Source organism: Arachis hypogaea, chromosome 4, assembly GCF_003086295.3.
Source record: "Arachis hypogaea cultivar Tifrunner chromosome 4, arahy.Tifrunner.gnm2.J5K5, whole genome shotgun sequence".
In the NCBI taxonomy this organism is placed as follows: Eukaryota; Viridiplantae; Streptophyta; class Magnoliopsida; order Fabales; family Fabaceae; genus Arachis; species Arachis hypogaea.
In genome coordinates, this window is record NC_092039.1 from 124755318 (window position 1) to 124895353 (window position 140036).

The window sequence follows — 140036 nt, forward strand, 5'->3', positions numbered from 1 at the left end:
TTAAACCATGCAACTGCATCATCTTTTGAAAAGACTTGAAAAGACATGACCTCATAAAAGAAAGATTTTATTTGATTTTAAACTAAAACAGAAAATTAATTTTGAAAACCCCCTTTTTTGAAAAAAAATAAATCAAACTAAAAATCTTTTTGGACCAGAAAATATTAAATGAAAACCTTTTCAAAAAAATGAAACACACAAGCCAACAAAAAATTATCAACCAAACAAAAATGTAACATTCATATTTGGGCCTATAGATGGTTGGATTTAAGGAAACATATAGGACCACTCATGATCTGAATTTTTTTGAGGTTGGCCCAGATCAATTATCACTTGAAGCAAGCTTAGAAAAACGCAGATTGAAGGTAACATTCATCACCTGCCCAGAATTGTCTCATCCTTGTTTTTGAGACAAAAACTCCAACAAACACATCAGCAACTTTCAAACAAAGAATCATAACTTAAAATACCTATACTAGTCCTAAGCATGCAGAATCTGTCCTCAGGTAGTGGTTTAGTGAAAATATCTGCCAATTGCTCCTTTGATTTAACAGATTGAATGCTAATATCCCCTTTTTGAACATGTTCTCTTATTGAATGAAATTTCACTTCAATATGTTTAGTCCTAGAGTGCAAAACTGGATTTTTGAAAATATTAATAGCACTCATATTATCACACAATAAGAGAATATTTTCAGTATTTAACTTGTAATCAGCAAGCTGTGTTTTTAACCATAAAATTTGAGAACAACATGAAGATGCAGCTATATACTCAGCCTCAGCAGTGGATAACGCCACTGTTGGCTGTTTCTTACTTGACCACACATTTAAGGACTTTCCAAGGAAGCAACATAAGCCTGAAGTGCTCCTTCTATCAACTCTATCACCCGCAAAATCTGCATCACAATAACCAACTGCAGAAAAATTATCAATCTTAGGATACCAAAGACTAAAATTGGATGTGCCATGAACATATCTAATGATCTTTTTAACTGCTGAAAGATGTGACTCTTTAGGTTTGGATTGGAACCTTAAACACAATCCAACACTTTGCACAATATCGGGTCTAGAGGAAGTTAAGTACATAAGAGAACCAATCATTCCTCTATACCTAGTCTTAGGGGTGTTCAAAACCGAACCAGACCGAATAAAACCGGTCAACCGAACCGAAAAAACCGAGAACCGAATAAACCGAAAACCAAAAAAACCGAAAAAATTATATTTTGCTGTTTTTATGCGGTTCGGTTCGGTTTTCGGTTTTGATACTAAAAACCTTAACCGAACCGAACCGAACCGGTCAACTAAAAACCATAAAAAACCATTCGCCCCCCACCCCCAAACGGCCCAAGCCCAACCCATCAGATAACCCTAAACCACTAACTCACTAACTCCTATTCTCCTACCCTAGCGCAGCCAAGAAACCTCATTACCCCAACCCTTCCCAGCCCCCTCCCAGCAGCGCCTCCTAGCCCCGCCTCCCAGCCCCTCCCACTCCCAGTCCCGCGAACAAGCGCCTCCCAGTCCCGCGAACCAGTGCCTCGCAGCAACGCCTCCCAGCCGCGCCTCGCAGCAATGCCTCCCAGCAGCGTCGGACCAGCCACCCAGTAGCGCCGGACCAGCCCCTTCCAGCATGCAGCACCTCCCAACACCGAACACCAGATATGGAGGATCCAACTCATCCAAGTCAGGTATTAATTTGAATTATTTTTGTTTCATGTTCAGTGAATTTTCGTTTGAATTTCTGGTCATTGTTAAATAATTTTATTTTGTTTGAATTTATGCTTTTGTTTGAATAATTTCTGTTCTTTGTTCAGTGTAATTTTGTTTGAATTTATGCTTTTCTTTGAATAATTTTTGTTCTATGTTCAGTGTATTTTTGTTTGAATTTCTGGTAATTTTACATGTTTTCATCTTCAAATTATATTAAACTTGCATAGGGCAGCACAACAGACAGCACCCACGATCAACACAGCACCTTGCCACTTCCACCCAGCAGCCGATTCAAGTGAATATGGAGCCCGAGCCATCTATTCAGGTAATGTTTAGCTGTTTACCATTCTTGTTCAGTTTAGTGTTATCAGTTTATTGTTAAGGTTTTGTTCAGTTTATTCTTGATAATTTGTTATTGCTGGAATGCTGGATAATGGTTATTGATTTATTGTTCAGTTTATGTTGGTAATTTGGTCTTGCTTGTTATTGATTTCTTGTTCAGTTTAGGGTTATCAGTTTATTGTTCAGGTTTTGTTCACTTTATTCTTGATAATTTGGTATTGCTGGAATGCTGGTTAATGGTTTATTGTTCAGTTTATGTTGGTAATTTGGTCTTGCTTGTTATTGATTTCTTGTTCAGCTTAGGGTTATCAGTTTATTATTCAGGTTTTGTTCACTTTATTCTTGATCATTGCTGTTTATTGATTTATTGCTGACTTGGTAATTTGGTACTGTTGTTGCCTTGTTGGTTATTGATTCATTGCTGGTTATTGATTCATTGTTGTGACTTGGTTAATTTGGTTAAGAGAACTTCTAGGCAGTGATGAACATTATTGTTATAGGCAATTTTTGGTAGTGATACATTGTTGCGCTATCTATAATGATGAACATTATGACTTGTTTAACTTTCATTTATGTTTTCTGCCTTTATTTTGCATGTGCAGGTTTGGGGCTGATGTGATGGAAGTAGTTGCATCTTGGACAAAAGCCTTGTGCGTTGACATCTCTCAAGGCGGCATACCAAATCATGTTGATGATGTCAAAGCTGAAGCTAGTGACTTAGGAAATAAAGTTTTATCTAATTGGAGTGTACTTCACATTAGGACAGGCAATGGTTTCCTTCTCCAAGAATTAGCTAAACAGGGTATGGTATTTCTTGTGATGTTCTGCACTTTTAGTAATATATGCTGTATAATTCTTTTATATAAAAAAAGAGAAAAGAAAGACTTTGTAAAAGTTAGCAAATTTCTGAATTACTATTTATTATAACAAAATGTGTATTGTTGGAAATCGGAAGGCATGTGAATCTTGTGCCATATAAATTTGTTCATACACAAATATATTTAATTGCTAATTAAATGAGAATTCCATAGCATCAAAACCAAGGTGTGAATATGTGAAAATCATGAAAAACAAAGATATATTCAAGTAAACAAAGAAAGTTGCTACATAAAGGTGGCATGGAAATGTATATACTAATACTATTATATGCTTTTTTGGAGGGAAGTACACTTATAAGATATATTACTCTTGCTACCTTTCCAAGTTCTCTGATTTGACTGGCACGGATTATAGTGAAAGGGCCATCAGCCTTGCTCAAAGCGTTGCTAATCGTGATGTATTTTTTTTAATTGATTGAAAAAACCGAATAAACCGAACCAAACCAAACCGATTTTAATTGGTTTGGTTTGGTTCGGATGGCTTCGATAAAAAAACCGAACCAAACCGAACCGCAGTTTAATTACACAATCGGATCGGATGACTTTTTCTTCAAAAACCGAACCAAACCGCACCGCGAACACCCCTACCTAGTCTTATGTACATCTTTTTCAGTTTCTCCCTTATCTAATTTAGAATTAGGGTGCATGGGAGTTCCCATTGGTTTGGCATTTTCCATACCAAATTTCTTAACTAATTCCTTGGCATACTTCTCTTGATGAATGAAATATCATTTTCAGTTTGTTTAATTTGCAGCCTAAGGAAAAAATTAAGTTCACCCATCATACTCATGCCAAATTCACTTGTTATGAGTTTTCCAAATTCAGAACAAAGGGATTCATTGGCTGATCCAAAAATAATGTCATCAATATATATTTGGACTAGAATAAAAGAATTATTAGAATTCTTGATAAATAGAGTTGTGTCTGTGGTGTCTCTTTGAAAATCATTTTTCAAAAGAAAAGAGCTAAGCCTCTCATACCAAGCTCTAGGAGCTTGCCTTAAACCATAGAGAGCTTTAGATAATTTGAATACATGATTAGAATGCTCTTTATTTTCAAAACCAGGTGGCTGCTCCACATACACTTCTCTATCTATCACACCATTTAAAAATGCACATTTCACATCCATTTGATCTAATTTAAAACCACAAAATGCAACATAAGCTAAGAGAAGTCTTATGGCTTCCATTCGGGCAACAGGGGCAAATGATTCATCAAAGTCTATTCCTTCCTCTTGGTCATATCCTTGTGCCACAAGCCTTGCCTTGTTTCTTGCAATGCTGTCATCTTCTCCTAACTTGTTCCGAAATATCCACTTGGTGCCGGTCACTTTCTTTCCGCTTGGCCTTGGAACCAAAGTCCACACTTTGTTCTTCTCAAACTCAAGAAGCTCATCCTCCATTGCTTTAACCCAAGAGGGATCACTAAGGGCTTCTTTGATATTCTGAGGCTCCATTTGAGAGAGAAGGACAATGTTTGTCTCTTCATTGGCCTTTCTAGTTGAGGACCAAGTTCTAACTCCATGAGAGACGTCCCCAATAACAAATTCCTCAGAATAGTTCTTCAAGAATCTCCATTCACGAGGTCTGGTGGACTTGGAGGCAGATTCAGGTACCAATTGATTCTAGGTGCTGCTGGCTTCAAGATTTCCTTCAAATTCATGAGACAAAATGAAATTGTCTCTCAAATTTTTAGCAACTGCAGTTTCTGGTTCAGGTTGAACAGAATTTCTATTTTCACAGTTTCAACGTCCTTTTGAGCTTGCTTTCCTGCATCCTAATCTTCCAAAATACTTTGCACCAAGTTAGTATCACAAAATGTAACATGTATGGACTCCTCAATAATCCTAGCATCTTGATGATAAACCCTATATGCTTTACTAGTTGTGGAATATCCTACAAACAAACACTCATACGCCTTTGGATCAAATTTACCCAAATTATCCTTGTTATTTAAAACAAAACATTTGCATCAAAAGATGTGCAAGTAATCTAAGTTTGGTGGGTAGCATTTTCAAAGTTCATAAGGGGTTTTCTTCAAAAATTTTCTTATGATTGTTCTATTCAAAATGTGGCAAGCTGTGTTAACCACTTCAGCCCAAAGGAATTTTGGAACATTATTCTCACAAGGCATAGCTCTCGTCATCTCTTGTATGCTTCTATTTCTTCTTTCCACCACACAATTTTGTTGTGGTATCTTTGGACAAGAGAAGTTGTGAAATATTCCAAATTCCTCACAAAAGGATTCAAATAAATTGTTTTCAAATTCAGTTCCATGATCACTTCTTATTGAAGAAATCTTCAAATCCTTTTTATTTTGAATTTTCTTGCAAAAAGGTTCAAAGGCCGAAAAAACTTCATTTTTGTGTGCAAGAAATAAAACCCAACCAAACCTAGTATAGTCATCCACAATCACTAAACTATAATATTTACCACCTAGGCTTTGAACAATTGTGATGGGAATAGGAAAAGAAAAAAATTTAGAATTAAAGTAGAACTCATAATTGACTGTAAACAATAAAAAAATAATGCTCCAAAATTAATGTAAACAGAACAAAATGTACTTTGGAAAATATGCTACTAAAATACTAAATAAAATTGAGCCTTAAAAGTAGTTTTGGTTTGATGCTAAGCGAAAAAATCTTGAGAGAATATATAATGAAAAAATTGGTAAAGTAATAAAATGAATATTTTATTATTATTAAATTTGTAATTTTTATTGTATATGAATTTTATTATTTTAATTTAAGGATAGTTAAACATTTAGTTATTTACTTTGTCCATTAAAAAAAGCTCATAATTAACCATAAAAAAATAGAAAATAAAACTCTAAAATTAAATATAATGGGAGAAAAAAATATACATGAAAGACAGTGCTACTAGTGGAATTTAAAGTGTTTTCACTTTTTAACCTAAACGAAAGTAAATGTGGAGAGAAATTAGGAATTATTTTTATAACTATCAAAATTATTTATTTGGTTCAATCTGTTTCGTTAAGATATTAGAAAATTTTTAATAATAATAAATTTTTTTAAATAAAAATAAATTCTCTCAATTTTTTTAACTGTTTTATCAATGCTAATTTTTTATTATTTAATATTTTTTGTCTTACTTAAAAAATATATAATTATTGATTAGAGATTATATTTTACAAAATAATTAAAAAAATGGAGAGAATAGGAATGAATCCATTCCCTTCTCAAATACATACAACACAATTATCAATTTATCATTACAAAAATGGTAGGCTCATTGTTATAGGTATTGTTATCTGGTTATCCCGGCTGCAGAACCAATGCTAATTTCATTGCAATCTAATCAAGTAAAATTTGACATGAATATAGTGTTTCAGCTCCTACATAGCCTTCAGATTGCAAGCATCTAATTTCGTTACCAATAACAACAGCTACTACAAAAATACCATATGTCCCACTAATTTTCTCTTATCTTGTGCATTGAGAGCCTGTTAGGTTAAGCTGTTTATGTTTCCATATGGTATGGTCATTTTGACTTTAATTCTTTAATCATGAGGATTTGATAGCAACAGAAAAGACCTTAGAATGTAAATATAAGAAAGTATACGTTCCAGGCAAATTCTGTTTCCATTTCCATTTGTTGACTTTGTGGAACGCGTTAAGCGAAGAAAAAGAGATGCAATTATAATGAAAACATAAGAAGTTAAGCAGCAGAATAGGTGGGTACAGAACCAAACTAGTGATTATTTGATAAGTATCTGTATATTTCCCCCATTATTTCTATCACTGATTTCACAAAGCGGAAATTGCTCAAGATATATTACTTCTGTGACAGTGTGAGAGTCCCAATAGATCAGAATAGAAATAATCGTTAATCTCATCTATCTGTCTAGTGTCTCAGATTGGAATAATGGTCGTCAAATGTTTATGCTTTGGTGATTCAAAGAAGGAGAAAAATTATCCGACAGTAATAGAAGAGCTATGCCATCGATTTTCCTTTGAAGATCTTAGAAAATCAACCAACAACTTTGACAATAAACTAGTAATTGGGTGGTCACCGTTTGGTGATAAGGTATACAAAGGTTGTCTCAAACATAATGATGCTGCGGCTGATCATACCATTACATTGAAGGTGATGGTGCCTCATTACTCCATCCAAGGTTCACTTCAATTCAAGAAGGAAATTGAGGTGCTGTGTCAGCTTCGTCACCCTAATATAATCTCTCTAATAGGCTTTTGCGACCAAGAAAAGGAAAAGATTGTTGTGTCTGAGTACATGGCCAATGGATCACTTGGTGATTACTTGGGAGATGGGATTAGGAATAACCAACCACTTTCATGGAAGAAAAGACTAGACATCTGCATCGGAGTAGCCCGAGCTCTACACTACCTTCACTCAGGAACCAAGCGTGCTATCATTCATCGTGGTATAAATCCAAATAATATTCTTTTGGATAAGAATATGATGCCCAAACTTGCAAATTTTGGGATATCAGTGCAGGGAGCGTCTCTACATTGAAGCCAAAGGAAATCAAAGTAGATATGATTGTAGGTACATGTAAATGCATGGCTCCGGAGTATGTCATGAATGGTATTGTTACTGATAAATGTGATGTTTTCTCCTTTGGCATGGTTCTACTAGACGTGGTAGGCCATAAATATAATGAAAGGCAAACTCTTGAGGAGACAATGGATCCAATTCTGAAAGGAAAGATTCCACCAGAATGTTGGCAGGTATTCACTAGTGTCATACAGAGATGCTTGCAGCACGAACCAGATGAGCGACCTACAATGGGCGAAGTTGAGATATTGCTTGAGAATGCTCTCTCATTGCAGGAACAAGCTGATATTACAAACACCAATGCGGCTCACTATACTCTATTATCCACTACTTCTTTGTCCGATATATTTTCACGTTGTATAAGTAATGATCATCTGACCTTTGATGCTTCAATGGAGGAAGGCTTTTTCTCGGAAGAAAGTAGTGACTAAGAACAAGTTTCAGCTGAATTTCATGTCCTCCTTTTACTAATCCTGTTTCTGTTTCCTTCTTTGCTGCCTGTTAAATGTCAAATATGTATACAAATATTATTATTGTTGTTATTGTTTTTGTTCATGTATTCAAATAAAACTCTTAACGAGAAGGGTGAAATATATATGAGATTTTCAAAAGAAAAAAGCGACATGTACAACAATTTTATGTTATGTCAGTCAGCAATTTAATATTTTTAATCCAGCAGTTTAACAATATATTTTTAGCAAATACTTTTAAGTTATCTAACGATTGGATAAAAGAAATAAATTCTACAATCATCTAGCATTATGGTATTGAAAATTGCCAGTGCTTCGGTATAGTTCTAGCAAAAGTGCTAAGCACGATTACGAATGAGAACAATTTTCAACAAGTTTCACCTAAATTTGATGGATCTTTTTTTTATTTTATTTTTATTTTTTGTTTTTAAAAGGCTATAAATCTATTCATGTTTTAGTTCCTTCCTTGCTGGCTGTAAAATTATGCACGTGTTGCCTAGCAAGGCTAATTTTTTTGGATGGCGTAAGATGGGTGATATTTTTTTGATATGGTAATTTTAAGTATTTTTTTAAAATATGGAAGGTAGTTAGATTCGATTTTTATTTTTTAAATTTTTTATTTTTTTAAGTAATATTCCGAATGTTCGATTTTTATACTCTTATAAATCAAAGAGTCCAATTTTTGTACCTGGCACAAATTGATACCACATTTAAGAATAATACTCTAACCATCTATAATATAAAAAAACACCATTCTCAATTCAATATAAAAAATAAAAAGTGAGCAATTAAACATACTCTCTCTCTCTATTCTCTAAATCTCTACTGTCCTAGAAATCAAAGGAAAGCTATTTTTAGAATAAGTTTGCTCGTCTTAATTTTCGATCGCTTATCTACTCTTACATTGTGAATTTATAATTGCAGTATAGGTAGAAACTTTAGTAATCATAAAGCACCAGAGATAAACATTGCAAAATAAATAAAAATGAAGACAATTCTCCGAAACATGTGTTGAAATATTAGAATTCGAATAACATTGTTCCACTTATAACAATGAAACATGTCTTGTGCATTGACAGCATGTTAGGTTAAGCTGTTTATGACTTTATGTTACCATATGGTATGGTCATTATGACTTTAATTCTTTAACCATGAGGATTTGATAGCAACAGAAAAGATCTTAAAATGTAAATATAAGAAAGCATACGTTCCAGAAAAATTCCATTTCCATTTCCACTTGTTGACTTCGTGGAACGCATTAAGCGAAGAAAAAGAGTTGCAATTATAATGAAAACATAAGAAGCGAAGCAGCAGAGTAGGTGGGTACAGAACCAAACTAGTGATTATTTGATAAGTATCTTTATATTTCCCCCAATATTTATATCACTGATTTCACAAAGCGGAAATTGCTCAAGATATATTACTTCTGTGACAGTGTGAGAGTCCCAATAGATCAGAATAGAAACAATCATTAATCTCATCTATCTGTCTAGTGTCTCAGATTGGAATAATGGTCCTCAAATGTTTACGCTTTGGTGATTCAAAGAAGGAGAAAAATTATCCGACGGTAATAGAAGAGCTATGCCATCAATTTTCCTTTGAAGATCTTAGAAAATCAACCAACAACTTTGACGATAAACTAGTAATTGGGTGGTTACCCTTTGGTAATAAGGTATACAAAGGTTGGCTCAAACATAATGATGCTGCAACTGATCATACCATTACATTGAAGGTGATGGTGCCTCAATACCCCATCCAAGGTTCACTTGAATTCAAGAAAGAAATTGAGGTGCTATGTCAGCTTCGTCACCCTAATATAATCTCTCTAATAGGCTTTTGCGACCAAGAAAAGGAAAAGATTGTTGTGTCTGAGTACATGGCCAATGGATCACTTGGTGATTACTTGGGAGATGGGATTAGGAATAACCAACCACTTTCATGGAAGAAAAGACTAGACATCTGCATCGGAGTAGCCCGGGCTCTACACTACCTTCACTCAGGAGCCAAGTTTGCTATCATTCATGGTGATATAAATCCAAGTAATATTCTTTTGGATAAGAATATGATGCCCAAACTTACAAATTTTGGGATATCATTGCAGGGAGGGCTCTCTACATTGAAGCCAAAGCAAATCAAAGTAGATATGATTGTAGGTACATCTGCATTGATGGCTCCGGAGTATGCTATACACGGTATTGTTACTGCTAAACGTGATGTTTACACCTTTGTTTTGGTTCTACTACACATGGTAGGCCATAATGTGTTAAACTACTTAATTCAATATGCAGAGCACACTCTTGAGGAGACAATGGATCCAATTGCTTGGAGTACAAAGCAGATAAGCGACTATTGCTTGACCATGCTCTCTCATTTCAGCAACAAGCTGATATTATAAGGAATGTTGCTCGCTATACCTTATCATCCACTACCCCTTGTTATTGTCGACAGCGATATAATGATCATGAATCACTACCCAGATAGTGCTGGATCTTTTCTACTCATCTAATCAATAGTTTTTATGGATGCTCTGTTTTCTTTTCGTTATTCTGGTTCTAAAAACACAATATGTATAGTTCTCACATAGGTTTGCACTAAATGAGGCATATAATGTTACACATGATTCGTGGTGATCTATCGAGCAATATATAACATCTCAAATAGATTAAGAAAAGAAAGAATAAGAGGAACTTATTGCTAGTACACGTTAACTTAAAATGTTAACTTGCATTTTGATCCTGCAATCAATATCCCAGAAATCAAAGCAAATTAAAGTTGTGTTTAGAATAGGTTTAATCAGGACTTAATACAATGACTAATCCACTTTCGTTTGTGAACTTATAATTGCAATTATACAGTGATTTATATTAAAAGTACCGCACTATTAAATAAAACTCGAGAGACCATCGGATAGTAAATATACTCGGAAGCACCTGAATAAAATAAAGTTGAATGCCATACATAAAAATGTAAAATTTACACCACTATAGTGATTATATCAACATATAAAGTTTAATTAAGTTCAATTAACATACCATGGCCCATGAAAGAAAGACCTACGAGCACATGCTCTATAAACATTGAAGAATTCAAGTGGCAAACACAAACATCCCAACTGTAGTTCCAACAAACAAAATACTGAAATACTTGCTACAAAAGTCCCAACCGAATTGACAAACTAACAATTAGTTTACATGTTAAATCTAATATTGATGTGTGATATTCTGTGCAGACATTATAACTCAACCAAGGCAATATTGAATAAAGATAAAGCAGATAATATAAGAGATTTGATTTAACTAGAGGAAACTCTATCTGCACTTTCAAATGTTCCACTTTTTGGCATTCATAGTTGGAAGGGAAATCAAACTTTAATGCAAAAGCAAAAATAAAACAAAATTCTCTCGAAGCTTCTTCCAGCTAAACTTGCCAATACTACACTTTATTTACAACATAATTAAGTGTCTCTGTGTTTGAGTCATTCGCTCCTAGTTCTCTTTCCTTGTTTGACATCGTTCTTCTGATTCTGATGGCCTGTAGAAAAGATAAGCACCGCATTAGACATGAAAAAAGAAATAATTTAAAACCCCCTCAGCACAAGAATAGGCTTCAGGAAGCAAGACAGTGATCAATTATTCCATAAGCATCGAAAAATTCAAACAGCCAAACCCCGCATCTGATTGCAACTAGATGCATAATGCATCTTGCTAGGTATTTTTAATTAATCACAAAGCAATGAAAACTATGAGAAATAACATAGTGCAATCCTTAGGAGAATAGTTACATACCATTATTCTTCTGCTTCTCCTTATCCTTATCCTTAATCTCATTAGGGACTGGCACCAGACTCTCTGTGTATACAATGTAGCTTGTGCGGTCCTTACACAACCAACAAGACCAACCTTTAAAATGTCCCAGATGACGGCAATCAAAACATTTGAGTTGGAGGAGCTCTCCTCTGACATTAGATTTGGCAAACCTTAAGTAGCTATCTATAAATTTCAGACTAGAATCTAGTGCAACAATGTCACTACCATTGGATAAGCACAGAGGCGCAGACTGTTCACCACCACCAGAAATCTGATAGAAAGTCCAAGATGAATGCACTTTGTATTCTTTCATCACCCATATGTTAGTTTTATCGCGATCATAAGAATACAAGGCCAGGCACCCTCCTAGTAGGACGAGATGAGTGGGATTGAGATAACCCATCACTTGTTCAGGCATAGATATGGTTGAGAAACTCCTTTCCTTCAAATCAAATATAAGAATACTATAATCTCTAACTCTAAGAGTGCAAGACGACTAATGAATAGCGCCATTCAAGAAGAACCCTCTAGATTCCCAGTTGTTCCTACCCAAGGGTTTGGAAAGTGCAAAATCAAGATTAATCCATGAATTGGTTCTCAAAGACAGGCAATCAAAGTGCTCATGGCCATTCTTATCCATAGAAGCTACAACAACTAAGTAGTCATCCTGTGAGGCATTGTAACCAAATCCATACAAAATCGCACCATAGGGAAGCATAAACCACTTGGGATAACAATGAGAAAAAATGTGAGAGTGGGATACTCTTTTGCTGGATCCAGTCACTGGATTCCATACGACAAAAAAATGCGGGGCTCGGTGTAAGAGAACAAGCCCTCTGCAGGAGCACATAACTTCAAAATTATAATGTGTTTTCATCTTGAAAGGGAGAGATACCTCTTTTACTGCAGTAGAACTCTTGTGGCGGTGAAATACTGCGTCAATGTCAACGGAGAAAGCCTTAGAGTAGTCATCTATGAAGAGGCATACATGGGTGGATGCGGCAGAGAGGTGAACATGCGATTTCGCAAAGTCGGGATCGGAAATGAGAGTGTTCCATATCTTCGAAACGCACTTGAGGCGACCGAGTTGTTTGAGCGGAACCCTAAGTAAGATTCTGTGAATCAGCTCAAGAGGGAGAATATCGTGAATGCTCTTGCTCTTGTGATTCTCATTCTGCTGTTGCTTCTTCTTCTTCTTCTTCTTCTTCTCCATGGTCGATTGCTGTTTTGGTTTGTTCTCTGTTGTGTGCTGCTGCTTCTTCTTCTTATCCATGCTTGGAAATTGAAATGAAATGCTGAGCTTTTCGCAATTCGTATACCAATTCACTCAGCCCCGAGATTTTAAGTTGGGTTAAAAACAGAGGACCAAGGAAAGGGAAGAGTCAGTTCTGAATTGGATTTTGGGAAAAAAATTGTTTTTTTATTTTTTAAAAAATATTTAAAAAGTTATTTAACATTTAGATCATATTTATTTTTTTAAAAGATTAAAAGTATTTTTAATTTTATTTGGATAAAAAAATATTTTTTTAATTAAGTAACATAAAAGAGATATTAAAAAATAAAACTTGTATGGTTTTTTATTCTTAAAAAGCTTTTAAACTATATTCATAATTATACAAAGATAAGACATTCTTATTACAATTACATATAACTAAAAAAAATTATTACAATTGTGATGGAAATAGGAAAAGAAAAAAAAGTTAGAATTAAAGTAAAACTCATAATTGACTATAAACAATAAAAAAAAATAATGCTCTAAAATTAATGTAAACGGAAAAAAATGTACTTGAAAAATATGCTACTAAATAAAAATGAGCCTTAAAAGTACTTTTGGTTTGATGCTAAGCGAAGAGAATGTAAAATAAAAAAATTGGTAAAGTAATAAAATGAAAATTTTATTATTATTAAATTTGTAATTTTTATTGTATATGAATTTTATTATTTTAATTTAAGGATAGTTAAACATTTAGTTTTTTACTTTGTCCATTAAAAAAAGCTCATAATTAACCATTAAAAAATAGAAAATAAAACTCTTCCAAGCTTATAGAAATGGAAGTTTCCAAGATTGAAACCGGTTCAACCAAGCCACCTTCTTCTTCTTCAATATAAAGGCCGGTTCGGACAGAGAGAATAGAGAGGAAAAACTCAAAGCAAATCAACATGCATATACCGCTCTCTCATCCCTTCTCATCAAGCTTCATCAATCTGAGCCTTTCATCTTGACTTTGTCCTCAAGAAAAAATTCTAACCCTTGATGAACTCTTGAGCCTTGACAGTTCCATCTGTCCAATTTTTGCTTCTTCCTCCACGTAGCTACAGTAACTACCTTCTGTCTTGGATGAACAAGAGTAGAAACGAGCTTCACCACAGAGATCTTCTTCTTTGACTGAGACCAATTGCTTATACTTTTGGCATGGAGATCTTGAAGCTTCTTCTTCACATCTTACCTTTAGTGGCAAAAATCTCAGTCACGCCATGCTTTAGATCTTCTTTTCTCAAAGGCCATCTTCACTCTAACCTTTTTTCTTCTTCTAGCTTCACTATTTTTTTTGATAGCTTCTTCTTTCTTTCCTATTTGACATGACCGAATGCAAAGAGAGAGAGAGAGAGGAGAAAGAAGAGAGAAAAAACTTTGGATGCAATGAATGAAATTAAAACTAATTAAATTTCACCTTCCATTCTCCTATGCATAGTAATGTGTGAAGTCATTGAAAGCAATCAAATCACTTTTAATTTTCTTTTTCTTTTTACCAATGCATGTAATTAAACCAATTTAATTTTAAATTCCATTCCACAAAAGAAAGTTGGTACCGAACTCATCATGCTCCACTACTTTCTTTCTTCTTTCAATTTCGGACCAAAACTTGTTGGTCTCACATCTAAAATTAATTTGGACTTCATATTAGTTTTCTGACCAATAAGCATTTGTTTATGCATCAAAAATAATTTAGCCACTTTGTTTGGAATTATTTTTGCACTAAGGTCGAATATTTTCTCATCATATTGGACTCATGTAAATTTTAGTCCAATAACAAAAAATCTGCACACTTGACAAAATTATTAAACAATTAATTAGAATAAAAAATCAAATTAATAATTTTATAATTAATACTTTTAATGATATTTGATCATCATCATATTTCAAATTTTTTAAACTCAACATGTATCTTTATTAAACATTTGAGAAAAAAATTAGCGTTTTCTCCTTAATTAAATTTTATTTTGATATAAGCCCAAATGATTGGAGGTCTTCTATGTATCATTTTTGCTTTATTTATCCCACTACTTGAAAATTGATTGTAATTTAGTTTCGAGAATTGGAACTATCATTTTAAAACACTGAAAATCAAATTATTATATATTTAAAACTTAAAATAAATATTTTGCTTTGGTACAATGATTAAACATTAAATCAATGAGACAAAAACTAGGACTTATTAGGCGAAATTCTTATAAGAAATATGTGAAGATACTTTTATTATAAATGATTTTTAACTAATTTTCTCTAATAAATTAATATATAATTTATTTTTTATGATAGGTTAATTAGTTGCTTCTTTGATTTGATTATTAACTTCACTTTTATTTTGGATTGTTAAAAGTTAACCAAAATTAATTAGTATTTCAATTATGACAGAGTCCGTAGGGATGTGCATGGGTCGGGTGAAATCGGGTTTGATGTGACACAGACCTGACCCGAAAATATATATCGGACCTATTTGTTAGACTCGAACCCGGCCCTAAACCTGTTGAAACCTATAAACTTTTGGGCCACGATTATACTGGGTAAAAACCGGGTGAAAACCGGGCCGTTGACATTATATTACCTTGATACCTTCTTGTAAGTTAGCATGTAAAAATATCCAAATTTTCAAAACTCCAACCATTAATTGACATGGTAAAATTCACTTAGAAAAATATAACAAGAACCAACTCTTCTCTAAAATTAAAGTATAACCATAATCAATACTAATATTGCCTAATAACACCAAATATTTAAATCAATACAAATAACACAATATTATGCATTAGTCTAAAGTCTTATGCATTTTAAACATAAAATATTAACTTATAGCCTTATATACAATGACTAATAACACAAAATATTAAGATTTACAATACTTAAATTCTACATAATAATAGCCATCATCCATCACTAATAATACAAAATATTAATTGTGTATAATGACCGGGCCACCGGGCCGATTTCGGGTGGCTCGAGCTATCGCCTGGACCCGACCCGAAATAATGACTGGGTCTATTTTTGAGACTCTTACCCAACGATAAACCGGATGAAATTACACCAAATTAGCCCCTAAAATGTTCGAGACCGGGGCGGATCTTCGGGTTGGGTCGGACCATGCACACCCCTAAGAGTCCGTAATTATTTAAAAAAAAAAAAACACAGCGATGAAACGGAACCATAGTAAACATATAAATACAATTTTTATTATAACAGGGAATTGATGCAAAAACCGTTCATTATTTGTGCATTATTAGGGATGTTTCGAGTGTAATTTAGTTGAATTTTAAAAAAAATCATTCAATCTGAATATTTATTTTATGTGCGATGTGGTTTTAATTAAATAATTTTTTTTGAAAATCTGACTCGATTCGATCCTATTACAAACAATTTTAAATCAGTTTGAATTTGTGATTTTTTTAAATAAAAATAATAATTTAGTTTATAAAGTTAATACTGCATGACATAGTATAAATGCACATTACTAAAGTACTAATAATCCCATAAACATTATAAAGTAACATGTCCAACAATCTATCATAATAAAACATAAATTCCATAAACATTATAAAGCAACTTGTTGAGTAATTCATCCAATAAATTCAACAAGACTTGATAAAATAATAATTCTTCAGCATAAAAACAAGTTTCAACAATACAAAATTAAATAACATAACAAGTCTTAATATAAATATAACATAAAAATTTCAAGTTGAGAAGTGAAGCACTGATCACTACTCAAATTCACCATCAGAGTTTTCTTCATCTATTAGTTGAGAAATTAGCTCAAATTCTACAATAAAATATAATAAAATAAATATCAGTAACTTAAACATATTATCAAGTAGTAAAGTTAATCAATATATGTAGACAAAAAAAAAAAGAATTCAATCAACAAAAATAGAATATTTAATTTAACACAAAGTTTAACAAATTTTAATCAACAAGACCAGATTGTCAAAAATAACAAGAACAACACAAAGTTTAACAAAAACAAGAACAAATTCCTCTAAAACAATACAAAATTAAACAAAAACAAGTACAAACATATCGAAAAGAGGAGGCTGCAGCAGTGTCACTGAGAAGAGAGGCAGTGAACGGCATTATTGAGAAGAAGAGGCGGCGGAAGGCGTGTGATAGTGAGAGTGAGTAAGTGAGAGCGAGTGAGATAAGAATACGAGAGAGGAGTTTTTTTTTTAGGTTAGGGTTTATATTTGTGGGGATTGGGGTATGCGACACTCCTAAGTACTAAGGGTCTTATTATCATCATTATATTTAATATTTATAGGAAAAGTATTGTTATAGGAAAAGTACAGGGAGTCAAATGTCTACTGGCCAAGAATCGAACAACTCAATTAATAATGATTAATTTTAAATTAATTTTTTAAATTCAAAATTTAATTAATTGACATTAATGACATTTTTGAATCAAAACTTACTTTAATTTGTTTTTCTTTCCACTCACCATTTACCATACAAAACTACAAATCCTAATCCCTCTTTCCAATGCCCCACACTGCCGCGGTTTCATCCTTGCACCGCTAGCGTCGACGCTACACCGTTCGCGCAGGAAAGACAACCACCATCGTGCTTCTAGTTCACCCTCCTCGCATCCCATCACAACTCCCCATCGCTCGCCACTCGCACCCAACAACTCTCAATCCGTCGCGACACAGCCACCACCATGTCCCCATTGGCGACGCGCGATCAACTACTCCGATTCATGGTGACTCCTCCACTCGTCGCAACGCGCTACCGCGAATGTCCCCACTGTCCACGCAACGCCGTCCAAGACGTCGTCGCCGGCCACCCTGCAGCTCTTCTTCTCCTCCTCCTATTTGGTTTTGAATGATTTTTTTTAACTAGTTTTTTATACTTCTTTTTTTTCTACATTTAGGATGATTCTTTTTATTAATTTTGAATAATTCTTTTTCCTATTTTTTGTATGTTTTTTTCTTAGGATTTGGATGATTCTTTTTATCAGTTTTGAATGATTTTTTTCTATGTTCGGTATGTTTTTTTTCTTAGGATTTAGATCATTCTTTATCTTATGTTTTGTTGTTTTTGTTTTTTGGAGTTTCGAAGTTTTTTTTTAGAAAAAATAATTAGTGTTTGTGTAATAAATGGTAAAAGATGAATTAGAGTAAGAAGAGACAATTAATAATTATTAATTTTATATCTTTTAAAAAAATTTTAAATAACCACTAATTAATAACAATTAATGTCATTAATTAATATAGAATATAATTTAAAAATATTTTTGGATTTTTGTTGGTTAGACCCCTCTTGATTCAGTGGTAGGATTGATATTTATATTATCATTTTTATATACACAATATGAGATTTGGGTTGGTTCAGTTTGATTGTACATAATAAAACTACAAACCGAACTGAACCACAATAAAACCAATCCTAAAATTGAGTAATTTGTTTCGATTTTCGGTTTGGATCGATACAATTTCGTAATTTTTTTTGAATCGGTTTAAATTTGAATACTCCTATGCATTGCTATTAAAAAATATAAATAATATAGCTTCTTCTATATTATTCTATTTTTTCCCCTAAAAATGACTTTAAAAAAAATTTGAAAATTTTAAGTTGGGATAATATTTTTTTAAAAATTACACAAGAATTCAAATGGAAAGTAACAAACCATAGTTAAGTATTAATTTTGATCAAATTTAAGCAATCTAAATTAACAATATAATTAATAACTAAATTAAAAATTAATCAATTAAAAATTAACATGTCACATAGAATAAATTATATATTAATTTACGAAAAATTGGCTAGAAATTATAATTTGCAAAATGAATTTTATCATGGTTTAGAAATTTAGTTTAATTAACTTAATTAAGGTTAAAAACAAAGGACCAATGAAAGGGAAGAGTCAGTTCTGAATTGAATATTAAAAAAATTATTTTTTATTTTTTAAAAAATATTTAAAAATTTATTTAACATTTAGATCATATTTATTTTTTCTTTAAATATTAAAAGTATTTTTAATTTTATTTGGATAAAGACATTTTTTTTAATTCAGTAACATAAAATACATATTAAAAAATAAAACTTGTATGCTTTTTTATTCTTAAAAAGCTTCTAAACTATATTCATAATTATACAAAATAAGACATTCTTATTACAATTACATATAACTAAAAAAAATTATTACAATTGTGATGGGAATAGGAAAAGAAAAAAATTTAGAATTAAAGTAAAACTCATAATTGACTATAAACAATAAAAAAATAATGCTCTGAAATTAATGTAAACAGAACAAAATGTACTTGGAAAATATGCTACTAAATAAAATTGAGGCTTGAAAGTACTCTTGGTTTGATGCTAAGCGAAAAAATCTTGAGAGAATATATAATAAAAAAATTGGTAACGTAATAAAATGAAAATTTTATTATTATTAAATTTGTAATTTTTATTGTATATGAATTTTATTATTTTAATTTAAGGATAGTTAAACATTTAGTTCTTTACTTTGTCCATTAAAAAAAGCTCATAATTAACCATAAAAAAATAGAAAATAAAACTCTAAAATTAAATATAATGGGAGAAAAAAAATATACATGAAAGACGTGCTCCTAGTGCAATTTAAATTGGAAAGTGTTTTTACTTTTAACCTAATCGAAAGTAAATGTGGAGAGAAATTAAGATTAAAAAAAAGTATTTTTATAATTATCAAAATTATTTATTTGGTTCAATCCCTTTTATTAAGTCATTAGAAAATTTTTAATCATAATTTTTTTTAAATAAAAATAGATTCAATCAATTTTTTTAATTGTTTTGTCAATGGTAATTTTTTTATTATTTAATATTTTTTTGTCTTACTTAAAAATATATAATTATTGATTAGAGATTATATTTTATAAAATAATTAAAAAAAAAGGAGAGAATAGGAATGAATCCATTCCCTTCTCAAATACATACAACACAATTACACAATTATCAATTTATCCTTACAAAAATGGTGGGCTCATTGTTATAGGTATTGTTATCTGGTTATTCCGGCTGCAGAACCAATGCTAATTTCATTGCAATCTAATCAAGTAAAATTTGACATGAATATAGTGTTTCAGCTCCTACATAGCCTTCAGATTGCAAGCATCTAATTTCGTTTCCAATAGCGACAGCTACTACAAAAATACCATTTTGTCCCACTAATTTTCTCTTATCTTGTGCAAATTTTGGGATATCAGTGCAGGGAGCGCTCTCTACATTGAAGCCAAAGGAAATCAAAGTAGATATGATTGTAGCTATATGTAAATGGATGGCTCCGGAGTATGTCTGGAATGGTATTGTTACTGATAAATGTGATGTTTTCTCCTTTGGCATGGTTCTACTAGACGTGGTAGGCCATAATGAAGGGCAAACTCTTGAGGAGACAATGGATCCAATTCTGAAAGGAAAGATTGCACCAGAATGTTGGCAGGTATTCACTAGTGTCATACAGAGATGCTTGCAGCACGAACCAGATGAGCGACCTACAATGGGCGAAGTTGAAATATTGCTTGAGAATGCTCTCTCATTGCAGCAACAAGCTGATATTATAAGGAATGCTGCTCGCTATACCTTATCATCCACTACCCCTTGTTATTGTTAAGAGCGATATAATGATCATGAATCACTACCCAGATAGTGCTGGATCTTTTTCTACTCATCTAATCAATAGTTTTTATGGATGCTCTGTTTTCTTTTCGTTATTCTGGTTCTAAAAACACAATATGTATAGTTCTCACATAGGTTTGCACTAAATGAGGCATATCATGTTACACATGATTAGTGGTGATCTATCGAGCAATATGTAACATCTCAAATAGATTAAGAAAAGAAAGAATAAGAGGAACTTATTGCTAGTACACGTTAACTTTCGCTTTAAAATGTTAACCTGCATTTTGATCCTGCAATCAATATCCCAGAAATCAAAGCAAATTAAAGTTGTGTTTAGAATAGGTTTAATCAGGACTTAATTCAATGACTAATCCACTTTCGTTTGTGAACTTATAATTGCAATTATACAGTGATTTATATTAAAAGTACCGCACTGTTAAATAAAACCCGAGAGACCATCGGATAGTAAATATACTCGGAAGCACCTGAATAAAATAAAGTTGAAAGCCATATATAAAAATGTAAAATTTACACCACTATAGTGATTATATCAACATGTAAAGTTTAATTAGGTTCAATTAACCTACCACGTCCCATGAAAGAAAGACCTACGAGCACATGCTCTATAAACATTGAAGAATTCAAGGGGCAAACACAAACATCCCAACTGTAGTTCCAACAAACAAAATACTGAAATACTTGCTACAAAAGTCCCAACCGAATTGACAAACTAACAATTAGTTTACATGTTAAATCTAATATTGATGTGTGATATTCTGTGCAGACATTATAACTCAACCAAGGCAATATTGAATAAAGATAAAGCAGATAATATAAGAGATTTGATTTAACTAGAGGAAACTCTATCTGCACTTTCAAATGTTCCACTTTTTGGCATTCATAGTTGGAAGGGAAATCAAACTTTAATGCAAAAGCAAAAATAAAACAAAATTCTCTCGAAGCTTCTTCCAGCTAAACTTGCCAATACTACACTTTATTTACAACATAATTAAGTGTCTCTGTTGTTGAGTCATTCGCTCCTAGTTCTCTTTCCTTGTTTGACATCGTTCTTCTGATTCTGATGGCCTGCAGAAAAGATAAGCACCGCATTAGACATGAAAAAAGAAATAATTTAAAACCCCCTCAGCACAAGAATAGGCTTCAGGAAGCAAGACAGTGATCAATTATTCCATAAGCATCGAAAAATTCAAACAGCCAAACCCCGCATCTGATTGCAACTTGATGCATAATGCATCTTGCTAGGTATTTTTAATTAATCACAAAGCAATGAAAACTATGAGAAATAACATATTGCAATCCTTAGGAGAATAGTTACATACCATTATTCTTCTTCTTATCCTTATCCTTATCCTTAATCTCATTAGGGACTGGCACCAGACTCTCTGTGTATACAATGTAGCTTGTGCGGTCCTTACACAACCGACGAGACCAACCTTTAAAATGTCCCAGATGACGGCAATCAAAACATTTGAGTTGGAGGAGCTCTCCTCTGACATTAGATTTGGCAAACCTTAAGTAGCTATCTATAAATTTCAGACTAGAATCTAGTGCAACAATGTCACTACCATTGGATAAGCACAGAGGCGCAGACTGTTCACCACCACCAGAAATCTGATAGAAAGTCCAAGATGAATGCACTTTGTATTCTTTCATCACCCATATGTTAGTTTTATCGCGATCATAAGAATACAAGGCCAGGCACCCTCCTAGTAGGACGAGATGAGTGGGATTGAGATAACCCATCACTTGTTCAGGCATAGATATGGTTGAGAAACTCCTTTCCTTCAAATCAAATATAAGAATACTATAATCTCTAACTCTAAGAGTGCAAGACGACTAATGAATAGCGCCATTCAAGAAGAACCCTCTAGATTCCCAGTTGTTCCTACCCAAGGGTTTGGAAAGTGCAAAATCAAGATTAATCCATGAATTGGTTCTCAAAGACAGGCAATCAAAGTGCTCATGGCCATTCTTATCCATAGAAGCTACAACAACTAAGTAGTCATCCTGTGAGGCATTGTAACCAAATCCATACAAAATCGCACCATAGGGAAGCATAAACCACTTGGGATAACAATGAGAAAAAATGTGAGAGTGGGATACTCTTTTGCTGGATCCAGTCACTGGATTCCATACGACAAAAAAATGCGGGGCTCGGTGTAAGAGAACAAGCCCTCTGCAGGAGCACATAACTTCAAAATTATAATGTGTTTTCATCTTGAAAGGGAGAGATACCTCTTTTACTGCAGTAGAACTCTTGTGGCGGTGAAATACTGCGTCAATGTCAACGGAGAAAGCCTTAGAGTAGTCATCTATGAAGAGGCATACATGGGTGGATGCGGCAGAGAGGTGAACATGCGATTTCGCAAAGTCGGGATCGGAAATGAGAGTGTTCCATATCTTCGAAACGCACTTGAGGCGACCGAGTTGTTTGAGCGGAACCCTAAGTAAGATTCTGTGAATCAGCTCAAGAGGGAGAATATCGTGAATGCTCTTGCTCTTGTGATTCTCATTCTGCTGTTGCTTCTTCTTCTTCTTCTTCTTCTTCTCCATGGTCGATTGCTGTTTTGGTTTGTTCTCTGTTGTGTGCTGCTGCTTCTTCTTCTTATCCATGCTTGGAAATTGAAATGAAATGCTGAGCTTTTCGCAATTCGTATACCAATTCACTCAGCCCCGAGATTTTAAGTTGGGTTAAAAACAGAGGACCAAGGAAAGGGAAGAGTCAGTTCTGAATTGGATTTTGGGAAAAAAATTGTTTTTTTATTTTTTAAAAAATATTTAAAAAGTTATTTAACATTTAGATCATATTTATTTTTTTTAAAAGATTAAAAGTATTTTTAATTTTCTTTGGATAAAAAAATATTTTTTTTAATTAAGTAACATAAAAGACATATTAAAAAATAAAACTTGTATGGTTTTTTATTCTTAAAAAGCTTTTAAACTATATTCATAATTATACAAAGATAAGACATTCTTATTACAATTACATATAACTAAAAAAAATTATTACAATTGTGATGGAAATAGGAAAAGAAAAAAAGTTAGAATTAAAGTAAAACTCATAATTGACTATAAACAATAAAAAAAATAATGCTCTAAAATTAATGTAAACGGAAAAAAATGTACTTGAAAAATATGCTACTAAATAAAAATGAGCCTTAAGAGTACTTTTGGTTTGATGCTAAGCGAAAAAATCTTGAGAGAATGTAAAATGAAAAAATTGGTAAAGTAATAAAATGAAAATTTTATTATTATTAAATTTGTAATTTTTATTGTATATGAATTTTATTATTTTAATTTAAGGATAGTTAAACATTTAGTTCTTTACTTTGTCCATTAAAAAAAGCTCATAATTAACCATTAAAAAATAGAAAATAAAACTCTAAAATTAAATATAATGGGAGAAAAAAATATACATGAAAGACGTGCTACTAGTGGAATTTAATCTTGTAAAGTGTTTTAAATTTAACCTAAATGAAAGTAAATGTGGAGAGAAATTAGGATTAAAAAAAAGTATTTTTATAATTATCAAAATTACTTATTTGGTTCAATCTCTTTTATTAAGTCATTAAAATTTTTTTAATAATAATAAGTTTTTTTTAATAAAAATAGATTATCTCAATTTTTTTAATTATTTTGTCCATTGTAATTTTTTATTATTTAATATTTTTTGTCTTATTTAAAAAATATATAATTATTAATTAGAGATTATATATTATAAAATAATTAAAAAAAATGGAGAGAATGGGAATGAATCTGTTAAGCTTAGTTTGATGATTGGGCAAACAAATGATGACAAACATTGGTTGGATTAAAGTCTAATATTATCTAATGTGGATGCTAGTGATGCAGGTCCAAAATGTCTAATTTCATAGTGCATCAGCCACTTCTAGTGATACACAACATGGGTCCATTATCCTTTTCTCAGCCCAACAATGTTGCTTAAGTATTCCTTGAGTGCTTCAAATCAATGCACAAGCCCAAGGCACTTAATAAGCACCGTTCAGTAAAAACTAAAAGGTTATGCATTTGCTAAAGTGAAAAATGGGCATCTGTCTTCATCATGGAGAAAGGAGGACAGCTGGAACAAAAAGAAAATAATAACACAACAAGAATAGCTGTGGCTCTAGCAAAGCAACAAAACATAAAGATATCAGCAAATAAAAAATGCAGAAGATCACAAGTAAAGTTTGGAAGAGCAAAACAAAAACTCAGAGCTATGGACAGCAGTTGGAATGACTCAAATATGAAAATACTTTACATGCCAAAGAAGACAACAACTCCAAAAACAGCAAAAGTTGGTGGATTAAACCCTCCAACAAGCAGCGTTGGTGGAGCAGGATGGAAAAAGGACTGCATGCCATAGGAGACAGTTCCAACGGGTTGATGATACGAGAAATTGGAAGAAGCAATGAAGAACAAAGTGGTAGAGCAAGCTGATTCTATAAAGGAAGCCTCACTTCAACACTTGAAAACAAGAAAAAGAAAACACATACAGAGCACCATCTCATACATTGAGCTGGAATATTTTTCTTCTACTCAAGCTTAATTCTGATATTTGTGTTATGGCTGTCTTGCGTTATTTTCTGTTTTGAAAAAAGGCAATTATGTGAGGTTCAAAAGCCAAGAGAGAAAAGGTAAGAGTGATGCAAAATAGCCACTGTTTTTCAGATATAATTTGGGTGTATGAACTAGGATTAGTTCCCCTTATCAAGTTGGGTTAGCACTTGGTGAGAATTGAATCTGTGTAGATTCCTTTTCTAAGTTGGGTTAGCACTTTGGGGTTGTTAAGTTTTGGTGAAGAAAGCTTGGGATAGATACTAGTTGAATTAAGGAGTAATTCAATAAGTATTAGTATATGTAATCTGAGGATTATAGTGAAAATTTCACCATGGTTTGTGGTGGAGACTGGACGTATGATTCATGATACTGAAAATCCAAACCAGGATACATGCTGGCCCCTTTCTCTTCTTCTCTGCTCTTTTAATGTTTTGCGTATGAGATAATTTCAAATAATCTCCTGCAACTTAAGCTTCCACTGCAACATAGTTTAAAACTCTAAATTTTAAGCTAACTTGATTCAACCTCTTTTTCAAGTTCGTCTAGAACCATCAGAATCCATTCCCTTCTCAAATACATACAACAAAATTATCAATTTATCATTACAAAAACGGTGGGCTCATTGTTATAGGTATCGTTATCTGGTTATCCCGGCTGCAGAACCAATGGTAATTTCGTTGCAATCTAATCAAGTAAAATTTGACATCAATATAGTGTTTCAGCTCCTACATAGCCTTCAGATTGCAAGCATCTAATTTCGTTTCCAATAGCAACAGCTACTCCAAAAATACCATATTGTCCCACTAATTTTCTCTTATCTTGTGCATTGAGAGCCTGTTAGGTTAAGCTGTTTATGTTTCCATATGGTGTGGTCATTTTGACTTTAATTCTTTAACCATGAGGATTTGATAGCAACAGAAAAGACCTTAAAATGTAAATATAAGAAAGCATACGTTCCAGCCAAATTCCATTTCCATTTCCATTTGTTGACTTTGTGGAACGCGTTAAGTGAAGAAAAAGAGATGCAATTATAATGAAAACATAAGAAGCGAAGCAGCAGAGTAGGTGGGTACAGAGAACCAAACTAGTGATTATTTGATAAGTATTTGTATATTTCCCCCACTATTTCTATCACTGATTTCACAAAGCGGAATGCGAGAGTCCCAATACATCAGAATAGAAATAATCATTCATCTCATCTATCTGTCTAGTGTCTCATATTGGAATAATGGTCCTCAAATGTTTATGCTTTGGTGATTCAAAGAAGGAGAAAAATTATCCGACAGTAATAGAAGAGCTATGCCATCGATTTTCCTTTGAAGATCTTAGAAAATCAACCAACAACTTTGATGATAAACTAGTAATTGGGTGGTCACCCTTTGGTGATAAGGTATACAAAGGTTGTCTCAAACATAATGATGCTGCAACTGATCATACCATTACATTGAAGGTGATGGTGCCTCATTACTCCATCCGAGGTTCACTTCAATTTAAGAAGGAAATTAAGGTTCTATGTCAGCTTCGTCACCCTAATATAATCTCTCTAATAGGCTTCTGCGACCAAGAAAAGGAAAAGATTGTTGTGTATGAGTACATGGTCAATGGATCACTTTGTGATTACTTGGGAGATGGGATTAGGAATAACCAACCATTGCCATGGAAGAAAAGACTAGAGATCTGCATCGGAGTAGCACGTGCTCTACACTACCTTCACTCAGGAGCCAAGCGTGCTATCATTCATCGTGGTATAAATCCAAATAATATTCTTTTGGATAAGAATATGATGCCCAAACTTGCAAATTTTGGGATATCAGTGCAGGGAGCGCTCTCTATATTGAAGCCAAAGGAAATCAAAGTAGATATGATTGTAGGTACATGTAAATGGATGGCTCCGGAGTATGTCTGGAATGGTATTGTTACTGATAAATGTGATGTTTTCTCCTTTGGCATGGTTCTACTAGCCGTGGTTGGCCATAATGAAGGGCAAACTCTTGAGGAGACAATGGATCCAATTCTGAAAGGAAAGATTGCACCAGAATGTTGGCAGGTATTCACTAGTGTCATACAGAGTTGCTTGCAGCACGAAGCAGATGAGCGACCTACAATGGGCGAAGTTGAAATATTGCTTGAGAATGCTCTCTCATTGCAGCAACAAGCTGATACTACAAACACCAATGCTGCTCACTATACTTTATTATCCACTACTTGTTTGTCCGATGTATTTTCAGGTAGAAACTCAAGTAGAGTCACATTTACGCTGAGAGCCATTAGATAAGAATTTAGTCAAATCAGTCAAATTATTTAATGGCTCTCAACTATCAACTTCATGTGAAGTTGACTGTACCTGAGTTTTTACCATATTTTCAGGTTGTATAAGTAATGGTGATCTGACCTTTGGTGCCTCAATGAAGGAAGGCTCTTTCTCGGGAAGTAAGTAGTGACTAAGAGCAAGTATTAGCTGAATTTCATGTGTTTCTTTTGCTAATCCTGTTTCTGTTTCCTTCTTTTATTGATGTTGTTGTTGTTGATGTCTTCAAATAAAACTCTTAACGAGAACGGTGTATTATCTATCAGATTTTGCCTCTGCGTCAATATGGTTCTAGCAGAAGTGCTAAGCAGAATGACATGAATTTTTGATAAGTTTCACCTAAATTTGATGGATCTTTTTTTTATTTATTTTATTTCTGTATTTTTGCTTTTAAAAGACTTTAAATTTAGAATAATGCTACATATTCAAATTTTTTAATGAATTATGTCTAACCAAATTAAATAATAAGACTTAAAATATTGCAAGTTATAACTGATTTTTATTAGGTTAGACTAATTTGGTTGATCTTAGTTAACAAAAAGATTTGGATGTGTAATATTATTCTTAAATCTATTCATGTTTTTAATTCTTTCCTTTTTGTGCTGTAAAATAATTGTGCAATTTTAGGTGTAATAAATATATAATTACGGATGTTATATATATATATATGAAATTATAAATGTTATGTTTATACTATACAATAAAACTTTACAACTAAACAAAATATTTAACTAAATCTAACCAAATTGTTATAATGTGTTTCACGCCTGTACTCTACGTCATCGTCGTCTTCTTCTTCTTACACCCCTATTGCTATGCGAATTCTTCTCTTCCATTTTTTTCTTTTTTTCGTTATTGTGTCGTCATCACCACCACCACTGCCATCAGCTTCTCCTCCTCCTTCTTTTTTCATCTGAAATTCTTCTCTTCCTTCCTTTTCCTCCTTCCCCATCATCACCGTCGCTGTCATCATCATCATCGTCATCATCATCATTATCTCCTTCTTACGTAAATAACACTATTTATTCTCTTTCAAATTTTTGTATTTATTCTAGTTAATTTTGTTGCGTTATCTACTTATTTTCTTTTTTAACAAAATTTGTAAATCTACAACTCAAGTTTTTGTGAAATAAATTCTTAGCTTTATCACATTATAATGAAAACATTGCGGTATTATTCTTTAGAAATTCATGTGTTAATTTATATATCAGATGCGTCGTCGTCTTTTTCTTATACGTAAATGTCACTGTTTATTCTCTTTGGAATTTTTGCATCTGCTTAATTTCGTTGTGTTATCTACAGATTTTTTCACTTATTTTCTTTTCTATTAAAATTTGTGAATCTACAACTCAAGTTTTCATGAAATAAGTTCTTACTAGTATCACATCATTTAGTTAAAAATTTTGGTGTTAGACTGAAGATATTTCGATGTTATTTTTTATATTTTTATATATTATTTTATATATGAAATAAGTATTCAATTCATTAAATATGTAATATTTTTTATAGAAATTTAATAATTTTTGTGTCGTATTACTGAATTTCTAGTATCAATTTTAAGTAATTTTGATGCTATCTTATTTTATTTTATAGAGTCAATGTAATTTTTTAGTATGTAATTTACTTTCTATATTTTGTATCATTATATTCAAATTCCGATATCAATTTAAACAAATTTCGGTGCTTTTTTTGTTCCTAGCAAAAATCTAATTCAATGAGTGTAAATCTACATTAATTCAATTAAATAAGATTATAATACAGGCATATTTATTTAAGTCTAATATGAGAAACAATATTTTTAAAAGAAGAAGTAAGAGCGACAAAAAATAAAGAAAAAAAAGAAAGAAATAAGAATAATAATAAGAAAAAAAAACAGCAATAAAGAGGAGATTTCTATGTTTTTGTAGCAAAATTTTGGTGTCAAAATAAAATTTTTTTTGTGTGACGATTAAAAAATTCGATATTATTTTTCTGATAGATTATGTATAATTCAAAACTCCTCTTCCTCCTCCTCCTCCTTTTCTTCTTTTTCATCATCTTTCTTTTTTTTCTTCTTCTTGTTTTCCATTCTCATAATTCTTGTTTCACCCTCCTAACTCCTAACAAGAACTTGTATTGTGATTAAAAAATTTCGATGTCAAAATTAAGAAATTTCTGTGTCACGACTAAAAAATTTCGGTGCTATTTTTTGATAAATTCTGCATAACTCAAAACTACTCCTCCTTTGTTTCTTCATTATCATCATCTTCTTTTTTTTCTTATGTTCTTTTCTTGTTTATCTTCTTTTTCTTATTTTACCTTCTCATAATTCTTCTTGTTTTACCATCTTAATAAGATTAAAAAAAAATTAAACAAAAAAATACATAATGTTACAAAATCACTAGGAAGAGAAAGAGAAAAAGAAAAAATAAACCAGCAACAACAACAATAATAAAAGAACTACAATGATGAGAAAACATATAAAAAAGAAGAAGGAACAAAAAAATACGGAAAAAAAGAGGAAGAACACACATTCACGTTAGTGGCTAAAAAATTAAAGCGCATAGATACATTTTTACTAATGAAAATGAATTTTATTAGATTTATACTAATTTAATTAGACTTAATTATCAAAAAAAACTTAAATGTATAATAAGGCTCTATATTATATAAAATAATTTTAAATATTATCTTCCTAATATTACTGATTTTAGAATAAGTTTGCCCAGGTCTTAATTTTCAATCGCTTATCTACTCATTGTGAATTTATAATTGCATTTATATAATAATTTCAATTAAAAGTACTACAACATTATTAAATTTTGCAATAGAAACTTTAGAAATCATAAAGCACCAGAGAGAGCATTGCAAAATAAATAAAATACGAAGTTCCAAACATGTCTTGAAAAACTAGAATTCGAATAACATTGTTCCACTTGTAACAATAAATCATGACCACCAAAAGGGATTAAAAACACCAATAATAATAAGATTGTGCCACTTGATTAGTCACAAACTGCAATGTTTGCAAGAAGCTCTTCTAAAATGGTGTTGAATTTATGGATTTGAGTCCTCCCAAGTGCTACACCAACTTCAATTATTCCATCTTCTTTGTCCCTACAATCAGAGAGGGACACCAACTGAGAATCTAGTTGAACTACTTCACTCAATTTGGGTTTTCCCCATCCAAAATCAGTCTCGTACACATCCAACTTTGGAGAACCTGCAATTCCCAACATACGATGCGACCATTTACTAAAACTTGACATAAATGTTCCAGCACATTTATAAGGTTCAGATTGCAATTCTCTAACTTTGCTCCCAATAGCAACAGCTGCTTCAAAAATACCATTTTGCCCCACTAGCTTGCTCCTCTTGAATGCAACAATGCCATTAACCAAACAATTTCCAAAGTACGTTGAGGGAATTTCCAACTCACCAATGTTACGGCAATCTAACCAAGGACATATGTATAATTCGTCATCATCATTACTTACAATATCTTGGGATTTTACCTTACAAACCCAAATCAAAGAACATGTCACAACAAATGTTGACAAATGTAATGTTCCTAGACCATGGCTTTGGCACTTAGTAGACACATATTTCTTCAAATGATCAACATGGTCACGCCTCAGCACAAACGTGCGGCGAACATTGTCACTAGGAACATTGTGGCCAAGACTCATGAACCTTTCTCTTGTAGAATTCCACACTGTTTCTAAGAATATATGCTTAAGCCCATTTGGATCTTCAATCATATCTCTATCATGGATTGGCAAAGTAACAATGTTCTCTTTAGACCCACAAACTGATGCCCAAAACTTCATGAAGTGATGGAATCCCTTCCCATCCACCACCACGTGACTGAAACAAAAACGAATTAGATTGAATTTCTTTTTAAATAAAATTGCATAAATGGAATCTGATTTCAGATCTAATCTTAAATGATCTAATGCAATTCAAATAGATAGTATTGAATATATAAGAGTTCATATGTTTTTATCTAATATGTTATCAGTTATATTTTTAAGAGAGACATAATTTTTATAAATAGTTTAATCCAAACTGCACTTGAAAATTCATACCAGAAATTGATGCATATAGTGAAGCCAGAGTTGGGGAAGATAGTGATTTGAATAGCCATAGGAGGTATCAACAAGGTGTCATCCTCTAAGGCACGTGGAGAAGGCAACATAGGAACAAAGGGATGCAAACACGTGACATCTCTCGGTGTGTCAGATACGAGGCTGTCAAGATTTGCTGTCGTGGACTCAGCAACTACGAAAGTGAGAGTGTCACCTTCTGAATAGAGAATGTGAGGGGTTTGTAGCTTTGGAGGGAAAACTATGTTGGAAGAGAAAGGAAAGAAGTGTTTGAGAGTGTGTGAAAGTGATTGTTTCAGATTTGGAATCACTTCTTGTAAGAAGTGTGTTGTGGAGTAAGGGATTTCATAGAAGAAAATGCGTTTGCATGTTACAGGCAAGCATAAAAAAGGAACATCAAAGAAAGTAAGGGGAACAGAGGTTGGAGGAACAGAACCTGGTGGAGGACCTACTTGACACTGCTCTATCACCTTCACTCTGTCATCATGCTTCACCTTCTTCTCCATGGAATTATGAAATGAAACTTGGATACAGAGAGTTTGTGTTAGTTTAATACTTTGATTCCTCGAGAAATGGATATATTTATGTAGAAAAGCAAACCAAGATGGGAATGGTTATTATTACTTATTATAGAGAGGGTTGTTGTCTCTAACTCTCTATTACAGAGAGAGAAGTTTTAGAGCATTTGCAATGCTAATGGTAGATTTAATTTTAATTTTATTTTGAGTTTCTATATAAAATGACACATAAATATTTATAAAATTATATGTTATAAATAATCATTTAAAAATTAAAAATAAAATTTGTCAATCTAATACTTAATCTTAGTTTAATTATAATTTTATATTATTTTAATTATTTTATCAATATAATTATATGAATGTTAAAATTTTATTAGTTTTTTATATATCAAGTAATATCAAGTAATATCTTAATTCTAAATTAATTTATTTCTTAAAAATATCAAAATTAATATTCTAAAAATATTCTATTAAAAATGATCTTATATATACAATTAAACAAATTGATGGATTAAATAGGGACATCAAATAGATGAAATATATATCTGGTTTAAATGTAGTTTTGTTAAACATTTGAGAAAAAAATTAGCTTTTTTTCCTTAATTAAATTTTATTTTGATATAAGCCCAAATTATTCTAGGTCTTCTATATATCATTTTTGCTTTATTTATCCCACTACTTGAAAAGTTATTGTAATTTAGTTTCGAGAATCGGAACTATCGTTTTAAAACACTGAAAATCAAATTATTATATTTTTAACATTTAAAATAAATATTTTGCCTTGGTACAATTATTAAACATTAAATGAGACAAAAACTAGGACTTATTAGGCGAATTTCTTATAAGAAATATGTGAAGATACTTTTTTTTATAAATAATTTTTAACTAATTTTCTCTAAATTAATATGTAATTTATCTTTTATGGTAGGTTAACTTATGATTAGTTGATTCTTTGATTTGATTATTAACTTCACTTTTAATTTGGATTGTTAAAAGTTAACTAAAATTAGCATTTCGATTATGACAGAGTCCGTAATTAACTTATTTTTAAAATTTTGTTATGTAATTTTTAAAAAAATATTAGTCCAATTCATTTTTTTATTTTTTTATATTATTTTTGAAAAAAAAACACAGCGATGAAACGGAGCCATAGTAAACATATAAAATTATAAATACAAATTTTATTATAACAGGAAATTGATGCAAAAACCGTTCATTATTTGTACGGGATATTTGCAGTGTAATTTAGTTCGATTTAAAGAAAAAAAATCATTCGATTTGAATACTTATTTTATGTGTAATGTGATTTAAATTAGATAATTTTTTTTAAAATCTGATTCGATCTGATCTAATTATAAGCAGTTTTGGATCAGTTTAAATTTATGATTTTTTAAATAAAAAATAACAACTTAGTTTACAAAATTAATGTTGCATGGCATAGTATAAATGCACACTATTAAAATACTAATAATTTCATAAACATTATAAAGTAACATGTCCGACAATCCAACATAATAATAAAACATAAATTTCATAAACATTATAAAATAACCTGTCGAATAATTCATTCAATAAATTCAATAAGTCTTGATAAAACAATAATTCTTCAACATAAAAATAAGTCTCAACAATACAAAATTAAATAATATAATAAATCTTAATAAAAATATAACATAAAAACTCCAAGTTGAGAAGTGAAGCACTTATCACTACTCATATTCATCATAAAAGTCTTCTTCATCTATTAGTTAAGGAATTAGCTCAAATTTTACAATAAAATATAATAAAATAAATAAATATCAGTATGTTAAACATATTATCAAATAGTAAAGTTAATTAATATATGTAAATAAAAAAATTGAATTCAATAAACAAGAACAGAATATTTAATTTAACACAAAGTTTAACAAATTTTAATCAATAAGACCAAATTATCAAAAATAACAAGAACAACACAAAGTTTAACAAAAATAAGAATAAATTTTTCTAGAACAATACAAAATTAAACAAAAACAAGTACAAACATATTGAGAAAAGGAGGCGGTAGCAGTGTCATTGAGAAGAGGAGACGATGAACGATATTATTGAGAAGAGGAGACAGCAAAAGGTGTGTAATGGTGAGAGTGAGTAAGTGAGAGCGAGTGAAATAAAAATACGAGAGATGAGTTTCTTTTTTAGGTTAGGATTTGTGTTTGTAGAGATTGGAGTGTGCGTGCGATGCTCCTAAGTACTAAGGGTCTTATTATTATTATTATTATTATATACAATATGAGATTTGGCGTGGTTCAGTTCAATTCAATTTTAAGGTTTGAATCGATACAATTTTCGGTTTGAATCAATACAATTTCGTAATTTTTTTGGATCGATTTAAATCTAAACACTTCTATGCATTACTATTAAAAAATATATATAATATAGCTCCTTTTCTATTATTCAATTTTTTTTCTAAAACTGACTTTAAAAAAAATTTGAAAATTTTAAATTGGGATAATATTTTTAAAAATATTACACAAGAATTCAAATGTAAAGTAACAAACCATAGTTAAATATTAATTTTGATCAAATTTAAGCAATCTAAATTAACAGTGTAATTAATAGCTATATAAAAAATTAATCAATAAAAAATTAACATGTCACATAGAATAAGTTATATATTATTTACAAAAAATTAATTAGAAATTATAATTTGCAAAATGAATTTTATCATGGTTTAGAAATTGAGTTTAATTAACTTAATTAAGATTAGAGTAGTGATGATTAGTATTAATCATAATAATAGAAATTAATTCTTTCAATAATAATTGAACAAGTTAAAGAGGATAATCAATCCTTTATTTATGAGGAGATTGGGTTGAAATTACGATATTAACCAGATATTTTAAAACACTACGGCCTCACACCACAGTCATTTTTGTCTCTTCCATTTAAATAGAGTAACAAAATAAACTATTAGAAAGTAAAGTATACGCAAATGGACACAAGACAACATGCATAGTTGAAAATAAAGGGTTAATTTTCAGAAATCTTAAAAGATTACAAATTAGATATTGTAGTTCATTTTCAGAAATCTTTATGCAGCTGACACTTGTGTTAGGTTAAGGCGTTACCGCATTAAGCTGTTTGTGTTGTTTTTATTTATTTTTGAAATAAATTACTATATAGTCATTAAGATTTGAGTTAGTCCAGTGGTTAATTAATACAAGGACCCATTCAATGAAACTCTTGACTCTAAAATGTAAATATAAGAAAGCATGCATTTCCAGGTAAATTCGGAAGGCCTATTGACTCCATTTCCATTCCCATCTTCTACGCTTGTTTGACTTTGATTTTCAACAGGGAACGCGTTAAGCAAAAAACGGAGATGCAATTATATAACGAAAACATAACAAGTGAAGAAGCAGAATCAAACTAGTCAAGCAAGCTTTTGTCTCTAACTTCGTCTTCACCCAGGCTTCAGCTACTTCACTTCTCCATCAAGGTACTTGGCAAACTTTTCTCTCTATATATATGTAAATGATTGAATAGAAATAATCTTAAGTCTCATGTATCTGTTCATGACTGACAATGTTTCAGATTGGAATAATGTTTCTCAAATGTTTACGCTTTGCTGATTCAAAGAAGGGGGGAAAATATCCAATAGTAATAGAAGAGCAATGCCATCATTTTTCGTTTCAAGCTCTTAGAAAGGCAACCAACGACTTTGACGAGAATCTTCAAATTGGAGAAGGAGGCTTTGGTAAGTTGTACAAAGGTTGTCTCAAACATAATAATGGTGATGCAAGTGACCATACGATCGCATTGAAGGTGATGCCTCTTTGGATGTCCCATGAATATTATGAGTTCAAGAAGGAAATTGAGATGCTAAATGAGCTTCGTCACACAAATATAATCTCCGTTATAGGCTTCTGCTACCGAAAACAGAAACGTATTATTGTATATGAGTACATGGTGAATGGATCACTCCATGATTACTTGAATAATAAGAACAAAGAACCACTGTCATGGAAGAAGAGACTAGAGATCTGCATCGGAGTAGCACGTGCTCTACACTACCTTCACGTTGGAGCCAAGCGTTGTTGTATCATTCATCGTGACATAAAACCTCTTAACATTCTATTGGATGGGAATATGGTTCCCAAAATCTCGGGTTTTGAGTTATCATTGTACGGAGCGCTCTCTACATCAAAGGAAAAGAAAATTGAAGTAGATTGCGTTGCAGGCACAATTGGATACATTGCTCCTGAACACATCCGGCATGGTTATGTCACTGATAAAAGTGATGTTTTCTCCTTCGGTATGGTTCTGCAATTCGTGATGGGCCACAATGTGTCGTGCTTCAAACATGATGCCGACACTCTTGAGGAGACAATAGATCCAAATCTGAATGGGAAGATTGCACCAGAAAGTTGGCAGGTATTCACTAGTGTCATACAGAGATGCTTGCAGCATGAAGCAGATGAGCGACCTACAATGGGCGAAGTTGAGATATTGCTTGAGAATGCGCTCTCATTGCAGGAACAAGCTGATATTACAAACACCAATGCTGCTCACTATACTTTGTTATCCACTACTTGTTTGTCCCATATATTTTCAGGTTGTATAAGTAATGGTAATCTGACCTTTGATGCTTCAATGGAGGAAGGCTCTTTCTCGGAAGTAAGTAGTGACTAAGAGCAAGTATCAGCTGAATTTCATGTCCTGCTTTTACTAATCCTGTTTCTGTTTCCTTCTTTGCTGTCTGTTAAATGTCACATTATTGTTGTTATTGTTGTTGTTAATGTATTCAAATAAAACTCTTAAGGAGAAGGGTGAAAAATATATGAGATTTGGAAAAGAGAAAAGCTGTACAACAATTTTATGTCGGGTAATTCTAATATGACTATGTTATGTTGACTATTATGACTATAGTATTTTAAAAAGTATTACTTAAAAAAAAGTGTTACCAAAATATATAAAAAAATATAACTTTAATTTTAGAGTAGTGCTAGGGAGCCAATGAGCTAAACGTACAATGTGTACAATGGGCTAAATCTTTAGTTTATGAATAAAATGAACATCACCTATACTATCCAGAATAACCATCCAGATACCAGGGATAATAAACATCTCACGTTATAAAAAGCTAATTTTGGGTTCACCAAGGTTTGAACTCTTGACCTTCTGGATCTAGAACTCCGATACCATTTCCTGAAACCACTCATCCCAAAAGCGTAACCTGACAAGACAACGTAACACTAATGTTCATATCTCTAATACTTTCTAAACCTTCATTGTACACATTGTACGCTTAGGCCATTGGCTCCCTAGACTTTTTCTTAATTTTAACAACTTTTGTATAGTTACTATAGCCACCATAATATAATCATATTAGAATTCATCTTTTATGTTTTATTGGACAATTGGCCAATAATTTTACTTAACAGTTTAATTTCTTTAGTCCACCACTCTAACAATATATACTATTATGCGGCTCTCTAGCATCATCATATTGAAAATTGCCAGTGCTTCGGTATGGTTCTAGCAAAAGTGCCAAGCATGAAGGACATGAATTTTGTTACATTGTGAATTTATAATTGAAGTTATACAATTCTCCGAAACATGTCTTGAAATATTAGAATTCGAATAACATTGTTCCACTTATAACAATAAAACATGACCACTAAGATTGTGCCATTTGATTAGTCACAAACTACAATATTTGCAAGCTCCTCTTCTAAAATGGTGTTGAATTTATGGATTTGAGTCCTCCCAAGTGCTACACCAACTTCAATTATTCCACCTTCTTTGTCCCTACAATCAGAGAGGGACACCAACTGAGAATGTAGGTGAACAACTTCACTCAGTTTGGGTTTTCCCCACCCAAAATCTGTCTCATACACATCCAACTTTGGTGAAGATGCAATCCGCAACATACGGTGCCCTATTGTAGCAACTTCACTAAAAATTGACTTCAATCTTTCAGCACATTTATAAGGTTCAGATTGCATTTCTCTTACTTTGCTTCCAATAGCAATAGCTGCTTCAAAAATACCATTTTGCCCCACTAGCTTGCTCCTCTTGATTGCTGCAATGCCATTAACCAAACAATTTCCAAAGTACGTTGAGGGAATTTCCAATTCACCAATGTTACGTGTACGACAATCTAACCAAAAACATAGGTAAAGTTCTTCATCATCATTAGTTTTAATATCTTGTTCTAATTTTATCTTACAAACCCAAAGCAAAGAACATGTGACAACAAAGGTTGACAAATGTGATATCTCTAGACCATGTCTTTGGCACTTCGTAGACACATATTTCTTCAAATTATCAACATGGTCACGCGTCAAAACAAACGTGAGACGGACATGGTTATTGTCGCTAAGAACATTGTGGCCAAGGCTCATGAACCTTTCTCTTGGAGAATTCCACACTGTTTCTAAGAAAATAGGCTTAAGCCCATTTGGGTCTTCAATCATGTTTCTATCATGAGATGGCAGAACAATATTATGCTCTTTAGATCCACAAACTGAGGCCCAAAACTTCATGAAGTGATGGAATCCCTTCCCATCTACAACCACGTGACTGAAATAATAGGAGTGAAAGCTTAAACAAACCACAATAATCTATATTATATATATTGGGTCTTTCTAATATTTAACTTTAGAACAGATCCGATCTAATTTATATTGGATCTTAAGATGTATCATAATTCATGTATTTCACCTAATAATTTCAAAATTTAAGAAAAAGATTCTATAATATAACGTCAAAATATTTATGGCTAAAAGTTCTAATATTTATTTTTTATTGTTCTTTTCTATTAATTGATTATGAGAGAATGGAGAGTATTTGAATTTTGATCATTATTTTTCTTCCCTCATGCCTCATAATTTTTTTTTTCTATCAACCAACTCACAAATTTCACTAAGATAATCCCTTGTGTGAAGATATTTTTATATAAGAATAATAATTAAAATATTAAATATATTTAAATAAATTATCATTTAATAATTTTTAATTATTATTCTTATGTAAAGATAACTAATGTATACTAATAAACAATAAAAAATTAATATTTAAAAATTATTTAAAAAAGCCCAACGGACGTAGTTATGGATAAAAGTATATATATTTTTATGCCACCAAAGAATATTACTATACTATTTTAAATTATGCTAAGTATATACTAAAATCAGCCACCAGACATACTAGAATACAAATAAAAAATACAAATACATTGGTGTTTAATTTTAGTAGCTGATTTTAATATACAAATAGCATTTTTGTACTTTTTTTTTTTTTTTATTACTTATATAGTTATATCGCATAATTTGCATTTATTTACTGAAATATTGTTAAAACTGACTAAATCGATCTAATGCAAGTGCAAAAAGATCGGATGAAATTTCACCCAAAATTCAAATAATACAATTTGGATTGAAATTTGTTTTTTTCCTTCAACATTAATAATCCAAACTGCACGTGAAAATCCATATATACCTGAAATTGATGCATATGGCGAAGCTAGAGTTGGGGAAGATAGTGACTTGAATAGCCATGGGAGGTATCAACAAGGTGCCATCCTCTAAGGCGCGTGGAGAAGGCAACATAGGAACAAAAGGGTGGAAGCACGTGACATCTTTTGGTGTATCAGATACGAGGTTGTCGAGATTTGTTGTTGTGGACTCAGCAACTATGAAAGTGAGAGTGTCACCTTCTGAATAGAGAATGTGAGGGGTTTGTGGCTTTTGAGGGAAAACTATGTTGGAAGAGAAAGGGAAGAAGTGTTTGAGAGTGAGTGAAAGTGATTGTCTTAGATTTGGAAGCACTTTTTGTAAGAAGTGTGTTTTGGAGTAAGGGAATTCATAGAAGAAAATGCGTTTGCATGTTATAGGCATGGATAAATAAGGAACATCAAAGAAAGAAAGGGAAATGGAGGTTGGAGAAGGAACAGAACCTGGTGGAGGACCTACTTGAAATTGCTCTATCACCTTCACTACTGTGTCATCATGATTCATCACCTTGTTCTCCATGGAACGAAACTTGGGTTTTAGATTCACAGTTTGTGTTGATTCCCCATGTCTTCCCTAGCAAAGCACGCTCATCAATTTAATCTTGGCCTGAGCTGCTTTGAACACCCACCCCCTTTTCTGTGTTCCTCGTTGGATGCTGATAGGAGAGGGATAAGATTCCCTAGAGGCTAGAGCTTTTGTTTCTTTTGTTTAATGATAGGGCAGCAACATTTGTGATTGGTAGCCATCAACTAGCCATCAATGATGATTTGATGGTGTGAGATTGGTGTGAGATTTCATCCAATGGCTCACCTTTCTTTGCTGGTTACATGCTGGCCAAAATGCAATAAAATTGCTGGCTCCCTAGACTTTTCCTCTCCATTATATGTCGTGAGTCTCGTGACTACACATGTATATTTCACGATGATACTTTAAAATAAATCAAGTAGGGAATCTGAGGACTATAATCGTGATTATTTTTAAATAATAATATTATCTTTTAATGATCATTACAGAATATGGTGGCCTCATTGTTGTAGTTGTTTATAATATATTATATTTTGAATCATGAATCATGAACTGCAATTTCTTCAAGGAACTCTTCCATGAGGGTATTGAATTTCATCATTTGAGTCCTTCCAAGTGCTATCCCAACTTCAATTCCACCTTTGCCCTTGCAATCAGATAGTGAAACTGACATTGAAGACTCTACTTGAACTACTTCACTCATCTTAGGCTTCCCCCACCCAAAATCAGTTTCATACACATCCAACTTTGGTGAACCAGCAGTTAATAACATATGCTTCCCCAATGTAGCAAACTCAGTAAAATTTGACATTAATGTTTCAGCTCCTTTATAACCTTCATATTGCAAGCATCTAATTTTGCTTCCAATAGCAATGGCAGCTTCAAAAATACCATTTTGCCCCACTAATTTGCTCTTAGTAATTTTTGCATTGCCACAAACCACACAATTACCAAAGTATGTTAATGGAATTGAAAATTGAGGAAGGTTACGAGAATCTGCCATAATTGCCAAGATATGTAATTCATCATCATCTTTGGTATTATTTTCTGACTTCACCTTACAAACCCAAATCAAAGAACATGTCACCACAAATGTCGAAACATGCAATGTCTCTAGACCATGGTTTTGGCATTTAGTAGTCACATATTTCTTCAAATTCTCAACATGCTCATTCCTCACCACAAACGTGCGCCTCACCATGTCACTAGGAACATTATTAACTTGGCCTGTGGATTCCACGGTTTTAATCGGGATATTCCAAATAGCTTCTAGGAAAATGGGCCTGAGCCCATTTGGGTCTTGGATCATGTTCCTATCAAGCAATGGTAAATCAAGGCCCACTTTAGGCCCACAAATCGAGGCCCAAAACTTCATGAAGTGATGAAACGCTCTCCCATCAGCAACCACGTGTCTGAAAGTAATGCATATGGCTAAGCCGGAGTTGGGGAAGATAGTTACCTGAATGGCCATAGGAGAAATCAACAAGGTTCCACTTTCATCTTCTTCCAAGGCACGTGGTGAGGGCAAAACAGGAACAAAAGGGTGCAAGCACGTGACATCTCTTGGTGAGTCAGATACGAGGTTGTTGAGATTTGTTGTTGTGGACTCAGCAACTATGAAGGGAAGAGTGTCACCTTCTTTGTAGAGAATGTGTGGGGTTTGTGGCTTTGGACGGAACACTATGTTGGAAGAGAAAGGGAAGAAGTGTTTGAGAGTGAGTGGAAGTGATTGTTTCAGATTTGGAATCACTTCTTGTAAGAGGTGTGATTTGGGATAATGGAATTCATAGAAGAAAACGCGTTTGATTGGAGGGCAACAAAGCCATGGAATATCAAAGAATGTAAGGGGAATAGAAGTTGAAGAAACCGAACCTGGTGGAGGACCAATTTGACACTGTTCTATCACCTTCACTTTTTTATTAGCCATAAAGTTTTAATAATGGAACACTTTTAATTTGGTACTTTACGTTTTGATTCTACAAATAACGGATGACTGTGTATATGTAGATATAAGACTAAGGGTCCGTTTGGAAACTCTATAAGTAGCTTTTTTTTATTTTTGACTTATGAAAAGTGGTAGTATTAATATTTGGTGTAATTTTTAAAATCAAATTGCAATTTTCTAAGAAGCTATTTTGGAGCTTAAGAGAAGTTAAAAAAAATGACTTTTCTCATAATACTTCTATTTTTCATTATATTTCTATAAAATAAGCACTTTTAAAATTAAAAATTCAAACATAAAATAACTTATTTATAAGTTACTTTTAACAGAGTCATTTAATGTTTAAGTTATTTTATCAAAAGAAGTTTAATTAAGTTAGTTACCCAAACTGAGCCTAAAAAAAGAAGAAACGCATAAAATAACTTATTTATAAGTTACTTTTAACAGAGTCATTTAATGTTTAAGTTATTTTATCAAAAGAAGTTTAATTAAGTTAGTTACCCAAACTGAGCCTAAAAAAAGAAGAAACGAATAAAATATTATTAGATTAAAGACAAACAAATTGCTCAGAAAAAATTACTGTCACGTATGTAGGACCACATGCTCAAAACTTAAACTTGTAGAGCTGTATCGTATTGTATAAAAAAGGTCAATGTTCATAGTTACCATGACGTGAGGGTAGAGAAAATCTAATGCCAGCAAAAAAAAAAATAATTTTATACTATTAAATATAATTTTATACTATTAAAAATATTAATAATAATTAATTAATAACTATAAATTACAAAATTTATTAGTGCTAGCATACTCTTCACGAGAGAATACGTTAGGCTGCGTTAGTTTCTGTTCCAATCTCATATTCTGTTCTGATCTACAAATCAAAGGCGACCTATAAAGTATGGGAAACGACGCATTCATATGCAAAAATCTCTGTTTAATTAAAAATTATAATTTCTTATTTTTTAAAGTCTTGTTAAGATGTGTTTCAATAGCACACTTCAAGAATATTATAAAAAAAATATTTTAGTAAAAATTATTAAAAAATTATTTTTTACCTTTTTAATATATTAAATACATAAATTTTAAAAATTAAACATATTCTTAAAACATAAGATAGTTAAATCATTTTTTTTTCTAGGTTTTGTGTAAAATTAAGATATTCATTGTTAAAAGGGTTAACTACTTGTCTAGTAGAATAGGACTGACTGATGATGAATTCTATTTTTAAATAAGAGTGGTGGTATATAACACATTCAAGGATTAAAATAGAATTTAAATCATATTACTTATTTAAGGAGTTTTTTTTAGATAATTACATCTTCACTCAACTCTAAAAAATATGAGCATAGTTTTAAAAAACAGCAGTAGGACAATAATAATAAAAGAAAACATAGCACCTAGTATTAAACAGCAAATCATCATAAATTATTTTCTTATGTCTTTTAATTCATCTTAGATTTGATATTTGCACTTATAAACATATCAATTACTCTTATATTGTCGATCTTCACAAATTATTATCGATCTTCACACCATCGATTTGTGCATTCTACAATTTTCTCTTTTAACGTTTCTAATACTAACATTATATTATAAATGTGCATTCCCCATCCCTTCTAACTTTTAAAAAACCTCCTCTTTAATCCATTTTAAACTTTTTGTGTTAACTTTATCTATTTTTTAAAAAAAAATAAATTATTTTTTAAAAAAATATCCATTAACAAAATTTTTTTATTTTTTATCATTAAATTTTACTTACCAAAATATCCTTTAATAAATTATTTTTTATTGATTAAATTGTATTTTTATTAAAATACTTTTAAAAAATTAATAATTAAATTATTTTTTTTCTAAGATATCTATCCTTCAATAATTTTTTAATTATTAAATTTTAATTTTACCAAAATTTTTATGAACAATTATTTTTATATTTTACTATTAATTTTTTTATATCAATATATATTATTTTAACATTAAATAAAATTTTTTTATCACTGTTAATATATATAACAATTAATATATATTGATATTGAAAAATAATCTTACTAAAATTTTTTATTTAATGTTAAAATAATATATATAGAAATCAAAAAATTAATAGTAAAATATAAAAAAAATCGTTAACGAAAATTTTGGTAAAATTATAATTTAATAATTAAAAAATTATTGAAGGATATTTTAGAAAAAAAATAATATAATTATTAAATTTTTTAAAAAATACAATTTAATCAATAAAAAATAATTTATTAAAAAATATTTTAGTAAAAAAATATAATAATAAAAAATAAAATTTTTGTTAATGGGTATTTTTTTTAAAAAATAATTTATTTTTTCTTAAAAAATGGATAAAGTTAACATTAGTTAACACAAAAAGTTTAAAATGGATTAAAGAAAAGGTTTTTTAAAAGTTAGAAAAGAAGAGAATGTACATTTATAAAATAGAAGGGAGGGGAGTGTCATTTTAACATTTCACAGGGAAAGGGAGTGAAATTTTCCCTATTATTATCAATATAATGTTATTTTTACATCTCCATGTGCATTATATTATAGAAAAAAATAACACCATCCACTTCCTTCACATCTTTTCTTATCTATTTATCCACACCCGAAATCATTTTTTGGTGGTTTGTGGCCAAATCCAATTCACACTACACTCCACCAAAATTGATATTTTACTTTTGACACAATCTTAAACTTATATAATTTATTTTTAGTATTCAATCTTTCTAAAATTACAAACCACATCGGCAACTCAATTCCTAGAGACACAATACTTTTCCACAAATTTTTTGTGAAATTATACGTATTGGTTCCACTCCTATCTCTTTATTCTTATATACCAACTTATTTAAGGGACTTAAAAGACTAACACTAACCAAACTTGTAATTTGTTTTTGTTTGTCTCATCTTGTAATGGCAAATACCATTACTTCAATTAAAAGTAAAATCCTTGCAAAACATAAAGAACATAGACTAAAATAAAAACCCTTAAATATTGTATTTAAAACTAGCCGAAAACTTGAACCTTCTCATGAGTCATGAAGTGCAATATCAGCAAGGATCTCTTCCAGAATAGTGTTGAATTTTTGCATTTGAGCCCTCCCAAATGCTACACCAACTTCAATTCCACCTTCTTTGTCCCTACAATCAGAAAGAGACACCCCCGCTGGAGAATTTACATGAAGTACTTCACTCAATTTGGGTTTTCCCCACCCAAAATCACTTTCATATGCATCCAACTTTGGTGAACCTGCAATTCCCGTCATACGATGCCCCATTGTTGCAAATTTACTAAAAATTGACATCAATGTTTCAGCACCTTCATAAGGACCAGATTGCAATTCTTTAACCTTGCTTCTAAGTGCAACAGCTGCTTCAAAAATACCATTTTGCCCCACTAGCTTGCTTCTCTTAATTCCTACAATGCCATTAACCACACAATTCCCAAAATATGTTAAGGGGATTTTCAATTCAGCAAGGTAACGACAATCTACCCAAAAACTTAGGTATAATTCTTCATCATTACCACTACTTTTTATATCATCTTCTGATGATTTTACCTTACAAACCCAAATCAAAGCACATGTCACAACAAATGTTGATACATGTAATAGGCTTTGGTATTTAGTATAAACCAATCTCTTCAAATTCTCCACTTGTTCACGCTTCAACACAAACCTGTGGCGAACCCTGTCATTAGGGACATTATAGATAGGGTTCATGATGAATTCTCTTGGAGAATTCCACACTGATTCTAAGAAAATGGGGTTAAGTCCATTTGGGTCTTGAATGATGTCTCTATCATGCAATGGCAGAGCAACAAGATTATTCTCTTTAGACCTACAAAGTGAGCTCCAGAACTTGATGAAACTGTGGAAGGCTTTTCCATCAGTAACCACATGGCTGAAGTTGATGCAAATGGTGAAGCCAGAATTGGGAAAAACAGTGACTTGAATTGCCATTGGAGGGATCAACAAGGTGCCATCTTGTAAGGCAACTGTTTGAGGTAACTCAGGAACAAAAGGGTACATACTTGTAACATCTCTTGGGGTGTTACATACGAGGTTGTTGAAATTTGTTGTGGACTCAGCAACTATGAAATGAAGAGTAGTGTCACCTTGGGAATAGAGAATGTGAGGGGCTTGTGGCTTTGGAGGGAATACTATGTTTGAAGAAAAAGGGAAGAAGTGTTGAAGAGTGAGTGAAAGTGAGTGTTTGAGATTTGGAAGCAGTGTTTGCATGAAGTGGGTTGTGGTGTGAGGGAATTCATAGAAGAAGATGCGTGTACATGTAACAGGACAGCATAAAAATGGAAGATCAAAGAAAGTAAGGGGAAGAGAAGTTGAAGGAACAGAACCTGGTGGAGGACCAACTTGACATTGCTCTATGATTTTCACTACTGTTTCATCATGATTCACCTTGTTAGCCATGGAGATCAGAGTTTGTGGTTAAGTATTTTTGAACAACTTCAAGATTCAAGATATGGTTAGATATATAGAAAAGAAATCCAATAAATCCAAGAAAGACTTGTCTCTATCATGACCGAGATATTTTAATATGTGTTGTGTGTGATATTGAAAAAGGAGAAGAAGATAGGCTGAGAGGAGAAGCTGACCGTGTTGTGAAGTGTGTGTTATATACGGAGAGTTAGATTTTATTTAGGTGTGTTTAAAGAAAAAAAATTATTAGTTTTGCAGTGATTAAAAAAAATTGGTAAGTAATTATACGACATTCGAAGAATATGTTATCAATTATTTGAATCATCTAATTTATGTAAGCTGATAATTTTATTATTTTATGTATTTAAATAAAAACTTTATTTATATTTATTTATTTTTTATAATTAATATTATTTAGTTTTTTTATTTTTGAATATAAATATTGTTAAATATTTTATATATTTTCGAAAACAAATATTATTTATATTCACATAGTTATTTTCGAACAATTCACTCATGTCGGTCTGAAATCATACTCACACGGTCTTTTCTAACAACATGCCTTCGTAGTTTTTTGAGAAAAAAGTGTCATGCATCAGCTGTCTCCCCCTCAACCAGGGCAAATGCGATAGGCACAATGTTCTGATTCCCATCTTGTGCAACAGCAACCAAAGTGTACCTTTGTATTTTTCGTATAGGTGTGTGTCGTCAACCTGAACTAGAGGCTTGTAATGCTTGAACGCCCTAATGCATGAATTAAAACTCCAAAATACGTGGTGAAGTATTCTGACACCGTCCACCTCCTCACTCCCGTTGTACAGAGGTCTTGTTTCTATTTGGACAATTGAGCCTGACATCTTCTAAATCATGACCGAGGGCCACCATGGCAAAGTTTGGTAAGAATCCTACCAACCACCGAAAACTTTGGCTATAGACTTCCGCAATTATAGATTTGACCTTGATGGACGGGTCAGTCTCAACCAATGGCCTTATAGCATTAGCAATTGTATCCGAGTCTAACTTGGAATGGTCCTGTGAAATCGTTCACATGGTGCACGTGTGCCTATCATTGTATCTCCGTATCTCCCAACAACCTTTTTTCCGTATCAAGCTGGCTCGGATAAGCCAGTCGCATCCACGCCCATACGTCTTGCATTTTGCATAGAATGTCTGTAGTTCGGACTCATAAACATTGTAGTCGACTCCTCTAAAGATAGTGTAACTTCTAATTGTTGCAACAACAGACTTTCTAGAACTATATTCCATTCCGATCCTGAACTCTCTGTCCTCAAGATTAGCAACACCTATACAGAAAGCAGAAATCATCATTCATTGATCCATCCAAAATATAAAAACATAAAAATGTATTATTCACTCATCACGTACCTATGTTTGCATATTCCGGAAATTCCGATGCATTCATGGCGTCAAAATCCAAGCTACGCATAAAGGGGGGACGTTCATCGGTTGACTAACTGCGGGATGAACCACTACATTCTCCGTTGCTGCCTCGACTCACACATCAACATCTTCATCTTCGTCTTCGTCGCAAGCTTCATAAGTGGCTTCGAAGTCCTCTTCGCTGTCACTATTCATTCCTTCATACACTGCAGCTCTATCATCCTTTATATCTAAATCATTTTGAATTTCATTTGCCTCTACGTTTTCAAACTCAACATACAGCTTAATCTGTGGCTGTCGCATCTGAATCTGCCGGTGAATTTAAAACATATTCTGCATACTCACTTCGTCAACGATCGGCATAATATCAAATTTGTGGTATCCTCCATTACACTACCAAATTTGTGATACCCTCCATTACACTAGCAACACAATAAAAGAACAGTCAAAGAACACTTTTCCTTGCAATGAAAATGATACCGAATTTTGCCTTATATATAGGGTAGCACTCAACAAACCCTCCACGTGTTGACTTAGCACGCCTCCCCTCCCTCCTCTCCAACTTTTTGATTCATCAGCTAATGACAGTTTGCCACATGTAACACGTCCACTCCCGTACTGATTCAGCACGCCCCTCATGTACTGCAAATTCATGCAATCAGACTTCGCCATGTGGCTATCACGTCCCCCACGTGTTGCATGCAACACGCCCCTTTCCATATTAAATCTTTCATCTGACAGTTTTATCAATTTGTAATACATTCACTGCACCTATTTTCAAATAAAACACCAATAATAAATCTATAACTAAATTTTTTAACCGTTCTATCACCTTCACTTTTTATTAGCCGTCAAGTTTTAATAATGGAACTCTTTTAATTTGGTACTTTACGTTTTGATTCTGGTGAAAACTCAGGTGCAGTCGAATTTATGTGAAGTTAATAGTTGAGAACCATGAGATAGTTTGATTGATTTGACTAAATTTTCATCTAACGACTCTTAATTATTAACTTCATGTGAAGTCGATTACACTTGAGTTTCCACCTTTGATTCTACGGATGACTATGTATATGTAGATATAAAACTAGAAAAGGAAGAAACGAATTAAATATTATTAGATTAAAGATAAACAAATTGCTCAGAAAAAATTACTGTCATATATGTAGGACCACATGCTCAAAACTTCAACTTGTAGAGCTGTATCGTATTGTATAAAAAAGTTCAATGTTCATAGTTGCCATGACGTGAGGGAAAAGAAAATTTAGACGCCAATAGTTTTATTAAACTGTGACTATTATTTAATTAATATAATAAAATAAATAATTTAATATTATTAAAAATATTAATAATAATTAATTAATAATTATAAATTATAAAACTTATTAATCTCTAACACTCTTGGTAAGAGAATACGTTAGGCTACGTTAATGACGCATTCATATGTAAAAATCTCTGTTTAATTAAAAATTATAATTTCTTTTTTTTTTAAAGACTTGTTAAGATGTGTTTTAATAGCACACTTCAAGAATATTATAAAAAAATATTTTAGTAAAAATTATTAAAAAAATCATTTTTTTACTTTTTTAATATATTAAATACATAAAATAATTTTAAAAATTAAACCTATTCTTAAAACATAAGATAGTTAAATCATTTTTTTTTCTAGGTTTTGGATAAAATTAAGATATTCATTGTTAAAGGGGTAACTACTTGTCTAGTAGAATAGGACTGATGATGAACTCTATTTTTAAATAAGAGGGGTGGCATACAACACATTCGAGGATTAAAATAGAATTTAAATCATATTACTAATTTAAGGGACTTAAAAGGCTTACACTACACCGAACTTGTAATTTGTTTGTCTCATCTTGTAATGGCAAATACCATTACTTCAATTAAAAGTAAAATCCTTGCAAAACATAAAGAACATAGACTAAAATAAAAACCCTTAAATATTGTATTTAAAACTAGCCGAAAACTTGAACCTTCTCATGAGTCATGAAGTGCAATATCAGCAAGGATCTCTTCCAGAATAGTGTTGAATTTTTGCATTTGAGCCCTCCCAAATGCTACACCAACTTCAATTCCACCTTCTTTCTCCCTACAATCAGAAAGAGACACCAACTCTGGAGAATTCACATGAAGTACTTCACTCAATTTGGGTTTTCCCCACCCAAAATCACTTTCATATGCATCCAACTTTGGTGAACCTGCAATTCCCGTCATACGATGCCCCATTGTTGCAAATTTACTAAAAATTGACATCAATGTTTCAACACTTTCATAAGGACCAGATTGCAATTCTTTAATCTTGCTTCTAAGTGCAACAGCTGCTTCAAAAATACCATTTTGCCCCACTAGCTTGCTTCTCTTAATTCCTACAATGCCATTAACCACACAATTCCCAAAATATGTTAAGGGGATTTTCAATTCAGCAAGGTAACGACAATCTACCCAAAAACTTAGGTATAATTCTTCATCATTACCACTACTTTTTATATCATCTTCTGATGATTTTACCTTACAAACCCAAATCAAAGCACATGTCACAACAAATGTTGATACATGTAATAGGCTTTGGTATTTAGTATAAACCAATCTCTTCAAATTCTCCACTTGTTCACGCTTCAACACAAACCTGTGGCGAACCCTGTCATTAGGGACATTATAGATAGGGTTCATGATGAATTCTCTTGGAGAATTCCACACTGATTCTAAGAAAATGGGGTTAAGTCCATTTGGGTCTTGAATGATGTCTCTATCATGCAATGGCAGAGCAACAAGATTATTCTCTTTAGACCTACAAAGTGAGCTCCAGAACTTGATGAAACTGTGGAAGGCTTTTCCATCAGTAACCACATGGCTGAAGTTGATGCAAATGGTGAAGCCAGAATTGGGAAAAACAGTGACTTGAATTGCCATTGGAGGGATCAACAAGGTGCCATCTTGTAAGGCAACTGTTTGAGGTAACTCAGGAACAAAAGGGTACATACTTGTAACATCTCTTGGGGTGTTACATACGAGGTTGTTGAAATTTGTTGTGGACTCAGCAACTATGAAATGAAGAGTAGTGTCACCTTGGGAATAGAGAATGTGAGGGGCTTGTGGCTTTGGAGGGAATACTATGTTTGAAGAAAAAGGGAAGAAGTGTTGAAGAGTGAGTGAAAGTGAGTGTTTGAGATTTGGAAGCAGTGTTTGCATGAAGTGGGTTGTGGTGTGAGGGAATTCATAGAAGAAGATGCGTGTACATGTAACAGGACAGCATAAAAATGGAAGATCAAAGAAAGTAAGGGGAAGAGAAGTTGAAGGAACAGAACCTGGTGGAGGACCAACTTGACATTGCTCTATGATTTTTACTACTGTGTCATCATGATTCACCTTGTTAGCCATGGAGATCAGAGTTTGTGGTTAATTATTTTTGAACAACTCTAAGATTCAAGTTATGGTTAGGTATATAGAAAAGAAATCCAAGAAAGACAAAAAAGACTTGTCTCTATCATGACAGAGATATTTTTAGTATATAACGCAACTCTAGTGAAACTGTGAGTCAAGATTTCACACTACAATCGGGCAAATTGTTAGGCCAATCATCATCATATAGTAATGCGTTTTAACTGAGTGAAATAGTTGTCATGAAATAGTATTTATCTAAAGAAATATAGACAGAAAGAAAAATAGTATTATCTTTTTTGCTTTTGTTTATATTTATTAATTATTGTTTAAATAAATACATAATATCACATATAATCAGGGCGAAATTAGACATATTTATCAGGAGTCAATATTCTTTTAAATTTTTTATTTTTAACAAAAAAATTTAAAAATGACTCTATATATAATTTTAATTAAAAATAATAACTAAGACTTAAAATTTATTTTTTATAAGATAACTGAATACATTATATATTTATATACTAAAATAATTAAACATAAATATTTTAAAATTAATTTCAAATATTGTAAATATAGGTTATTACATATTTGCTTTTAGAATTTTTAAATAGTTAAATATTATTCAATTTTTTTAGACATTTCTTATAAATATATTAAAAAATATATTATGCTTCATGTAAATAATTTAAATCACAACTATAATTTATGCAATGAAAAAATTAATAATAATATTATTAGAGCTAAAATAAATTATAATTTTTATCTTACACAGATAATTGAATTTGATGTTTTTTTTATTCAAAGTCATCTATTATTAAATCTGCACTAAAAGTAGTTACACTTTTTTCTTTCAATGTAAATGACTAAATTATCTGTAAAAAATTCGTCTGCCATTTTATTCCAAAATCTTGTTTTAACAATTTTTATTGTCGAAAAAATTATTTCTGTTGTTGCTGTAGATACTGAAAAAGTCAAGACATTACGAATCAGTTTATCTATCAAATGATAAGTTCTTAATTTTCTGTTTCTTTCAATCTTTGACATAATTCAAAAAATGTCCCAACATCTTTCAGATGATTCGATATATCAAATGCATAATATTATAATTGAGCATTTAAAAAAATCATATCATGATCAGAAAAATCTGAAGGATAAAACTTTTTAACTAACTTACATATATTCTAAATATTAAACAAAATAAAATTAAATATTAAATATTATGCAACTTAACTAAACTCAATTTATTTTATTTTTTGTAAATTATTAATATCAATGTCACAAACAATTAATAATGAGAAAAAAATTAAAAATAATATAAAAATAACATTATAATTACATGATTATCATCTTTAATTTTTTTCAAAAACCTAAATTATTATTATAATATTATAAACTAGATAAACAAATAAATATATAAATTATTCAAAAAAATAAAAATAAAAATAATAACTTAAAAAAAAAATAAAAGATGATAATCAAAGACCAAACACTACTTATTATCTTTTAAGTTATAATGATAATAAAAATATGGAGTATTTTTTGTTTGGTTGAAAGAAGAAGAAGAATGAAAAAAGTGATTTGACTTCTTGTTACTACCTTTTCAAATTCTTTACTTCTAATATGGATTAGAGATTTTTTTTTTACTAAATATATAGCTACAATCATAATCCATAATTCAAATATCACACTACTTTTTTAATTATTTTTAGCTGCACCTATTTTTTGAATGGAAATTACAGATGTTATAAAATTATAGGTGTTAAATTAATTTACAATAAAATTATAAGTGTTAAAATTACAGATGTTAAATTAATTTTTTTTTGAAATTATATATATATATATATATATATATATATATATATATATATATATATATATATATTTGAAGAGAACCGTAAAGATCAAAATACAATAAAAATTTATATAAAAAAATATTTAATTACTCTTTTAATCTTTATAATTGTCACAATAAAAAATTAATTATAAAATCTGATAGTATAGAGACTTTATCTAAAAGAAAGATATAAAAATTTAATTAAAAATTCAGTAAAATTATAGAAATTAATATAATAATTAATCCTATAAAAAAGAGAGAAAAGAATGCTTATATTTAACAATAAAAATATAAGACCAAATGACCAATTATTCTCTGAACATGCATGACGGCATGACCTGGTATTGCAATTCAATCCCAATAGCATAATCTTCCACTTACTAAAATAAATAACCATGACCACAAAAAGAGATTAAAATATGTAGTAGCTACTGGAGATATATATGAGCCAAAGCTCATAATTATTATTTTTGAGGAAATTAATTATTCACCCTTGATTGCAATATCAGCAAGGAGGTGTTCCAAAATAGAGTTGAATTTATGCATTTGAGTCCTCCCAAGAGCTACTCCAACTTGAATTCCACCTTCTTTTTCTCTACAATCAGAAAGGGAGACCAATCTTGAATCTGCTTGAAGCACCTCACTTAACATAGGTTTTCCCCACCCAAAATCAGTTTCATATGCATCAAACTTTGGTGAACCTGCAATAGCCACAGCATGCTGCTCCATTGATCCAAATTTACTAAAACATGACATCAATGTGTCAACATTCTTATAAGGTTCAGATTGCAATTCTCTAATCTTGTTTCCAATGGCAACCGCTGCTTCAAAAATACCATTTTGTCCCACTAGCTTGTTCCTCTTTATAGCTGTGTTTGCATTAATCAAACAATTTCCAAAATATGTCAAAGGAATTTTCAGTTTAGCAAGGTAGCGACAATCAACCCAAAAATAAAAGTATAATTCTTCATCACCATTTGGAAGAGTATTCATCACTTCTGATTTTACCTTACAAACCCAAATCAAAGAACATGTCACAACAAACGTTGACACATGTAATGTCCCCACCAAACCATGGCTTTGGCAATTAGCAGACACTAACTTCTTTAAATTCTCAACATGATCATTCCTTAGAACAAAGGAGTGGCGCACCATGTCACTAGGAACATCACGGACAATAGTCAAGGTGCTTTTTCTCGGAGAATTCCATAATGTTTCTAAGAAAACAGACTTAAGCCCTTTTGGGTCTTGAATAATCATGTCTCTGTCATGCAGTGGCAGAGCAATAGAGTTCTCTCTAGACCCACAAATTGAAGCCCAAAACTTCATGAAGTTATGAAAGGCTCTACCATCTGCAATCACGTGATAGAAGTTGATGCATATGGTGAAGCCATAGTTGGGAAAGATTGTTACTTGAATGGCCATAGGAGTGATCAACAAGGTGCCATCTTCTAAGGCATGTGGTGAGGGCAAAATGGGAACAAAAGGGTGCAAGCACGTGACATCTCTTGGTGTGTCAGATACGAGGTTGTTTAGATTTGTTGTTGTGGATTCAGCAACTATGAAAGGAAGAGTGTCACCTTCTGAGTAGAGAATATGAGGGGTTTGTGGCTTTGGAGGGAAAACTATTTTGGAAGAGAAAGGAAAAAAGTGTTGGAGAGTGAGAGAAAGAGAGTGTTTGAGATTTGGAAGCACTTTCTGAAAGAAGTGTGTTGTGGGGTGTGGGAATTCATAGAAGAAAATTCGTTTAGTTGTGACAGAATAGAATAACCATGGAAGATCAAAGAAAGAAAAGGGAATAGAGATTGAAATAGGAACAGAACCTGGTGGAGGACCAACTTGGAACTGCTCTATCACCTTCACTTTGTGATCATGATCATCATGATTATTCATCTTGTTAGACATGGTATTATGGAAACTTTGGGTACAGAATTATCCTGGTGGTTGATTTGAGGAACAATTCAAGAAATGGCCATATAATAATAGAAGGTAGTGTCTCTACGGCTCTACTCTATTACAGAGAATGAGAGAAGTCTTATGCATTCATAGCTCTTGGTCAAAGTCAAAGCATGACAAAAAAAAAAATAGAGAAGAGAGAGAGAGAAAATAAAAAATAACACATAGACTTTTCATTAAGTTTTCAACTTGTTTGATAAACTCAAATACATAAGCAAATGTTGGTGTACAAGAATAATGATCTCTAAACTCTTCTAAAAACATGATGAACTACAACATTTGTATGGACATAAATAGAGGTGTTTCAATCTTGATGAAGTACAAGATTTGTAAGAAGCTCATTCAAAATGATGTTGAATTTGTGCATGTGACTCTTTTCAAGTGCAATCCCAACTTCAATTCCACCTTCTATGTCTCTACAATCAGAGAGGGAGAATACTCCTGGAGAATTTACATGACCTACTTCACTCAATTTAGGTTTTCCCCATCCAAAATCACTCTCATATGCACCTAGCTTTGGTGAACCTGCAATAGCCAACAAACGCTGCCTTATTCTTACAACATTCCTAAATATTGACATCAATGTTTCAACACCCTTACAGGGATCACTTTGCAATTCTCTAACTTTACTTCCAATAGCAATAGCTGCCTCAAAAAGACCATTTTGCCCCACTAGCTTGCTCCTTTTCATTGTAGCTAAGCCACTAACCAAACAATTTCCAAAGTATGTTAAGGGAATTTTCATTTCACTAAAGTAACGACAATCTGCCAACACCATCATGTATAATTCTTCATCTTCATTAGGAAATTCATCACTAATTTGGGTACATTCTAATTTAACATTAGAAACCCAAATCAAAGAACATGTCACAACAAATGTGGACACATGCAACAATGTCCCTAGACCAAGGCTTTGACACTTAATAGACACTAGTTTCTTCAAATTTTCAATTTGGTCACGCCTCAACACAATGGTGTGTTTCACCATGTCATTAGCAACATTATTATTAGGAACAAAGTTCATGTGACCTATGCTATTTAAGGGCATGTTCCAAAGTTCTTCTAAGAAAATAGACTTAAGTTCATTTGAATTTCCAATTTTGTCCCTATCAAGAACTGGGAGAGAAGACAAGTCCTTTTTTGACATACAAAGTGAAGCCCAAAACTTGATGAAATTATGTAAGGATCTCCCATCAGAAACCACATGGCTAAAAGTGATGCATATGGTGAAACCAGAATTTGGAAGGAGAGTGACTTGAATGACCAAAGGAGTGATGAACAAGGTGCCATCTTCTAAGACATGTGAGGGCAAAATGGGAATAAAAGGGTCCAAACACTTGACATCTCTTGGTGTGTGAGATAGGAGGTTGTTGAGATTTGTTGTTGTGGATTCAACAAGAGTAAAAGTTAAAGTGTCACCTTCTAAGTAGAGGATGTGAGGGGTTTGTGGCTTTGGAGGGAAAACTATGTTGGAAGAGAAAGGGAAAAAGTGTTTGAGAGTGAATGAAAGTGATTGTTTTAGATTTGGAACCACTTTTTGTAAGAAGTGTGTTTTGGAGTAAGGGAATTCATAGAAGAAAATGCGTTTACATGATACAGGATTTAATAGCCATGGAAGATCAAAGGAAGAAAGAGGAATAGAGGTTGGAGAAGGAACCGAACCTTGTGGAGGACCAACTTGACACTTCTCTATCAAATTCACCTTGTTGTTAGCCATGAAATTAATGGAAACTTTATGCCAGAGAATTACAGGAACGTTTAGACAAGATGAGGATAGATTATTAGAGACACTCTTTAAAAAGAGAGATTTAGTTTCTAGTTTCAATAAAATTAATTAAACTACTCTAGTCACTCACTCACTCTGACCAATTGTTAGGTTGAGAATAAAATATTTTATTACATAATACTAGTTGATGATATTGTATGTAGCAGTGTAGGGCCATCATGCACAAATGACAGAACTTGTAATATAAATCATTGTATTTTGTTTTGTTATGAAAGTTATTCAACAGACATGACTAGATAAAGCCTAAAGGTTAGAATCCAGAGGCACATGATTTAAGTAGTTTGGACTTTAGAGGGATTCAAATTGATGGATAGATTATTGGAGGTAAAAACTAATATGCAATTATTTTTATATAAATTTAATTGTTTAAAATTGTTAGATAATAATTTAGTTTGATATATTAAATTATTTTAGGAGTAAAAGCTATGCAAGAAATGACCTAATAAATGATGCATTAGATGGATACAGGAAATGCAGCATTGCAGGTAAAATTTTTAGGACAGTGAATCATATTCGCTTAGATAATAAGCTAAACAATTAGACATGACAACCAATGATATTATTAAGGGGAAAAACGAATGTTTTCATATATAACAATATATGCATGGTTGTGCATAAAACTGTTTCTAATGTATGCAACACATCCATAGTTGCACACACAGATTTAAGAGTTTCTAATTGATTCTTCATATTTCATTACAATCTATTTCTGATTTCCTTCCATATAATATACATTATACAAGGCACAGTCAAAAATGAATACATGAATACAATTTAGTCATAAAAAAGAATGAACTTATTACATCTCTAGCTGCAACAAATCCAGCAGTAATTTTTTCACTCTGTCACTGTTAGTACTTAGTATATATAGCTTCAATGCAAAAAAGGTTAATCTTCCAAAGCTGCTGATGATAAATGTAGAACAGCAACTCCAGTGCTGAAGGTATAGGTTTATAATTCAATCTGTGCTTGTCAATTATTCATGGCTAGTTACAAAACAGAAGACAAAGCTTGCAGACTAAAATGCCTTTATTCATCTTTAGTACACACACGCTCTGAGCAAAGAAAAAAGAATTGAAATTCAGATTAGTTATTCAAATATTTGCATACACTAGACTATAAGACACTAACAAAATGATGAACTTATATTCAAGTGCAGATACAATACACAAAGAGAATGTAATCACAGGAAGGGATAGGATTTCTTACTTAGGTACTCGTATGTCAATATCATCGAAGTACCCCACATCGACATGCTAAATAATCTCGGACCAAACCCTCTATAAAAGCCTTTCCAACCATCTTCGTTGATTAAATCTTTCGCGACTTGTTTTATCGAGCTTCTATGTTCATGTCCCATCACCTGCAGATAAAAAAAATGAATAAGGAAATATCTTAAATTTTCCAAACACCTAACATTTCCACATTAAAACTCAATTGTATAACAAACCTGTAATCGTGTCTTGATAGTATCCAACGGGGTTGTAATGCAGGATGCAGTGGCACCAGCAATCATCCCTCCAGTACCCTGAACTAACATAATCTTTTGCACGCTAGGCGGGTTTTGGTCGGATGGGCTATCATGGCCCAAGAATCTGTCCATGCAACCATGTGCTAATTAGTTGTCTAATAATAGTGTAGGCATCAAAATATCAGTATGCAAATGTACTAGAAGTTCATTACCCTATTACCTATAAAATTCATCAATCCTAAAAAGTTGAGAGAATAAATCCCTCATAAAATAACTGCGAAATTGGGTTATCCATTTCAGAGACTCTTCGATTCTCTTGGCCAAGAGGAAATTCTAGCATTCCCGTATTAACACAAGGTACTGCCTGCACACAGATGCAGTTGCAGCATCATAAAGTTCAATCCCTTGAGACTGAATTCATCAATGATCTAACAAGCTAAAAGATCAAACTTCAAGAGTTTCTATCATATTTGAGCAACGCACAATGCTAGTGGTTTTTCAGTTTATCCATGTTTTTCAAATGTTCATTACTCTAATAAGATGGAAGATATATAGAACATACGAATCAAGGAATCAAAGACAAAACTGACATGAAATATGTATCCTAAAAGCTTAAGCTATTAGAAGTACATGAATGGTTATATAGCCCCTAACGCAAAAGCCTCTTTTGGACTTGATATGTGAATTTTGCATAGGATTTTTTTTCACCTTATGCTTAAGAAGAATTAAACTATAAACTTTTAGTCATAGAAGCTTTATCATAAAAGCACTTATCCCAAAACTTAAACTATTAGGTTGAGCCATATGAATAATTATATATCTAAGTATTGACCCAATTTTAAAGGAAAACGTGCAGGATTCAATCTATGAATCTATACAGAATAAAGAAAGTTGACACCAATTAAGTTCATTGACATGGAAAGTAACACCAAAATTGTCTAACCCTTTAAAAGAATAAAAGATTCAGTAGCAAATTCCATTAAATATTAAATACAAGTCTAAATAAGATCATCGGTAAAAAGGAGTGTAACTCCACCCTATTATCAAATCTTGGCAAACAAATAGAAAGGTCCTTCCATTAGTGAACAATTGGAGAGGGAATAAATTGATTTTCTTACCATTTGATGATAAATACTAAATAAAAACAATTGGAGAAGGAATTATTATGTCTTACTTCCACATTAGGCGTTGGCTTGTACCATAACTTGCCCACCATACAGCACTTGAAGGAGAATAAGTAATAGCAGATAGACCAAATCCTCGATATAATCCTCGGATACCATCGGTCTTTAAAACCTTACGAACAACATCCAAACCCCCGCTATACTGGGAATGGCCTGCGTATCCTTGCACCATCAACTTTTGGCAAACCTGAATATCTTTCAAGATTAGATGCTATAATTTCATATTTTCATAAAAAAGAAAAAGAAAAGAAAAGCATAAAAGACTGTTGAACTGTCTAAAATAACTTGTTCTGCTGTTCAACGACAGATGTATTTGTATATATCACCAAATTCATATCAATATGTATGTCTGGTTGTTAGTTAGTGATTCGGTTATGGAGCAAATTGCAAATGAATTAGATTCTCATACCACGTCCATGGGAACAAATACAGATTGGGCTACAAGTGACGATGTCATGCCTGCAATTCCATTTGCTATGGCAGCCTGGGTAGTTTCAGATAGCTTCAACGGTTCGAGCATTCTGAAGGAAGCTGACTTTGTGGTTTCCAGAGCAGTTAGGAATATGATCCTGGCAGGGATTGCACCAGTGATAACCGTGCCAAACCCTCTATACAAACCAGGGATTCCATTGGTTTTGATCAATCCTTTTGCAACAGAGAAAGCACTTCTCTCTACAGTATTCCTTGTAGCAACCTGCAGCCTTGTTTTGACAACAGAAACCGGGTAGAGTGCTACCGTAACACCGGTAAAGAGGCCAGCTCCTATGACATAGAACTTAGTTTTATCTAGCCTGCAGAATTGAGTGAACTTTGATTAGGATACAGAGTTAGCACATGCAAAGTTCAGCTAAAAGAGCCAAAACAACATTCATGAGATAGATATAACACAAAACCAATTCAACGGAAAGATGCCTCAATATTCTATCTTCAATCTTGAACAGCTCCAATATACAAATATCGAATCAAATTGATAAATTTACATTCTTTTTTTTTTCCTCAAAGCAAAAAAATTGCAGTTCCCCCTGAACGGATTTCGCTTGATTCTCAACGTTACAATCTAGCAAATCAGAATCTATGATTTCTCCCACCCCCCAATTGATAGCAAAGGTAAAGATAAAAACTTTCGAGTAATGGGCATGCCAAAATGCAACAACCAATATCATATCAACATTCAAATTCCGTTAATAATTAAAAATTAAGTTGTAAAGCAGAACATGTAAAAAGGAAGGGAAAAAAGGAGCATACTTGTCCCAGTTGATCTCAGTTTGACCAAATGATTGAGCCATTTGAAGGGAATGAAGGATCCAATATTCTCAGAAAAATCAGAACAGAAGTGAAGAACAAAAGATCAAAAGGCAAACTATCCTAAATGGTAAGAAGAACAATTTTGCAAGAACAAGACATCTGAAATCTGCTGGAATTGGGTGATTAAGGTTTAAGGTTGTGGATGTTAATGTTAATGTTTGGTGGAAGAATGGTAAAGGGAAAAGGCTGCGCATACGGCATACGCGGTTTTGTGGGAGAAGGCAGCACGCCTTCGAAAGGAAAATGTTCAAAGACAATGTTTTCCATGCTTTTTAACTTTGACTATTTTTTACTCTATTCTATTTCTAATTTTCTATTCTATATTTTCTTTTCTAAGATGCAGAATCTTCCTCTTTCGTTCGCACCTTTTTTCTAATCTGTTGCTGGAGATGGATGTTTAACATCACCCTGCATTTCCTCATTTGCATCCTCATTCGCTCATTCCTCTATTTTCCTTTTCAGCTCAACTCTTTTTCTTCTTTTTTTCCCCTTGTTTTTCTCTCCATATTTACTTTGCTAATTTATCTCATACATGGAAATGTTCAAGTCAACCTTTTTTCGTTTTATTCCAGTTGAAGTCAACTTTTTATAGAGTTACTTTTGAGTTTACATCATTTTACATTCGCATATTACAGGTGTAACAAAAATTATGCTAATATTTTATATATTAACTATTTTTTGCATGCATGTCTTAAATTAAAATTAAATAATTATAAAGTTTTTATTTATTGAGACATAAAGTCTTTTTATTTAGTCAACAATAAGACTTATGTGTCTTTTTTCAATGATAAAAACTGATTAAATATCTCTCTAAGTGTACCGATATACTAGTATTTCAGTTATTTCTAATCGTTGATCTTAATTATAAAAAATATATATAATATATAATTAAGATCAACGGCTAAAAATTATTGAAATACCGATATATCGGTATACTTGAAAACTTTCTTATACTATATAGATCTATTGTTTATAAATCTTCTTTTTTTAAGTAGACTATAATATATTGGTAATTACTATAGTATCTAAAAATATTTGTCTAAGTTGTTAAAAAAATAAAAAATTAATATTTAATTTTAAAAATATAAAAATAAATAATAATTAAATATTTAAAATTTATCATAAAAAATAAATTAGATAAAAATTAAGCATTAAATTATAAACACTGTAGAATTTATCTAATACATAACATACATATATAAATAACTCATATGTCATTGGCTTTTTTACTTTGACATTTTTTTATAATTCACCTATAGTTAATTTTATGTGAAGTTGATAGTTAAAAATTATTTGATAATTTAATTAAATTGATATCTAATGATTCTCGACTATCAATTTCACATAAAGATAACTGGACTTAAATTTTCATTTTTTTTTCTTTTATTCCCTCTTAGATATGTAGGGTAGGCTAGATTATTAAACAACTCCGACTTCTTCGCATTATGGGCTTTTATTTCTATCGTCCTAGTTATAAGCACCGGGAAAAAGTCTACTAACTTGTGCTGTACTAAACAATCTTAATGAATATTTTGAACACTCTGAATAGAACGAGTTGACCAGCGGTTTTAAGGTAAAGAATTTTGAAAAATGGTGAGTAAAGAAAAATGAAAATCCAACTCATAGTGATGAGTTTAAGAGATATCATCACTTTCCTTTGCTTATAAACATTATTATTGGCAGCAACTGGTATGTTATTTTGTTCCAAGTAAACAACAACACATTGATGATGATGATGCGGTTCTCTTTGATAGAGCACAAGCCACTTCATACTTGCTATTGCTTTGTGTTCTTATTCCTACTTTCCTTCTCTTCATCAGGTATATGATAATGATATTGCTGCTTTATTTCGCTATTCTCATCATCACATGTTTGGACTTCCTTTCTTAATTAGTGCGTAGATCTTAGGCACCAACTGTTGAATTTGGCCATGGAATCATTCTATTCTCTAGGAATATATAGTAAATATGCAAAGATGAGTAATATAGTTTTTGTTTTAATTTGTTTCTCCTTTCTTTTACTTTTTAATTAGTTGTTGCATATTTCAGAAGCTTATGATGCACTTGACCCAAATGGAAATATCACAATCAAATGGGATGTTATTAGCTGGACAGCTGATGGTTATGTTGTAAGTAAAGTTTTTTACAATTCCTTCACCTATTCATAATCAAATTGCGTAAGCACAGAGCACCTTATTTTAATTTAGTTTTTCAAATTTCAACAACTCAATGATACTATAAACGTAATAGAATATTTGAATTTTAGTAATTACTTGTGACTATTTCGTAAAGTTGAATAATTTAGATTGGTGGAATGATTAATTTACTTATTTACTTAAATAAGTATTGAAAATTTAAATCTTCTCTATGAATACAACAATTTATTTACAGTAACAGATTTTTAAATAAAACTCTGATATATAGGGAATTAGTCATTAACCTACCAAATTAAGAAATATGGTACAAAAAATATATACAAATCTAAAGTGTTATTAAACTATGACATTAGTGTTTTTGTTCTGTTTATTCTTTGTCATTTTGATGACATCTTCATGAAAACAGAGTTGTGAAACAAACTATTTATATATTTGTTGCACATTATAAAATACTATAAAAACCTTATATAACTGGTTCTTATTGAATATATGAACAGGCTGTTGTTACAATAAACAACTTCCAACAATATCGCCATATCTCTGCACCTGGCTGGTCATTAACATGGGCATGGGCCGGCAAAGAGGTTATATGGAACATGAAGGGAGCCATGACCACTGAACAAGGAAACTGTTCAAGGCTATTTAAGGGAATAAGCCTCCCACATTCTTGTAAAAAGAATCCAACACTTGTGGATTTACTTCCCAACACACCTTACAACCAAAAACTTCCAAATTGTTGCAAAGGTGGAGTGCTTACTTCATGGACTCAGGATCCAACCAATTCGGTTGCATCATTTCAACTCACTGTTGGTCATGCTGGAACCACCAACCGAACCGTCCGAGTACCAAGGAACTTCACCTTCCATGCGCCCGGTTTGGGTTATACTTGCGGCCCGGCCAAGATTGTTAGACCAACGATGTTCATTTCACCAGACAAAAGGAGAGTCACCCAAGCAATAAGTAAGTTAAGTGTTCAGAGCGTAATTAACTTCGTCGGTCTAGAATTTAGTGTTTAAGATTTTTCAACGATTTCTTTATTTATTTAAGGTGAAAATTCAGGTACAAACAACTTTACGTAAAATTAATAGTTGAGAGATATTAAATGATTTGACTGATCTGACTAAATTTTCATTTAATGATTTTCAGTTGTTAACTTCATATGAAATTGACTGTACCTGAGTTTCCACTCTTATTTAATTTTACTTTTAAGTAGATTTCAAAATTTCTAGTTAAAGATATTAACAAATGAATATTAGATTGAAAATAATTGCATTGAACCGAATATCATTTATAATGAGTGAATAATTTTATATACAATTAACTACTTCAACCGCCAATTAAAAAAAAACTACTTTAAGTCTTTAACCAACTATATAAATAACTACTTGAAAGCTATACTAACTATTTGTTGACAGCTAAGTTAGCTATCTTAACGAACCCAACTATAAATTATACCTACTAATAAAGGGATTAAGACATCTAATTACCTTGATCATCAATCTTTAATTGTTCATGATTTTTCCCTTTGACCTTAATGTGTGTTACTGTGAGTAAATGCAGTGACATGGAATGTGACATGCACGTATTCACATTTTCTAGCTCAAAAATCTACTCCCACTTGCTGTGTCTCCCTCTCAACGTTTTATAATGATACTACAGTGCCTTGCCCAACATGTTCATGTGCCTGCAAGCACAGCAACTCAACCTGTGTCAAGTAAGTCATTTCCTTCTAGGAACTAACATTTTATATAACTTCCTAAAGTATGTAATGTTCAATAATGTTTCTCCCTTTCACTTGAGTCAACAATTATTAACATATATATTACAAATTAGTCACCAAATCAGTCAATACATCTTAGAATATATTATACATATTCAAAATGTGTAAATACATAATGACTAGTTTGATGGCTGATTTAGTTGATTTATTACACATTATAAGCAACAAGTTAGTCCTAAATTAAAAACATACTGTTTTATATAGGTCATTTTAATAAATAAAAAAATATGTTTATAATTTATTATACCAAATAATTGAATATCTGCTCTAATTCTGAATTGTATTTCTGTTTTGTTTGTACATTACAGAACAGATACCGGAAAGCATGCTTCAGTTGAATGTAGTAATCATATGTGTCCAATCAGTGTCCACTGGCACCTTAATCTTAATAACAAGAACTACTGGCGTGTGAATGTTACTATTTCCAATCTCAATTATAGGATGAATTATTCAGATTGGAACATGGTTATTCAACACCCTAATTTCAACAATAATCTCACTCAAGTTTTCGGATTAAAGTACAAGTTATTTACTCCTCTAGGTAAGTGACCTAAGTAGGATCCTTATTGCATTTAAATCCTACAACATGTTAAATGCATGTGATAGAAAAAACTAAAAATATTTATAACTATTTATTTGTTTGTCGTTTAATATAATTGTGTTTAATTATTGTTTTAAACAGATGATATTCATGTGGCTATGGTTTGGGGAATTAAGTTCTACAATAATGTTCTCATTGAAGCTGGTAGTGTAGAATTTGAGGTACTATTTAGAAAGGATAATAACTCGAGTTTGAGTTTGAAGAAAGATTGGGGTTTCCCTCAAAGGATCTATTTCAATGGTGACCACTGTGTAATGCCACCACCTCATGCTTATCCCTGGTTGCCTAATTATGCTTGAACTTGTAATACATTACTTATTAATTGACACATAAATTAAACACTTTATTATTGTTTTGCAAAAAGTCATAATATGGTTGATTTTTACTATCAATTAGCTAGACTCTCTTAAATCTATGCATAAAAGATAAGATTTATATATATCATTTTATATGTAAAGATACATTCCCTACAAACATGTTCTGTTAATTATGAATGATAGATTGCATTTTCAGCATTAAGTTGTATATAATATATAAACATCTTTGAAGAGTAGTGTATCTAGATACAACAAATCCTTAAGATAGCGACGGTTATTTTGCGGCGGTTTTGTAAATGTGCCGCGAATAGACAAATTGCGGCACATATAACGGCGGTTAAAGGTTGGGGCTGCAATCAGGACGACATTTAGCGGCGGTTTTGCTAAAACCGCCGCTACATTGCTGTAAGGCTAACATTTAGCGGCGGTTTTGCTAAAACCGCCGCTATATTGCTGTAAGGTTAACATTTCGCGGCAGTTTTTTTCAAACCGCCGCTATATTGCCGGTCAGGTTTGTATTTCGTGGCTTTTTTTCGAAAACCGCCGCGATATGTCCGTCGGTGACTTCTTGTTAGGCATTTTGCGGCGGTTACTTCTTGTTAGCAATTTCAAATGTTGAGAGGCAGGATGGATCCTCTAAGCAGCTTTCACAGAATGACTCGTTAGCACAAGTTCTCGGAAAGGAGCACCCAGGACGAGTTCGTGCCCTAGGTGCTGGACCATGTCCCACCCAAATCTTTGGTAACGCTGCTGGAATACCATCGGGTTCTGCAGAGTCCAATGCAGAGGATAAGAGGATGATTGCAGAATTGACGGCTAAGCTAGAAGAAGAGCGGGCGAAGAGACAATCAATACATAAGGTCTTGGGATATGTAGTCCAACAGTTAGGAGGCAATTTGCCAGTTGAGATTGCTGAAGAGTTGGCTTTTGTGGGCGGTACACCGGACTCGTCATGCGTAGGGCCATCTTCATCTGGAAACCACGACCCGCAACAAAAACTTTGAATTTCAATTAATGGTCTTGGATACCTTTTACATTTAAGTTAGTTTAGTATGTTAGGCTTATTTTATCCAACTTGAGCATTCTTATTTTATTTTGGATGATATTATGACAATTTCGTTATATATGTTATTTTTGCATAACTTTAATTTGGTTTGTTATGTTAATTGAGCTGTTTTACTTGGTTTAAATTAGTTAAAAAGTAAAAAAAATAAGGTTTAATAAACACTCTTTGTCAAAAAAAAGGTAAAATAATAGAAAATTTAAAATTTTAATAGAAAATTTGAATTTGGCGGCGTTCTTGAAACCGCCGCAACACTATAATTTTTTTTTCAGTCCGCCATTTAGCGACGGTTTGTAACCGCCGCAAATTGGATAATAGCAATTCCCTTCACATACTGCGGCCGCAAAACCTAAATGGCATTTCGCGGCGATTATTCCAGCGGTTGGTTAAAACCGCCGCAATCTGTTTTGCCGCGCCCTATCTTCCGGCGTTCCCAGGAACCGCCGCAAAATATTTTGCGGCGGTTCAAAACCGCCGCTAAACGGTTCCACGAACCGCCGCTAAATGGCGTTTTTGTTGTAGTGTCTGTGTATGTGTTAGAGAAAGGATTTGGATATTATTGATTGTATTCAAGTTGTTTGTAATGATACAATACAGAAGGATATTTATAGAGGTTAAGAAAATCATAATAATAAAGACGTAATATTTTATAATAAATATTCAGATATACTAAATAATTCTAATTGATCTTAATTAGTCCTAATTATATTCTAACAGTATGTATGTGTGATAATTATATTTTAAAGAGGTTGCCTCATGTGAGAGCTTAGAGACACACACGTCTCAAGGCACTCCCATGTCTCTATATATTTTTAGGATTATACTATATATACACTAAAATCGACTCAGTCGTCAATATAAAATATATGTTATAATATAAATATATATTAAAAACAAATTAAATTATACATGTATTTATACATAAATACATTTGATAATTAATTTTAGTGACCGATTTTGATTTACAACTAACATTTTTGATAATTCTAACACACAACACAGCCCAACATACAAGATAAGTTTATGACAACACAAACATTTATGTCCCTAAATAATGGATATATGCATGTCTGTCCAAGTTGTTGTATCAATGTGCAAATGAATTCTTTGATCTCTCTAAATTTCCTAACCACTCTCTACTTCTTATTTGGTTATGAACAATTGTTGAGGTCTCCACTCTCCACAATCCATATAATTGTACCATTTTCCATATTATCATTATTTTTTATGGTTATTAATAAGTTCTTAGGTACTTATTAGTTTATTTTTTTATTTATTAAACATGTATAAAAATAATAAATATGAGATTAGTTAAAACAATAAATACTTTATATTTTAACAAAAAGGTATATTGAATTCATGTTTTATAAATTGTAATTTTTTTTTATAAATATATATGATAAAGAATACTTTAGTAACAAACACTTATATACTAAATTTTTTTTAATCCTCATTATATATATAGTAAAAATAAACGCTATTTTTTAATATTTTATATTACACAGATAGAATATAAATTTTATATTTTTCTCTTCTTAAAAATTGTTTCCTTATATATTTTCAATGATATTATCTTATCAAAAGCATTTTTATTTTTTATCATATAATAATTATCACCATACTAATTTGTACATTAGGAACGCTTGAAGAGGTTGTACCTTAGGAGAGTCAAGTTGTGTCGGTAAGGTACACCCCCCTATAAAGCAAGGATTCCATCACATGCAAATCGAGACACCAATTACCACCGACACAAAAATGAGGTCCATCTTATGTTCCACAGTGTTCCTCCAATCACTATTTGACACGTGTATTTGATTAGAGCATCATAATTCAATTAACGACAAATATTGATTTGTATAAATAAACAAAGAAAAAAGAATTATTGCAAGAGCTGACCCAATGCCACAGGTTGCTTTCCAGAATCTACATATTTAGTTGGTTTGATATTGATCGGGTGATTAATCAATAGCTGTTTCACATTAATAAAAACTAATAAAATTCGTCTAATTCTATTATTCTATTGCCATCTACAACCATGAGGAAAAACAATTCATACGTTAGGTGCAACAAATTGATCATATAATTATTTTATGGCTTAAAACAGAACATGGCATAAGTGAATAACTTTAGAAATGTTTTAAGAAATAATTTAGAGCGAGTCTCTTGCATTAGAAGGCCGTTGGTGTTAACACGAAAAGGAAAATGTTAAAATTCCAATTTGGTTAAGAATGGAAACAATGAAGATAGAAAATAAAATTTGTTTTTACAGTAGTATCCAATCAGTAAATAAAATATTTATCGAATTCGAATTTTATTTAAAAAATTATTATTATTCAATAAATTATTAGATACAAAATTAATTTTAAATTCTCAATATTTATTTTAAAAACGATTAAATTAATTACTCGATTAACTTTTGAATTAACATGAATTCATAAATAGAAATAACGTGATAATACATACTGTGATAATACATACTATATAAGGAGTTGGAAATGAGAACTCCTATTTTATTTGTACATTATCCAAAATTTTTGAAGTTAAAATAAGATTATGTTGTGCGATTGAAGATTGTAAAAAAAAATGTACTAAACTCCCAACATTTATTTAAATAAATAAGTGAGGTGATCAGTAGACGACAATATTTGAACTTCTAATACTTATTTAAACAAATAAGTGAGTTAATCATTTGACCAACCTAAATTAATTAAATTTATGACTAGTTAATTATTACATACACGAGACAGAATTTAAACCCATCACTTACTTAACTCGTACAAGTAACTAATCATATGCCACATGGGCCATGATATTAGAGGCTAAATTAATTATACAAGCCCAACCATCTTCACTTTTTTACCTTATAATAATAATAATAAACTACCATGCCCAAAAATAAATAAATTAAATAAAAATCAACTAACCCATTAAATTTGATTGGTCTAATAATTAATTTATTAGTTTCCTTAAAATAAATATCGAAAATCTAAATTTAACATTATATATGCAACAATTTATTGATTAACAATAAATTTTTAAATAAAGTTTTTTTTATTATCCACGGTATCTCTCAATCTGATAGGTCAAGGACTAATCCATCGCGGATCTTTGCTCCATTAAAGAGTTTGTCGCTGACCAATGGGTTGCTGTATGCACAAGATGGGATTCGAACCTCCAACAATTACTTAAGCAGACGAACAAACTGACCACTCGACCAACTCAAATTGGTTTTTTTAAATAAAGTTTTGATTCACGACTTAGGCTACTGAATTAGGAGATACCGTCTAAATAAAAAAAACAATCAACTAACCATTTTGTTTTCCTTTTCCACAATGATAATCACAATTAATCATTTGTTAATGAAAATTAGACATATAAGGTGAAAGAAAATAAGAAAAAAGAAAATCCAACTCACTCTGAGTTTAAGATAACACTTTGCTTATATACTTTACTTGAGCTAAGGAGCCAGCTAGCTACGTAGTACAGACAGACATAACAGTCAGTTTCACCTTCTCTCTCTCTCTCTCTCTCTCTCTCTCTCTCTCTCTCTCTCTCTCTCAGTCTTCTTCTCTGTAAACAGATCTTGATCTGTTTCAGGCAAGAACTGAGAGCATCAGAGTCACACCACATTCCATTTTTGCAACTAACAAACATGATGGGCTTCTTCTTCTCTTTGATGTCACACCACAAAGCTGTTCCCACTTGCTTTGTGTTCTTCTTCCTGCTTTCTTGCACCTGCTTCACTTCAACAGGTTGGTTCACCCCCATTTCCTTTTTTCTCACCAAATTTCTTATCTTTTTAGTTGGATTTATGTTTTTCTGAACTTGGGCTGTCAATTTTTGTTAGCCTTCAGTTCCTGGTGCTTGGACCTTAGACAATTTGGAACTAATTTTTGTCAAAGATTCAACCTTTGTTCTCTGAATTTGATGTTTCTTATCCAAATGTGGAAAGCATTTATTAGCTTCTTCTGTTTTATTCTTTTCAACTTGATGTCAATTGTCTCAGCTGAAAATTTATGGCGGCGTTTGGCTTCTTTTCTTGATGCCAAGATTTACTATGAAATTTTATGTTCTGATTATCTTTTTACTAATAATTTGCTCGGATTATAATTGATTTGCATTTGACTTAAGTGATAAGTATAAGTTCATTTTTCAAAACCCCTTTTTTGTGTCTACAATACTTTTAAGTCCAATCTATGGTTGCTAAAACGAGATTTGTGCTTATGGAGCCATAAAATTGGGGAATTCACACATGGGTGGTTATCACTATTGATCAATTTTTGCTTCAAATGAAATGATTCATGTATGTTTAGATTTAGGTATTCCAGTGCTTAAAACATTAGTAACTTAGTGTAAAACATTTTCATGTGTCACACCACTCATTGTTCTGTGATAAGAAGATTCAATGATTTTTTGAGTTTTCTTTTTTTTTTTTTTTTAATTCCTTTCTTTTAATGCTAATAACTTCTGTTTATATTTCAGAAGCTTACGATGCACTTGACCCAAATGGAAACATCACAATCAAATGGGATATCATAAGCTGGACACCTGATGGTTATGTTGTAAGTACAATTTTTAACAACCTTTGCCAATTAATATGTGAATCAAAACTATAACCATCTGTTGTACAATTTTGGCATCTGAAGTGATTGATCTACATGTTAGCTTTCAGCTTCATCTCATGTTTGATATATTAGTTCTTATTTGGACTATATAACTAGAAATACAGCTTGAAAAGTATCCAAGGTTTTCGTTGTATTAGCTACCTTCTTATCTAAGAAAGAATTGAATGGACAGGCTGTTGTTACAATGAACAACTTCCAACAATATCGGCATATTGCAGCACCTGGCTGGTCAATGGGATGGACATGGGCGAAGAAGGAGGTTATATGGAGCATGATGGGAGGACAAACCACTGAACAAGGAGATTGTTCAAAGTTTAAGGGAAACCCTCCACATTGCTGTAAGAAGGATCCGACCGTTGTGGATTTACTTCCCGGCACACCTTACAACCAGCAAATAGCAAATTGCTGCAAAGGTGGAGTACTTAGCTCATGGGCCCAGGATCCGACCAACGCAGTCGCATCGTTTCAAGTCAGTGTTGGTAGAGCTGGAACCACCAATAGAACTGTCAAAGTGCCCAAAAATTTCACCTTGAAAGCACCCGGTCCGGGCTATACCTGCGGGCCAGCAAAAATTGTGCCACCAACAAAGTTCATTCAATCAGACAAACGAAGAGTGACCCAAGCACTCAGTAAGTAAACTAACTTTTATGTACTTACAACATTTACCAAGCATCCTCACTGAAATTTTTACACTACAGTTTCCTTTGAACTTAACATTACACTGATTCAATGCAGTGACATGGAACGTGACATGCACGTATTCGCAGTTTCTAGCCCAGAAAACTCCCACTTGCTGTGTCTCTCTCTCGTCGTTTTATAATGATACTATTGTGCCTTGCCCAACATGTGCATGTGGCTGCCAGAGCAACTCATCTTGTGTAAAGTATGTTTTCATCACTCAGCACTGAGATTCTCTTCTAGAAAATAAGACTGTACCTTCACTTATTCCTTTTCTCTTTTGTATATTACAGTGCAAATACGCCACATTTGGCATCGGTCGTTGCTGGAAAGAATAACTTTTCTCCTTTAGTTCAATGCACTAGCCATATGTGTCCGGTTAGAGTCCACTGGCACGTTAAGCTTAACTACAAGGAGTACTGGCGCGTGAAGGTCACGGTTACCAATTTCAATTACAGGATGAATTATTCAGAGTGGAACTTAGTTGTTCAACACCCGAACTTTGATAATCTGACTCAACTTTTCAGTTTCAACTACAAGTCATTAACTCCTTATGGTGACATAAGTAAGTATAATCCAAATTGGTTGTTTCATTGACTTGTTATTGGATAGTTACTTATGCTTGTTGTTCTTTATCAGATGATACTGCTATGCTTTGGGGAGTTAAGTTCTATAATGATTTTCTCAATGAAGCTGGGCCTAATGGTAATGTACAATCAGAGTTGCTCTTCAGAAAGGATAAGTCAACTTTCACTTTCGAGAAAGGTTGGGCTTTCCCTCGAAGGATCTATTTCAATGGCGACAACTGCGTGATGCCACCACCGGATGCTTATCCATGGTTGCCTAATGCTGGTTCTCAAAAGGAAGTTTCCTTGCTTGTTTTAGTGTTGGCTTATTTGGTATCCTTGGTCTTTTACGCATGTGCTTGAGGTTCCGATCCGCGATTCACTCGACTTTGGTGATAAAAAATTTTCAGCAAGACCAATTTTGGCTCATGTTTGTGATGTCAATTTGGAATTTGAAGCAAGCAGGGGAGTGACATCCAGTGGCAATTGAAGATTAGCTCAGTTGTCCTACAATTTGTTACAAACTGATTCTGCATTTTGGTGCTAGAGTTTGCTACTACGTTTTCTTTTTTTCTTCTTCTCCTGTTATGATGTAATGATATATGTATTCTTATTGTATTTTTTAACCTGTAATTATAATTTTAATAAACATATACAGCAAGATATCACATGAAAAGATAGACTTCTTGAACTTTATATGGATTTGGAATGCTAGTGGTCTATTTTGCAAGAGAATATTGTTCTATTTTCATGTTCAACTTCACCCAGAGAAACACAATGAAAAATATATGACCAATTCATTTCAACATTGCAATACAATCATTTACTCAACTAAAGACAAAATCATTGTAGGGTGTTGTAACTTTCATTCTTTTATAGTGATCATGAATCACTAAATATATATCCATGAGTTTGGCTTGGTGTTCTCAACAAATGCTTTAGGGTCTTAAGTCTTAGTACCAGGCTTCAAGATTTTTCACAAAAACACAGCTTCCATTCAATTATGTACTAAACTCACTAAGCTACAAGCAAGAGAATCAAGAAGAAAATGAGTGATGTTAAGTTAAGTAGCTTTACAGGAGCAGCATTGGGGAGGAATGGGTAGGTATCTGGTGGTGGAAGCATGCATTCTTCCCCATTGAAGTAAACCTTGCGAGGAAACGCCCATCCTTGCTTGAACGTGAAGGTATCCTGATCCTTTCGAAGAAGCACTTCGGATTGAACATTCCCACTTGGTCCAGCTTCCATTAATAGATCATTATAGAATTTCATGCCATAGAACATACCAGTATCATCTGCATAAAAAAAAAAAAGAGTACAGTTGAGTAGTCATTGTTAAAGATCTTTACTTGTTAAACAAGCATAAACATAACATATCAATTTGCTTGATGAACTCACTGATGGACACATAGGGAAGAATTGGCCTGTAATCAAAACTGAAAACTTGGGTGATATTGTTGAGATTCGGATGCTGGACGGCGAGAGTCCAGAGGGTGTAGTTCATTCTATAGTTGAAGTTCGTTATGGCGATCTTGACTCGCCAGTAGTCCTTGTAGTTGAGCTTCACATGCCAGTGTACCCTGATTGGACACATATGATGAGTGCACTGCAGCAATGGATCATTGTCTCTCTTTGGAGTGTGAGCGCCGGGTGTGTTGAGGAATTTCGAGTCACTCCTGCATTCCATGACAAGATTATTAGCAATAACTGGAAATTCTATTAGAGTGTTTTGAGATTTTAAGCTTACTTGACACAATTCTTCTTGTTTTGGCAACCACAGGCACAAGTAGGACAAGAAGTAATGGTTTCATTGTAGAAGGATGACAAAGATACACAGCAACTCGGGTTCTTTCTAGCCAGAAATTGCGAGTATGTGCAGGTAACATTCCATGTCACTACATAAAAACAGAACAAAGGAAACTTTTTTAGAACTTTTCAGATGCTAAGGAGAAGAATTGACATGTCTTGAGAGTTAAGATAACTTGCTTAGTGCTTGAGTCTTGCGGCGCTTATCTTGTGTAAGGAAAACAGTGGAGGGAACAACCTTGGCAGGGCCACAGGTATAGCCAGGTCCTGGAGCCAAGAGAGTGAAGTTCTTGGGGAGTTTAACTGTCTTGTTGGAGGTGCCAGCTTGTCCAACACTGACTTGGAAGGCGGAGACAGCGCTCGAAGGATCTTGGCCCCATGCTGAAACCACTCCACCCTTGCAGCAGTTTGAGTATTGCTGATTGTAAGGTACACCAGGGAGAAGGTCTACAACTGTTGGAGTTTTCTTGCAGCAGTGAGGTACATTGCCTTTGAACTTAGAACAATCTCCTTGCTCTGTTGTTTGAGCTCCTACCATGGTCCATATAACCTCTTTCTTTGCCCATGACCATCCTAGGGTCCATCCCGGATTCGGGATGTGCCGGAACATTTGGAAATTGCTCATTGTTACCACTGCCTGGTTAGAAAAAATTCAATAGACACAAACACTCTGATGAATTTTCAATCCTCTTACTATCTACTCTTTCAAAAGAGCCCAAAATATAGGACTTGTTACAAAATAGTGCAAATAATTCATTGTTCAATGAATGTGAGAATGACATACATATTGAACAAGAAAGTTTATCTAAATTGTTCAATAAATGTTAAAAATATGAAACAAGCAACAAAGATGTTTTTTGCTTTTATTGCTTACCACATAGCCGTCTGGTGTCCAAGACATAACATCCCATTTGATTGTTATGTTTCCATTTGGATCCAAAGGATCATATGCAGCTAAAAAAAAAAAAATCAATAAATAAGTGAAATATATGTGTGTGAAAATGAAAAAGGCAAATGAAGGTGAAAATGAAACAAAACCTGCATAAGAGAACAGAACAATAACACAGAGAGGTATTATTATGACAAGCCTCATTGCCTGATGAAAATGTTGTGCCTCTAATGTTTTATCAAATAATAATGTGACAATGTTGCCTCCAGGATTCACTTAGAAACCTTATTGGAGTGGCATTGGAAGTGTAGTAATGTAGAAAAAGAGCAATGGAGGGAATTGTGATTCAAGTGATGGCTCAACTAATGGTTGTTAGGTACCTTACAGTGCATATATATTGCTATCACTGTCTCACTTACACACTCAGATCTTGAATTCAACTTGATTCCCATATCTTGAAGCAACAGCCACTGACCAGAACAATAGGCTGGAGAACATAACACCTCAGCTGTTTGTGCAGTTGCTCTATCATGGGTTAGGTTCACCATACTGAGAATTCACCAATTTACCCTCAGCTGTTTGTTTTGTCTCTAGGATTTCTAATATCTAAATGTTTTGTCTAAGAAATTATTATTGGGTTTGAACAAGTTTGGCATGAAACTTAATGCAAATGTGGTATCATTTGAAGTAACATGTGTCACTGTTTTAGATCTTGCCAACTAAGAATAATACAGTGAGGCTAATGGCTATTGTTTCTTCATGGTCTTTGAATTTGTATCCACGTTGAGTAATGAGAGACATGAGTTTGATGCAAGCAAAGTTTTCTTCATAGAAAGTATGTAGGGACAGGTAGTAAGTTCCTTTCTAAATCCAAAAGGATACACCAACTTTTCTACTCTATCTATGCCTCTTATATTAACTTGCTCAAGTGACTACTACTTTGAAGTATTATTACTTTAACAATTTCTAGGTGGAAACTCAGGTGCAGTCGCCTTTACGTGAAGTTGATAAGTAAGAGCCGTTAGATGATTTGACTGATTTGACTAAATTTTCATCTTACAGTTCTCAGCTATTAACTTCACGTGAAGTCGACTGTACCTGAGTTTCCACCCAATTTCTAAAGATTAAACATTTAGTTACTTTTCTTTACAATAAGTGCACATTTAAATTTGTCTCTTCATTTTCACATGGAGACTAAGTTTTTTTACCACTTAATCCAACAATGTACTCTTTGCTATAATAATATAATCTATCTATTATATAAAGGAGATATAAAAGTCAAAGAAGTATGGTGAATCCAAAACTTTTTTGTTTGAATATTAAAAATTTACCATATTGACTAAACTCATATTTGTTATTATTATACATATTTAAATTAATTAATTAATTAATAGCATGGTAGTGTCTATTAATACACTAGTAGTAATAACAATAATAATATATAGTGTTTTGCTTAAGTTTCTTAATATAAAAAAATTTGTGTTAAAATTACTTGAAATTAGTTTTTTTTAAATGTATTTATTATATATTTAAAAAAGAATTGTAAACAGAAGCTGCAAAACACACAAAAAACAACACCACAAGCTAATAATAAATAATAAGTAACCAAATTAAAACGACACCACTTCTCGTCCACTTTATTATTTAAAACTGCTGAGTGAAGTCAACCAATTCTTCCACAACAGAAGTCAACTTATTATTAACCACATTGCACTTGGCGAGAATCTCTTCTTGTTCCTGAAATGCTGAAATTGAGGCCATCTCTTCTTCCTAGTGGCACTTCATAGTTAGGCCCTCTTCACTGCCACAAAAATAATAATATATAATTAGCATATTTTGTATATTTTATTAATTAAAAATAATTTATCTAACATAATTAATTAATAATTATATTTTTATTTGAATATCAAAAGTGTCTAATGTACTGATAATATTTTAAAATCCAAATTACAGTAAGTAGGACTAATTAATTAATTACCGATTAATTATATATAAGGCATATCTTCGGAAACCATCATGATCAACAACTTTTTTTAATTAAAAAAAAACATGCATGGCCTACTACTAACTTTGCTTATTTTACTTTTTCTTTTTAATTAACAAATTTTCCAAAGACACTAATTAGAAAACTATAATATAAGTGAAAAATTTTGATGGAAAATACAAGTTAAATGTTAAATTTTGATATTTTTATGTAGTGATGAATATATTGAATAAAAAAACTTCATCAATAATGTCTTTACGACATTTTTAACAATTTTTTTTTAAATTTAACCAAAAAAATCAACTATTTTTCAATCACTTTCATCTAATAAAATTATTTTTTATCCTAAATTCTAAATTTTAAATTTTAAATTCTAAATCTTAAACTCTTCAAAAAAATGTAAAAAACAATTCTATAATAAAATAAGGTTAGTTAATGTTTAGAAGAAGGAGAAGCAAAATAAGGCTTTAATTAACAAAAGAATATCCTTTTTAAAAAAAGAGAAGGCTTAAAAAGAAATTGAAAAGCACACAATAAATTAAGAACCAAAACTCAGCCCTTTGGTGTGTTGTACAATAAACTTTTTAAGACTTTTGGCACACCAAACACAAGTTCTCAGGATACCATGTTGGGCCTTTCAAAATGGACTCATAATTCGAGCCCAACAAGCATCACCACTATTAATATAAAAAATCTAAAGGTCAGCAATTTTATTAAATTCTAGCCAGTATATAACCAGCAAAAGAAAAATGAATAAATTCATATTATTGTATAAAATCTCACATCATTAAAAATATTATTAATGACTATTTAATGGCTACAAATCACAAAAATTACTGCCTCTAAAACTCTTCAATAAAAAAAAACGTTCTCAAATCATTCACCACAATACATATATTTACTATTTAGCCACTAACCCACTTTTACCGAGTTAGTGCAAACTTGCAAATATTATTTCAGATGTTGATTTACGAATTTAATTCTTGTGTATATTGCATAAATTCACCTTTTAATTTAGATATGAAAGGGGGAATAGTGTAGAACGCAATTATGTAGTATATGAATGCTTTACGCAGTTGTGGTGTCAAGAGCGAATCCTTCAATTTGTGTTTAAAAAATTAAAAAAATTTACGGTACACAAATCGAACCGTCCGATTTGTGTTCTTAATTTTAACAAAGAAATCGGACAGTCCATTTTCTTTACTTCATAGTTCAGAAAAAAGTGTCTCTACATTCATGCCTAGTACCACCCACTTTCATAACTATGTACAACACACACAGAATTTACATATCCAAAAAAATAAGCAGCATAAATTTGTATGAAATTATATTCATTCCTAAAATATTATAGTAGACTCATCATATTAGTTAGTTTGATGAATATTTTTTAATAAAATTTTATAAAGCATTGTTGAATTTTTTTATTTGATATCTCAAAAAAGTTGAGTTTCTTTCTCCATTCCAATTGTACCTCAAAAGGTCAATAACATATCAAACGTGTTCCCACGCGAGATATCAACAAAATCAAGAGATTAATTAAGTAGTTAAAACATCTTAGCTTTCCTTGAACATTTGTAAAGCACGACGAATTTCTTTATTAATTTTGCTAACAGTTTCCATCTATTATAATTAGAGTGGAAAAATATTAAAATGTTGGGGAAAGTATCCACAGAGAGAGAGAGTAGAACATAACACATGCCAGCCATGTTAGACCATCAAAAAAAGAATGTAGAACGCATTTCATGCAAAGACTTTTCCTCCTTTGCAATGTGCATAGACATGATCCCATGCTATGGAGAAGTAGATTTTGGATTTTAATTTTGTATTTCAGGTATCTCCTCCCTTACTGTTATGACCAATTCTGATAGAAAAAATTCTTTTATAGACACAAGTCTAACATGTGGTCTTCGAAAGCAGTGGGAGGATGATCATTCCCATTTGCATAGAGAAAAATTTGTGCTTGTTGCATAAGATCATCTGAACCTTCCTGCAACAGATAGCCAGAAAGAAAATCATCAATAAAAGGACATGTTAATTCTCTGTTCTCAAATTCACTAGTTCCTTGTAAGATATAAACATTCTTCATCAAAAGACAGCAAGTTCATCAGTTTAGCATGCAATTGAAGCATATTATGCCCACAAATCCAACCAAAGAACAGGTGAAAAATAAGATGTAATGGTAGAAAGAATGGAAAACCTTTTGAGAAATGATATCCAGAGTACTTTGTCCACTTGTTAGCATTGCCGCAGCAATAAACACAGCCTTGGAAACCTTATGAGGAAACAGCTCCATCGCATACGATATACATGCCCCGCCAAAATCATGTCCAACCAAGATTACCTTTTTTAAGAATCGGAAACTCTCAGATGCAGCCAATAAAGATACAAATTAACATAGAACAGTCCATCATTTATAAAATGGGCATGTAATGAAATAAGCACCTTTTCTCCTTCAGGAAGTTTTTCAACAAAGTCAGTAAGTGGCTTCACATATTGTGAGAGGCTCTTTATGTTGTTTGTATCAAATGAATGAACTCCAGAACCGGTTAAATCTATGGCGGATACTTTATAACCAGCTTCTTCTAGAAGTGCTATAGTTTTGTACCAACACCAGGCACCAAAACCACCTCCATGAACAAGAACAAAATGATTCGTCTCGAGATCATCAACCTTTATACCCTGTCAAATTGATAAGAAAAGAAGAACTCCTATTATTTGAGTTCTAAGAAAAATGAGAACTAAATAATCGTAGTTTGCTCTAATAGCAGTACACCAATTTCTGCAATAGATAAAAAATAAATAAGTGAATAAAGCTAGAAATTCTGAATACATTTTTTTGTTTGAAAATGACTCTACACTGTCATTGCATCCCCAATACTTAGATTCTGAATGTCAATTATTATTTTAGAGACCATGTCTTTGTCACCATAATATCTCTGTTTTGTGATTAGAAAGAGCCAAAACAAGGTTACCTTCAAAGCTATACACAACTTGCAGTAGAAAACACTTGAAAGGTCAAACCTCACATCCTCAATTCAATGAATGAAACACAACATATTTGAAGTTTTGAACACACGTAGGATAAGCCGCCAAGAAAAATTCTCTTACACGTTCCTTAGAATTATGTCTTGAACTAAGAGAAGAGGATGCATATCAAACACAAGTGATTTTCTTTTCTTTCCCAAAACACTCTTCTTATATCAGTCCAAGAAAAACTGATCATCACAGAAACCAATCACCACCATAATTGTTTCATCTCAATTTGTTATCCCATTCCACAAACGCATCATTTCCATCTTCATTATTTTAAGGCCATGATACAAAATATGATTACTATTCATTATAAATTACAGAAATCAACAAGCCCAGAAAATCAAACCAGATATTTTTAATTTAAAAAACGGATCAAAAGGGAAACGAAAATAATATAATAAAAAGAGAGACCCCATTAGTCCATTACACCTAAATCCAAAACTGGACTAAATCACTAAATTATCCAACTTTACCAAATCAGCTTATATGAAAATACCAAACAAAATCACGCAGTCGTTCAATACCATGATCAAGTTTCAATCCTTCAAATTAAAAAACCACCCACCTAAAAAAAAAAATTAATTGAAAATATACAAAATTTAAAGATATTGGCAGTCCTCCAACTTCCTCACTCCACTTCAAGGATTAACATTTATGACCCACTTTTTAGACCATTTTTCAGCTATTCTTCCTTTCGGTAAATAGCTTCAATAACTTTTGAGCATCAGACTTTTTCCCTGGTAAAGAAAAATTTGAACTGATATATGAGATTGTGCTATCTGATGGCACATGTCCTTTCTCACACATTTCAATCAGCAATTTTTTCGCTTCAGCCCGATATGACATTCTAAGTTCCCTATCCATCTCTGGCTGGCAGGATAATTTGCACCATCCGCAAATTAGAATGTCGTATGTTGAAGAATTAGGAATTCTTCCCCTTGTCAGCATTTCATACAAAAGTTCTCTAGCATGGCGCATTTTTCCTGCTTTTGCATAATCATTAATAAGGGCGTTATAGGTGCCAACAGTGGGAACAAAACCTTTGATTATCATTTCACAATAGAGCTTCATAGCATCCTGTTTGTTTCCAGCTCTACCATGGCCAAAAACCAAAATATTGTAAGTAGTGGCATTCGGTGTGAGTCCTCTTTCTTTCATCTCGCTAACTAATTTCTTTGCCTCTCTCATAAAATCAGAAGTTGAAAGACCTCCTAAAAGGGTATTATAAGTGGTAATGTTTGGAGAGATTCCATCAGCCAACATATGAGAATAAGTATCGAATGCCTTTTCCACATGACTTCCTACAATGTAACCACGAATAAGGGCATTATAAGTAACAACATCAGCTAAAATTCCACTTGCCACCATTTCAGTGAGCACCGCATTTGCTTTTTTAGTCATTCCTAACCTGCAGAGTACGGTGATTAGAGTGTTATACACAGCCTGGTTGAGTGTGAGGCCACTATCCACAAGCATCTTGTGAATTTGCAAAATTGCATTTGCTCTTCTATTCCTTGAGGCAGCTTTAAGCATAAATTTATGAGTAATTGGCATGGGAACAATCCCCATAACCAACATTTCATTCAAAATATCTATTGCCTTTTCAAATTCACCAGCTTTAGAAAGCCCGCCAATCAGAATGTTAAAAGTGACTGCATTTGGCATTATCCCGTAGCTCTTCATCTCGGTCAAGAGACCCAGTGCATCTTCAGTGTTCCCTTTTATGCAGTATGTGTTAATTACAGTATTATATGTAGTACAATCCGGAGCTAAACCCAACTCTTTCATTTTCGAAAACACATACTGCGGATCATATTTCCCAAGCTTCAAAAGCCCCTTAATGAAAGCATTATATGCAACAACATCAAACTGTGTGCTTTTCTCTGTCATTTCCTGGATTAATGGGAGTGCAGCTGATTCATTCCCTTCATTAAAGTAGCCATCTATCAGAGAAGTGTAGTTAACAATATCTGGACAAAGACCCCGAGAACACATATCTTTAATTAATGACTCAGCTTCCTCCATTCTTCCAACTCTTTTCAAGTTGTTAAGCAAGATATCAAATATTACATTGTTTTCCTCTAATCCCTGTGATTTCATTTCCTTATAAAAGTGAGCAGCAGCTTCCTGTTCGCCTGCCTTAAAATAACTATCGATTAAAATTGCATAAACAAAAGTATTCAGCGCAATGTTCCTTTTAATCATCTTCCCTAACACATCAACTGCTTTACTGAGCATTCCTTTTTTGGCATATCCATTCATAATAGAAGAAAAAGTAACAACATTTGGAAGAACATGTTCCTTGTCCATGATTTGCAACACTAACTCCGCACGTTCCATGTCTCCTACCTTGCAATAGCCATCAAGCAATGCTGAATAAGTGACACAGTTTGGGACAAGATTGAACTTTAAAATTGTTTGAAACATGTCCTCAGCATCTTTGAGTTTTTCAGACTTTAAAAGTCCATCCATCACAATTGTGCACGTAACTAGATCAAAAGATAAGCCCCGAACAACCATTTGGCCTTGAAGATTAAAAGCTTCCATTATCCTCCCTGATTTGAACAAGGAATTCATAACTATAGAGTACGAGACATGATTAGGGTCTAAACCCATTGTGTACATCTCCCTCAGTAGCACTGCCGCTTCATTTAATTTGCCATGCCTGCAAAGTCCACAGATAATTGAATTACAAGTAACCACATCAGGAATGATCCCGTTCATAATCATTCGCTCATACAGAGAAAGGGATTCTTCAATTCCACTATGCTTAGCATACCCATCAATTACTGTTGTGTACGTGGAAGGTGTTGGCTGCAAGTCTCTTATCTCAGCCTTAGTCTTAACAAAACGGTTTTTCAATTGACCAAATTCTTCATCATTTCGAAACCCCAAAATCTCACTGAGAAGAGACTCGGCCCTCACAATGTCACCCATCTTACAAAAAGCTTTGAGCAAAGTATTGTAGGTAACAATATCAGGCCTGATGCCACCCCTCCAGCCATTCTCCATCAAAACCAATGCATGATTCATCAGTCCAGCTTCACAATACCCATCAATCAATGTGTTGAGGCCTATAACATCTTCTGGAATACCCCCATCAACTAAATTGTACATCACCCACTCTGCATATTGAACCAATCCAATTCTGCAATACCCCTTAACCAGGATATTGCAGGTAATTGAATCAACACATATCCCTCTTTTAACCATCTCAGACAACAAACCAAACCCCTGATCTGCCAATCCTTGCACACATAAACCCCAAACCACAGTATTATACGTAACAGTATCAACATCATTGCTCCTAAGATACTCTAAAGCCAAATCCAATTCTCCAACTTTGCATAAAGAATGAACCAATATGTTGACACTAAAAACATCAGGCACAACACCACGGAAGACCATTTCGGAAAACAGAACCTTTACTTGAGAAACGAAACCAGAAGCATTGAATTCATACAAGAGCCTATTCCACAAAGGCAAAACAGGAACAAGACCAAGTCCACACATGGAAGAGAAAGCACAAGAGGCTTTGCAAAACCTGCCACAGACCACGTAGAGGCGAATGAGGGTGCAGAAGAAGAAAGCGTAGAGATGGGTCTTGGTGGGTGGGATCAAAATCGAATCTTTATGGGAAAAGGAGGAGAATATTCTGATAGGAGGGGAAGTTCGGGGAAAAGTGGGAGCTAAAGAGTGTGAGGTTGTGGCCACGGAAGAGACAAAACACTTAAGTGTCTTTGTTCGCAGGTTGTTGAGAAGCCTCATATTTGCTGAAGAGTACATTCAAATATCGAAGGAAATGGTCTCTGAAGTGGTGTTGTGCACTGATATGCCATTGAACATGGTTGAACAATAACACAGCAGCCAGCACCAAACACTGGAACTTGGATACTCTGTTCTGTTCAGCTCTGTCTTTCTCAAGGTTCTGAAAACTGGTCCGGTCATCGAACCGCTCTAATATTGTTCTTAATGCCTCAACAAACTGAAGAATCACGGACTCAACCTTTTCGATTGAATTAGCTTTCACTGCTCAACATACAAAGTGCAGGCATACTTTCCAAAGCCACCAAACATAACCATTAGGACCTGTAGATGCAATCATGAAATAATAATAAAAAAAAATTGATCCCATGAAAACAAGCACAGTGGCTCAAGGACGAAACCAAAATTTTTAGAACAATTCAATGACCTAAATGAAATATACATCAACAATTCCTTGAATTTAGATGATAAACATAACTACTTAAGTGAAAATTCATTGAATTTAGATTCATATTCAATCAGTTATAAGTTCATATTTTCTTCTTCTATCAATCACAGTCTAAGCACAATTTCTTCTACATCAGCCTGAAATGTATTAAGAAATTATGATTTATGAGTTATGACACAAACAGTATGTCCAATTACCTTAATCTTCCTTTTCCCATGGAAAAAACAATTCATGAAAAATTAATCAGACTGTTATGAATCAACGCAACAATAACAGCAACAGCAAAATATATCTTTAAAATATTCATTTTTAAAAAAATCAATAAATAAAAATCAGACTGTAAAGAAAAGTATGTTCATCATACATTTGAAGGCTTAAACAGAATTAATGGATTTAGGTTGAATAAACATAGATGTATTATTATCAGCAAATGCTTCTTGATTGATACCAGCAGCACATCACTAATCATAATCAATAATCAAAAGAAATTCAATAATCAATTATCACAAGACCTTCAATAATCAATAATCAGCAAAATAATCATTCAATAAAAAATAAAGAACACACAAAACAGCAACACAGCAGAACCAGAGCTCATTCAATAAAAAATCACAACACACAAAAACAGCAATACAGCAGAACCAGAGCTCATCAGTAATCAAATAATCATTCAATAAAAAATTAAAACGCAAAACATTCAAATAATCATCGAACAGGGCATAAATAAAAAACGCAGAAGTGAGCAGTAAACTGACCTTCGAAGTCTGGGGCTCTGGGCAAAGTGCGTTGCCGCGACGGACGATGCCGGCCGCACGACGGCGAGCAGGACGGCGAGAAGATGAAGACGTGGGATTGGCCGAGCGCGCGGAAGGAGAGAGCATCATAGCATTAACCAATTCGCCAGATTCAATAGAACCACAGTCTGGTGGCTTAGGCTCCATATTAGTTGTTTTTTTTTTCTTTTTTTGGGTTTCCACAGTATTCGTCTGCGCAGGCCAATACTAATCTGTCGCGATACTGAATTTTATTTAAGGGTTTGTTATTAGTCAATAGATTACTGCATGCACAAGGCAAAATTCAAACTTCCGATACTTATTTAAACGGACTAATCAACTAACAACTGGACCAATCCAATTTAGTTTTTTTTTTTTTTTTTTTGGACCTGGTGTAGGCCGGACACCCGACCCACACCCTAACAGAACCGAGCCCCACACCCGCCCGCCTAACTATCCTAATTCAAACAACAGATTACCTCTCTCTCTCAACCAACCACTCTCACTTAACGCACTAAACCAGAAGAGGCAAATTCCAGAACTAACGACTCGAGAAAAAGAGGATGACTCTGAATCAGGTTGGCCAAAGGCGGAGACCCAGTTCGATCCGGCTCTCCGGAGAAGAAGAAGGACGGAGTTGCTCCCCTGTTCATTCCCTTTTAGGCGGATAGTTTTTGAGGAGCGCTACTCCGACTCACAGAAGCTAGGCTGCTGGAAGCCGCTTGCGAAGAAACAAGCTCCGATAGAAATGATACCTAGATAAGCGGCACTTTGGCATAGGAGAAGTCTGATGGGATCCCTACAAGCTTGGTTGGTTTGATGCTCTATGCGGTAAAGGTGCCTTCCCTTCCCAATTGCTCCAATCCTCAATCCCCTTAACCTACCAATTAACCATTCCTCATCTTTTCCTTAAAATAAATATTATTTTGTATAATATATATATATATATATATATATATATATATATATATATATATATATATATATTATACTATTAGTTTTTTTTTTTTTTTTTTGACTAAGATCCAATTCTCGAAAGGAATATCTTATTTTTAGTTTTTTTTTTTTTTTAAAGATAATATATATATATATATATATATATATATATATATATATATATATATATATATATATATGAGAGTATATAGTTATTTATATATATATAACATAGATCTGGCCATGCTTGCAAAGTGAGCTCTATTGACAGCTCTAATTATGCATTCAGGTTTGCTGATGAGAATTTTGGAGAAGCAGTCCAATTCTTTCTCTTCTGATGATGTCTGCAGTTTGAGGCGGGGGAGTTATTGGCCAACTAGCAGGAAGTAGATTTTTGAGTTTCAGAGCTGCTAGTGAATGAGCCAGTCTGTTTCCTTCTCGAGGGGTCCAGGTGAAACCACAGTTTGAGAGTCTTTTTTGAATAGAAATTATGTCTTGAATGATTGGGTCTATTTCCCAAATTGTATCCCCTGACTTGAGAGTCTGAACAATCTGCAGACTATCTGTTTCAATGATGGCTCTTTGAATATTTAAATTTTCCACTAGAATTACAGCTTCCCTTAATGCTTGTGCCTCTGCTGATAGGCTTGAGTTTGCTTGAATCACTGTTGCAGATCCCCCAGGATTTTTCCTGTATGGTCTCTGATCACTGAAGCTGTTGCCCCTGTCTTAGTTCCAATGGAAAAAGCAGCCTCAGAATTTACCTTGAGCCAGCTCTGAGGAGGAGGTCTCCAAATGACAGGTAATGATCTCCCTTTGTTGTCTTCTCTGACTTTGGAGATGTTTTCTTTTATTAGGCTGTTGTATTCTTTCTCTATTATTCTTGCATGATTGATGGTAGACTCTGGGTTAGGCTCTATGTTGTTGTACTCGTAGTTGTTTCTAGCCTTCCAAATTGTCCACATAGTGATGCCAATTCTACTCCAATTCTGGTCCACTTCCGTTCTGTTGGCTTCTTTACACTTTATGTACATTTGTTGTAGCCATTGTCCCACTGATCTGACGTTTTGGTTTGTTGGCGTGCATTGTGACTGTGAGCCAAACCACACTGCTCTGGTCCAATCGCAGAGCAGGAGAGTATGTTCACTGGTCTCTTCCTCTTGCGCACAGATCGGACAAACACTATTTGTCAATAATCTCTTTTTTTTTAAATTTGCCCTTACCGGTATGATGTTGTGTGCGACCTTCCACAGGAACATTTTGATTTTTTGGGGTGCCTTTATGTTCCAAATCCCTTCCCATAGTTCTTCGAACACTGAGCTTGATGATGGGCTATAGTAGTGACTTCTTTCGTCTTCTTCTTTTTTTGCCGCATAGTACCCTGTTTTGGTTGTGAATTCTCCATCCTTCCTGAAGGGCCACAATAATCTGTCCTCCTTAGAGATCCGGCTTACTGGAGTTTGGAGTATTTTATGTGCTACAACTGGGGGGAAACTCCTTTGGATTTTCGCTCTATCCCATACTCTAGAAGGTGTTAGTAGTTCTTCTACTCTTTGATTGTCACTTCCTCCTCTTTTGAGTGGCTCGTTGAATCCATGAATCCAGTTATCACCCCATACCTTCACTCCACTTCCTTTGCCTATGCTCCATTTTCCTTTACTCTTTATAAGCTCCCTCCCTTGCAGTAAGCTGTTCCATATCCATGTGCCCTTCCGATGCTTTGACGCTTCCCAAAAATCGCAATCTGGAAAATATAGAGCCTTGAGCACTTGTACCCATTTTGCTTCCGGGTTCCTGATCACTCTCCAAGCCTGTTTGGCTAGATGCGCCGTATTCTGGTGGTGAAACTCCTTAAAACCGAGTCCTCCTTCCTTCTTACTCTTGCATAGCTTTGGCCAAGCCTTCCAATGGATCCCTCTTTCTCTTCCTTGACTTCTCCACCAAAACTTAGCGATTTTGGCATTTAATTTATTGCAAAAGGATTTGGGGAACCTTAGAATGCTCATGGCGTATGTTGGAATTGCTTGAATGACTGCTTTTATAAGGACCTCCTTACCAGCTTGATTTAACAGGCTTTCTTTCCATCCTTCTATTTTTCCTTCCACTTTTTCCATGATCCACTCTAGAGCCTTGCCTTTCGCCCTTCCCCATTGAGCCGGGAGTCCCAAGTATCTCCCTGGGCTGTCCCAAGTTGGAATGTTGAGAATGTCTTCTATGTTGACTCTGGTTTGGATCGGAATCTGGTTACCAAAGATTATTCCTGATTTTTCTAAATTGATCACTTGTCCCGAGGTCGAGGTATATTGGTTCAGGATCTGTACTAGTTGATAGATTTCCTCCTCTTCTGCCCCTGAAAATATGATACAATCATCAGCGAACAGTAAGTGAGTGATAATTGGTGCTTTAGGTGCTAGCTTAACTCCTGAGATAATCTTTTTGTTTAGGGCATTGTCCATTAAAATGGTAAAAATTTCAGAAGCTAAGATAAAGAGATAAGGGGAAAGGGGGTCTCCCTGTCTTAGTCCTCTTTGTGGAATGATTTCATTGGTTAGAGCTCCATTGATCTTGAACTTATATGTCACACTTCTGATGCACTCCATTATGAGCTTCACCCATTCTTGATGGAACCCGAAGGCCTTTAGCGCTTCTTCTATGAACTTCCACTCCATCCTATCGTAAGCTTTATTCATATCGAGCTTGATGGCTAAGTCCTTGGTGGCTTCTTTCCCTTTACTTGTTATTCTGTGGATTGCTTCTTGGACTATGACTATGTTATCTTGAATGAGTCTTCCACTAACAAATGCACTTTGGGTTGGTGAAACGATCTTATCTATGATTCCCCGTAATCTAGCCACTAACACCTTAGATATTATTTTGTAAATGTAGTTGCAGCAGCTTATGGGTCTCAACTGGTTCAAGGTTTCTGCTTGCTTAATCTTTGGAATGAGCACCACCTGTGTTTCATTGATTTGTTTTGGTATGGAGCCTCCTTGAAAGAAATTTTTAACCACAGCACATACATCGTTGCTTATGGTGCTCCAATGGTTCTGATAAAAAAGACCATTTAATCCATCTGGCCCTGGAGCTCTAGAACCATCCATACTAAACGCTGCCTGTTTGATCTCGTCCTCTGTGACTTCTTTCAGGAGATCTGTATTCATTTCTTCAGTGACTCTTTTGGGAACCTCTTTTATACATTCCTCTAAATTAGGTTGCCCGCTGGAAGTGAAAAGCTTGGAGTAGTAGTCTTCTATGAGTCGTAAGATTTCCTCCTGTTCTTGTACCCATCTCCCTTCTGCATCCCTCAACCTATCGATGCGGTTCCTATCTCTCCTTTGAATGGTTGAAGCGTGAAAGAATGCTGTGTTACGGTCTCCCCATTTGAGCCATTTCACTCTAGTTCTTTGAGCCCAATATTTTTCTTCTTGTCTCCATAGTTCTCTAATTCTTTGTTTAGCATTCTCAATTTGGTGCTGCTGTCTTGGGTTGTGATGGGAGTTTTGGAGATTCTGGATTTTACGTTGCAATCTAGTAATCTCCTCGTCGGCTCTTTTGAAGCTCTTGCGGTTCCACTCTTGGAGATTTTTGATGCAGTTGCTGGTTTTTTCCATGAAATTGTTCCAGTCTCCACCTTGTGCCTTGGATGTCCACCCCTTTCTTATGACTTCCTTGCACTCCTCCTTATCGTCCCAGTAGGCCTCGTATCTGAACTGCCTTGGAACCCTCTGATTCGGTTCTATGTTGAGTAATAATGGGCAATGGTCTGAAGATATTGCAGGTAGAGCTATCAGTTTGGCATGGTTGAAGATCTGTCTCCACTTCCAGTTTACTAGAGCTCTGTCTATTCTTTCTCTTGTCACAAAGCCTTCTCTTGGGTTACTGAACCAAGTGAATTTACTGCCTTTGAGTTCCAGGTCCATGAGGTTCTTCTTGTGCACTAGATTCCTGAACTCTTCTATTTGTATGCGTGGTTTGGGGTGCTTGCCGATCTTCTCTTCTTGATGAAGGATGTCATTGAAATCACCTATGAAGCAACTTGGTTCATCCATCAGGTCCTTGGACTCACTAATTGCTTGCCAAGTTCTCCTTCTCTGTTTGAAAATTGGATTGCCATATGTAAAGCAACACTTCCAGTTTGGATTGTTATTGCTCTTTATGTCTGCAATGATATAATTTTGACACCAAGAATAAACTGAAATACTAATTTTTTCATTCCATAAAAGACACAGACCCCCGGACAAGCCCCGGGGTTCTACACAAAAACTATTCTTAAACTGAAGCTTCCTAGCAAACTTCTTTACATTCTTTTCCTTACATCTAGTTTCCATTAAGTAGACTATGGCCGGCTTGTGCTTCTTGCACATATTTTTTAATTCGGACACTGTCGCAGTCGCCGCCATACCGCGACAGTTCCAACTTAGGATAATCATGGTTGGGGTGGGGGCATGTGTGGGCCCGCCTCCTCAGCCTTATAAGTTGGTTCTTGCTCGTCCAAATCCATGTTGTTTCCTTTCTGTGCCACTGCTTTGTTTCGTTTGCTGTTCCTTGACTCTTGGTCATCATCCCAGTTGGAGTTGGTAAGTGCTTTGATTTCTGAGTGCTCTCTTTTCCTCTTGATCTTCAAATTGTATTGCATACCTATGCTGAGTATTTCTTCCCATATCTTCATGTCCTTGTTAACCTTGTTACTTGCTTCAGATTCTGCAAACTCATCTTCCGGAGCCAATTCAACATAGTAGGTGACTCCATCTTGGTTTTTGTATGCTTGCTTTTTCTCCTGGCTCATTTTTTTCTCCCATTTTCCGGCTTCTTCTCTTGTAGCCCATCTAAGGTTGACGTTGTTCTTGTCCCCTTCTTGGCCCTCTTCATTCTGCCTACCTTCTTTTTCCATTTCCTGTTTCGACGGGCCCGAGAGAGGGTTGGCTGGATGATCATATTGGCAATCTCCTCCTCGTTGGGCCCTTATGGTATCCTGCCCTGGGTGAATTAAATTTATTGGGTATTGAGGTTTACTTAGGCCCTTATCATTTGATTTTCCTTCTATCATTTCTTTGCTTCTGTTATCTTGGACTTGTGGTGAGTTGGGCCTCATCCAGTTTGATGGCCCATCCTGGATCCTAGTTTTCTCCTGAGATATGCCTTCCGGCCCTGTCCACTTCTCTTTTCTTGAAACTTCCTTTCCTCCCATCACACTTCTTCCTTTTATTCCTCGTAAGTTGTGAGCTGCTGTTCCGAGGATGTTCAGGAGGCGTATGTCTCTATCTTCTGGCCATCTTCCTTGTGGCAGTGGGATATCTCCTCTCTGCTCCTCCATCTTTTCGCCGCCTCTTCCATCTGTCTCTTTTATTTTAATCTCTCCAGAAGTGACCTCTATTTCTTCTACTTCTTTTACCCATTGGTTCTTAGGGTCGTTTTCAGTGCTTTTGCTATTGACACCTTCATCCTCCAGCGTCTGATCTCCACGCGCTGCTTCGTTCTCCCTGATTTGTTGCTCCAATGCTTCTTCCTCCCTTGGTGAGTGCAGTGGCCTTGCCCTTTCTGTTCCCAGCTCTACGCCATACTTTGGTTTGGTAGGGTCCCAGCATGCCATGGCTTGAGGCTTGTCACAGTTTCTCTTCTCGTGGCCAATGATTCCACACTTGAAGCAGTAGTTGTCTTGTAATCTTTCGTACTGGAAGCTTATCCAAGATTTGGGCTTGTTACCTCTGTTCAACCAGAATCCTGTCTGAAGAGGTTGTGTAATGTTGATGGCTACCCTAAGTCTTAGGAAGTTCCTTTGTAGGGTGCCTTCTTTTATGGGGTCTTCCACTTCTCCCACTATTCCTATCATATCTCCAATGATTTTGGCAGTTTCAGCATTTAATCTTTCTACAGGAAGCCCATGCACCTGTATCCAGAATTCCATAAAGTCGTGGCTGACGTCCAGGATAGACTCCCCATACAACCACCTTTGAAGGTTCATCAGATGTCCCTTGACATTCCACGGACCATTCCTCAGGAATCTATTTCCTGTGCGACTGTCTTTGAAGCTTATGAGAATCTTGTTCCTTCCAACTTCTGAGATGGTAACATCCTTTGGATTGCCCCACATTCCTAGGATCGAGTTCTTTATGGCCTTATACTTCAGCTCTCTGTCTGTGATGATTTTTCCAATTAAGTTGAAACTGTTTGCTTTGAAGCCTGGGCTTGGATGAGAATTGAGGGTGATGGTAGTTCCTTCTATAGGATCTGTACCCATGTTTGGTCTGGTCATGTTTGAGAATTGGAAGGAGATGAGAGGAGAGACTATTATGTTGATAATAGGGACAGTGGTTGATGGTTTAGAGAGAAAGGTGAAGAAGATGAAGGTTTACTATTGGACGGCAGGTCCAAAAGAACAGGAGACTTAGAGAGGTAGAGAAAGAGGGTTGTGGACAAACTATTTAGTATTTTGGTAACTCTCTAACCTTATATGAGTTGATACGCATTATGCTGGATATGTTGAACAGAGATGATCTTGTGTTTGTCTATGTTTGTTTCAGGTAATGTAAGAAACGTTGCTAACCTCGATGAATGGGGCGAAAGGAGGTGTATATGATGATTTCGTGAATGAAAAGGGAAGGTTTCAACCTCTTATAAATTGAGTTTCAAGTGAAACAGAACCCAAGGTTCTATGGTTCCTCTCCTGTTGAGAGCATCGTCCCTCCGGATGAGAGAAAAACTTGGAAAGTGGTTTCTTTTATCTCTCACCAATCCAATTTAGTTTAGGCTCTATAGTTATTTCCATTGGTGTTTCCCCCACATACTCCTCTTCACCCATATCATCAAGGCTTTTTTTTTTTACACACCAAACACACATATTGGGCTCTTTCAAAATGGACTCATAATTAGAGCCCAACAAGCACCACCACTATTAAAATGAAAAAACAAAAACCGTTCTCAATCATTCACCTCAATACATATATTTTAGCCACTAACACCCACTAACCCACTTTTACCCAGTTAGTGCAAACTTGCAAATATTTTTCAAAACTTGATTTACGAATTTAAGTCTTGTGTATATTGCATAAATATTTATGAAATTATATTCATTCCTAAAAAAATAAACTGAACTCATAATCCCGTTGTATAAATTGATATCTTTAACTTAAAAATTTGACGATAAATACCTCGCGCAATGATAAAATAAATACAAGTATAAAGTATAAAACCACATGCAAATTTATTAGTTAAAGTAATCCATATCAACATTGTTTTTAAAGTATGCTGTATTAACTTAGTATTTAATTATTTACTATTTTATCAAACATGCTTATTATTTGACTCAATTTTATTGCTTATGATTTCAATTAAATACTAATTTAAATTTAAATGTTCACGACATCAAAAAGAAAAAAAATTTGAATAATAAAAATAAAAAAATAAATTAGACAAAACAGATCTCCATTGAATTTGCGGACATAGAGAACTTTGAAAATTAATTAAGATAAACCAATAGGGTTTGTAGTGGCCATTTTTCTTTTCCTTTTTCTTTTTCTGTTTCCAGCGTGCATATAAATATAGACACGATTGAGTTGCAGTTACAGAAGCTCTAACTCTCAGAAAAACCGCTACAGTGTGTTGCTCTTCTTATTCTCTCAGCAATGGCCGATCTCAGTGAATTCAAGATCGTAAAGGAAGGAGAAGCTGAGATTCTCATGCACAAACAGAATGAAGTTTTCTATAACAAAGCCCAGGTCCCAAAAATCTCTCCTTTCTTCTTCTTTGATGCTTCTCCAGGTTCAAAGTTTCATGCTTGTGATGATTTTGTTCTGGGATTTGGATACGTTTCTGGGTTGGAGTTTAGGTGTTTCTAGAAATTACTAGTAGAAAATGGTCATAGAGCAGAGAAAAATCAAATTTTGGAACTTGGGTAGTTGAGTATTACTGGCAAATGGCAAAGTTGCGTTATTTTTTGGTTATGGATTGTTTAATGTTTGTTTATTGATGTCACAGTTCATTGCATATCATCTGAATTTATCAAGTTTGAATTTTATCTATTTTTGGTGCATTTTATGTGCTTGATTTTTGTTATAGTGTGTTGGTGACTTGGTGGTGATTGGTAAACGCTACTTATCATTCTTATTTATCATATTAGGTTAATAACAGGGATATGTCAATTGCTGTTTTGAGAACTTTTATATCCAAACGTAAGGAAGAACATGAAGCAAATTCGCCCAAGAAAGCTAAAAGAGCTCCAAAAGTATCTGAAAGTGATGCTTCTGAACCTGCCAAGGAGGATGTCCCTCATGCATCTCCACCTGAAGATTGTAGAGATAATGGCGAATGTGAAGATGGGAATCGAATGGCTCTTGATGAACCATGCAACACAGCAGAGGAGCAAGTCAAGAGCTCTGAAGAATGCAACGGGGCAGGGGAGTCAATGAGTAATGCAGATGGAAAAGTTCAGAGGGAACTGAAGCCACCAAGAGTTCTGGAGGTTATAGATTGTTTTTTAAGTTTGTGTTCCATTTACATATTCATTTGGTACAGGCATCATCATTTGCCATTGTACATTTAATAGCTATTGGATAATTTCCTCTTCAATGCATTATGGAACTCATGTGTTGTGTTTAATGCGTTTATATATTCAGGCATTGTCTGCTTCTGGATTAAGGGCCCTCAGGTATGCTCGTGAAGTGGAAGGAATTGGTCAGGTGGTTGCTCTGGACAATGATCAAGGTGATTCAAGGATTTTGCATAAGTCTTAGAATATTCTCTACCAAATTTGTTTTATTTATCGAAAACATGAAAGATCTAGCTTTCTGTGTTGACAGTGCATATATTGTTAGTTTGTCACTTTTGACTTTTTCTGATCTAAACAATTTATTATATTGCCCTTTCCTTTAAGCAATTACTTATTTGTATGCATCATTAAGCTTATGCTGTTGACAACTAAGTCCGAATTTTTGCTTGAGCAGCTTCTGTTGACGCTTGCAGAAGGAACATCAAATTCAATGGTTCAGTAGCGTGTTCAAAAGTTGAGTCTCATCTCGCTGATGCTCGTGTATATATGCTAACCCACCCCAAAGAGTTCGACGTGGTGAGTAGATGATGTTGTTACATGCCTGGGTTGACCTTTAGACACAATGAGAAGACTTTTAATTGGTGACCCTGAATACTGATCCAGATCACCAGTTGTGATTATTAAGAAATTAATGCATGATCTGCTATTCTATCCCATGCAAGTCATTTTTTATATCCTTTTTTACTTTAACTATTTTTCATGGGGTTTATGTGTTCTTTTCTTTTTTTCCAGGTTGATCTTGATCCTTATGGTTCACCTTCCGTGTTCCTGGATTCAGCAGTTCAATCTGTTGCTGATGGAGGTATGCTGATGTGTACGGCAACAGATATGGCAGTGCTCTGTGGGGGAAATGGGGAGGTCTGCTATTCGAAGTAATGTTAATACTTTTATTTGTTGTGATCTTTATTCAACAATAACTTGAGTTGTGGACTGACTTCTTAAAAATGCTATTCATACCAGATATGGTTCGTATCCGCTGAGAGGAAAATATTGCCATGAAATGGCTTTGAGAATCCTTCTCGCTTCCATTGAGGTATGTCTATAATTTATTGTTTTAAGTAATAAGGAATTGAGAGGCGGCTTGATAAAAACTAGTTGAATTTGAGAAATGTAAGATAACAATGATGCTATTCTTTTGCCTTCACTCTTTGAAAAATTCGTGGAAAGTACCAGTACCTCTTTATTAATAAAATTTTAACCGTTCCCCAAACACGAGGAAAAAAAAGAAACAAAAAAGAGATCACTTGGATAGGAACTTTAACATTCACGGAAGGTTCCAGGCAGTAACCCATGATTGCTTGCAACACATAAGGGTTATACATCATGGAACTTCTGGCGATTAATTATTGTTGTTAGTTATATCAAATTATGGTTTGCTATATATAAAATGAACAGAATAGTTTCCTTTCCTTGTTTCCTTAACTGATGCCCTTAGGAACTTGTTAATAAAACTGAAATTTGTACAGTAACTTAATAGTTTGTTTATGTTAATTAGGGTGATGTTTTGCTTTAATTTAGAGGCCTAGATGTTTTGTTGCCAAGCATACAGCATTAACCAACTAAATAGATTAGCATAATGTGTTGGATTTTATAGCAACTAAATATCTGTAAATTTGTTTATTTAGTATATGCATATGATCCTTTTCTCTCCATTTTATGCAGAGTCATGCTAATCGTTACAAGAGATACATTGTTCCTGTGCTATCTGTACAGATTGACTTCTATGTTCGCGTTTTTGTTCGCATATATACGTAAATCCTTCTACAACTTTTTTTTTCCGCTATAATTGTACTGAAAACTTTCTGGAGCCATTTAGAAGTGATAATTTTACAAGTATAACAGTTCTTCACTGTCTTTTCTGCCTACTGAAACATGAAATTATTGGCTGCAGTTCTGCAAGTGCAATGAAAAACACTCCCCTGAAGCTTTCATATGTTTATCAGTGCACTGGCTGTGATTCTTTCCACCTACAGCCCATTGGGAGGACCATTGCCAAGGTATATACATATCATGGTTTGATCCGTTGCTGATACTTCCAAAGCCCTATCAATTAAAAGCATGGCATATGTACCATAGGAAGTACATGTTGCTTGATAAATGAAATAATTAATCCCGAATCATCACTTCTCTACCCTATCTTTATCAGTGCTGGTCTTTTTGTATGTTAAGTAGACAAGTTCTTCAATGTCTACATGTTTGATCCATCACTCTTTTGTTCTTGAAATGGTTATTGCTGACACCAATAAATATAAGATAACATTCCTAACTGAAAACTATGAAGATGAACATTATGTTTTCCTGCATTTACATCTATGTTTATCTCATGTCTTAAAGGTGCCAAACCTCTAGTGTAGGGAGATGTCAGATGTCGTTTATGATGAAACGTATTGCTTTACTATGATTATACTTGCAAAATGCAATGATATTGAGTAGCCCTTTTCCCCTCATTTTTCAGAATAATAGTGTCAGATATCTGCCTGGCTATGGTCCTGTTGTTCCTCAAGAATGCACTTACTGTGGGAAGAAATTCAATATGGGTGGACCTATATGGTCTGCTCCAATCCATGACCAAGAATGGGTGACTTCTATGCTTGCGGACGTGAAATCAATGAAGAGCAGTTATCCTGCTTATGATCGTATATCTGCACTGCTTACTACAATATCGGAGGTTTGTCTTTGCACTGTCTGTTCTTTTCATACCAATATACCATTAACTTATCACATGCATTTCGGTTATGCTGATATTAAACAAATGTGTTATTTCAGGAGTTGCCTGATGTACCCTTGTTTCTAAGTCTGCACAATCTCTGTGCTACACTTAAATGCACTTCTCCATCTGCAGTTATTTTCCGATCTGCCGTGATCAATGCTGGCTACCGCATATCCGGAACACATGTTAATCCACTGGGACTCAAATCAGATGCACCCATGGATGTTATTTGGGATATCATGCGCTGTTGGGTAAGAATTTATAATGTTTCTTTTCTTTTTCCATCGATAGTCTGTTAGTTACAGTCACTGATTATGTTTTGCGGATAGGTAAAAAATCATCCTGTAAAAGCTCAACCAGCAGATCAAGCAGGAACTGTCATACTTGCAAAGGAACCTGTTCTTCAGGTATATTTTCCATTTCAAGTTTTTCTTCTCCTGAAGTTTTCTCCATATAACACATTTATACAAGTTATTTACTGAAGCAGACTCTAAAACCTCTATATTGTTTGCCTTATAGGCTAATTTTGCTAGAGCAGTGGCATCTCTTAGCAAGGCACAAGCTAAGAAGGTTGCACGCTTTCTTCCGAATCCCGAAAAGCATTGGGGTCCTAAAGTTAGGGCAGGTCGTCAAATTACTAGTAAGCATGTTTCTCTGTTGGGGGAAGCTGCAATTAATGGAGTTCTCAACCAGGAAGACAATGAAGAATCTAAAACTAAGAAGCAGAAGGTAGAAGAAAATAACATCACAACCTAGCTCAAAAATGGGGTCCTTTATTGGGCTTCATCGTTGTTTACTAATGGAAGCTCATTTGTTGTCACCAAATTTTGTAGAATTTATAGGCAAAGTGAGAGTACATTAGAGAGGTCTAGAGAGTGGTGTTTTTTATTTTATTTATTTTATTTATTTTTTCTTTTTCTTTCTTTTTCTGTTTGTTTCACTCTGCATGACTGCATGATATTGAATTAAGTATTGAAAATGGGAAATTGTATTGTAAGGTAATGTTTCTTGAGTTTAATTTTGATGCACTGACAATGTAAAACATTTTACACAGTCATACAATTACATTCGTTCTTTTGGATAACTATTCACATAGTCAATGTGAAAAGTAATTATGTGAAAATTAATTATTTTTGCTGATGTGGTGTCACGTGTAAAACTATTTTATACTGAAAGTGCATCAAAATTAAATTCAATGTTTTTCGCTAAATTTCTATTCCTCTTTTTGTAAAATATTTTTTCAAATATTAGTTCCTTAAAACTTGTAACACACGTCACCTCTCATTTCTCAAATTTTTCTCCTCTTGAACCAAGAACCATAAAAGTTGGAACTTCTATAGGCATAGAAAGCCAGAAACAGTGAACAATGTTCCAATGTAACAATAACTTCAATTGCTACTAAAATGGAATAAATGGTTTGGACAGTAGAAAGAAAAGAACAAAGTTTCTGATTATCAGAAGATAATGTCTATGAATAAAAACCAAAAATCACGGCTCTGGTGCAATGACAACTTCTAATTGTGGACCATTCTCGTAAACTTCCAACTCCTATCCAGCTACCAATAAATCAAGCAAACTTTTTCCTGTACTTGCTTCATTTTTGTTCATCAAGTTGACACGTTTTTTTTAACATGTATAAATTCACACTATTTCAATAGTAAGATTAAAGACATCTTTCGGTTAAGGAACTACAAAATAAAAGTGAGTACAAATAATATAATTAACGTACGACATGTTTATTTAGTCACGTGAACTATAGAAATGTTACTGTTATAAACTCCATGTTATTTTAACTCTAGTGCACAAAAGATATTCTTATCATTGTTCACTCAATTTCCACTTATAACATATGGCTAGGAAGCGGGTAACTCAACAGTTAAAAATTCTGCATTAACAAGTGAATATTATAATATGTTATAGCAAAGTTGATTAAAAGCCAAGTTCATATGAATATCAATGCTGGTTGATTCTAGAATGATAAATCACAAGAAACATACACATATGATTGAGTTGAGTCTTAAAGTAGTCTTTGAAATTGCACTTAAGCCTCAAAATAGTCATTCAAATTAATAGTAATTCAATTTTGTCCTCGAACTTACATTTTAGGACTCATACTAGTGCATTTTAGGACTCATACTAGTCCTTAAGGCACTTTCCGTTCATTGAAACACTGAAAACGACGTCATTTTGTATTTATTACAAAAAAAAAAAAATACCCATTTTCCTTCTCCTCTTCCTTTTTCTTCTCCTTCCCTAATTTGAGGTCATTCCCCTTCTCCTCTCCTTCCCCAACCTGAGGTCCTTCTCCTTTCCCTTTTCCTCCCCCTTCTCCAACCCAAGGCCTCTGCCACCGCCTCTCATCGGCTTCCGTCACGATGCCATGCTGCTTGCCCCCCTTCTCAACTTAGTCTATCCTCTTTGTCTTTTTCCTTTATGGGTTTTTTTTATTTTTTTTTTACTGCAATGGAGTTTATTCTGTCACTAGTTACATAAAATTTTGAACTTGATAAATGGATTTTATGGTTTAAGTAGAAGATGACTTTGAATTGAGTTTGTTGAAATGGTGTATGTTGATTAGTAATGAGAATGTTTAATTAGTTCATCTGTGTGGAAATTGATGATTGGTTGTATATGAAGAAAAACAAAATGACGTAATGGAAGAATTAATTTTAGGATCAGGAAGACAGAAGGAGAGAGAGAGGAGACAAGAGAAGAGGGAGAGGCAGAGAGAGATAGAGGGGAGAAACTAGGTTGGAGAAGGGGGTGTGCAGCGCTGTGACGGAGATCGGCAAGAAACGGCAACAGAAAGAAAGGGAAAGAGAAGGGGAAGGGACCGGCAAGAAACGGCAACAGAAAGAAAGGGAAAGAGAAGGGGAAGGGACTCGGGTTAGGAAAGGAGAAGGGGATGCCGAGTTTTTTTTTTTATAAATATAAAACGACGTTGTTTTAGTGTTCGATGAATGAAAAGTTCTTTAAGGACTAGTATGAGTCTTAGAGTGCAAGTTTGATGATAAAACTCAGTAACTATTAACTTAAGGATCACTTTAAAACTTGAGTGCAACTTCAGAGACTATTTTGAGACTTAAGTCACGTAAGAACAGAGGAATTTTCTTTTACACTGAAATGAAAACTTCATTCTACTATTGATCTGTAATCAGTAACTAACAACAAAACATACCGATACATGAATATCCTTCCTATAACAATTTATTTCGCATGAAACTCAATGTTCTACCCCATCAGACAAAAAATCAAAACAAAGCAATGCCCTATGATTCTAACACTCTTGTACTTTATTGTATCTAAAACTCAAGGAAGGAAGTTACTAAATCAAATTACACCTACCAATGCTTCAAGTTGAACATAACAACATAAATTACACCAACATACATATATAACTGCTTCATGCTTTGCCATTGGCATTTGATTTTGCAGGGGGGTTAAGATCGTCCCAAGCTTCAATCCAAGTGACCATGGCTTCAGCGAGCTTGTCAAAGTAAGGATCAACTTTGGAGAGTTTATCCTTGACTAGCTTTGCTAGCTCAACATAACACTTCTGAACAGTGGTGGCTTCTTTTGAAAGAACTACATTCTGGAAGAATGGGATAATGTCTTCTTGCCAGAATATTCCTTTGTACTCTTTCCTAAGGTTTACAAATGGATTACTTGCCTTGCTGTGATATATATAGGGCAGACCAGTCTTGATTCCTAATCCCAAGTGATCACATATTACCTGAAACAATCATATCATCTTAGTAATTAGGCTCAAAATCATATTAGTAACTTTAGAAGATGTTTAATTAGTATCTATATACACGTATGCACACATAAATCAGTATAATTTACGCACAAAAATCATTTCTTGCAAAAGTTTAATCTTACAGAAGAAAATACATGAATGATTATATATCTAACCTTGCAGCACCAGCCAGCCCACATGTCGTCGTAGCGTCCTATTGGCTGGCCATCACCCATGAGACCAAAGTACATTGCTGGTCCAATAAGGTGACGGTCAAATGCCAAGTTCATTCCACACATTGGAAACAATGTCCCTTTTGGAATTGTCATAATAGCATCCACATACCTTAACCACAATCACAATACTCTCACACTTCAGAAAAAATCATAGTAAGAAATTAACACAAGAAGGTGTGCGATTCTCAGAATTGTTTTAGAATTATATAAACATTCTGCGAATCGCACACCTTCTTGTGAAAGTGAAAGTACTATTAGACTATTAGTACTACATACTAACCTAGTGTTCCTCTCAAGAGGCTTCACAAGCTGAGTTGGTGCATCATAGTCTGGGATGTTAAGCCAAAGTCCATGAGAAACAGCAGTAGGAACTCCTTCTCGAAGACTGAAAGGGTAGCCTCGAACGAAATCTGCACCTTCTCTGTAAGGCTCATACAGAGTGTTGAAGAAGTAAGGTGTTGATGGACACAGAAGGTTCTGTATATGCTGTGCAAGTGCATTAATCTTTGCTCCACTTGGATCAGTTGCAACCTTAGGATACCAAAGATTGATGAATACACATAAAACAAAACCAATGTGAACACTGAACAGCAGATGTTTCAATCTTAAATTATGTTACTGTTACTGGTTAAGGAGATAGAGCAGTGAAAGTGTGAAACACATAAAAGACAAGGATAACAATAATATAAGAATAACATTGTAGACAAATTAAACTTGTCATTACACAACCAATGTCAGAGTTTCAAATCACATGTTATATAGGAACAAAACAGCATACTGTTTCTAACAGCCTGTAAAATCCATAACAAGATATAATAATATTCTAACAAGATCTACAATTCACAAAGTTTAGAAGATATCTTCTAATTAGTTAGTATTACACAAACCATATAGTTCCATACTCTCATCCTATAATGTTAGACAGTTCAGTTAAATATATCAAATTATGCAACGATTCTGTCTTTGATGATGAAGTAGTACTTACAAAGCAATCATCATCAATGGTGTAGATATACTTCTTCTTGGAGACCATGTAACCGAAGCAACGACAAGCAGAATCCTTGAAGGAGATGCAAGAAGCCTTGGGACCCAAGATTCTGTTAATGTCATTGCGGTTATAGAGCTCATAGTCGAATCCATCAGGTACCTTAATGGTCTTTGAAGGGTCACCATCTTGAACGATGATGAGATGGTATGGCTGGAAGAACGGCCTCCACATCTCGAGGAAGTCGAGGTTCCTTATGGTTGGAATCACTATGTCAAGTTCATCCTTCAATAACACTCTTGCACTTGTCATTATATTATTCACAATTTTCAAAGAGAAGAGAGATGAATGAAGAAGCTTGAAGATCAGAATGTGTGTGTGTCTATATAGAGAGAGAGAGAGAGAGAGAAAGAGGGTGTGTGGCACGTGATGGAGAGTGCGGTGTTTTCGGGCACGAGATTAAAGAAACGTGTCTGAATTTTTACGGTAACTCAAATAAACAAAGACTGCTTCAACTTCAAATCCTTGGTGTTAATTCTTTTCTAACATAAAAAGTATCTTTCGTTTCATGCGACTTGGTCATCAAACTGGTAGTTACAAAATGAACCAACTCATATGAAAGTGATTTGTCTCAAACTCGATCGTTGCATTGGCATTTTCTTTTCAATTCAATGTGCACTACTATATAACTAGGGTTAAGTGCTTAATTGCTTAAGTCAAGCCATAAAACGTTCCAAATTAAATAGGGTTTAGCATCACACGTGGCACAATTTTGTACGCTGAATCATGTGGGATGCATTAGAAATTTAGGAGAGAGAGAGAAATTTTGTAAAAATATCAGAAAGACAAAGAAAAATTTAAATTTGGCTTATTTAATATTTATTTATTATAGAATATATTAAATAAAATAAAAAATAAATTTTGATATTTTTATTAATATTTTTTTATTACTAAATATTTTTATTTTATAAAGTTGACTATATATATAGAAGTATTGAAAAGAAAACTGAAAAAAAAAAGGTTAAGGGAGGTGAGTTGCGGATTAAGGTTTATTTGAAATGGAATTAATGGGAAAGAAAATTGAAAAGGCATAAATAGAAATATCTTACACAAGTTCGCATATTTCTGGTGTCTATTTGTATTTTTTTATTTTTTGCGATATTTTTTAGTCTAATTTAATAATTTTTTATTGGCTAATATATAAATTATTATATTTACAAAGCAGATCAAATTTTTAAAGTGTTAGTACTTTTTTAAGTGAATAACTGAACTAATTACTTTACTTTTGTTATGTCGGATCCGTTGTATTTTAACTATTAGAATGTTAATGGTTTTACTATATTAGTATAATATAGGGGTGTATATGAGACGGGTGAAGTCGGGTTTGATAGGACCCAGATTCGACCCGAAATATACAAAGGGTCTATTTATTAGACCCGAACTCGATCCTAGATCCGATAAAATCAATACACTTTCGGACCACAATTATACCGGGTGAAAACCGGGCCGTGAACATTACATTACGTTGATACCTTTTTGTAAGCTAGCATGTAAAAATATCCAAATTTTCAAGACTCCAACCATTATTTAACATAGTAAAATTCACTTAGAAAAATATAACAAGAACCAATCCTTTTTTAAAATTAAAGCATAATCACAATCAATACTAAAGCAAAACCACAATCAATACTAATATTGTCTAATAATACCAAATATTTAAATCAATACAAATAACACAATATTATGCATTAGTCTAAAGTCTTATGCATTCTAAACATAAAACATTAACTTATAGTCTTAAAATGACTAATAACACAAAATATTAAGGTTTACAATACTTAAATTCCACATAAGAATAGTTATGATCCATCACTAATAACACAAAATATTAATTGTGTATGATGACCAGACTACCGAGCCGATTTCGGGTGACCAGAGCTATGGCCCGGACTCGACCCGAAATTACAATCGGATCTATTTTTGAGATCCTTACCCATTCCTAAATATGATGAAATCACATCAAATTAGTCCCTAAAGTGTTCGGGATCGGACCGAACCTTCGAGTTGGGCCAGTTCTGTACCCCTAGTATAATAATTCTCTTAGAAAGTTAGGCACATCATGATCATATCATATTAGTAGAATATCATGATTAAAAGTACTTGAGGTTAATTAAGGAACAATTCTTCGGCCAATTTAATTAATTAGCCTCACCTCTTTGCCCAACTTGTACAAAAACCCTAAATCTATATATGTACATACACCCTAGAAGGGATCCAAATCAAGCAAAGTAATTGTGTACGATACATGCATACATATATTGGTAACATGAAAAGGATGCGTATATTTAAAGATGTCTAATTAAGTTGACGAGCAATAAAATAACAATTTTAGAAAATTAGATATGTAGTCACAAATGCACGTTGTTGTCGCTACTTTTAATTCTTAAATTAGTTTAATGAATTCTATGCATTAATATTCCTTATATGAATTGCTTGAGATCCAATTAAAGATGGTTCGTATGTAACCAAAACCATACCAATGCTACTAATTAAAACCATGGATGCATAAAGAATGAAATCTAAAGTAGCTTGTAATAAAAGTAAAAGTAAGAATGAATCTATGGGCATTGATTTTTGTTGAATGTGTTGACCAAGTGCCAGAGAGCACATGCACACTTATGAGCTAGTTACCTATCCTAAACTACATTATCGAATATGTAAAATAATATAATTTTGATATTTATAAAATATAATTATTTATGTATATATTTTTATTTATTAACTTAAATTTTTTAATTAAATAGTTTCATGTGAGTTCTTAACACTCCAACTTGCCTTCCATATATCTTTGATAACGTTAGCTAAACTTCACATTTGACAAAAGTTGGTAGAGTTAATCGCATTTGCATGAGCATGAGAAGATACGAGAAAGCAAACAATGTTATTAAAGTCATGGGTTAGGCAACTCCACTTTAACGTTTCTTAGCTTCTATGAGTTTTTTTTTTTTTTTTGGTATTCATGCTAGCTAATAACTTGTTGCATGTATAAGATAGAATTTGAATTCTCAACACTTGTTTAACCAGATAAGTAAGTTAACCACTCGATCAAATTAAGTTGGTTAGCTTCTATAAGTTAATTGGCCACTAATAACTACTCATCACCCAACCTATTTTGGTTTCAATCCATAAGCTCATTTGTTGTACAATAAAGTCCAAGTTTCAGATACTAACTTACCTAGGACCCGGAATGGAATCCACTTGAGGAGAAACAAAAATATTATCTACATACTAAAATCAGTTATAATCATTGTATATTTGTATATAAATATATGTATAATTTAATTTATTTTTTAATATATATTTTATATTTTAATATATATTATAAATATATATTATATTCTGATACCTTATTTTAGTATATGTCTAATGGTAATCAATGGCTAAGAAAATAAAAAGGTTGATATTTGAATCTTAATTTTCTTTTTTTACAGAGTATTACTTTTACTTTTTCAACAAATTTTAAGAGATCTTTTTACTTTTGTCTCATAACAAGTTGAGAGATGTTTTTGTTTTGTCTCGTAACCAGTTAAGAGACATTTTTTATTCTGTCTCCTGCAAACAAAAAATAGAGAAGAAGCAGAAAAAAAGAATTGACATCAGATATATCCTAGTTCAGTTACTAGGTGTAATGTAACCTACATCCAGTCTTAATTACAACAATGATAGAATTTCACTATCTTTTTCAAGATTACAAATATCAATTCTTCCCTAGGATCTACTCAATCCTATCTGGGACAAATCCAAATTCTAACCCCAATCTGAACTTAACTTGGACTCAAACCAAGCTTTCAACAGTAAAGTGCTAACCCAACTTGTAAGAGAATCCCCACATGATCATGACACACAACAGAAAGATGTACAAAGAAATTCTGAGACATTTATGAATTTTTTTCTAATATTGCTCAGTATCTTTTACCTTTCATTGACTTTTTCTTACAAACCTCATTATGTTTGCCTTTTATCATGAGACTCAGACAGACAATACTAAAAAAAAAAAGAAAACAAAATGAACACCATTAAAGAAGAAGAACTCAGGAAGCTCGGGTAGCTATGGGAACTCTGCTTTTTCACTTTCTCTCTTTGATCTCAACCATCAACCGTTCATCCTTAATATAGAAGAAAAAGCTTCAAAAGTTGAAACCGGTTCAACCAACCCAGCAACTTCTTCTCCAACCTTAGAGCAGCAGTGGTTCGAATAGAAAGGAAAAAGAGAGGAACTCCGAACCTGCTTGCATGTACCTCTCTCATCCTTTTTCATATATCTTCTTCAATCTTAGCTATTAATTTTGACTTTGACCCCAAAAATTAATTCTAAACATTGATGAACATCTGATCTAGAATAGCTTCATGATTTCTATTTTTGCTTCTTCCTTCTTGAGATCTAAAGACTATCTTTTACCAATGAAAAACTAATTTTCTTTTTTGCACACTAACAAAACCATCAAACAAACTATTAAAAACAATTTGAACATTTAATAATATTTTAATAATTTTTTAATTTATATTTTAATAATATTTTATCATCATTTCATTTTTTCAAACTCAACAACGCCTATTATGATTAAAGCTGAAAATGGGTCCATCTAATGCGTTACTTATTCGGATTAATTTGCTTCAAGTGTGAATTTTGTACTGCCTTAAAAAAATTGCAAAATAGCTTATGAAATGTTTCCTAAAAAAATATTCTACTCCTACATGAAGAAAAACCTTGGAGCAGAAACGGATCCACATGCAATGAAGACGGGGCATATGCATTATTCACAAAGATTTTTAAAAAACACTAATATATTTATTCCTTGGTATATTATGTTTGCTCTAAAATTAAAATATAAATAATTTTTTTATATTTTATGTTAAAAAATATCTTGTTAAACTTAACATATAATATTGTTCGGTAGGGCGGTTACCGGACAGTTCGGGTGGATATTTGAGGAGGTGAGAACGCTTCAATTGTGGTCGTGATGGGTTCGGATCTGCCGGGTAGCCAAGCTCTTGCTGTGGAAGGAAAGAAGGGGTGCCACCTGCAAAGACATTCCGACGCTCTAGTCAGCTAGTATGCAGGTGGGGAATAGGTTAGGTGGAATGTATGACGTACCTTGGGAGAGGGTAGGACCCTTCCCTTATATACCATGTCAGGTGTGGGTCCCAGGAGGGCGTAGCCCACCTTCTTCGAAGCTTCCTTGTACAGCTATGGTGGCCAACTGTCCCGGAAGGATGCGCGGGTCGGATAGGTTCGGGTCACCCGACCGTTGAGGTCGGGTGGTGATCGGGTCGGATAGGCCCAAGTTCTTTCTTGGGTCAGGCCGTAACAGTGCCCCCGATGCGTGAGCAACAGTCGTGTGGGCTATTGGTGACGTGACGTTCCTGACCTCATGTGTTGTCGCCAATCCGGCCGTCCGTGGAGAGGACGTGCCTCTTTCACGCGTGCCTGTTTGTTGCTGGGGTGATTAGTTACCGCCTCGTTTTCCGCACCGAGCATTAAATGCTCATAATGGGTTTAAAACCCTTTATGCAAAGACTGATATGCCCCTCAACTTTCGCGCTCCTTTTGGTGGTGGTTTTAAAACTGTTCAGTAGTGCTTTCGGAATTCATTTGGCGATCATCTCTTCCAATTCCAATTCTGCCAACCACCATCCTCTTCTCCCTTATTAGTTCCAGGGCGTTTGTTGCTACCTTCTTTTCGGATTTTTGCTATCAATACAGGTAACTTCTTTTATCTTTTTGTTATTCTTTTGCTTCTGCCATTACTTCTTTTTGTGCATGCCGTATGTTTATCTTGCATGATGGTTGATCTTAGGTCCTAAGGGGGGTTGCCATTCTTAGTGTAACTTTGTTTGGGCCTTTTACGTTTTTAACCGTGTTTAGCCTTAGTTGGGGAATAGTGTGGGGGTAGCTTCTGTATTCGCTCCGAACACCCAACCTCTTAGACTGACTGGATGGTCCCCCCATGTAAGTATGGCTCGCATCGCCTCCCGGGCTTCCCCTTCTCCCGCGGCGTACGACCCCTACGCCTTGGTTGTTTCTGATGTAAGGGACTCTCCCAACCAAATGGGCGAGGAGGAGCTCAACGAGTTCCGTCAAAACGAGTACTTGCGGAGGGACCGACGAGGAGGCCAATTACGACGTCTTCGTCCCGGCTCCTCATGAATGCTTGTACGAGCTCAACTTCCACGCTCCCCGAGTTGCCGATTGGATTTGGTTCTACAAATCCATGTTTACTCAAGTGGGGTTCCGTATTCCATTTTCCGCTTTCCAAATGGCGCTTCTAGGTCGGGTTTTCGTGGCGCCGTCGCAGTTGCATCCGAACAGTTGGGCTTCAATCCGCTGTTTCGAGATGGTTTGTGAATACCTTGGATGAGAGACCGGTTGCCTTCTCCCGGTTTAGTGCTGGCCAATTTTGATAGGAGATCTGCCCGTGTGTTCCTTTCTCTGGGCACGTGGTGGACCGTGACCTCCTCAAACTTTTGGCTCAGATCCTTGACTTTTTTCAAGTACTTTTGTAATAATGAGTCTCTGGCTTGATAGCTCCTGTTTACCTGGGAGGTGACGACCTGCGAATCGCTGCATATTTCCAGCCTTGTTGCTCCGACTTCCGCTGCTAGGGTTAAGCCCCCTATGGGGCTTCGTATTCTGCCTGGTTGTTCGAGACGGAGAATTCGAACCTGATCGACTGCTCGTATACAACTCCAGCCGGGCTTTCTAGGATGATCCCGGCGCCCCCAGAGGTCTGGTGGGAGGCTCCGTCCACGTGGAGCTTCCATCGTGCGCTCGTTTCTTCGGTTGGATCTCCCGTTACTTCTACTAGAAAATCTGCCATTGCTTGCGCCTTGATTGCTTTTCGAGGCTCGTACCGTATGTCATATTGGGAAAGTTCGATGGACCAAGTCATCATCCTTCCCGCCAGGTCGGGTTTTTGGAGCACTTGTCGGATCCCTTGGTCTGTTCTTACGACGATCCGGTGACTTTGGAAGTATTGTTTTAACCTCCGTGAAGAGGTCAAGAGCGCTAGAGCTAGCTTTTCCAGTTTGTTGTACCTTAGTTCTGCCCCTTGTAGGGCTCTGCTCATGAAATAGACCGGTTGTTGAGCCCTCCCTTCTTTTCTTACCAGAACCTCGGCCAGGGCTTCTCCTTTTATGGCGAGGTATAGGTACAGCGGCTCCCCGACCTTTGGCTTTCCGAGAGCTGGGGGTGCCGCCAGGATTTCCTTGAAATGTCTAATAGCTTCCTCGCACGTGGGCGTCCACTCGAACGCTATCCCTTTCTTCATGAGATTAAAGAAATGCAGGGCCTTTGCTGCCGAGGCTCCGAGAAAACGGGATAACGAGGTCAGTCGTCCTGCCAATCTCTGGACGTCCTTGATACAACGCGGGCTCTTCATCTGGAGGATCGCTTGGCATTTCTCCGGGTTGGCTTCTACCCCTCTTTGGGTTATCATGAATCCTAGGAACTTTCCAGCTTCCATAGCGAAGGCACATTTGAGGGGATTGAGTCTCATGCCGTGTTGTCGGAGAGAGACGAATACATTTGCCAGGTCACTCAAGAGGTCATCAGGTCGCGTTGTCTTTGCGAGGATGTCGTCCACATAGACCTCCACAGTCTTGCCTATGAGGTCGTGGAATATCTTGTTCATCAGCCTCTGGTATGTTGCTCCTACGTTTTTTAGCCCAAATGGCATCACCTTATAACAGAAGGTTCCTCCCGGCGTTATAAACGCTGTCTTGTCCTCGTCGGAACGGTGCATCGGTATCTGATTGTAGCCGGAGTAGGCGTCCATGAAGCTCAGATAGCGATAGCCTGCCGCAGCGTCGACGAGTGCATCTATGTTGGAAAGGGGGAAACAATCTTTTGGGCATGCCTTGTTAAGGTCGGAGTAATCTACGCACATTCTCCATTTGCCGCTGTGCTTTTTTACTAGAACTACATTCGAGAGCCATGTCGAGTAGTCCAGTTCTCGTATGAAACCTGCTTCTAGGAGGCTGGCCGTCTGCCTGGCCACCTCCTCTGCCCTCTCCCACGACACCTTTTGTCTCCGTTGGGCTACCGAGCGCGCATCCGACTTTACGGCCAGGTGGTGTGACATAATTTTGGGGTCTATGCCCGGCATGTCGGCCGGTGTCCAGGCAAACAGATCCCCATTGGCCCTGATCATTTCTACCAAGGGCTCCTTCAATTCATGTGGGAGGTTCCTGTTGACAAACGTGAACTTTTCCTCCGTGTCGCCGACCCTGAACTTTTTCAGGTCCCCTTCTGGTTCCGGTCTGGGCTTGTCGTCTACCCTGGCGTCTAGGTCAGCTAGGAACACCCCCGACCCTTCCTTAGATTTCTTTCTTAAGGACAGGCTGGCATTGTCACAAGCGACTGCCGTTTCCAGATCTCCCCTTATGGACCCCACGGACCCATCATCGGTAACAAACTTCATGACTAGAAGCTTCGTGTTGATTATCGCTTCAACGTCATTGATCGTCCTCCTCCCTAAGATGATGTTGTAGGATGTGGAATCTCGGAGAACCACGAATTCGGCCATTGCCGATCTTCGGCCCTGTGCCTGTCCCACAGAGATCGGCAGGGATATTACTCCGTCTGGCTTGATGAAGTGGTCGCCTAATCCGATGACCCCGTGTTGGTGCGATGATAGGTCGGTGTCCTTTAATCCTAGAGCGTCGAAGACATTGCGAAACATGATGTTCGAGTCTGCCCCCGTGTCGACAAGGATCCGTTTGACGAGGCCGGTTCCCACCTGGCCGTGATGACCATAGGTGGGTTTTCGGGTGCCTCGTCGAACCATTGGTCTTCGGGGCCAAAGGAGACGCATGGGGGCTTCTTGGAACTTCGCATTGGGGCGGAGGAGACCGCCAGGATTTTGGCGTCTTTCCTGTGAGCTGAGCTAGACCTCGGCGCGGTGTTTTTGGCGGTTACTACGTTTATCACCGTGAGACCATGGTCTTTGTCTTCTGGCTCTTGTCGCCGCTTTGCCGCTCGGGTCTTGGCCTCTTCACTGTCTTGGTCGCGTTGCCGTCTCCTCGGCTCCCGTATGAGATGGGAGAATTCAGAGAGTTTGCCATCTCTTATTGCTTGCTCTAATGCATCCCTCAGGTCAAAGCAGTCTTGTGTTTGGTGTCCATAGCCCTTGTGGTAGTCACAGTAGAGGCTCTTGTTCCCCCCCCCCCCCCGTACGGTCCTTGAGTGGCCGGGGCTTCAACAAGATCCCTCTCTCAGCTATTTGCTGGTAAACTTCCACGATGGGAAGAGCGAGTGGAGTGTAGTTGGTGAACTTTCCGATCCGGGGAAACGGTCTGTGTGCCTTGGTCAGCCCTCCCTCCTTGGCTTGTTCTTTGTGTCTCTCCCCATTACCCTGTTGCCTAGGTTGATTGAAGCTGGAGTGCCGTTTATTGGCGGCCACGACCTGGCTGACTTCTTCGTCATTTATGTATTCCTTAGCCACCGTTTGGATTTCGTGCATCGTCCAAACCAGTTTCGTGGTAAGGTGTTTTCGGAAGTCCTCGTTCAGGAGGCCATTCGTCAGGCAAAGGCTGGCCACCGAGTCGGTTAGGCCGTCAATTTCCAAGCATTCGTCGTTAAAGCGATCCAAGTATTTTCTGGTCGGCTCTCCAGGTCTTTGGGTTATCCCGAGCAGGTTGATCGGGTGTTTCGCCTTTGCTATTCGCGTTGTGAACTGAGCCAAGAAGGTACGGCTGATGTCTGAAAATCCATAGATGGATCCCTGCGGGAGGCCGTTAAACCATCGGATCGCGGGTCCGGCTAGGGTGACCGGGAAGGCCTGACACCTCACCTCGTCCCCTACTCCCTCCAGATTCATTCTAGCCTCGAAAGCCGTGAGGTGTTCCAGAGGGTCTTGGGTTCCATCGTACCTCATGTCCGTTGGTTTGTCGAAGTGCTTCGCCAACCGGACCTCAATGATGGACCGATGGAACGGGGTGGCGCCCATTATCATGGGTTGCCGCGTCCTCACAGGCCTTCCTTCCCCGCCTTCGCGATCTCGTCCCGTGTGGTACGTTTCCCTACCTCGGGAGTAGATGATTGCGTCGTTTCATCTTCTCGGAATGGGAGAGTCTTCTCGGGTGCTTTTCGCTTCCGTTCTGGAAGCGGAGGCGTGCCGGGGGTGACTGCGGTGGGAATCTCTCTCCCGGCTCTCTGGGGACGGGGAGTAAGTAGGATCGGTGGTCCGTCGATCGTGCTCCTGATCAGCTAGTTGTCGTTCCAGGTTCTGGACTCTGTGGCGTAGCTCCTGCATTATTCGGGCGCTGTCACCGCCAGTTCCTCCGAAAGGTCGCGTCTATCGCGTCCTTGTGCACGGTTCGATGCGTTGCCGGGGGGACCTTCGTAGTCCTCCCGGTGAAGCGACAGAGGCTGCCGCCTCTGCGCCGGCTGCTCGGCCTTGGTCTCCAAGGCCCGGCACAACTTCCATAACAGTCCCCACAGACGACGCCAATGTTCGGTAGGGCGGTTACCGGACAGTTCGGGTGGATATTTGAGGAGGTGAGAACGCTTCAATCGTGGTCGTGCTGGGTTCGGATCTGCCGGGTAGCCGAGCTCTTGCTGTGGAAGGAAAGAGGTGGTGCCACCTGCAAAAACACTCCGACGCTCTAGTCAGCTAGTATGCAGGTAGGGAATAGGTTAGGTGGAATGTATGACGTACCTTGGGGGAGGGTAGGACCCTTCCCTTATATACCATGTCAGGTGTGGGTCCCAGGAGGGCGGAGCCCACCTTCTTCGAAGCTTCCTTGTACAGCTGTGGTGGCCAGCTGTCCCGGAAGGATGCGCGGGTCGGATAGGTTCGGGTCACCCGACCGTTGAGGTCGGGTGGTGATCGAGTCGGGTAGGCCCAAGTTCTTTCTTGAGCCAGGCCGTAACAAGTATTAATTATATTGTTAAATCTAATTTAGTATAAAAATAAAAAATAAATAAATAAACTCAAAACAATAGTAATACTATTCGTTAATAAAATAATCTTGATTATAGTAATTTTTTTAGTTAAAAAATTTATTTATACCATAAAACCAATAATAAGTAGACTTTATAATTGAATATTGTTTATATCCTGACTCAACAGATAAAGACCAGGTCCAATATCTTAAAAAGACCTACCAATAAAAAAGGGACTTCATGATAAGTCTGACTTTTTTAAAGAGGTCGGACAATGACGGAAAGACTCAGTTCTATTTGACTTAACAAGTAATTGTCTGTTTAAATCTCTCTTACTATCTCTACCTCATCTAATAGGTAGATCCCAACAAATTCTCAAGATATAGGAAACTGTTATTTATCAGAAAAGATAGAACTACTCCGACAAAAGTAGTTATCTACTCTACTATAAATACACGGGAGACCAGGTATAACTCACGTTCTAATCTACTAAAAATCTGCTTAAAACCCTTGCTAACTGAAGCATCGATATACTAAGGGATCTGGACCAAAGAGGCACCTCGGCATATAGATAGTTCTAATTTAAAATTTTAAATATATTTAAATTAATTTGGGTTAGTCGAGTGATAGTTTAGTCGTCCACTTAAGTGTCGAAAGTTTAAATTTTGTCTTTTATGTGTAATAATTCATTGGTCAATTTTAAACCATTAAATAGAACTCAAATCCATAATAAATTAATTTTTAATTTGTTAAGTATTATAGGAAGTAAAAAAATATATATATATCTATATTTAAATTTTACTATATTTTTACTTTTATTGCTAAATTTTTGTGTTCATTACTGTTTTAGAGCAACGATTGAATTATCTTTGTATAGCCTTAAAATTACGTATTCAAATCATAGAAATAACTATTGATATAATTATAATGTAACTTTTTTTCGGACCCTACATTAATAAGAAATGTTTACACATCGAAATATCCCTTTATTTTTCTCCTATATCTATTCCCAAACATGCATATATTTACTTGTATCCATAGACCATAAATTGAGTTATATCCAAATATCACATAGATTGAATTATAATTGAATCTACATTTTATGGTAACAAATATTATAGAACAAATCAGAGTTCTTTTTTTTTTTTTCTGGGACTTGGTGGTATCAAATTTGAATAATGGAATAAATAAAATAAAATAATGTTTCTTTTTGTGTTTTTGGTCAGACAAAATTAGCAGATACCAAGTCTCATGTCATTGACAACTAAGTCCATATTCAGTTTTAGAGCAAGCATGGGCCACGAATTCTCAGCCCAAAGTATTTGGGCTCATGTTAGAGTTTTGGGCTTCGGTCATTTTAACTTACTATGTAACTCGGTCGCCCAAATAATAATATTATTCTTCACCCTTCTCAATTGAACTATAAATGCTGCTCATAATAATAGTGTCTTAAATTGAACAAAAATATAGGAGAGAAGATGGTACAAGAACCGAAGAAAGAAAGAAGCTAATTAATTAATTCCATTCATTTTTCCCTCTAATTTGTTAGAACATTATCATACAAAACAAAAAAACAAAAAAACAAAAGAAGGCCCTATTATATGCTATTTCTCATTACTATACATAAAACACAAATGCCTAGTTAGTAAAAGATGAGACCCTAATGTGAAGTCCATTTGGTGCCTCAACTCTAGGAAATTTCATTAGTTTATCTCCCCCTACTTCTTCCCACCTGCAATTTGTAACACAACATTAAATACCATATGTCAGAAAATTATTATTATTTAATATATATTCTTCTTAACTTAATAATAATAATAATGACTGACCTGTATCTAGTTACAAAATAATGTAAGAAAGTGGAAATTTCTGCTATTCCCAACTCTTTTCCTGGACACTGCCTAGTGCCTCCTCCAAATATCAAGAAGTGGCTCTGTGACTCTAAGCTATTTCCCTGCATTTATTATTTGTTTTTTTTTTGCAATTTCTTATTATTAATTACACTGATATGAAATTAAAGCTCTTTATTATTATGCATTAGAAGGAGGAAGAATTGTGCATATTAAAAACAGCAAGTGGTTGTGGTACCAACCAGCCATCTCCAAGGATTAAATGTCAGTGGATCTTGATACAGAAACTGGTCATAATTTATCTCTCTTGTATATACATATATTCTCCAACCTTTAGGAATCAAATACCCTGAAACAAACAATGGGAATACTTTATTAAAATAATCCTAATAGCCCAAGTGGTAGTTAGTGGAAAAAAGGAACCTTTTTCTTTATACAAAATAACAAAACTAGTTACCATAATTACTAGTATGATAAATACAAGTGTATAGTCATTATCCTAGGGGTTACTACTGTAACTCTTGTTCTTTTTATGGTTACTGTTTTTACATGCTTTATGAATGCTGTAAAAGTGTGGCAGAAAGAAAGAAGCACCAAAAGTCAAAAACAGCTTCTTCTTGAGCCCATCAAAGATAATAGACCTAATCAAGTGATCATAAAAAAAAAAAAGGCAAGAACTCTCATCTCACCATTTAGTTCCATGTCATGAGTTGTTTTTCTCAGAACACCATTGACTATTGTAGCTAATCTCGAGGTCTCAAAAATAACCTGCAAGAAAAAGACAACCTCAAATTTCTGATCAAACAATAATATAATATTTATTGGAAAAAGTAACCAACTCAAATAATAATAATAATAATAATAATAATAATGCTGCTAAAAGAATAATCAAAAGACACAAACTTCTAACTACTTCAATTTCTTACCGCACGAGTGAACCTCATTGACTTAAGATCATTACAATCAATTGGATCCTCTGGCTTCTTTCTCTCTCTTATAGCAAAATGCTCTTTCTGTTTTACCAAAAAAAAAAAAACAATATAAGTAAATACATAACAAGAGAAAAACAAGAGAACTTTTCTTGTTTCTTTTGTTGCACTCACTCTCATTTCTTCAAGAACTTTGGGATGATCATGGAGGTACTTGACTGCCATCATTGATGTAGTTGAAACAGTTTCATAACCAGAATACATGATTGTGATTATCAGATCAATGATCTCTTCATCAGTTAATTTGTATCTGTTTTCTCTTCTACCCATCATCAAGCTTCCAAGCATGTCTTGGTGTGTTTCTTGGGATTCTCTCCTTTCATCTAGCAACTGACTTAGAATGCTAACAATGTTCTTCCTTGCCTGCAACAACACATATTCTATCAATATAACTATGAATCTATGAAAAACTCCATTAACAATATCAGCACAATGCAAATTCATTTCCATAATCATGGTCTAAGTTTTAATGACAAAAACAAAGCTGGTTTAGTAGCTGATTTTTTATGTACCTGTAGTCCGCGGCGATAATTTGTGCCGGGAAGATCAATAGGCAAGGAGAGTGTTCCTAGAACAAGCTTAAAGAACTCTGTCATGAATGGATGAGATATTGAGCTAGATTCCATGCCAGCAATCTGCTTAAGTGATGAGAGAAATGCCATCTGTTCAAGAATCATTTCAAGAGTTACAAAAAATGATTTTGATTGATATATTTGATGACACAGACACATAATAAACAAAACAAAGTAACAAACAAACCAACCTCTTTGGTTTTGTCTTGAAGGTTGATGATTCTGTTATCCCAATGACTAAGAAAAGATCTCATGAACTCATCAATCTTAGGCAGATGCTGATCTTTGATCAAAGTAGGACTAATGATGGATAATAATGCACCTCTCATATACTTGTGAGTGGAGCCATGAACAGCTGCAATATTGCATTTTCCTAAGATATCCAACATTGATTGAGGGTAACCAGGAACAAGCCCTTTTGATTCATTCATCAGAATGTATCTGTTCAGCTCTGGATCCATTGACACTATGGTAGGACACCCAAGTATGTGTGATTTGAAAAAACTACCATACCTGCCATTTTGACCAAAGGAGATAAATAAAGTTACAATCATTAGTAGTATGAGGTAAAAGACCTAAAAGTACATTGATGAACAGTGATTACTTCACACCCCAGTTTAACTAATTTGAGGAAAACATAATTCAGAAAAAATGTTACATACACATTCATGATGTGAATGTAATTCCTTTAGGGACATTGAGACTTTAAACTTTAAAGTGTTTCATTGATAATCCTTCTACACTTTCTTCTATTCACACCCTACCCTCCAAGAATAACACAAGAGAAATTAAAGAGAGATCAATGATGCTATTCTCAATGATTTTCATATGAATCTAGGATGACACAAATCACAGTGGCATGCAGGGGATGCTAATGAAACAGCTTTCAATAACCCAAAAAAATGAAACTTTCTTTTCCCACTTAAGCAAATGAAACAGAGGAATTGTTATTATTGAAAACATGCACCTAAAAACTATGTTGGAAACAAAGAAGAAAAAAAGACAACTTTTTTGTTACCTTGTTCTCTGGTGTTTCATGAAGTTTGGACCTTGCTTAAGAAACTCAGTGGTTTCTCCAAAAAGAGGCCACCCCATTGTCCCTGGTGGCAATCCTTTCCTCCTATACCTCACTTCATTCCACTTCAACAAGAAAACAGAGCAAAAACAGAGCACCAACACCACCCCACCAATGATTCCCAACAACATAGCCATTGGAGAGTTGCTCAAAGAAACTCAGAACCAAAATCCACAAAGAACACGCTTTGAACAGCAACCTCCTGCTTCTGTTGTTGAAGTCACAACAAGTTTTCACATACACTCATATTTATAGCCCCCCTTCTTCCATCATCTCATATCATATCATATAATAATATTAAGAAAAATAAAGAATATAGGAATAATTAATTACTATGTAGCCAAATAAATTGCCACTCTATAAGGTTGTAGCATCCCCTATTGTAGGCATTAGAGGATTTAAATAATGGAATTAATGGAGGGTTTGTAAAAAAGTTGGAAGAAGAGAAAAAAGGAGTTGTGCCTTTTGAAGAGGATTTTCAGGGGACTGAACAACTCAACATAACAGTGTCATTTGAAGTGTACAATGATTTTTTTTATAATTTTTTTTTTGCATATAATGATTAATAAATAAATAAATAACTCAGACACCTATTCCAGGACCCTTTAAGATTATGGAGCAGGAAATGTTTGTTGCTTTTATAGAGAAAAAATAAAATAAAAGAAAAGAAAAATAAAAAAATTAAAAGAAAAATGGGGTAGAGGGTCGGTTGGAAAGATTGTGATTGATGATAGTTCAATGTAGATACTGTAACTATTTACTGTCTTCAGTTCTTTTTGTATAAGGTGTTGGGTTTATCTAAGGAAAGTATTTAGGAAAATTGTTCTTTATAAGTACATAATTAATTTATAAAAAATATTATTCATATACCAAAATTAACTACTAATATATTTGTATATAAATTTGTATGTAGTTTAATTTATTTTTATTATATATTTATATTCTAACATATATTTTATACTAATAACTGACTTTAATAGCTAATTTTAGTGTATACGTAACATAATCCTTAATTTATTATGTCACTTTCATAGGTAAAAAATTAACATATCAATTCATGACATATATATTGTCACTCTCTCATAAAGTATATTACACTGCTAAATAAATTTATGAAGAATTAGTACAATAAAACTATGTTTAAGATTTAAGTTAATTCAACCAACAATAATAAATAAAGTATTTAATTTTTAAAATTTCATTTTAGAAAGAGACTAATACGATGAATTTAGACTTCTTTAATTATATAGTATAATATGAAAAGTACAAAACTAATATGTATCTTTAAAGCTAACAAAGTATTGATTAGATGTCATTATAATGAACTTTTGCATTATGATAATGTAATAGAAAGTATTAAGGAGATAAAATTTTTATTAATTATCTAATACTTTTCTATATCTTATCTATAATTATTTATGATTAAGCTATTAGATTATTTAAAAGAAAAGGGCACATGCATGGCACCCCATTGGACCTTAAAGAAAAGGGTAGTCCTTCACATGTCTGTCAATAAGATCTGGTCATGAATGCAAATTACATTACATTATTAATTACATAATAATTCATTCACTATAAGACACTATTCTCTTTAGGTTACCATGTGAATATATTTGCTTAGACAAACAGATTTGGTTCCCAAATTCTGTTACTAAATACTAACTGCTAGTTTAATTTCAAACCTAGCTAAGCTAGTATATGGGGTGCCACTATTACTCCTATAGAGAAACTAACCATTCAAATATATTATATTGACTTTTTTGGACTGTTCAATCTTGTGATCTACCACAATCAAGGGTAAATTTCCAATGTAGCTAGATCAGTCTCAATCATGCACATACAAGCATATTAAAAAAAAAAAAAAAACATAAATAGAATTCTTATTTTTATTTTTTTTTCCTATACAGTATTTTGAATGTACAACTTTTTCTACCTTTCTTTCAATAATTAGATAGTAATTTATAAAAATTAAGTTTATTTAACTTATTCTAAAAATTAGTTTAAGAGGTAAAAGTCATTTTTTTTTTCAAAGTTTGAAATGAGATTTAAATCTGTGACATCTAGGTGAATATGAAAAAACTATATTATTTGAGTTATAACTCATTGATAGAAGATGTTGATATTTTTTTTATTGGCATAATATTCCCATATTCATCTAAGAAGTCGCAGGTTCGAGTGTGGCTCAATAACAATTTTTAATTTTACTATGATAATATATGACAAATTAATAAATTTAACTTACTCTAAAAATTAACTAAAAACAATTGTCTCGTATTTATAAAGACTATGAAATTTTTAATTTTAAACCATGTAGGATTTAATATATAATTATTAAGAAAGGAGGGAAGTGTTAACTAATGTACATATATTACTATAATAATATTAACACAACATAGGTTAAGTCTTTCAATCTTATTAATGAATATAATATAAAGTTTCTAATACAATATTATTTATTGTTATAATCACAAGAAGTGAACGTGTAACTAATAGTGAGATTAAACATTACGGAATCCTATGAGAGAATAATAATATAAGTAAAGGACATTAGATTTTATTTGTCTCTCAATAATTTTTATTTGTCCAATAATAAACATGATGAATGGAGAGATCAGCTTTGTAGAGCGGAAAAGGATAAATACTTAAATTTCTTGCTAATCACATCGGTCAGAATTAATATTGAGATTGACATTTGGATTTTGCCATGATGCCAAATTTCATCAACCAACCCAAATGCTTTGCATGATTTTTTCCAAAAAATGATTATACCTTTTTACTTTCCGTCATTGATTACGAAAATTTGCATGCATGGTTGTTAATGATCAGATAGAAGCACATCATGGACATTTTCTCGCTTTACATATTAAAAAATTAATTAAAAATTTTACTTTTAATACATCTTATACAATTATTCAATTAAATTTATGTATTTAAATAAATTTTTAAATAATAAATTTAAAAATTACTTATTTTTGTTAATATATCAATATAAGAATAATTGTATATATAAATTTATTTACATTGAAAAATTAAATTTGATAAATTTAGTGCGTGTACCCTTTTGACAATTCAAAGGAAATTTTCAATTTGAATAAAATGTTAAGAAAGAACAAATAAATTAGTGATTAATATTTAATTAGCTTCTTCAAAGGTTTACTTTTCTTGTAAGTGAAACATGAGATATATATCTTTTTATGGGCAAGAAAAAACCTTATCCAAATGAACAACTATTATATAAGGACCTTTGACCAAATTAAAAAAATCATGAAAATCATTAACCATATCTTATAAAGAAGAAATTAATTGAAGCTATTGGTGATTTCATCCCTGTATATATACATGTACTAACAGTTGAACATTATTAACCATACAAAGGAATATGGTTGTCAATCATAGTCATCATGGGATATGATATGAATAATATTTCCCTGCGATACATATAAAACGTGTCAGTTTCTTCTTAGTATTTTTCGGAAAAATCTGATCTAACATTATTCACTATTCACCACAGTAACTATCATGATCAAACATGCATGTCTTCTTTAGGAAACTCTGTGGATCTTAGGCCACTACTTTTGACCTAGTTTTTGCAACTCTTTTAATTTTATTTATTTATTTATTTTTGTGTTTCTAATTTTGAGGATATAAGCTAAGATTATCATACATGCATGCATGCCACAATGTTGAATATAGTGTTAATAATGTACTTATGCATGTATTTACACATATATAGAATCCATGAATGTAGCACATATATGTGACTTTTAAGAACACATGTTTTAAATAATTAAAGAAAAACAGTAGAGAATTCATTTTTATTTAATTAATATCAGTCAAATTTTATTGTAAAATTATCTTTTAAAGAGTTAATTAAGATTTAGAATTTAACATTTTGAATATTAGAAAAAAAATAGTTTAAAAAATTTTACCGATATAATTAAAAATAATTGTTTTTTAATTAAACTGATAATTAAAATAAAATGGAATTATATGTGAATTCAATTTAAATTTGCTATGATTACAGAACAATTTCATGCCTATCTTTTTATTTAATTATGAGAGGTTAAGAAATTAAAAGCTTTAGGCCGAGTGAGGAGTATGTATGATTTGGGGTTGAGAGTGTGGAAGGGTCCAATATTATTATTTGTATATTTATTTTAGAAAAAAGGATAGATAAATTTTTTACTTCATAATTTAAAGATATATAAAATTTTTTTATTAATTAAAAATATAAAAATATTTTTATTTTTTAAAATACGTGACATTTAAATTCATCCGTCCAAAATATATAAAGATAAATAAGTTTTTTTAAGGGATTTAGATGCCTCGTATTTTAAAAAATAAAAAATATTTTTATACTTTTAGTTAATCAAAAAATTATTTATCTTCAAAATAAAATATCAGAGACTATTTATTATTTTATCTTTATTTTATGGTGGAAACTCAGGTACAATTAATTTTATATAAAATTAATAGATGAAAATAGTTGAATGAGTTGATAAATTTGATTAAATTATTATTTAACAACTCTCAGCTATCAACTTCACATCAAGTTAACTATACATTAATTTTCACCTTATTTTATATATAGAAGATATGAAGGATATTATTGTAGTTAGTGCTGAAAGTGATGTAACAATATAACATCACTTATATAATTATTATTGAATACACACCATACAAACCATAGGAACAGAGAACCGTACAGTTTTATACGTATATAGATGTACAAGATGATCACGCTTCTAATTATAGTAATGTATGATTCACAAGAGACATGCCTATGTTCTGTATAAAACCTTTTTTTTTCTCCCTTAAATTTCTTCATCCTTTCTCAATCGATCTTTACTTGGTTTCTTTTTGACTTTGGTTGATGAAGGAGATGGAGAAGTAGGGTTGTCTTCAAGTGGCAAAAATTAAATAATAAAAAGACTTAAGATTATTGGATGGTGACTAAAAGAAAAGAAAAGGAAAAAGAAAAATGTGGATCCATTGGGAGATCCTTGGAGAAGATTTGACAAAAACTTAAAGAAAGACACAGATTAAATGCATCTATTTTATATCAAATTATGTTATAGGTACATTAAAATTTGTCACTAAAATCAGCTATTAATATAAAACATATGTTGAAATCTAAATATATATTAAAAGTAAATTAAATTACACATATATTTATACATAAATATATTGGTGACTGATTTTAATGGCTAATTTTAATGTACGAAAAACATTTTTGTTTTATATCCCTTTTGATGATTTGTTCTCACATTTCACCACAAAAATAATATATATATATATATATATATATATATATATATATATATATATATATATAAAGAAGCAAAATTTTAACTTATGCCCAAAATATAAATTTATCTTTTTATTACATGCTCATCATAGTGAGTATTTAAATAATCACATGAACAAATTATCATGTGACTTAATTTATTATGACAATTAATATTTTAAAAATTTAAGTTAATAAGAGAATATATATTTTATAATTTTAATATTAATTTTGATGTATTGATAATGTAAAATTTTTTATATAATCGTGTAATTATAATTATATTTTTTATGATTATTTATGTGGTTAATATAAAAGATAGTTATTTTTATTGATGTAATATTACATAGTTAAATATAATTATAAAATTATTTTACACTGATAATATATTAAAATTAAAATCAAAGAATTAATTGCATAAGCTACTAGGGAATAGGATTTTCTTCTGTACCATACACGGATACACCTAAATTCGGTCATATGATTATCATAAACATCCAAATTTAGTTACATGCAATTATAATATTGTATACATTTCTAATTGCTTGTTACTTGCAACCAGGAACATGCACCAAATTCGGTAAATAGTAGTGGTTATACATAGGATTAGCAGCGATTTTTAATTACTGTTAAATAGATAGATAGTAATAGTTGATATATTCGTTAAAAGATAACGTGTGGTTAAATTATTTACAGCGATTAATAATAACTGTTAAAACAACTACTGTTAAATAGTATTTTGCAACGGTATAATTTTATAGCGATTCTTTCCACTACAAAATCGTAACAATATAATTGTTTGAAGATAGTAACAGTTGTCAATCGCTATAAAATGCTATTCGTTAAAATATTCTATTAATAAAATCGTTACTAAATAACCGTCGTTATCTGCTAATTTTTTTTTTGTAATGATGCTACTTGAAGTTATGAAAAAAGGTGTGCATTTCACTCTTTAATTAAGTTTTGGTAGTCAAAGTTAACATACATGAATGATAATAGTTTCAATTGGGTTACAAACTGCAAAGGAATATAGTTAATATTCAAAGATTTGTCCTCACTTCAGATCCAGGAATAAACATATTTTATCTTATATATATTATTTTTAGTTGGCTATTATATATATATTCTAATTAAGTAACAAATCAGAATTAAGCATACCCTATATTAATTTATGAAAGTTGCTAGAACTACAGGATATCTTACAACAAACATGTGGACAGGAGAATGAAGGGATCGGACAAATGTCACAACAGGGACCATTTAATGACCACACAATAATTCAGATCAAATAATTGATATGAATTATGTCAGACCAATCAACAAATTACAAAGATTTTTTTCTGAAAAAAAAGGGGAGAAAGGATTAAATATGAAGGGGAAACAAATGGAAAACAAGCTAATATATTGTAACAAAAAAACAATAAGGGAAAAGTACTTAGTTTATTTGGAATAAATATTATTGTTGTTCCTAATATTTTTATTTGTTCTATTTGTATTTCAAATATTTAAAAAATGACCTAATATTTTCTTTTGCCTTTAACTCCTCAAAAATACTAATAGAGAATTTATATGTTCTCAAATGTTAAATTTATTTTTGTAATTTCATAAAAAATTTACCTGATTTCATATAGACATAAACATAAGAACTCCATGAAAATAGAAAGTAGGAAAAAATACTATAATATATATTCTCAATCTTGTATAATTTAATTTTATTTTTATGAAATTTATTCACAAGGGTTATGCATGTTTATATATATATGAAATAATCAATTTTTTTTATTATTTTAAATAAATTAATAGTGAGAATTATTAATATTGAATATTTTAAAATGTTGAGAATACAAATAAAATCTATAAAAAAATAAAGACAAGATTAGTATTTACCTCTAAATGGTTAGAACAAAAATAACATTTTAAAATAATAATAATAATAAGGGGATGATCCAATAAAGACGCATAAAATGTCTTTTTGTAAAGACATTTATGTGTCACATTATTATTAAACGTATCAATGAATTGGTTATTTTTAAATTTCTTAATAAATTAGAATAAAACCGATTTTTTTTATAACAAAAATAATAAATTCAATTTTTTAAGAGATCTAATTGTATTTTTTTAATTTTTAGGGATTTAAATGTCCACAAAACAAAAGACCAGGGATATATTTGTCTTTTTATCAAAGAATTTAAAGATATTCGGTTTAGATTGTATAATTTGATCAAATCAAACCAGATCTAATAATTATAGTGCAGACAATTGGGTTTATTATTGTTGCTCTAATAAACCGATTTTGTTCTAATTTATTAAAAAATAAATTATTAACTGATTTAATAAAAATGCCTAATAATAACATGACATATGTAAATATTTTAAAAAAATATTTTTAATGTCTTTAATAAAATAGTCTAATAATAATAATAATAATAATAATAATAATAATAATAATAATAATGTAGTGATTATATAGATTAAAAGAAGCTAAGAGAGGAATGGGGATATATGATTGCAGTGAGTTAGGTGGATGAGAAAAAAGAATGAGAAACAAAATTACAGATAGGATGCATGTGTTGTGTTAGGGGGAAGAAATTAGAAAAAGTTTCAAATAATTGGTTTTGATTTGGAAGAGAGAGAAATAGAGGGCCATGCAATGGCTGCACAACACACACACAGGGAGAGGAATGTCTCTACCCACACGGACGAATAACCTTTTCCCTTTTTCTTTATTAATAACTCTCTCTTAACTCATCATCATTTCTATACATATTAATTATTAATTAATAATATACATTATTCTAAATTAATAATTCATGGATAGGGATGAAATACTGTTGTTGTTTTCTTTATATAATAATGAGCTCTATTATTTTACTTTTTACTACTATTCATCACTCTCAACACATATAAATGACACTATTTTTTTTCTGTTTTGGTTTCGATTTAATTTCTATTTATCAATTATTTAAAGCAAAATTTATGATGTACACAGACATCCAATTCGCACGAGGGACTCTATTTTGTTATCTTGTGCTTTTTATCTTTTGACAAAAATTCATTACCTTTTTTTTTTTTCAATGACATTATAGTTTTTTTTAATAATATATATATATATAGTCTATATCTTAGTCCAAAATAAAACTAAATTCATTAAGGATAAAAGTCTATAAAAAGAATCCTTTTTCACTTATGGGATCTTTTAAGAGATCAGACATGACAAAGAAGTCTCACTTTACTTATTTAAATGTGTAACTAATTCTTTAAATTTCTCATACTATTTCTATTTCATTTAAAAGATAGATCTCAACAAACTTTTAAAATAAAGAAAACAAGTGTCCACAGATAAAGATGAAATTACTCCAAAATGTGGTTATCTACTCTACTATAAATACATTGATACCCCTCAAATATATTCACGTTCCAATCTACTAAAATTTGCTTAAAACTTTTGCTAACTTAAGAACCGAAATTTCTTGTAAGTATCACTCCCACTTCCTCACGAAAAATTCGAACGGCGGCACTTCCACAAGTCAAACACTACCTCAAAAGGAGTCCGAATCTCACGTTCAAACCCAAACCACCGTTTCATATAACCCTCGAAACATTTTAATTTATAATAAAACAAAATCTAAAACTCAATTCTTGATCATTTTAAAAGGAAAAAATTTTAGCTAAGTAAATTACAGATATTCATATAATAGTTAATTCTATTACTTCAATAACAACATTAGCCTTGTATAAATGACAATAACAATCATATTTTCATTCATTCAATTCCAATTTTGCAATATAGCAATATCTTCACTTGACATAAGAGCATAAATTAAGTATAGTTTTATGTAATTTTTTATCAATTAAGTTTTGAAGAGAAGTATAGCTAGTTTTATGTGACTTGTCTTGTTTAGCAAGTTCTTGATGACATGAATTATATTGTATATTGTGTTTTTGGCTCTATATTTTGAACTATCACAATCATGCCTAACCCTTATGCCCATGATATATATAATATCTATCTGATATCTCATCAACTTTGAGTAGTAATCTTTCATCACCACATGCACACTTCCATAGCTAGTGGCATCAGTGAGAAACATTTGTTAATCACTTTGTTGAATAAAGCCAATGCAATACCATTTTGGTCACGCCTCTATCTTTGGCTTATTCTATCGACTAGTGCCTATCTGGAAATTTCAAAATTTCATGCTTTAATTTCTTTCTTTGATAGGTGTACTATAATCATCGATCAAGTTGATCCAAAATCCGCATCCGCATGATTGTGTGTACTTTTGTATCGACGTTATCAATTCAATTCATGAACCGTCCCATTCAGTTTTTATATCAACCAACGAATGCTATCAAACTTTTTCAATTTTATGTGGTGCGCGCAGCTTATCATAAATTTCACTTTTCACTATTTCGGATTCATTTTTATCAACTCATGATTTGCCTCAATCAACCATATATCATCTTTTTACAAACATTATTATATATGATTATATATACTTATTAGATATTTCAAGTGATGATAATGAGTATTAGAAAATAGAGATATAATTATGACTTTAATTTGTATACGTACAGGCGCTAGTGTAAAATATTTTATACAGTCGTATAATTATATATATTCATCATTTTGGATGACCATTCACGTAATCAATAAAAATAATAATTTTTTAATTATATAATATTACGTAATTAGATACACGTATAAATTATTTTAAACTGATAATACATTAAAATTAAATTCTATAATTATTTATGTATTTTTAATTAGTTTAATTTTTTTTTAAAAAGTAGTTTAGTTCATGACATAATATTAAAATTTTTGGAATTAAAAAATTTAGAATTTAATTCTTATTGAATCAATTTAAACTAAAAAAAAAATTGATTTCACAACAAGAAGAATAATCTTGATATTACAGTAATATATGCAATGATTAATTAATAATATATACGTACGTACAAGATCAAATTAAATCAGGGATTATTTCAATGATGACTATACATTATATTAATCTTGATCAAAATTAAAGCTTAATCTCTACACTATATTCATCCAAAGCCAATTATATGTTCATGCACCTTCATTGCATTTTCACGTGTTTCTCTTAACTTTCTCTTTCTGAGAGTAGTCCACATACAATCGATCACTAATGTCAACCCTAATTAATTATAAAATATATTAGAAAACTAAAGCAATTTTAACCCGGAGATTATTATGAATGTCACTATAACATATAATTGAGATTTATTAACATATTTTAAAAATATACTATACTACTTAGTCTATTTACTAGTTTTAGGAATGCAAAATTCATACAATATTTTATAACTTTTTACATATTTATTTTATTCACCATCCTATTTAATTTGTAATGCTTGAAATACACTGTCGTAGAATTCTATTGTGTCATAAAATCACTTGTTACAAAAGATTAAATTGATAGCATGTTGCATGAACTTTATATAGACATTTTTTTTATAAATTTGCCTGATGATATTTTTCTTTAATTTTAAAAAATAATAAAGATTAAATTCTAAAATTTTTTATTATATAAGTTTTGATATTATATGTTATGAAATTATTTTTTTATTAGAAATATAATTAATTATGTATTTTTTTATTAGTTTAAAATTAAAAAAAAAGTGATAACATGATATAATATCAGAACTTCTATGATTTACAGGTCTAGAATAGTTCGATTCTTAAGCTTGTTAGGTCCGAAAAGAGAAAACTATAACATAAAATAAATAAAAAGAGAAAAGAATGTCTATACAAAATTTTTTTATATAAAATCAAAAGAGACTTTTGCTTGAAAAAGTACATTAGAGATATAACTATTTGTGTACCTCAACTCCTCCTATTAGGTTAAGTTTTAAAAAAAATAATTTTATGATATTTTTAAACATTTAATCTATAAGAAGATGTATTTGATTAATTATATTTCTAACATTTTAAAATTTAAAAGATAATCTAAAATCTGGATTTTGATGTATCAATACAATTCAGTTAAGCTTGCAGTACACGTCACTAGACTTCTTCCAATTTTTGCTTCTCTTCTGGATATAGTTGACTCTTTTTTTTTACAATAGTAAATATTTTTTAATGAGAATTATTAATGATTTTTTCACAAATTTTAAACATAATAGACATACAAAAATTTAAACTGATATTTATGTCATTGGTGAAAGGAATTTTTTAAAAATAATTATATTATTATTTTTTTACAAGTTAAAAATGTTTAAATTATTATGTTGAATGATTTATGTATCACTTAACTAAACAAGACACATATAAAAAAAGATTATTATTCGAGACTACTTACCTATTATATATATAAGATAACATATACCATACCATGCATGTTCCAACCCAAGGCTTAGCTAGCTACAACAATAATAATCTTAAAACAAAACCATACAACAATACAATACTTATAATTTAGAAATATTCTAGTTGGCATACCTACAACATTATTCATACATTTTTGTATATATTGGGCGTATGTAGCGGGTTTCGAAGACCAAATGATTGGTACAACGTACCAACAAATCACACAAATCAATTCTTAAATAATTTGCATCATTTTTCTGCTTATTTATTTATTTATTTATTGTTCTTGAGCCCTTTTTTTTCTTTTTTTTTCCTTTTTAATTATCGTTCTCGAAGGTTCGAGTTAAACTTAGCTTGATATGGTCAATTTTCTTTTCGAGATATTTTTTATGCTCCTATTAAGTCTATGTGGTGTTTAATCTTCAACTTCGTACAGCCTTAATTTTTATTTAATAAGGGATAAGTATTAGTTAAAAACAATTCTACCCTTTTAATTAAATGGTGTCATATTGCTTAATTAGAAGTTTATGTTGAGAGCTACCATCATCATATATATTTAAGTACGCTTGCTTAATTAATTTATTTTGTAGAGAATGATTTATCAATCGTTCTCAGTGGTTTGTAATATTAAATCTATGTATACTTAAATACTTCATAAGTTCAAAATATTTCTACTCTTAGACACTTTGTTTGGATGTAAAATGGAAAATAGGTGAAAAGAAAATGGGTAGAAAGAAAATGAGAGAAAAGAAAAGAGAAGAAAAAGTTAATTTTTTTTGTATTGTTTGGATGAAGAGAAAATGAAAGGAAAGAAAATAGAAAAAAAAAAATTTTTTATTTGGATGAAAGGAAAAATAAAAAGAGAAAATATCATATTTAAATGAAATTACATTAATACCCTTTATAAATTATAATTTACTAATGTTATAAGGACAAATTTATAATTTTATCCATTTTTTCACTTCAATCTAAATTTTCTTCTCCATTTTGAAAAGAAAACTTTAATATGAGTCCCGCATGTACTTTTACATTTTCTATTCATTTTCCTTCTTGATCCAAACAATGAAAACTAATTTTTCCATCCATTTTCTTCTCCTTCATTTTCTTTCCTTTCAAATTCTTCTAAACCAAACAAAGTGTAAATTAATCTTTGGAGTAAAATTAGAAGTATCAATAAGAATAATTTTAGATAATTAAATTTTTAAAATTATTTTATTTATTTTAAATTTTATATTTTAAATTATAAATTTTAAATTTTAAATTATAAGTTTAAACACCAAAATTAATTAATATTAATTAATTAAAAATTAATTTTTATATTTTTTCTATCAACAATTCTAATAATTGCCAATTTCAAATATTTTTTATTTGTTCAATACAATTTGCGTGTATTATTATTGTAACGGTTTACTCATTTGCAATCTATATATTCGTTCTTGGTATGATTGTTTCTTTGACATGGATATTATAGCTTTTGTGGAATTATTCAACCGATTTGAGTAATCTAATTGCCATGTTTGTTGGGACCCCACACACTGGTTTCCTTAGGTTGCATTATCAAATATTCATGGAAGTTGTTTGGTATATAGTGTAAGAATCCTATGTAGTTACTTCCTGTTTTAATATTATTAAATCCACTAAGATAAACTATAAAATTTAGAGTACTCATTTTAGCACTCAAAGAATTTTAAATCAAACATTATAATTCTCAATTAAATTAATTATTTGATTAGTCTCTAACAATTAATTCTATCAATCACTTAGATTTTTGGCTCTGTCAACTCTAATGGAAGACAAAATAGTTTCTGACAACTCTAACCCAAGACAAAATAATCTTTGACCTCTTTATTCGAAAACGACACTATTTTCTCCCACTTTTCATCATATCTCGCATAACCCTAACATTCATACTCTCCTTTTTCACCTTTATCAAGTTATAGTGTAACTGCCACGCGTGTCGCACCTATTTCAACATGTCATAGTCCACACACTTACTAAATTTATGTGGCTGGTACACCCACTTCCTCTGCACTTCACCCACTAGAAGCATCCACCTCCACGTCCACGATAATAGCATTAACTCCAATCACGACAACACTCACCACATCCTCAAGACCAAGTTCCACAACTACCCCAAGGGCACGTTTTTCTCTACTGTTCGACAAGCAATATAGATTGTTGGATATTAGGATATCATGAGAAGATTCTCCTTCGACATCATATGCAAATTCTCATTTGGAATGGACCTCGAGTGCTTCATTCCTTCTTTTTCGGAGTCCAAGTTGGTAGACAGCTTTGACCTCGCATCCAAGCTATCAATATAACGAGCAATGTCGCCATTGCCGCTCATATGGAAATTGAAGCAATTACTGAACATTGGTTTAGAGAAGAAGCTGAAGGCAGCGATCAGAGTGGTGGATAATGTGGTCATGTAGATAATAAGGCAGAGGAGGAGGGAGATGGCGACGATGACAATGGGTCTTAACAAATCAAACTCGCTGTCTAGATTCATAGGATCCATCAAAGACGACAAGTACTTGAGAGATATAATCATTAGTTTTCTTAGTATGAATTGGTTGAGAACAAGTTGAGAAATTTGCTTCTTATAAACATTGAAGTTGTAGAGTGTGCATTGTGTAACTTGAAGTTACAATGTTAGACTGTTAGTATTACGCGAGATATGATGAAAATTTGGAAAGAACAGTGTCATTTCTGAACAGAGAAGACCAGGGACCATTTTGTCCCCTATTAGAGTTTTCATGGACTATTTTATCCTCCAGTAAAGTTGACGGAGCAAAAGACCTAAATGACTGATGGAGTTAATTGTTAGGACCCAATCGAGTAATTAATTTTAGTTGAAGACTAAAGTGTTTGGTCTAAAATTCTTTGAGGAACAAATAGATAAATACTCTAAAATTTAATATTAGAAAATTGGTAAAGTTTTTTCCCTAAAGATAGTAATGCAATCAATCAATTGAAAAAGAATACAAAAAGTAAAAAACGAACAAGCAGTGATAAAGATGGACATTAACCCAAGCGACATCTAATAACATTAAGAAAGAGAAAGTAGATTATAATTTAGGAAAAGGTGGTCATAAGAAAAAATTCTTTATAGATGAGTTTAGCTTTCTTCAAATTTTCTGCTGGCGTCATCATCTGTCTTTCAAAAATTCATTTATTTTTGGCAATTCACAATCTCTACACCAAAATAGTGATAAGACCTTGTTTTCTTTTTCCATGCATTCTTCTTTTCATTTCATTGCAAGTCTCTTTCCATTATTTTCTGAAGAAATCATCTTCATTATCTTCGCTCTAATTTCTGATAGACGTGTTGGCAAGGTTTTATATTTGTCTTGAATACAAGCATGTAAATAGATAATAAAAAATAGATTCTTCTTTCTGATTGTACCTTAGATAGAGATTGTTAATGGTTAAAATCCTAGCATCGAGTTTCTGTTTTCTTGAAAGACCTTCGTGGATTATTTTTTAAACCAGGATCTTCATCTTATCTAGGCATTTCATATCCCAAATCGAAGACTACAGCTTTTGATCCCCAAAATATTATGGTAAAGCTTTAAATGGTACATGAAAAAATTAGAAACCAACCTTGTAACCAGAACTCACTGTATAAAAATTTTTTTTCTCCTCTCTCCATTTAATCACATATTGTTAAATTTGTATCTGGTTTATGGCCTGTGTGACATCTGGATTAAAATTGTTGTTAATTAAGTTTACATCCCGTTCTCCATTATTTGTCAAGAGCTGAGAAACCTAAGTCAAGATTGTGTTAATCTGCTATTATGGCCTGTTGATTAGTGGACCTTGTCTCTCAACCCAATAATCCTTCGAAATTCGAACCTTGGATCTTTTGCCTATTTGCCAGAATGCACCCTTTTCTAGAATCTTCCTTCCCTCGAGCAAACTCCTCCATACTCAAGATGAATTGTGACCCACTTCAACCTTTAGAAAGGATGAATGACTGAAATACTTATTTCTGTACACCTTAGTGATCAATAAGTTAGGTTTAGTAACAAGTCTCTAGCCCTGTTTATCAAGTATTGCTAGATTAAAAGCTTTAAAGTCTTTGAACCCCAAGCTTTCTTTTCTCTTTGGCCTGCACAGTATGTCCCATTTGATCTATTGTATTTTTTTCCCTATTTTTGACCCCACTAAAATTGCATCAATTATTTCTGAATGTCTTCTACAAATATTTTAGAAAGTTTGAAACATCCCAACGTGTATATTGGAATTATTAAGCTAATAGATTTGATTAGCACCTCACTTCCACTAACAGATAGTAAGAAATGTTGCCACTGCTATAGTTTTTGACAACTTTTTCCTTAACAAATCTAAAAGTTGATTTCTTTGATCTCTGTACGCTGGTAGGAAGGCCCAGATATCGGTCTTGTGTGCCTGCCAACACTGGGAACCTGAAGCAAGCTTGCAAGGACTGTTCTTACTGGTTGAGGGAAAATTTTGGCTAAAGAATACAGCCAACTTGTTTAGGCTAATTTCCTGCTCACTTATACTTTCATAAAACTGTAGGATCTGAATTAAATTCTGACATGTCTGAGAGTTTGCTTTGGTAAAAATTATAAAATCATCAGCGAAAAATAGGCGGATAATCGTAGGGTATCTACTGTTTATTTGAAGCCCCACCAATTCATTATTCTGTTCTACTCTGTGGAGCAGATGGGATAACCCCTCTTCATAAAGAATAAAAAGATAGGGATATAGAGAATTTCTTTGTCGGAGTCCTCTTGTAAGTCTAAAAAAAATTCATAGGTTGACCATCCATAGTAACATAATAGGAAACAGTAAAAACATATTTTTCTAATCAATTAATCCATTGATCACAAAAACCTAACTGTCGCATAACTCTCTAAAGAAAACTCCATTCCACCCTATCGTATGCCTTACTCATGTTCAATTTTAGTGCCATATCCCATTCACCAATTTTTTTTTTCAAAAAATGCATGAACTCATGAGCTATTAGGACATTATCACTTATTAACATGCTCTTTGTAATTGCACTCTGATTGTCACTAATTTCTTTATTCATGATAACTTGCAATCAATGAATAAGTATTTTTGAAATGATCTTATAAAACACTATGCTCAAGCTAATAAGTCTTATTTGAGCCATTGTAGTAGCACTATTGATTTTTGGGATGAGACTGCGTGTGATTAAAAGATTTGAGGATTTTACCTCCCGTAAAAAAAAACTTTTCACTACCTTAAGAACATCTTCTTTTATAGTGCTCCTAAAGAATTGAAAGAATTTTGTTGTGTACCCATCTTCCTCCGGAGTTGAAAAGGGATTCATGAAAACACAACCTTTTTTATCTCTATTTCACACATCAGTTTTGCAAACAGTCAATTGTTTATTCTTGTAATTTTTCTCCTCATAGTCGCAATCATTTTTTATTGATCTACTGGGATATTTATTGTGAATAATTATTCAAAATATCTCTAAGCAATCTGACCAATACCCTCAGCACTGGAGCTAAAACCACCATTTTTATTTTTCACCTTCTGAATTCTATTGTTTTTGTTTCTTATCTTTGTCTTGGAATGAAAAAATCTGGTATTTTGGTCTCTCCATTTAGGTCACTACACTCTTGATTTTTTCTTCCAATACCTTTTTTTACATAGATACACTTCAACCAGCTCTTCTTCTAATGATCGAACAGTGATTCTATCTGTCTGGACTGCCTTATTTTTCTCCTCTTCGATTTTTTCTTTAGCTCTTGAATCTGTTTTAGTGAATTTAGATCTGTTTCTACTGCCATTCACTAACCAATGCCTATAATTTTTAATTTTGTAAACAATTAGAACATAGGAGATCCTTGAGCTGATTCACTCCATACCTCACAATCTGCACTACTTCTTTATTTTCGCACCATATTTCTTAAAATTTGAAGTATTTTTTGGCTTTTCTCTGCATCACTTCCAAACTAACCAAAATCGGTCTATGGTCCAAACCTTGATCAACCAAGTGAAACACGCTAGCTCTTGAATAGTCTTCCAACCATCTAATTGAGGCAAGGCATTTATCCAATCTCTCTTGAATCAAATTCTCCTTAAATTGTCTATTAGACCATGTAAACCTAATTCCTTCAAATTCCACATCCACCATATCTCCCAAGTTGATAAAATTGTTGAAATTGTCTATGGATGAAAGTGATTTCATTTTTCCTCCCTCCTTTTTCTCCATGGCTGAAACTGTATTGAAATCATCTAAAACCCAAGGTTCTGAAAACCAATTTAGACCGGCCGGTCGAACTAGTTGAATCGTAAACCGTACAAGAAAACGATTTGGTTAAACAGTAAAACCGTAGAATTTGAAAACTGAAATTGAACCAGTGAACCAGTCGATAATCGATCGGTCGAACCGAACCGTGATCCGTCCGATTTTTTGGCTGGGCATTAAAACGTTGCCGTTTCAGCCTCTGGAGCCCTAAAACCCTAATTCGATCCTGATTCCTGAGTCCCCTTCTCATCGAGCTTCATAAGTGAGAAGAACGCCTCTCTGACTCTCACATGACAGGGGTCAGGGGTTCTCATCGAGCTCGTCGTTCGGTCGTCCGTCACCTCCGTCCAGCCACCACGTCGTGCCGCCGTCGTCGTTCCTTCGAACAGCCATCTAATCGCGCAACAGCCGTCGTTCCTTCGACCAGCCACCTCCGTCGCGCAGCAGCTGTCGTTCCTTCGAACATGCATCTCCATCGCGCAGCAGCCGTCATTCCTTCGAAGGCTCTTCGCAACTACTTGGTCACTCGGCGTTGCTGTCTGCCACTATCCCTATTTTGTTCGAATTTCAGAACATGCTCTAGCCTAAGGTAATTTATTTTTCTTTACTTGTTCTTTCTTGTATTAATTATTCAGTTATTATTTTATTTAATTGTTATTTTTAATGATTAGTATGTTGTTCAAGTTCTTATTTTCTTGTTGGTTTGCTGTATTTTAAAACTTTAGTTGTTCTTGTTATTTTTATTTTCAGTTCTAATTGATCTTATTAACTTGTTAATTTGATAAATTAATGTTTTAGTGTTGTTCTTAACATTTAAATTTTAGATTGTTAAGTTGTTATATTGTTCTTGACCTTACGATAATTTGTTAATTTTATAAATTGTTCTTGTTATGATTTGCTGTTCTTGATTTGATAAATTGTTCATGTTATTAATGTTGATTTGATAAATTATTCATGTTGTTGATCTTAATTTGCTAAATTGTTCATGAGTTGATCTTAATTAATTGTTCTTGTTATTAGAAAGAGAACGGAATTGAGTTATATCAATTTACAGGTAGCTATAAATTGAAAAGAGGACACTCATTGGACAGAGCTCTTTTTTTACTTCATTAAATATTTTGTTGAGTTTCTGATGCAATATCAGAGATTAAAAATTGAATAGAAGATGAGCAATATTGACTTTCTTTTCGTTTGTTTGTTTGAATATGGATTCAAGATTCTGTAAAACTGACTTTTATTAAAAATCCTATAGCTTGCTCAATATGTTTCAATTCCTCGCACGCTGAGCCAACATACTCTGCATGATAGATTCAGGTTATGATATAAATATGGAATAGAAGGAATGGTCTCAAATGGTTGATTGGTGAGCACCTCATCAGTGGCCTCAATACACCATCTCTCTAATTCACCCAATCCTGCCTTTACATACTTTCTATTGCTGAATGAACAACACTCATATCGTAACTGGCAGTGATCAAATTAAATACATCAAAATGTTAGTATTCTTTATGCTGCAATTTGACATGTAATATAAAGATGGTGAATAATTGAATGGTTTGTGATTGATTATTTTTTTTTGTTATTTGACTTTTGTATTTGTATTTGGGTGAGATTATAATATTGTAGTTGATGTAATACTTTTAATTTGAATATTATTTTAAAGATTATATTAGTCTATAATTATATTTTTGTGTGTTTATTTATATTTTATTTATTATTTTTTATAAAAACGGTTTTTTTGGTTTAATTACGGTCGAACCAGTTAAACCTATAAACCAATAAATTAGTAGCTAAAATAGTTCGATGACCGATTCAGTTTTCAGAACCTTATTAAAAATTAAGACTTTTAAATTTTTTAAGACCAAAACAAAAAAAACCATAGAGAAATAGAAAATACACATTTTATAAAGTTAAAAAATTATTTTAATAACATATTTGAGAATTAATATTTGCATAATTTTTAAGGGTAATTTTGAATATATATTTTTAATATAAAAATACAATTTTTATTTTCTTTCATTTTTTGTTAATTGTTTTTAATACTAAAAAAAAACATTTACACACAAAAATAGCATCTATAGTAATATTTCTATTTATACTTTCTCCCAAAACCTAAGGCCACCATTTAACAAGAAGTCAAGAACACTGCCAAAAATTAAATAGGAATTAAACCCCATTTGAGTCCTGTCGTTCTCCTTGAGACTCACAATGTGAGGCTCAGTTGCCAACTTCAAAAAGAATAAATTACAGTAATATTCAATAAAGTTAATGCATTCTTGTGCAGACCTAGAACCTAGGTCTATCACTAGCTAGCTGCTACAGCATCAGTTTCTCTCGGCACAGCTCAGAGACATTAAATATGGATTATTAATTTCTACTCATAAAGATTAATTATTTGATTTTTACAAATTTTTATAAAAATTAAAACAATTTTATAAATAAAAAAATTTGAATCAAATTATTATTATGAAATTTTGTTACAAAAGTATTTAAAATTTCTATACTGAATTAATAGTTATGATTATTAAAAAATATCGATAAATAAATAGTAAAATAATAGTGTACCTAGAAAGGCATAATAATAATGGAAGTGTAATAGGAAGAGGCAATGAAGAGAGAGAAAGACACCAAATCGATGATTGAGTACACGTGTGGTAGGTCGTATCCACGTGCACCTGTTTGTATTCAATATTCATTGAATTGATGTATTTGTCACTTACTATGGTGTTGGTGCATGTATTTTACCATTTCCTTTGTGTCTCTTTGCTACAATTACGTCACCTCTGTTTATTCCCCAAGTCATCTTATCTTAATCTATCATCTTTGAATAGATGTTCTCAATTTTTTTTTTCACTTAAAAAAAATAAAATATAATTTTTTATTATATATTTTACAAATTAAAAGAAAATATAAAAGTATTAAAAAATTAAAAATTATATTTTGCTCTTTAAATTTAAAAAAAATAAAATAAAAGGATCCATTTAGTTTTCGTTACTTAGTCACTTGGCTTTTGCTTGCATTTTCCATAATGCAACAAGCTTAATTTCCTAAAGTTGATTAAGTAGGTGTGTGTCTATATATATAAATAAGGACTGCAATATTTTTTAAAAGTTAATTTAAAAAAATATATATTTTTTAAATATTAAATTTTGAATTTAAATTATTAATATAAAGTATAAAATAAAAAATTACTATTTATTTAATTAACAAAAAATATAAAATTTGAAAACAAAAGTGTCATGTAATCATTTTTTTTAATTTGAACGATAAAAAAAATTATATAAATAATTATATATTTAATGCATATTCTCACATACATAAGAGTCACCTAACATGAATTGTTGAATATGTCTTTTTTTTTAGGATCAATCACAATTTTAAATTTTAAATTTTAAATTTTTAGATCATTATAATATTTTTATTAATAAATTATGGAATAAATATTTTTAAAAATTTAAGTCAATAAAAACAAACACGTAATAAATACATATCTAGCATTAAGAAAGAATGATATATATGCACACGTGTCTTTTACATTCTCCAAAAAGGGGCAGTGGATTTAAGTTATAAAATTTTCATTTCATAGTCTAAATTAAACTCCCTTATATATGTGAGGTTTAATAGTTAATGAAGGTCTCTTGCAGAGAACTTGATCATGGTGTATATGTTGTTGCAATTTATGCATGTCACTATTTTATATTATTAAATATTTATTAGAATTGATGAGTTCGTTGTTAAATATTTATCATTAGCTGATTTTTATCACAAATACTCTGTATCCACTCAAGATAACTTATATCTCACATTTGATCCAACCCTAAAACCCAAAGATGTTATATATTGTTCATAGTAAGATAATCATGCATTTTTAACATTTTCTGCGGGGTAAACGTACTACATCATATAACTTAATTGAATTTAATTTTAATACAGAGTAAAATAGTTATATATATATATATATATATATATATATATATATATATATAAATAATGATCTTTTATATTAACAGCATAAAAAAATAATTATCTAAAAAGATAAATATAATTATATGATTATATAAAATATTTTATATTATTAATGTATTAAAATTAAAATCAAAGTAATTAAGTTTCTATAAAAGTAAAAGTAAAACTATATTTTCAGTATGTATTTTGGGTCAGTTTAAGAGTAAACAATTTAATTAAGTTCTTTTTGAAAAGAAAATTTAAAATATAAACATTTAAATTAAAAGTAACTTATAAAAAAATTATTTTGTATTTAATTTTTTA

The 140036-nt window shown here is 33.1% G+C and overlaps 20 protein-coding genes, 1 long non-coding RNA gene and 1 pseudogene across 26 annotated transcripts; 8 read left to right on the plus strand and 14 right to left on the minus strand.

Annotated features, from left to right (window-relative positions):
- Window positions 1-1304: 1304 nt before the first annotated feature.
- LOC112797909 (uncharacterized) lies at window positions 1305-3000 on the plus strand. Its single transcript, XR_003199880.3, has 3 exons — window positions 1305-1688; window positions 1938-2035; window positions 2655-3000. It is a non-coding gene; the product is annotated as an uncharacterized lncRNA (long non-coding RNA).
- Window positions 3001-6664: 3664 nt separating this feature from the next.
- LOC112794485 (putative receptor-like protein kinase At5g39000) lies at window positions 6665-8001 on the plus strand (annotated as a pseudogene).
- Window positions 8002-9245: 1244 nt separating this feature from the next.
- Window positions 9246-10632, plus strand: LOC112797913 (putative receptor-like protein kinase At5g39000). The gene is made up of 2 exons (XM_025841022.3): window positions 9246-10127; window positions 10224-10632. The coding sequence occupies exons 1-2, from the start codon at window positions 9446-9448 to the stop codon at window positions 10328-10330; spliced, it is 789 nt and encodes a 262-aa protein (XP_025696807.1). The 5' UTR covers window positions 9246-9445; the 3' UTR covers window positions 10331-10632.
- A 577-nt stretch (window positions 10633-11209) lies between these two features.
- Window positions 11210-13173, minus strand: LOC112797910 (uncharacterized). Its single transcript, XM_025841020.3, has 3 exons — window positions 12637-13173; window positions 11721-12183; window positions 11210-11466 (listed from the first exon to the last, which is right to left on the minus strand). Exons 1-3 carry the CDS (start codon window positions 13012-13014, stop codon window positions 11411-11413), a joined length of 897 nt encoding a protein of 298 aa, XP_025696805.1. The 5' UTR covers window positions 13015-13173; the 3' UTR covers window positions 11210-11410.
- A 6938-nt stretch (window positions 13174-20111) lies between these two features.
- LOC112797914 (receptor-like protein kinase FERONIA) lies at window positions 20112-27837 on the plus strand. Its single transcript, XM_025841023.2, has 2 exons — window positions 20112-20491; window positions 26450-27837. The coding sequence occupies exons 1-2, from the start codon at window positions 20240-20242 to the stop codon at window positions 27458-27460; spliced, it is 1263 nt and encodes a 420-aa protein (XP_025696808.1). The 5' UTR covers window positions 20112-20239; the 3' UTR covers window positions 27461-27837.
- LOC112797911 (uncharacterized) lies at window positions 21427-23656 on the minus strand. Its single transcript, XM_025841021.3, has 3 exons — window positions 22861-23656; window positions 21945-22407; window positions 21427-21690 (listed from the first exon to the last, which is right to left on the minus strand). Exons 1-3 carry the CDS (start codon window positions 23236-23238, stop codon window positions 21635-21637), a joined length of 897 nt encoding a protein of 298 aa, XP_025696806.1. The 5' UTR covers window positions 23239-23656; the 3' UTR covers window positions 21427-21634.
- A 2522-nt stretch (window positions 27838-30359) lies between the features above and the next one.
- Window positions 30360-32229, minus strand: LOC112797915 (coumaroyl-CoA:anthocyanidin 3-O-glucoside-6''-O-coumaroyltransferase 1). Its single transcript, XM_025841024.2, has 2 exons — window positions 31561-32229; window positions 30360-31339 (listed from the first exon to the last, which is right to left on the minus strand). Exons 1-2 carry the CDS (start codon window positions 32082-32084, stop codon window positions 30478-30480), a joined length of 1386 nt encoding a protein of 461 aa, XP_025696809.1. The 5' UTR covers window positions 32085-32229; the 3' UTR covers window positions 30360-30477.
- A 3087-nt stretch (window positions 32230-35316) lies between these two features.
- Window positions 35317-36940, plus strand: LOC112797916 (putative receptor-like protein kinase At5g39000). Of its 2 annotated transcripts, XM_072236217.1 has the most exons (3): window positions 35317-35362; window positions 35436-35577; window positions 35673-36940. In XM_072236217.1, the coding sequence occupies exon 3, from the start codon at window positions 35682-35684 to the stop codon at window positions 36768-36770; it is 1089 nt and encodes a 362-aa protein (XP_072092318.1). In that variant the 5' UTR covers window positions 35317-35362; window positions 35436-35577; window positions 35673-35681; the 3' UTR covers window positions 36771-36940. The 2 variants fall into 2 exon arrangements, with proteins under 2 accessions (XP_072092318.1, XP_025696811.1); XM_025841026.3 differs by lacking the exon at window positions 35317-35362 and having other exon boundaries at window positions 35419-35577.
- A 700-nt stretch (window positions 36941-37640) lies between these two features.
- Window positions 37641-40526, minus strand: LOC112797917 (coumaroyl-CoA:anthocyanidin 3-O-glucoside-6''-O-coumaroyltransferase 1-like). The gene is made up of 2 exons (XM_025841027.2): window positions 39582-40526; window positions 37641-38663 (listed from the first exon to the last, which is right to left on the minus strand). The coding sequence occupies exons 1-2, from the start codon at window positions 40112-40114 to the stop codon at window positions 37778-37780; spliced, it is 1419 nt and encodes a 472-aa protein (XP_025696812.1). The 5' UTR covers window positions 40115-40526; the 3' UTR covers window positions 37641-37777.
- Window positions 40527-40548: 22 nt separating this feature from the next.
- Window positions 40549-42305, minus strand: LOC112797918 (coumaroyl-CoA:anthocyanidin 3-O-glucoside-6''-O-coumaroyltransferase 1). Its single transcript, XM_025841028.3, has one exon. The coding sequence runs from the start codon at window positions 42045-42047 to the stop codon at window positions 40659-40661; it is 1389 nt and encodes a 462-aa protein (XP_025696813.1). The 5' UTR covers window positions 42048-42305; the 3' UTR covers window positions 40549-40658.
- Window positions 42306-44738: 2433 nt separating this feature from the next.
- Window positions 44739-46607, minus strand: LOC112797919 (coumaroyl-CoA:anthocyanidin 3-O-glucoside-6''-O-coumaroyltransferase 2). Its single transcript, XM_025841029.3, has one exon. It carries the CDS (start codon window positions 46490-46492, stop codon window positions 45092-45094), a length of 1401 nt encoding a protein of 466 aa, XP_025696814.1. The 5' UTR covers window positions 46493-46607; the 3' UTR covers window positions 44739-45091.
- A 3148-nt stretch (window positions 46608-49755) lies between these two features.
- On the minus strand, window positions 49756-51357 carry LOC112797920 (coumaroyl-CoA:anthocyanidin 3-O-glucoside-6''-O-coumaroyltransferase 2). The gene has a single exon (XM_025841030.3). It carries the CDS (start codon window positions 51290-51292, stop codon window positions 49892-49894), a length of 1401 nt encoding a protein of 466 aa, XP_025696815.1. The 5' UTR covers window positions 51293-51357; the 3' UTR covers window positions 49756-49891.
- A 2027-nt stretch (window positions 51358-53384) lies between these two features.
- Window positions 53385-55084, minus strand: LOC112797921 (coumaroyl-CoA:anthocyanidin 3-O-glucoside-6''-O-coumaroyltransferase 1). Its single transcript, XM_025841031.3, has one exon. The coding sequence runs from the start codon at window positions 55032-55034 to the stop codon at window positions 53613-53615; it is 1422 nt and encodes a 473-aa protein (XP_025696816.1). The 5' UTR covers window positions 55035-55084; the 3' UTR covers window positions 53385-53612.
- A 305-nt stretch (window positions 55085-55389) lies between these two features.
- On the minus strand, window positions 55390-56802 carry LOC112797922 (coumaroyl-CoA:anthocyanidin 3-O-glucoside-6''-O-coumaroyltransferase 1). Its single transcript, XM_025841033.2, has one exon. The coding sequence runs from the start codon at window positions 56800-56802 to the stop codon at window positions 55390-55392; it is 1413 nt and encodes a 470-aa protein (XP_025696818.1).
- A 628-nt stretch (window positions 56803-57430) lies between these two features.
- On the minus strand, window positions 57431-61300 carry LOC112797923 (uncharacterized). Its single transcript, XM_025841034.3, has 6 exons — window positions 60772-61300; window positions 59936-60317; window positions 59517-59713; window positions 58322-58466; window positions 58081-58234; window positions 57431-57926 (listed from the first exon to the last, which is right to left on the minus strand). Exons 1-6 carry the CDS (start codon window positions 60810-60812, stop codon window positions 57901-57903), a joined length of 945 nt encoding a protein of 314 aa, XP_025696819.1. The 5' UTR covers window positions 60813-61300; the 3' UTR covers window positions 57431-57900.
- Window positions 61301-62314: 1014 nt separating this feature from the next.
- Window positions 62315-65759, plus strand: LOC112797924 (COBRA-like protein 1). 2 transcript variants are annotated; one of them, XM_072236218.1, is made up of 7 exons: window positions 62315-62424; window positions 62515-62651; window positions 62880-62959; window positions 63484-63946; window positions 64547-64700; window positions 65075-65307; window positions 65449-65759. In XM_072236218.1, exons 2-7 carry the CDS (start codon window positions 62558-62560, stop codon window positions 65664-65666), a joined length of 1242 nt encoding a protein of 413 aa, XP_072092319.1. In that variant the 5' UTR covers window positions 62315-62424; window positions 62515-62557; the 3' UTR covers window positions 65667-65759. The 2 variants fall into 2 exon arrangements, with proteins under 2 accessions (XP_072092319.1, XP_072092320.1); XM_072236219.1 differs by having other exon boundaries at window positions 62324-62404.
- Window positions 65760-70121: 4362 nt separating this feature from the next.
- LOC112797926 (protein COBRA) lies at window positions 70122-73346 on the plus strand. The gene is made up of 6 exons (XM_025841038.3): window positions 70122-70499; window positions 71230-71309; window positions 71545-72001; window positions 72108-72255; window positions 72344-72615; window positions 72690-73346. Exons 1-6 carry the CDS (start codon window positions 70400-70402, stop codon window positions 72977-72979), a joined length of 1347 nt encoding a protein of 448 aa, XP_025696823.1. The 5' UTR covers window positions 70122-70399; the 3' UTR covers window positions 72980-73346.
- A 48-nt stretch (window positions 73347-73394) lies between these two features.
- Window positions 73395-75675, minus strand: LOC112797925 (COBRA-like protein 4). Of its 2 annotated transcripts, XM_025841037.3 has the most exons (6): window positions 75461-75675; window positions 75297-75376; window positions 74603-75059; window positions 74364-74511; window positions 74015-74292; window positions 73395-73911 (listed from the first exon to the last, which is right to left on the minus strand). In XM_025841037.3, exons 1-6 carry the CDS (start codon window positions 75513-75515, stop codon window positions 73634-73636), a joined length of 1296 nt encoding a protein of 431 aa, XP_025696822.1. In that variant the 5' UTR covers window positions 75516-75675; the 3' UTR covers window positions 73395-73633. The 2 variants fall into 2 exon arrangements, with proteins under 2 accessions (XP_025696822.1, XP_025696821.1); XM_025841036.3 differs by having other exon boundaries at window positions 75297-75650.
- A 3191-nt stretch (window positions 75676-78866) lies between these two features.
- On the minus strand, window positions 78867-85541 carry LOC112797927 (uncharacterized). Of its 3 annotated transcripts, XM_025841039.3 has the most exons (5): window positions 85297-85541; window positions 80268-84417; window positions 79738-79974; window positions 79493-79636; window positions 78867-79282 (listed from the first exon to the last, which is right to left on the minus strand). In XM_025841039.3, exon 2 carries the CDS (start codon window positions 84112-84114, stop codon window positions 81007-81009), a length of 3108 nt encoding a protein of 1035 aa, XP_025696824.1. In that variant the 5' UTR covers window positions 84115-84417; window positions 85297-85541; the 3' UTR covers window positions 78867-79282; window positions 79493-79636; window positions 79738-79974; window positions 80268-81006. The 3 variants fall into 3 exon arrangements, 2 of the variants coding, with proteins under 2 accessions (XP_025696824.1, XP_072092322.1); XR_011881515.1 differs by lacking the exons at window positions 80268-84417; window positions 85297-85541 and adding an exon at window positions 80126-80163; XM_072236221.1 differs by lacking the exons at window positions 78867-79282; window positions 79493-79636; window positions 79738-79974 and having other exon boundaries at window positions 80664-81629; window positions 81737-84417; window positions 85297-85473.
- Window positions 85542-93683: 8142 nt separating this feature from the next.
- On the plus strand, window positions 93684-98589 carry LOC112797928 (tRNA (guanine(26)-N(2))-dimethyltransferase 2). Its single transcript, XM_025841042.3, has 12 exons — window positions 93684-93965; window positions 94367-94708; window positions 94863-94950; window positions 95190-95311; window positions 95528-95667; window positions 95756-95828; window positions 96458-96546; window positions 96687-96792; window positions 97251-97463; window positions 97562-97756; window positions 97835-97912; window positions 98025-98589. The coding sequence occupies exons 1-12, from the start codon at window positions 93873-93875 to the stop codon at window positions 98259-98261; spliced, it is 1776 nt and encodes a 591-aa protein (XP_025696827.1). The 5' UTR covers window positions 93684-93872; the 3' UTR covers window positions 98262-98589.
- Window positions 98590-100611: 2022 nt separating this feature from the next.
- On the minus strand, window positions 100612-102984 carry LOC112797929 (UDP-arabinopyranose mutase 1). Its single transcript, XM_025841043.3, has 4 exons — window positions 102466-102984; window positions 101761-102011; window positions 101421-101589; window positions 100612-101238 (listed from the first exon to the last, which is right to left on the minus strand). The coding sequence occupies exons 1-4, from the start codon at window positions 102775-102777 to the stop codon at window positions 100909-100911; spliced, it is 1062 nt and encodes a 353-aa protein (XP_025696828.1). The 5' UTR covers window positions 102778-102984; the 3' UTR covers window positions 100612-100908.
- Window positions 102985-114913: 11929 nt separating this feature from the next.
- LOC112797930 (cytochrome P450 85A) lies at window positions 114914-118647 on the minus strand. Its single transcript, XM_025841044.3, has 9 exons — window positions 117840-118647; window positions 117013-117334; window positions 116762-116911; window positions 116364-116612; window positions 116187-116273; window positions 115950-116028; window positions 115503-115609; window positions 115240-115364; window positions 114914-115142 (listed from the first exon to the last, which is right to left on the minus strand). Exons 1-9 carry the CDS (start codon window positions 118031-118033, stop codon window positions 115049-115051), a joined length of 1407 nt encoding a protein of 468 aa, XP_025696829.1. The 5' UTR covers window positions 118034-118647; the 3' UTR covers window positions 114914-115048.
- Window positions 118648-140036: the final 21389 nt, after the last annotated feature.

What these genes read in the sequence shown, in the direction of transcription:
- LOC112797913 (XM_025841022.3), top strand. Translation starts at nt 9,446, where the DNA reads ATGGTCCTCAAATGTTTACGCTTTGGTGATTCAAAGAAGGAGAAAAAT. An exon ending in TCCGGAGTATGCTATACACG is followed by an intron (nt 10,128 to 10,223) that starts GTATTGTTACTG and finishes TTCAATATGCAG; the next exon opens with AGCACACTCTTGAGGAGACA.
- LOC112797910 (XM_025841020.3), bottom strand. Translation starts at nt 13,014, where the DNA reads ATGGATAAGAAGAAGAAGCAGCAGCACACAACAGAGAACAAACCAAAA. An exon ending in GTTCTACTGCAGTAAAAGAG is followed by an intron (nt 12,184 to 12,636) that starts GTATCTCTCCCT and finishes TTTGATTTGAAG; the next exon opens with GAAAGGAGTTTCTCAACCAT. An exon ending in GGAGAAGCAGAAGAATAATG is followed by an intron (nt 11,467 to 11,720) that starts GTATGTAACTAT and finishes TCTTTTCTACAG; the next exon opens with GCCATCAGAATCAGAAGAAC.
- LOC112797914 (XM_025841023.2), top strand. Translation starts at nt 20,240, where the DNA reads ATGATTGTAGCTATATGTAAATGGATGGCTCCGGAGTATGTCTGGAAT. An exon ending in AGCGACCTACAATGGGCGAA is followed by an intron (nt 20,492 to 26,449) that starts GTTGAAATATTG and finishes GGTGATTCAAAG; the next exon opens with AAGGAGAAAAATTATCCGAC.
- LOC112797911 (XM_025841021.3), bottom strand. Translation starts at nt 23,238, where the DNA reads ATGGATAAGAAGAAGAAGCAGCAGCACACAACAGAGAACAAACCAAAA. An exon ending in GTTCTACTGCAGTAAAAGAG is followed by an intron (nt 22,408 to 22,860) that starts GTATCTCTCCCT and finishes TTTGATTTGAAG; the next exon opens with GAAAGGAGTTTCTCAACCAT. An exon ending in GGATAAGAAGAAGAATAATG is followed by an intron (nt 21,691 to 21,944) that starts GTATGTAACTAT and finishes TCTTTTCTGCAG; the next exon opens with GCCATCAGAATCAGAAGAAC.
- LOC112797915 (XM_025841024.2), bottom strand. Translation starts at nt 32,084, where the DNA reads ATGGAGAAGAAGGTGAAGCATGATGACAGAGTGAAGGTGATAGAGCAG. An exon ending in ACTATATGCATCAATTTCTG is followed by an intron (nt 31,340 to 31,560) that starts GTATGAATTTTC and finishes TTTTTGTTTCAG; the next exon opens with TCACGTGGTGGTGGATGGGA.
- LOC112797916 (XM_072236217.1), top strand. Translation starts at nt 35,682, where the DNA reads ATGTTTCTCAAATGTTTACGCTTTGCTGATTCAAAGAAGGGGGGAAAA.
- LOC112797917 (XM_025841027.2), bottom strand. Translation starts at nt 40,114, where the DNA reads ATGGAGAACAAGGTGATGAATCATGATGACACAGTAGTGAAGGTGATA. An exon ending in GCCATATGCATCAATTTCAG is followed by an intron (nt 38,664 to 39,581) that starts GTATATATGGAT and finishes CTATTATTTCAG; the next exon opens with TCACGTGGTTGTAGATGGGA.
- LOC112797918 (XM_025841028.3), bottom strand. Translation starts at nt 42,047, where the DNA reads ATGGCTAATAAAAAAGTGAAGGTGATAGAACAGTGTCAAATTGGTCCT.
- LOC112797919 (XM_025841029.3), bottom strand. Translation starts at nt 46,492, where the DNA reads ATGGCTAACAAGGTGAATCATGATGAAACAGTAGTGAAAATCATAGAG.
- LOC112797920 (XM_025841030.3), bottom strand. Translation starts at nt 51,292, where the DNA reads ATGGCTAACAAGGTGAATCATGATGACACAGTAGTAAAAATCATAGAG.
- LOC112797921 (XM_025841031.3), bottom strand. Translation starts at nt 55,034, where the DNA reads ATGTCTAACAAGATGAATAATCATGATGATCATGATCACAAAGTGAAG.
- LOC112797922 (XM_025841033.2), bottom strand. Translation starts at nt 56,802, where the DNA reads ATGGCTAACAACAAGGTGAATTTGATAGAGAAGTGTCAAGTTGGTCCT.
- LOC112797923 (XM_025841034.3), bottom strand. Translation starts at nt 60,812, where the DNA reads ATGGCTCAATCATTTGGTCAAACTGAGATCAACTGGGACAA. An exon ending in TATTTGTTCCCATGGACGTG is followed by an intron (nt 59,714 to 59,935) that starts GTATGAGAATCT and finishes AAAGATATTCAG; the next exon opens with GTTTGCCAAAAGTTGATGGT. An exon ending in CTATCAAGACACGATTACAG is followed by an intron (nt 58,235 to 58,321) that starts GTTTGTTATACA and finishes TTTTATCTGCAG; the next exon opens with GTGATGGGACATGAACATAG.
- LOC112797924 (XM_072236218.1), top strand. Translation starts at nt 62,558, where the DNA reads ATGATGATGATGCGGTTCTCTTTGATAGAGCACAAGCCACTTCATACT. An exon ending in GAGAGTCACCCAAGCAATAA is followed by an intron (nt 63,947 to 64,546) that starts GTAAGTTAAGTG and finishes GAGTAAATGCAG; the next exon opens with TGACATGGAATGTGACATGC. An exon ending in AGCAACTCAACCTGTGTCAA is followed by an intron (nt 64,701 to 65,074) that starts GTAAGTCATTTC and finishes TGTACATTACAG; the next exon opens with AACAGATACCGGAAAGCATG.
- LOC112797926 (XM_025841038.3), top strand. Translation starts at nt 70,400, where the DNA reads ATGATGGGCTTCTTCTTCTCTTTGATGTCACACCACAAAGCTGTTCCC. An exon ending in CACCTGCTTCACTTCAACAG is followed by an intron (nt 70,500 to 71,229) that starts GTTGGTTCACCC and finishes TTTATATTTCAG; the next exon opens with AAGCTTACGATGCACTTGAC. An exon ending in GGACACCTGATGGTTATGTT is followed by an intron (nt 71,310 to 71,544) that starts GTAAGTACAATT and finishes TTGAATGGACAG; the next exon opens with GCTGTTGTTACAATGAACAA.
- LOC112797925 (XM_025841036.3), bottom strand. Translation starts at nt 75,515, where the DNA reads ATGAGGCTTGTCATAATAATACCTCTCTGTGTTATTGTTCTGTTCTCT. An exon ending in AACAAGAAGAATTGTGTCAA is followed by an intron (nt 74,293 to 74,363) that starts GTAAGCTTAAAA and finishes CATGGAATGCAG; the next exon opens with GAGTGACTCGAAATTCCTCA. An exon ending in TCTTCCCTATGTGTCCATCA is followed by an intron (nt 73,912 to 74,014) that starts GTGAGTTCATCA and finishes TTTTTTATGCAG; the next exon opens with ATGATACTGGTATGTTCTAT.
- LOC112797927 (XM_025841039.3), bottom strand. Translation starts at nt 84,114, where the DNA reads ATGTACTCTTCAGCAAATATGAGGCTTCTCAACAACCTGCGAACAAAG.
- LOC112797928 (XM_025841042.3), top strand. Translation starts at nt 93,873, where the DNA reads ATGGCCGATCTCAGTGAATTCAAGATCGTAAAGGAAGGAGAAGCTGAG. An exon ending in AGCCACCAAGAGTTCTGGAG is followed by an intron (nt 94,709 to 94,862) that starts GTTATAGATTGT and finishes TTATATATTCAG; the next exon opens with GCATTGTCTGCTTCTGGATT. An exon ending in TTGGGAGGACCATTGCCAAG is followed by an intron (nt 96,793 to 97,250) that starts GTATATACATAT and finishes CTCATTTTTCAG; the next exon opens with AATAATAGTGTCAGATATCT.
- LOC112797929 (XM_025841043.3), bottom strand. Translation starts at nt 102,777, where the DNA reads ATGACAAGTGCAAGAGTGTTATTGAAGGATGAACTTGACATAGTGATT. An exon ending in CCATTGATGATGATTGCTTT is followed by an intron (nt 102,012 to 102,465) that starts GTAAGTACTACT and finishes TGGTATCCTAAG; the next exon opens with GTTGCAACTGATCCAAGTGG. An exon ending in GGGCTGGCTGGTGCTGCAAG is followed by an intron (nt 101,239 to 101,420) that starts GTTAGATATATA and finishes TGATTGTTTCAG; the next exon opens with GTAATATGTGATCACTTGGG.
- LOC112797930 (XM_025841044.3), bottom strand. Translation starts at nt 118,033, where the DNA reads ATGGCTATGTTGTTGGGAATCATTGGTGGGGTGGTGTTGGTGCTCTGT. An exon ending in ATTATCGCCGCGGACTACAG is followed by an intron (nt 116,613 to 116,761) that starts GTACATAAAAAA and finishes GTGTTGTTGCAG; the next exon opens with GCAAGGAAGAACATTGTTAG. An exon ending in TATTTTGTAACTAGATACAG is followed by an intron (nt 115,143 to 115,239) that starts GTCAGTCATTAT and finishes TACAAATTGCAG; the next exon opens with GTGGGAAGAAGTAGGGGGAG.